This window comes from Peromyscus eremicus, chromosome 1 (genome assembly GCF_949786415.1).
Source record: "Peromyscus eremicus chromosome 1, PerEre_H2_v1, whole genome shotgun sequence".
In the NCBI taxonomy this organism is placed as follows: Eukaryota; Metazoa; Chordata; class Mammalia; order Rodentia; family Cricetidae; genus Peromyscus; species Peromyscus eremicus.
Genome location: NC_081416.1, coordinates 8,406,007 through 8,550,185, shown reverse-complemented (window position 1 = coordinate 8,550,185; position 144,179 = coordinate 8,406,007). Strand labels below are relative to the sequence as shown.

The following is a 144,179-nucleotide window of genomic DNA, read 5'->3' as shown; positions in this document are numbered from 1 at the left end:
TTGAGGCTGGGCAGCCAAGAAATCAGCCTCACAGTTAGGGTAATTGATTCTCAACAGGGTGCCAGGGCTGTTCAATAGGGAAAAAAAGAAGATCTTTTCAACAAAGGATCTGGGGCAAACCGAGAGTCCCATGCTGAGGGCTGAAACCAAATCTACCTTTGCACCATGTGAAAAATGAACTCAGGGGATCAAAGCTGTCAGCTAGCTCAAGACAGCTCCAGAAGAAAGCACAGGGATCAGCTTGTGTATAACCCAGCGCGTGGGAGGTGGGGGAAGGACAGTGGTGATTTGAGGCTAGTCTGGACTGTATAGCAGACCCTGCTCTCAAAAAACAAAACAGGAGTTTAAGTTTACAAACATTATCGATGTGTTGGGCATTATAACTAATACAGATACGGATGTATGTGTAGGTTACATGCAGATTCGGCCCCATTTTACATGAGAGGCTTGAGGATCTGAGGACAAGTGTCTGTAGGGTCCTGCCTGCAATGGTCTTCCGCACCCCTGCACAAGTGTCCAGACTGGGCAGATCTACGACCACAGGAAGATGTGTGGCTGCCAGAGCAAGTGAGTGGAGGAGCAGGGAGCGATTGTGGATGGACATGGATTTCATTTGGGGTGATGGGAATGTTCTAGGTGGCAGTGCCTGGGCAACCTCTGAGTATACCAAAATTTACCAAAAGGTACACTTTAAGAAACAAATTATGCACAATATGAGTTAATATCTCAAATTTTGCAACTGAAAAATTACATATATGCCTCACATTTATTAAAACCCATCTTAGCCGGGCGGTGGTGGCGCACGCCTTTAATCCCAGCACTCGGGAGGCAGAGCCAGGCGGATCTCTGTGAGTTCGAGGCCAGCCTGGTCTCCAAAGCGAGTTCCAGGAAAGGCGCAAAGCTACACAGAGAAACCCTGTCTCGAAAAACCAAAAAAAAAAAAAAAAAAAAAAAAACTTAATTATTTATTTATTTTTTTCTTTTTTTGAGACAGGGTTTCTCTGTGTTACAGTCCTGGCTGTTCTTGTAGACCAAGCTGGCCTTGAACTCAAGAGAGCCACCTGCCTCTGCCTCCCCAGTGCTGGGATTAAAGGCATGTGTCACGACTGCCCGGCTTAAAATTCTTAATTAAAAATTATTTTAATTTCTTCTTTTTTTGTTTGTTTGTTTGGTGGGGTAGGGGGGATATTTACTTGCATTTAACATTTTTTTTCTTGAGAACTTCATAAACACTGCATCTGTATCAATCACAGGCCTCTCTCTCCCCTTCCAACACCCACCTTCTCTAAGTTTAAGACCTTTTCTTTTTAATGGTATGTATGTATATGTATACATGCACACATGTAGAACCTACTGAGCCCATGTATACATTACTCTTATGTAGATGTGTCTGGGGCTAACCCTTTGAGGTTGGACAGTCACAGGGGAGCTCGTCCCTGGAGGAAACCATTCCTCTCAGCAGCCACTGATGAAGAAGTCAAACAGCTGTTTCAAGACAGAGAAGCAATACGACCCGTGTTTCCTGAGTTCTGGGTCAATGGGTGAAGGTGGTTGGGATTGGACATCAACCAAGAAAGGGAATGCCTTTGTCTCTTCTTGAGATCCCAACTGGACCTCAGAAAGTCACCCGACGACAGTGCCCTTCGAGTCTCAGAAAGTCGACCCACGACAGTGCCCTTCGAGTCCTAAGCAGTACTGAGCTTTGAGCCAGGACTTCACTTCTAGAGATTTATGTCGCACGCATACTCACGCGTTCGGTAGCTTAGACGCACGGTTACTCACTGCAGCCTCATCTGTAGCAGGAATCCTGGAAACAACCTGACGTCACTGGGTGGCTAGCCAAGTGCAGTGTGATACATCCGTAACAAGCTACAACTTAGATCACAGTAGAGTAAGGAAACCCTTTGTGTACAAACAGGAAGCAATTTCTAAGATTCGTCATCTAGTGAAAAGGTAAGGTTCAGCCAGGCTTCCTGACACAACCACTTGGGAGGCCAAGGCAGGAGGGTGGTGAATTTAGGAGCTGACAGTGCCACAGACTGAGTTGAAAACCAGCCCGAGGGGCTTGATGAGACCTTGACTCAAAAGAAAGGAAGAATGAGGCTGAGAATGTAGCTCAGGGCTGAACCTGCCTAACATGTAAGAGGCCTTGGGTTCAACTACTAGTCCCAAAAAAGTAAGATGCCAAGAGTGTATGAAGCTGTGAATTTGAGCTTTCCAGGTGTGGGGAGGGCTTGGGCAGAAATCCCAGAAACTGGACTCATTGGCTGACTCTGGGAAGGAACTGAGTGATCTAGCAACTGGGATAGGAGAAGCGTGCTTTATTAATGTCTGTACACAATGAGGGGAAGTGAATTGTATATGTAAAAAATAAAATAAACAAGTTGGCAGAACTGGTTGACAACTCTAAACACAGATTTCTTGGCCAAATTTGAGCTGAGCCGCCAGGCAGTGGTGGCGCTCACCTTTAATCCCAGCCCCGGGAGGCAGAGTCAGGCGGATCTCTGTGAGTTCGAGGCCAACCTGGTTTTTTGGCGGTCTGGAGAGTGGGTTAGCCTGTGCAATTGCTGTGAGTGTGACCTCTGCTCAGGAGTGGAGAGAAATGGACGTGTGGAACATGCCCATCTCACCTCCAGGTAGGCGAGGCGCTATGATCTTTCAAGCTAAGATTTGGAGTCTAGGGAGCTGGGAGGTGACAGAAAAGGTCAGCTGCAGGTGACACCGTTGGTGAATGCAGCTCACAAGGCAAGTTCAGGGATCCCAAGACTGCGAAGAGACCCCCTCCCCCAAGGAGAGGGAGGAGGTTCGCGCTGGGACTTGATGTGGGAAGTAAAACAAACAAGAGACTCTTCCAGCTGCCCTCCCAACTTCATCCCTACCCTCCTGGACTCACAGCGGCAGGGGTGGGGACGACGAGACGATGGGGAAGTGAAACCCTGACTGACCATTTTCTCTGGAACACCAGGGTTCCCAGGAGGAAGGGAGCAAGGGCTCTCCTGAACAGAAACATGTAGAAAATGGCTAAAACATGTAGAAAAGTCAGGTCCATCAGTACAGACCTTGAACCCTAGCAGGCCTGAGTCCACTGTGACACATCAGATGTCACGTGCTGTATCATGTCACAAATGTACTTGATCACAGAATCACTGTGGAGGACAGTCTGTGTTAAAGAGTAACCGTGGTGTGTGGAGCACACTATGAAAAATGCTGGGCATCAAACGGAAGTGAACGCAGAGCGAAACTCAAAAGTGGAGTGTCACGTGAATCTGCCACTCAAACCAGGCCCTGTATGGTTTTTGTTGTCACTTGGTTTTTGCTTTTTTCAGCACGAATCATGAACTTTTAGTGAGCGGTGACATCAGTTTAGTGGGTTACATCCAGCTCTAAAACAAATGATTCGGATAGAACAGAAAGTAACAAGAGGTGGCATTTTTACCACGCACAAGTGCACACACCTGCGTGCTGGGCCGAGATACGAACTGTGCTTCCTATCGGGACGGTACCCAGGCCAGAAACCTCAGCACACAGGAGGACAAAGTAGGGCAATCGCTGACTTTGAGGCCCCCTGTACTGCAAGTTCAAGGCCAGGCAAGACTGCAAAGCTTGGGGTTTGGGGAATTTTTGCTGTTGTTTGGTTGGTTGGTTTTTGTTTTGTTTTTTAAGTGGGGGTAGGAAAGGAAGAAGAGGAAAAAGAAACAGAAACAAAGGAAGTTTTTTTCTTACTGTGGGCCACAGTGGACAAGCTGGAAAGGCTCTGCCAGTGCTGGGGGCGGGGGTTTCCTCCTCTCCCATCCTCCCACCGTCTGCCAAAGGTCTGCAGCCCGGAGCTTCTTCTTGGTAGTGGGGTGACTGGACCCAGGGAGACACCCGGGTCTCCTCTGATATTGACGTGGTCTTTCACTCCTGTGTCCCACGCAGACCGTTCTCCCTACTGAAAGCCTTAGCCTGGGCAAGGCAGGATTGGGAGCCCCAAGCTTCCAGGTTCCCCTGGACTGTGTGGAGCGCATCTCCAGTGCCTTCAACCCTGAAAGCTCGTTTTGATGTTGTCTTGGTGACTTCTCATTAGCAATTACTCTCTCTCTCTCTCTCTCTCTCTCTCTCTCTCTCTCTCTCTCTCTCTCTCTCTCGTTTTTTCTGTTTTAAAATGAGGGTCTCTTAAGTAGCCTGGGCAGCCTTCTTTGGGGTTACAAGCACACACCAGCACATTTGGCCTTGAATTTTTATTTTTCTTTGTTTTTCAATTTGTAAATTGCAGTTTTGGGTTTTTTTATTTATTTTGTGTGGCTATGTGTGGGTGTGTCGTGGAGCGGGCGTAGAGATAAGAGACAGTGAGCAGGAATCGGTTTTCTCCTCTTAGCGTGTGGACTCAAGGGCATTGAACTCAAGCCGCCAGGCTTGGTGGCAAGACTTTTACTGACTGAGCTATCTTCCCAGTTTGGATCTTTCTTTTTTAAAAATATGGTGTAGTGGCAAAACCACTTCCTTGTTCTGGTTCCCGTTCTCCGGCACGGGTGAGCATTCTCCATTTAAACCTGGAGACGTTTCATGGTGATCAACTAGAGACAGAACCCTGCAGTGTACCCCCCCCCCCGCGCACCCCCCCCCCAGCCTTCTGCGAAGCTGAGTGTGGTAAAACCAGGGTAGTCGTCTGCTGGGTGTGTGACTTCCGGCAGGTGGCCTCCTCCCTCTGTGCCCATTTTCTCATCTGTCCAATAAAGTCTCCCTCACAGGGAAGTTATGAGGATTAGACGAGACAGGCTGTAGGAGATGTTTATCACAGTCCCTGTACATAGCAAGAGTTCAGTTAATTAACGCAGGCACCTGCCCTTCCATGGATTCGTGGTAGTATAATTCACCTATGTGTATGGAACCACAGGTGACTGGGTCCAGTCCTCGACGTTAGGGATTTGTGGTGACTCATAAAAGAGCTTTGGGGGCTGGGGAGACAGCTCAGCTGGTAAGGTGTCTTGAAAGTGGGAGGACCTGACTTCGATGCCGCAGACCGATGTGAAGGAAAGCTAGCCACGCAGCGTGTGCTTATAATCGCAGAGTTGGGGAGACAGACAGTGCACATGCATTTTTGGGTACTCACAAGTGATCGTCCCCCAGTCTACACCCGTCCCCTTTTTCCTGAGTAGAGTCCAGCACCATAAAGTGTTCAGGTGGGCTCTTCTGTGCCTTGGAGAGCATACCCAGTCTGTGGCAGATGAACTCAAATCCACCCGTCCTTTCTCCATCCTAGGCAATACACCCTTCCAGTTGGGAGAATGGGGATCTTTATCCCTATACTTCCCAGGCTCCCCTGCAGAGGCCTTCAGGTCCCCAGACAGTACTCCCTGCAGTCCTTGGAATCCTCTCCTGCTGAGATGTGTGCTCGGACTTCCTCATTCCCGGCTCTCAAATACCTCAGGTTCACTGACATTTCTCACTTAACTGTCCATCTTCTCAACTAGACTCCAGGTCCCTTGCAGCCAGGGACTGTGTCTTCTTATGTCAAATCTGGTTTGTCTCCCTGCATAGCACACAGGTCAAGGCTTAGCAAAAGCCAGTGAGCAGCTGACTGCACAGTGGGAACTTCTCAGGAAGGGGGATGGGGTGGGGGCCCAGCCAGTGAGCAGCTCCAAGGACTGCTTCTCTCTGTCCTCACTGACTAGATCCACACCCCTCTGGGATTCTGCACTCACACACTGTCCCAAACATGTGGCGTTAGCCAAGAGGCCTTCTGACTCTAACTAGGAGCAGGGAGGTCTTCAGCCTTCGTCTGTAGGTCATGCTGTCAAGAATGCTTGTGACCTTTATTAAAAACGCCAGTGCCAGGCTGCCTCTCTGCTACGCTCAGAGTGGGGCCCAGGAACCTGCTTTTGAACAGGTGACTGATAGAAACTAAAAGTTCAGAACGCAAACACTTTCTTTACCTGCCCCGCCGACAATTTCCTTCCCTAGACTCAAACCCGGCCTTACAGTTTCACAAAAGGACAAATGCTGGACCAGCAATTCCAGGACAAGGGGCTGTGCATTGCCCACCAGCAGGGCGAGTTAGAAAACATAACTGATCCTTCTGGAATCGACAGCCTGGGTTTTCTTTGAAGCAGCAAGCCAAATCTTTGGTGTTGTGGCATACAAAAAACAATTAAGCCCTGGGTTTTGTTCACCTGGAACTGGACCTCAATCTTTGGAACCAAGTACACACACGACACACATGTACCTCTCTGCTTCTCTGTTTTGAAGCGACATAGAGCAGTGGCCGTGGCGTCAACGCCGGAGTCACCAGTGTGAGACCAGATTGCGGTTTACGACCAGTGCAGATGTCACTCTGCTGTTGTCCATCCCTTTACAGACCTGGCTAATAATCCTCCTGGCCTCACATGGTTATCGATAGGGTTACCCAGTTAGTGCATTTTGCCCATGATGGATATTCCTGATTGATAGCTAACAATAGCTTCAAGCATTAAAAAAAGCAGATGCCCTGGAACCTGGTACCCCTGTGCTCTCACTCAAGAGGCCGCTGCAGGAGTTTGAGGCTAGCCTGGTCTTCCGTGGGGAAACAAAACAAACAAAGCCCCCACAGAACTTGTAATCCCAAGTGGAAGTGATGAAATGACATCCTTTGTGTGCCCGAGGCCCTGGATGGTGGGTTGTTAAGTCTAGCCTTGTCACCAAGGTCTGATGTCTCCCTTGGGTCATGTCCAATGTGCTGCTGAAAAGGGTAATTTCACCTCCCTGGGCCTGTAGCGCATCTGTAACCTGAGCAAAGTCATGGTGCTTACTTCAGGCATGACGGTTGTTGGAGGGCTGTGGAGGGGGTCAGCGGTACAGTCTTTGGTACACAGCAAGGAGGGTTCAGCGATTGCCACAGTCAGCGTGGGTGCTGCAGGGGAGACGGGACTGCAATGTCCTCTCCGCTCTTCACCCCAGACCGTCTCCTAAGCAGCAAAGGCAACAACAGTACTGCAGATAAATCTTCTCTCTTCACCCACATGCTTCAGGACGGCTAACCTGGCTGCAAAGGAGGTTACAGCAGGGACTCCCTCCCGACATGGGCCTCAGGACGCCAGAATCACCGAAACTCCTCAGAAACGAAAGCACACGCCCCCTCTGCCCCCGCCCTCCAGCATGAAGCCTTGTCCTCCCTTACACGGCTCCTCCCAGCCAGCCCCACTCCAGGTATCTCTGGGGCATCAGGGCGGCTCCTAAGACAGCCCAGGTGCCTTGGAGCCTGTTAGAAGGTGCCAGAAAGTCTGACACAGTGTCTCAGGAAGGACTTGCCTAAAAATAGAATCTCAAAATCTCAGGCCACCCAGGAGTTAGGAACCCTGATAGGGCATCGGGCACAGAGTCTCCCAGGCTTCTCATACTTGCTCAGTACTGGGTAACAGCAGATTCTAGGGGCCTTCCCTGTAGGCTCAGCTCCTGCTCAGAGGGGGGCGTCTGGGAGCGGGGATGTTGAGGAGCGTGTCAGGTGATTCCTACAGCCAGGCAAGTTACAGCATCTCTTGACCACCCTGGAGAGTGGGGACCTCACCGTTGCTTCTCAAGAGCAGCAGTGAAGAGGGAGTTAAGCGCTAAGAATGCAGACTTTGGAGCCAGATGTGGGCAGGGGCCTCGGCTCTCCCAGCTGCTTGCTCAGCCACATTCATCCAGTTACTTAATGGTTTCTCCTGTGTGATGTGGGGGCTGTAATTAATTGCAGGCATCTAGTTCCCAGATGGTCAGTAGGTTTACTGATGGCAGTGTAGATAAAAGTGCTTAGTGTAGGGCTTGACGTCGTCGTCCCCAATAAACGGCTGCTGCGGGAATGGCTGCTGCAAGAGGAAAGTTATTTTTCAGGTTGAGTTGACATCTGCAGCTCTAGGGTGTGGATATACCCATGGGCGCTGGTGCCTCAGAGCCTCGTTTCCAGATCTCTCTTTGTGACAGTCCTACAGGCAACTGGAGGCAGATACGACACCTCCCCTTTCTCCACCACCACCATTATCCCCCAACATACAGAAGATGTTTTCTTCCATCTCTTTGACTGTGAGGCTCCTCAAGGATGGGCGGAACCACCCAAGCACGATTCAGAAGATAGGATGCTCCCCCACCCCTAGACCATCCATGGTGTCCCAAATTCACAACGTTTTACATCTATATTGCCAGAAGGCCCCAGTAACAGTGTATCTGAGCCAAAGAGGGAACAGGTGAGCTGGTGGGACTTAATAGCTCCCTAGCAGGAAATAGCTGTAGCTGTAAGAATGTCAGAGGGGCGGGCAAGATGCTGAATGACTCCGTCCAACACCTGTGCGCTGCCTGAATCAGCTGTTAGGAGGCCTTCAACCGCTGGCCAGCACCCGTGAGGGCCCAGGGTCTTCCCATGACCAGCCTCAGCCCCTCTCTTTCCTTCTGCGGAACATATGTCCCCCAGACTCCGGAGTGACTGCACCCTCTTTTCCCTGGAGAAGGGACCCTGAAAGTGGCCGGCTGGGGGATGATGGGACTTGGCCTGTCTATTTGGGGCACCTTCCCTCTCTGTGGGGATGGAAGGTTCAAACCATTGAGCACCCACGAAGTCTCTCCAAGCCTCCAGTTATCTGTGAAAAGGGGAGAACCTTTAGTACCCATTGCACATGGTTCCTCTGAGAAATAAGATTGCCCATATAGCAGCCAGTATACAACCATTCTGTGGTTCAGCTATGGTGACAGGACCACCACTAAGGTTATCCACGTGAGTCATGCAAAGTGCACGTGTGAGTGCATGTGTGTGTGTGCACGTGCATGTTTGCATGCGTACGTGTCTTTTGCTTTGTTCCCAGTGGTGACACTAGCCACAGGCTATGAGCCTGTTTCCACAGCTGTGAAATATTTAGTCTATGCTCTGGGAGCCAGGGCATTCCAGGAGGGCCCCATAGAGCCTACAGGAGGCCAGGAAGACTGGATCAGCCACACAGAGAGGTAAATGGTTCCGGAGCTGGGGCTCTGGCACCCATGTCCCCAACCCTGGGCAGATGATTATATGATGGAGTTGAAGTGCTGACCTTGAGGCTCTTCTCAGAGGTGAGACACCTGGGCACCTATGTGATCCTGGACTCAGGTGCCCAGGAAGGGGAAGGGCAGTAGCCATGTCCTATTTTCTGTACATGTGGTGGACACTTTGAAGGCCCACGGGGCTGTCTTGAGGATAGAAGTGGGTGTGTCCTAGTAGTACAAGAGTTTTCTAGTGCCCAGAGCCTGGGAAGGAATCCTTTCGCTTTTGACAGACATGTGTCAAGGACAGGAAACAGTCCAGTCAGTTTTCTGATGTGTGGTCATCCCAGGCTTTCCCAAGAAAGTCCCCTGCTTTTGTCTTCCTCCTGGTGGCAGGGCCATCAGTGACCAAAAGCAGTTTTATTACATGCACTTATTTATTTGTTTGTTTATTTGTATGTATATGTGTGTGTGTGCGTATGTACATGTGTATGCGTGTGTATGTGCGTATGTACGTGTGTATGCGTGTGTGTGTGTGTGTGTGTATGCCTGTGTGTGCATGTGTGTGTGTGCGAGTGTGTATGCCTGTGTGCGTGCGTGCGTGTGTGTGTGTGTGTGTGTGTGTGTGTGTGTGTGTGTGTGTGTGCCATATGGTGGTCAGAAGACAACTTGCAGGAGTTGGTTCTCTCCTATCATGTGGGTTCTGAGTATTGAACTTGGGTCGTCAGCCTTGGTGGCAGTTGCCTTAACCCACTGAGCCGTCTCCTCGGCCCCCTAAAGCATTGTTTTAAGCAGCTAATAAACAATACTTTTTCTATTCCACATGGCACGTAGCAACTGTAAGCTTTCTAACACACATGGAAGCCCAAAAACAAAACCAGGAAAGAGAGTCTCCGTGTGTCACCATTGGGTCTGCTCCAACTTGCACAAAGGGGTGGATCCTTTCTCTTTGGAAGTTCTTAGAGAGTAAGACACAATGACCGGCACTGCTTTCTGGGTAAGATCCTTAAGCTCTGAGGAGCCTCCAGGTGTCAAGTGAGGAGCCCAGCCCTGCTTCCCTAGATGAGAAACCTGAGGGAAGTGACTCACCCAGAGGGCACCTGGGAGAATCTTCTCCTCCCTCACTCAGGAGGGGAAACCCTGCCCCATGGTTCAGAATTAGCCAACCCACATGCAGTCACCATTACGTGATGCTGCACATGACAGCTGAGGCTTCCAGCAGCACATTCATCTGCAGAAATTAATGCCTCTTGCGGGGTTTTGTGAGGACGTAATTATTACATGTACCTGCCTAGTAGGTCATCACCTACTCATCTCAGACTGGGGCTCCTCCTCCTCCTCCTCCTCCTCCTCCTCCTCCTCCCTGCACAGTCCTTTGTCACCCCTCTTCTGCCCTGACTCCCACAATATTTACATGGCTGCCTTGGAGTATTTCTCATTATTTTATTAAAGTCATTGATCTAAGCCTGTCCACTTCTTTCGCTGTGAACACCTTGAGCGAGATGGAGCGTCAGAAGGGCAGCGGGCTTCTCTCTGTCCTCCCCTGTGTCTGTTGGCCTGAGTCAGTCCACACAGAACAAGGTGTCATATACCCCTGGGCCAAGGCTTTACCCTGGTGGAGATGGCATCCTAAACGCAGTGCAAAGTCCTAGGGAAAGACGTTTGTCCACTCGTCCTCAGTGTCCTGAGGCCTAATACGCTCCCTCTTGCCTTAATTTCCCTTTTAAAATACAAGAATGACCCACATAGCTTCAAGGGGCACACTGGCAGAGAAGAGCCAGGTAAGATTTAAACTTCAAAATAAATTGAAGTCATTTTGCTCCATGTTTCTTGAGGTATAAGACCACAGACACCAGTATTACCTAGCAGCCTTGTTGACAAACTCCCTCATCAGAAGCAGGATCAAGGGGTGGAGCCCAGGAATCTGTGTACTGTACATTTCAGACTAACGAAAAGCTGGAGGAGAGAAGATTTGCCTTTCTGGATGTGTAATTTAAGGTACTGTAATTTAAAGAAGGGAGCTTAGAGGGGAGATACCCTGGTCTCCCTTTGACCCCAGAAACATCCTACATTGAGCTTCCTCGAAAGATTTGTCTGCAAAACAAATCGAAGACACAGATCACCTTTATCTCTCTCTCTCTCTCTCTCTCTCTCACACACACACACACACACACACACACACACACACACACACACACACGCGCGCGTGCGCACTTGTGTTTAAAGACAGGAACTCGTATACTGTTTATATTTTTAAAACAGGGCCTGACGAGACGGCTCGCTTGCAAGTGTGAGGACCTGAGTGTGGGTCCCCAGAACCCTCATGAAAAGCTGCGTGTGACAGTGCGTGTTTGTACTTCCAGCGACATCTAACAGGCAGATCCATGGGCACTCAGGGATTTCCTCTGACCTCCACACTCATGTACATACATGCTTATGTGTATACCAACATGAGGACGTACTCCCCCACCACACACACAGTTGGACGACCTGTCTTTCTTGTGATTAATAAGCACCTGACTTGCTGATGTAATTGAACGATGCTGAGAAGCCCTCCCTGCCCTCCAACCTCCTCTGGCAAGTTGGCCTGTTCTGTTCTGGGTATGAGATTCTGTCATAGATGTTGCTGAATATTCTTTGGTCTAGGTTGGTATATTTGGGGTCCTTAGAGGTGTCCCCCAATGTGCCAACTCAGCATGGGTACATCTTTAAGCCACTCAAATCCAGGTCTTTATTTTCTTACAATGCTGGTGATTGGAGCCAAGCTCTGCCCTCTACCACTGAGCTGTGTCCTCAGGCCTCCAAGGTCAGTACTGAAAGAACCACCTCTGATTCCTCAGTGCTCTGCACCTCTATGCTTTTCACATGTATGGTTCTGAAGTCAGCCAGCGTGTGTCTCCCTCACTATCTTTTAGACTTCTCATCATATATTAACCAAATATGACTACAAAATTATAACAATGCTCATTACCTTTTAAAAACTGCTGCTTTTATTTTATGATGTCTTCCCACAGTTATTATTCCTGGCATATAAGATTTTCCACCAGCATGATCAAGGCTTAGAAATTGGCTTTTGCATATTCATTTGTCTGGTATTGTTTCATAAGCCATAGACATACTTAAACTTCATTATTAACCTTAATATTAGGTGAAATAACAGTCCATCAATTTGATAAAGCAAAGCATACTCAACCACCCCATTTTGTTGAGTGGTGGGGCAATTTCCAAGCCTTGTCATGCTGCATCATGCTGTTACATCTTTAAACAAATAGCTCTTTAACTCTTAACGAACTTCTCAGTGATGGTTTTCCAAGAAAGGCATTTCCCAGGATCCATCCACTCCCTTTGGATTTTGATGCCCTAGATTGAAAGGGTTTACTGCTGTTTCATTCACATTTCATGTTCTCGTGCCTCCTCTCAGTGGCTGCTATCACCCAGCCCACCTTGAGAGCTGTAGGCTTGTGTGGGCTGCTAATGCTAGGAAGTCTTCTTGGCTTTCTTATGGTCTTCCTAGAAAAGGGCTGATGGTCTTCACCAGAAAACACCACAGTCCTTGAAAGATTTGGCTGCCAGGACACATCATGCAAGGCTTGTGGGGGAGGACCTTCTTAGTGTGTCCAGAGGAAGAACTCTCAATATGTGGGCTGGCTTCTGTCATGCTGGGGCACATGGGACATGAATGATACTCCTTGAGAACTGTTGTGAGAGTGAGTGATGGAGACAAGAAGAGGCTCTCCCCGCAAGTCCCCAGAACTCCCAGGAAAAACATTCCTGGACCAGAAGAGTCTAAGACCTCCACGCAGTGTGCATGTCAGTACTGATTCGTGCCACCAGGACACTGAAAGAAAGTGCTGTAAGTAAGGTATATGGTATCCAATTAGCTGAACAGTAGAGGACACTGTCTGTCTGATTCATGGAACTCCTAATGGGCTGTCAGTACTACAACAACTGATATATTGGGGAGCAGCAAGGGCTCTTGGGGCCCCAGCTCTACCACTTATCAGCTGTGTATCAGAGAGCAAATCTCTTAGCATCAACAGTTTCTTTGGGATTCGCACAATGGGAATAATGCTGGTACTTAGGGACCTGTAAAGTTATAGTAAATTTAGCGATGTAATAGATATGCAAACATGTGGTAAATACAAACAAGAACACTGGATTTCTAAAATTGCCTTTGCCTCGCATCAGCTAACAGAAGAATGCTTCCTTTGTGCGTCTGAATGGGGGCCATGACAAATGTCTCCTCTTCAGTGTCAGGTGACCAGATAAACAGCTCAACGCGCACACACACACACACACACACACACACACACACACGCACACACACACACAGAGAGAGAGAGAGAGAGAGAGAGAGAGAGAGAGAGAGAGGATCTCAATTATCACATGAAAGAGAAGAGATAAATTTTGTGGGTGCCAGTTTTTCCCCATCACCTATTTTATTCAACATTGTATGAGAGATATTATTGTTCCCATGGAAGAGAAATAACTCTTAAATGTTAAATAATTGTACGCATGTTAGAGCTGAGATTTGAACTCTGTCTGTCTGACTCGAGGACCTGTGTTCTTGTTCTGATAACTTGTTATCTCTGTCTTTATTCAGCATGGTCAACAGATCAGGAGAATAGGCAGGAGGTTTTAGAGCAGTGTTTCTCACCCTGTGGGTTGTGACCCCCATTAGGGCCACATATCAGATATTTACATTATGATTCATAACAGTAGCAACATTACAGTTATGAAGTAGCAATGAAATAAATTTTTTTTTTTTTTTTTTTTGGTTTTTCGAGACAGGGTTTCTCTGTGTAGCTTTGCGCCTTTCCTGGGACTCACTTGGTAGCCCAGGCTGGCCTCGAACTCACAGAGATCCGCCTGCCTCTGCCTCCCAAGTGCTGGGATTAAAGGCGTGTGCCACCACCGCCCGGCGCAATGAAATAATTTTATGGTTGGGGGTCACCACAGCATGAGGAACTGTATTAAGGGGTCGCAGCATGAAGAAGCTTGAGGATCTCAGTTCTAGAGGAAGGAGAAAATACATTAATAGCCTCTTGTGTATATCAACTAGCTGTTGCTGCTACATAACAAGCCAGTTCAAAATGGCTTAAAATATTACACATGTAGTTAGCTCTCCAGTCTGTTCTCCGACCTAGAGATTCTTCTGGTCTGGAATAGCCCCTTGCATACTCTCGTGGTCAGCTGTGGATTAAGTGTGGGCTGATTTGTTGATCTTGGCCAGGCTTTCTTACCTGTCTGGGGCCTCAGCTGAGACAATAATGCTGACTGACTCAGCTCTGCCTCACCTACTCTCTTATCATCCAGGAGGCTAGCCTGGGCTTGTCCTCATAGCTGAGTACACATGTGGGCAAGACCTTTTGGTGTCTAAACTCAGAATCAGCCCATTGTTGCTCTTGCTAGTCAAAGAAAGAAGCAATATTTCTGTTATACATGTTTACCCCAAACTAAAGTTTTTAATCCCCTTAACACCCCTCTGGAGAGAAACTACTAAGGGCCGTTTTTACAGATGGGGATATTGAGTTACAGAAGTATTAGGCAAATTTACCCAAAGGGGTAGAACTGTTCGGTGGCAAGGGCATGATTAGAACCTAGAATCCACTCCTTTAACTACGGGTGGCTTACAGTCAGGTATTTGTGACGCAGTACTCCCCCGAGGAAGGACAGACAAAGGGGCCGGGCTAGATGACAGAGCTCTGAGCCTGCCTGTACAACAGTGGCAGGCATCCAAGTTAACCAACTTCTGTGACCTCCTTCTTGAAAGAAGGTACCGAAGAAGAGATGGGAATGGCCTTGAAGGATGGCACGGTCCAGCCTGGGCCACTGGCCCTCTATCTCCGGAAATTTTTGTTTGTTTATGTCTCAATGTTTTAGAGAGCTAGGACTTCCCATGTCTGGCTCAGTGACAGAGCTGTTCGGGTGATCTGGGAAGCCCTTGGACCTGAGAGGACCAAACTGCTTCTTCAGCTCAAGCCTGTCACAAAAATAGCCCTTGTCTAGGAAGGCAGGTACCCCCACCCCCTGCATTTCCCCTCCAGCCCCGCCTGGCCTCTAAAGAAAATGACACAGAGTTGACTGTACACAGGACGAGGCAGGACGTGGCTGGGAAGAGGGCTTGATGGAGACTCACCAGCAACAAAGGGAGGAAATGAATATGCAGTATTAGTAATTATACTGTACACGTCCCAATTTGTATTTCAATATGTCATTTCCATAATAAAACTGCTGAAGTGAGTAGCTAATGACACGGACTCATGTCAGGGAGTTGGGGGAGGAAGGGGGTGGACCCCCCACCCCAATAATAAAATTGCTTTCATGGCAGACTGGCTGTTTACAAGGCAGATGTATCCAGGAGATGAAGATGCAGCCCAAGGCTTTTATGGAAAAGGAGTCAGGGTTGACCGGCCAACTGCTGTGCTGCCTGGGTCTCTGTAGCTCTGTGGGGTTGTGCTCCGGGGTGAAGATGCATCCTGCAGGACCCCTAGACCAGATTAGAACAAACAGAGACGTGCTTTGGTCTCTGGACAGCCCTCACGATAAGGTACAAGTCACTAACAGTCTTATGCCTGTGGCTGTCTCCTACAAAGCCCCCAAATCTGTTACTGAAAACCTCCACACACACTTTTCCTGGCCTTTCTCCATTGCTCACTTGCATGTTTGAACTTCAAATTCTATCACCTCGTGGGGACTGGCCCTGACCACACTTGCCAGAAGCACACGCCCTATTTGGGGGGAGTCTGTTCTCGACAGGCCCTGGTTGGCACCTGCAACACTAACTACACCACAGAGCGATTGTTAGCTCCCTTATCCCTGCCCCCACGGTTGCCTCCACTGACCTGAGAATCCCCTCAAAATAAACAGAGGTGGTTCAGGGCCATTCGGAGGGAGGAGGAGGAGCCAGGGGCCAGCAAGAACTTTCTCCACTTTCTTAGCCAGAGGATATAGTCAAACTCATCTATCTTTGTCCAAATCCCATTTCCCAGCTTCTAGCCGGGATAGAATGGAATCCTCTGGAAAAATAACAGAATCAGTGTCAGGGCACGAAGAAGGTAATCATGGTGCCCTCGTAATTGTGTGGTGCTCTCCAGTCACACAGCTCTGGGTGGACACTGTGTCTGTTGGTCCTCTCATTACAGCGCTGTGAGGTGAGCACACAGGTATTATGATGATTCTCATTTCACAGAGGAAGCCGAGGCCCCCAACAAGGGATCTGCCCGAGCCCAGCACTGTGCCAATGTGCTTGGAACTGAGACTTGAACCCTGGTCTCTTGAACCCAGGTCTCTTTGCACTCACACAGAACTGTCGGTGGCTTCGTGAACTGAACAGCAGCAGGCTAAGATGTTGCCACTGTCCCAGGGACCAGAGGACTTGAGTACTTTTAGCCCATTTCTTTTTGGAAAAAGCCCATAGAAAAATATTAAAAACGTTATAGACAAAAAGAATTTGGCTTTTCTGAAAATGATGCCAGGTGAATGGTCATTCTTTAGGAATATACCCTCTACTGAATTTTGATCTTAGAGCCAGAAGTTTGGGGTAGAATGAAAGAAAATGAAGGAAATTCTCCAGGTGGGAGACCTGGAACACACATTTTTTTTTTCATTTGGAGAATTGTATCGTACAGTTCAATCTTTTAATTCCTCAAAATCTCCTTTTCCACCCACTGTCTTATCCATCCAACCAAAAATCAATTTCAGCTTTCCCTTCAGAAAGAGAATCAAGTCAAATCAGAGACCAAGGGTCGATGATGGGGAGAGGAAACAAAATACAACCTTTTCTCTGATACGCAGAATCTATCTTACACACACACACACACACACACACACACATGTGTGCACATACACATAAACACACATATATTCACACACACGCATGTGTACACATACACATAAACACACATATATTCACACACACGCATGTGTACACACATAAACACATACACTCACACACAAACACTTATATTCACACACACGTGCACACACACATAAACACACATATTCACATGCATACACTCGCTCTCACACACACATAAACATACATGCATACACAGATGGCATTAAAGCAATAGGGAACTATTTGCAGGAAGGAAGAAGAGAGACAAGTGTAAGCAAGGGACCATGATATACACATATAAAAATGTCATAATGAACCCGCCATTTTGTATGTCAACTAAAAACTTAAAAAAGAGAAAAGAAAAAGAGCTGACTCTGACATGTGCTTACCAAACACCAGGCATTGTTCTAAGCACTAAATAGATACTTAGCTCATTTATTTGTGTATTTTATGTATACGGATCTTTTGTCTACATGTACATCTATCTGCACATCAGAAGAGGGCATTGGATCCCACGGGACTACAGTTATTAGATAGTTGTGAGCCACCATATGGGTCCTGGGAATTGAACTCAGGACCTCTGGAAGAATAGCCAGTGCTCTTAACCACCGAGCCAGCTCTCCAGAGGATATTTAGCTCATTTAATTATAAAGATAAGCAATGCAGGGTTAGCACTGTACCTGGTAACATTTCTTCAGTAGAAGATCTTGAAAGAAAAACCAGCCTCAATCAACAAGAGATTCCTCCTTTCTTCCCTTCTTTTTCTACTTCGCCCTGGTCTCAGAGCTTTCCCAGAACCTCCATGTCTCAGACTGGTGGATTGTTTGGCTGGTAAGGTACTTGCCACACAATCATGAAGACCAGAGTTTCATCCCCAGGACCAACATGAAAAGCTGGGCGTGGTAGCACATGTTTGTAACCCTCATGCTGGGAAGGCCGAGACAGGAAGATCTCTAGGCTCACTGGCCAGCCTCAGTTCCAAGGAGAGTCCTCTCAAAATACAAGGTGGATAACTCCTGAGAAAAGAACACCCGAAGTTGTCTTCTGGACATACAGGTAACTGCACACACACATGCACACACATGCATACACACGCACGCACGCATGCACGCGCGCCTACTATCCACATATGAGAACACCTCTCTGCTGTCTCCAGAGCTGCCCCTTCCCTGAGACCCTCCTTTTGCTGCCCAGGCCTCACTGGAGGCTGCTCACATTTCATTTCTCCCTGCTTGGCACACCCTGGACCTGGTTACCAATGAAAGCTTTCCCCAGTCCCAGGTACACACAGGTCCTTCCCCCCACCCCACCCCCCGGCCCCCAACTACGGCTCTTTGCACCTGATTTTACTGTTCATGGGATGACCAGGCCTCATGGGAGTGTGCTCTCCTCTCAAAGCTTGGCCCCCTGCTGATCTCTGTGGGAATAAAAGAAGGGAGAAAAGGAGGTGATGACGGCTTATATTTAAGCCACAAACTGTATTGACAAATGCACTTGAGTGTGCACAGAATTCTTTTGAGGTAGCTAGGTGTGGGTATCCGGGAGTGAGAGAGAGAGAGTTTTATGTTGCTAAGTCAGGCACTAGGGACAAGGGCGGATGGACGCAGTCTATTCTTCTTTGCACCGTCTGGGTTTTTCCATATGCTCATTCCTTTTTCAAAATCAAAATAACCGTCTTAAAAAATAAAGCAGAGAACAGAAGAAAGATGCACCCACACTACTGAACACCATGCACTTGTTCGAAAGAAGGGAACAGGAGCAAAGTTAAAGTTTCACGGAAGAGAACATTCAAATCACAATAGTATATGCTACGTTATTTTCTCTGTGGATAAAGTGTACATCTTCAAAATTCCGTATGTCTGTGTTTGCATAAATGAATGCAGACATCTGAAGAAAAATCTGGAAAGGTGTGCGTGGTTGAGACTGTGATAGGACAGGACACATGAGAAGTGCACTTTTAACACCATTTTATATGTTTATATCATTTCAAGCGATTGTGTACAAAAAGAGGTAACTTATTAGATTTGAAAAGAGCCTGGGACCATAGTTGGTCATATCAGAGTCTCATGTCAGAGAAATAGGATTCCTTGGGTCTTCGATGGCCACCTCAGCCCCAGATTTGGATGGGCACCCCAAATCTAGTCAAAGCCTAAAAGCTTCTCCTCTTGGGAAAAGCAAGTCTGCTGGCCTTGAACCCCCAAAACTCGGTACCTGAAGATAAGGCAGAGGCTTCAGCAGTGCTGGTGTCAGCAAGGCTGCCCTGGGTGGGAGGGCCACGAGGCTGGAACCAACCACACTGCTGATGCTGTCGCCAGGGCCCTAGCTCCGGGAAGCAACAATGAAAAGATATTGGCAGCTTTGACAGGGAGGAAATTGCTTTCTTCTGTAGGAAGGAGGAGTTCTGTGTAGAGGACAAAAAGCCACTTGCCCTGACAAAATGTTTAATTAGAAGATAGGCCGGGGAGTGGGGGGAGGGGGGCGTGTCACTTGCCAGGAGTCCCGGGGACTGTGTGCACACACATTCCGTCTTCTGTGTCCTGCGGTCAGGGCTGACCAGGGCTGTGTGGCCACTGGAGAAAAGTGTGGGAACAGTTACTATCAGGGCTGTCTTGCCGGGACCTTAGTTTACTCCTGTCTACCCTAGGACCATAATTGCCACCTCACTAGGGGTAGAGAGGATTAGCTGAGTTCCCAGCATGGCGCCAAATAGCTGCTCACAGCTTAGTAACCTGAGGATGAAGTCACTGTGGTTATTGCCCAGGCAGTCTGCGCAGTGCTGAGGACATGGGTTCTAGGGCCAGAGCCTGTGGGTGAGATTCCGGGGTCCTCCACTTATTAGCTGTGGACTTGGTTATCTCTTGAACTCTGTGCCTTGGTTTACCAGTCAGCAAAATGAAGATGCTATTATTTCATTCACCTTATAGACCTCATTGCTAAGATTAATTGAAGTAATACCCATTCACATGTGCCTGGACCACAGTGGTCAAGATTTGGTACACAGTAGGACTATGATATGTTTAGTGATGATAAACATAAGAAAGCATGCCCAGGGAATTTGGAGTTTTTATTCTCATTGGATCTTCTCTAGCTGTCCACCCCTGTTATGTTGCAAGTGAGACAGAGCAGAGCATCCCTCCCTTCTGTAGGCAGACAAGAGAAGGCAGGGAGGGAAGAGGTTACCCTTCACAGCCTTGGCTATCCCCACTGAACAGCTGAGACTTAAGACTCCTTCTCCCAGTTTCAGGACAACCACTTCTATCTCTAGATGTGGTTCTTAGACACACTGGCCAGCTAGAAATGTGGGCTAAGTGCCCATGTGCTGTGCAACCGTGGGTAGTCCCCACCAGATGTGGCCTCTTGAGGAGAATTTTTAAACAGTGATGGTCTGCAGGCATTGCTGACCACACCCTCAAAGTCCAAAATCTGTGTTTGTCCCCATGGGTGGGCACCACTCAAACTTGGACTCAGCCATATTTAGGAATCACTCCTCCACCAACTCAATGCTCCTAAAAAACAGTCTGCCGTGGTAGTGGTAATTAGGGGGCACCTAGTCACCAAGAGCCAGCAGCAGATGTTACAGGAGTGGTCCATCAAAAGGACCACATTGGGACCAGGGATGTAGCTCAGTTGGTAGGTCCTAGTCTGCACCAGGTCCTGGGTTTTACCCTCAGCACCGAAAAAAAAAAAAAAGGCACTGTGACACTTCCCTGTAATCCCAACATCATCAAGGTGGCAGCAAGACTATCAAAAGTTCAAAGTCGCCCTCAGCTACACAGTGAGTTCGAGGCCAACCTGGGCTACATGAGACCATGTCTCAAAGCAGGGGAAGGGGCACACCGTTTATCACCCTTCTCAGATATCACATCTAAAGTGCCAGTTTCCAAGGCAAAGGCCATCTGCCTCAGCTATCTCCTCGGTCGTCAGAAACTGGCTGTGAGCACCTTGAAGGTTAGAACAATACCCACATGATGAAGACAGTGTGTGTATTGGGGCGCGTGAATAGGGCGGGAAATGGACATGCTCCTATACAGCTGGTGGGAACAAAAAAAACCACAGGACAATTGAACAACCACTCTCTAAAGATGTGCACCAGGCTATTCCTGCCTAGGAATGTATACTAAGGAAAGAATTGAGACTGTGGACAAAGATTTTACAGCAGGATTTTACTGTGACGTTGTTTACAGCAGATGTTTACTGTGACATTGTCTATAGCAAGAAAAGCTATTTGGAAACATTTAGATATCTATTCTTGAGAGGTGGAGTAAATGAATTGTGTGGCAACAATACAATGGAATATTATGTAGCATTAGAATATTGTGAAAAAATACTCATTGACTGGGAAGGATGTCCAGGATTAGTGTGGGATGGTAGATAAGTCTGGACAGTATGACACATTTTCTTTAAACAAAAACAAAAACAAAAAAAAAACCCACAAAACTTGTGTGCTCTTTGGCAGCATATACACTAAAAAAAAGAAATCCTTATGCACATAAACATATACCACGGGCCAGGGAAGGCATTCTTTTCGGCAGAACTCTGGTAGTGGGTCTGTAAGTCTAATGCCCTGTCTTAATGACAATAAGAGTTTTTTTTAGATTTTATTTTTATTTATGTATATATGCATGTCTCTGTGTGTGTATGCCTGCATGTGTAGGTGCCTGCTGAGGCCAGAAAAGAACACATTAGATCCTCCCGAGCTGGAGTTCAGGTGGTTGTGAGTCACCTGGTGTGGAGGACCTGAAATCAGGTCCTCTGGAAGGGAAGTGTGTGCTCTTATCTCGAAGCCATCTCTCTGGCCCCGGCAATAAGGTTTTGTTTTTGTTTTGACATGTTTTAGCTTTATCCCAGAAAAGTTGGGAAAGTACAAAGTAAGACTTTAGGTGGGGAAATAGTTGTGTAGTTTTGCCGTATCAACCAAAACCAGTACTAACTGGGACTGGATAATATTTGGAGGGTAGACTGGGGCTGCGTGTGACAGAATCTTGCTGTGTAGCCCAGGCTGCCCTCACACTTGCAATCTGTATAGCTCCCGCTCCCAGGTACCAGGACCAATGTGTGTGCCACCACATCAGGGTAAGTCATTGTCATTACATCTTTTATTTTTTCATCTCTGTGCTTCTATGATGATTACTTTGACAGTTTTTTAATCTTTTGTTTTTGTTGATGCGATTGTGGTTTTCTATTTATTTTTGAGGACTAATGGCAGGTCACGTTGGAAGCCACAGAACCCGAGACCTGGATGGAGGAGGGGAATGAGAGGGCTCCAAACTCCAAATGCTGCAGAATCTCCGCTGAAGTCTCTCAGTGGCCAAAGCCCCAGCAAAGCCCCTGAGCTTTCTGGTCAGCTTCTTGGGGCACACGCCAAATTGCCACAACTTGCTGAATCCTCTTTCCTACAGTCATATCTATGGTGATACATTATGTACCCTAGTAAAATTTGCCTGAATCAGAGAGACAAAGGAACAAGCCACTGCCACGCCTTAGCTCTAGGACTCCTCAGCCTGAAAGAGCTCTAGTTCCTGTCTCCTCACGTCTTATATACCTTTCTAATGCTTACTTAGCTATTTTATTTTACTGTGTTATTTCCTTCTTGGGTCTCTGAGGGAGTTGAAGATTAGATAGTTATAGTTTTCCTTGTTAACAAATTCAGAAAAGAAACTCACTACAGAGGTATAAAGTGTATAAGTTTGAAAAACATTCAAAGATAGTTTTGGGTTGGTAATACAAGTTAGGCTAGAAAATGAATTAGGTACAACATTTTGGACTCACCAAAATAGGATAGATAATGGAGAATTTTCTCTGAATTTGTCAAATGTTTATGAGCTGGACATTGTTAATGTAATTCTTGGCTGTATATACTGTATATAGTTATTGTACTTATTGTATATAGTTTTTTCTTATATTAGTTATAACCTTCTATTATTTTAGACAAAAAAGGGGAAATGTGTTGATATATTGTATATCCTAATAAAATTTGCCTGAAGATCAGAGACAGAACAAGCCACTAGATTAAACATAGAGGCCAGGCAGTGGTGGCACACACCTTTAATCCCAGTACTTGGGAGTCACATGCCTTTAATCCCAGCACTTGAGATCTCATGCCTTTACTTGGGAAGCACACACACCTTTAATCCTAGCACTAAGAAGGAAGTGATAGCTGGGTGGAGAAAGGGATATAAGGCGTGAGGAGACAGGAACTAGAGCTTTTTCAGGCTAAGGAGTCCTAGAGGTAAGACATGGCAGAGGCTTGTTTCTTTGTCTCTCTGATTCAGGCAAATTTTATTAGGTTACACAATTTATGACCACACAGATCTCCTTGCGGGGATGGAGTGGACATGTTCTACATTATGGAACTGGGCAGACTTTGGCTCTGCCACATGACTACATCATTGTTTGATGGGGCTATTAAAAAAAGAAAGAATGAAAAAAAGGAGGAAGAAGAGGAGGGTGGGATGGGAAGGAGGGGAAGGAGGAGAGGGAGAAGGGGAGAAGGAGGAGGAAGAGGAAAGAAAAAAAAAAAACAAAAACAAAGAACTATTGCTCCAGAGAGCTGTGAGTGGGAACCAGCGTTGGTGGCTGCTGGTCCCAGTACACAATGTGTACGGTTTCTAACAATGATTCAGTTTAGGATTTCTAACCTCTATCATGGTCAAAAGTGATACACATTCACAAGAAATTGCCCTTCAGATTTGAAACTCTTATCTTTTCCAGGCTAGCAGCACGTGGCAAGACAGCATGGTGAGCTGTGGCAAGAGCTGCAGCTCACAGCCACGTTCTCCCAGGCCACACACCAGTCCTGTGTGCTGTGTGGTGAGCTGTGGCAAGAGCTGCAGCTCACAGCCACGTTCTCCCAGGCCACACACCAGTCCTGTGTGCTGTGTGGTGAGCTGTCGATGCTAGGTGTACTAGGAGTATAAACATGCTTTTAATGTATGATCATTTCAATTTACAGTGGAGATTCTTAGGGTATAACCCCACTGTAACTCAAGGAGGTCGTGTGTGTAACACACACATCCGCCAGGGCCTCAGATGATGGAAGGAGAGAACCAACTCCTGCAAATTGTCTTTTGACCTCCTCCACAGGGGTGCTATGTAATACATCTCACACACACACACACACACACACACACACACACACACATAAATAAATAAATAAATAAATAGATAAATAGATAAATAAATAAATAAATAAATAAATAAATAATAAAAATGAAACAAAAATATAGCTACGTTTTTTGGTGGCTGACCTTGGAGAAGAGGGAACCTCAATTACAGAATTGCCTCCAACTGACTGGCCTCTGGGCATGTCTGTGGGGGGCGTTTTCTTGATTGCTAATTGATACACGTGCCATCCCTGAGCAGGTGGTCCTGGGTTGTGTAAGAAAGCAGACTGAGTAGAGTCCTAAACAAGAGAGCAAGATAGTAAGCAGCACTCCTCCACGGTTTCTGGTTCAGGTTCCTGCCTTTGCCCCCCCCACCCATCATCCCCTCCACCTCCCTACTATCATGATCTGTAAACTGAAACAAACCCTTTCCTCCCTGGGTTTCTTTTAGTTGGTGTTTCCTTATCACAGAAAGCAAACTAGCACACTTTTTCACAATCAATTTTAGAAAAAAATAAAAACTGATATATTTAAAAATCTTGCTAGGGCCATCGCTAGAAAATACATTAAATGCATATCAGAGTGGCAGGGCCGGTGTGCTTGCTGTGTTCGGTCTTCCAGTCCGTGGATGTGGATTTATCACAACGTATTTCTCACGGTCCTCTCTGGTCCCTTCTGTCAGTGTCTCACCAACACTGTACACACTGGCTGCAGTTCAGCCTTAGTAGGTCCTTCACTGGGAACGATTTTTGCATGGTTGTAAGTTGTATTACATTTTCCGTTTAGTGTTTGTGTATTCATTGCTAGTGTATACAGCTATGATGAGGGTCTTGTACCTTCATTTCATTTCCTGCATTACCACTGCACTCTCTTACTCCTTCTGGGTTTCATTGTTTTCTTTTCTTTTTTGGTAGGTTCCTTGGGACCATCTATATAAACAACCATGTTAATGCAGGGTTGGCTTAATTTTAGCTTGTCCTTACAGTTATGTCCATACTGCATCCTCTTCTTGCCTTACTGCATTAGTGAGAACTCCTAGACATCCAGCTAGGACAAAAGCAGTAGTATGATTGTGATGCTGGGGATTCTGGGGGATGCAGCTTATCACCAGGTTGAGGCAGTTCCTGCTTTTCTGAGAACTTTGTCTTGTTCTCATCACACATGGGTACTGCATTTTATCAAATGTTTTCCTGAATGAATTGATAGGATCATGTGGTCTTTTCCTTAGCTAATTAACATTGTGTATTACGAGTTTTCAAACACTGCATTACCATTGCATCTCTGGATAAACCGCTTGGTTAAGGTGTATGACTCACTTGACAATGCTGAGTTTTACTCACTAACACTTCATAAAGGGCTTTTGCATGTATGTACATGATGGATATTGGTGTGTAGATTTCTTTTTATGTGCTGTCTTTAATTTGGGTACCAGTACCACCTTCATAAATGACTTAAGTATTACTCTTCTGTTTCCTGAGATTGTTTTGAAATGGTGTTAATTCTTCCTCATCTTTTAAAAAAAATATTTATTTTTATTTTATGCATATGGGTATTTTATGTGTTTGTCTGTGTATCACATGCACACCTGGTGTCACTAGAGCCAGAAGTGGGTATTGGATCCCCTGGAACTCAAGTTACAGATGATTGTGAGCCTCCATGTTGAGGAGCAAGGTAGGGGGACTCAAGTGCTGGTCCTCTGGAAGAGCAGCCAGTACTCTTATCTGCTAAGCCACCTCTCCAACCCTGGTCTTCTTTGTAAGTTTTGTAGACTTTTATAGTGAAACTTTATTTCTTAGGCATGCTTTAATTAAATCAGCTCACAATTCAATTTACTTAATAGTTGATGGGATGCTTTAAATTATCCCATACTAAGTGGTTTGTGGTTCTTGTGTAAATGTCACGCAGTCCCTTTATCTTGTTGATATCTTCAGGGCTTCAGTAATCTTCTGTTTCATTCCTGATATTGATAATATGTGGGTCTCTTGCTTGTCAACCTTGCTAGAGATTTGTCAACTTTATTGACCACGTCAAAGAAACAGTTCTTTATTTCATTAAGTTTTTCTATTTTTGTTTTATGTTTTGTCAGTTTCTGGCTTCATCTCTCCCTTCTTGCTCTGACTTTGTTTTTGTCCTGCCTTTCCTGGGTTTTTGAAGAGTACGCGTAGATTACTGATTTAAGATTTTTCTAATTTATTCATGAGAGCTGTGCATTCCATTCACCATTGTTTAGCTCTTCTATATGAATTTTGACATATTTTAATTTAATTCAGCTCAACACAGTCTTATTTTCCTTGTGGCTTCCTTTAATCCTGGATTACATAGAGTGTGTTACTTAGTTTGTAAATGTTTGAAGTTTTTTTTATTGTGTTTCTATTAATGACTTCTAGCTAGATTCTATGATAGCTGAAGAATAGACTCTAAGATTTCAATCTTTTATATTTGTTGAGGCCTAGGACACGGTCTATATTGATATATTCTGTGACCACTTGAAAACAAAGAGTATTCTACTGTAGTTGGGCAGGACGTTGGATTAATGTCAGTTAGATCGCGCTGGTTGGTGGTGATATTCAGTTCTTCTCCATCCTTGGTGATTTTCTGTCTAGTTGCTTCATCAGTTATTGAGGCAGTTATCAAAAACTTCATAGTCAGGCTGGGCGGTGGTGGCGCACGCCTTTAATCCCAGCACTCAGGAGGCAGAGCCAGGCTAATCTTCGTGAGTTCGAGGCCAGACTGGTCTACAGAGCGAGATCCAGGACAGGTGCCAAAACAACACAGAGAAACCCTGTCTTGAAAAAAACAAAAACAAAAAACAAAACAAAACAAACAAACAAAAAACAAAAAACAAAAACAAACTTATAGTCTCCGAACTACAATCAAGGGTTTATGTGTTTTCCTTCCCAGTTGGCTTCACACATTTTTCAGGGCTGCTATTCTGAAAACAATTCATTTAGAACCACTGCATCTTCACTGTATTGGCCTTTTTATCGTTGTATTACTTTACTCTTTTTCTCTAGTGGCTTCTTTTTTATTGTTTGGATTTGAGACTTTTTTATCAGACTTTATCTGATATTTATAAATCCACATCTACTTTCTTTTTATTAATGTTCACATAATATGTCTTTTTAACATATTATCAACCACTTATGCTGTTATAATCAAAGTGTATTTCTTATAGACAGAGTATGGTTGTTTTTTGATAGTTATTGAAAGCATTGGAAGGTGGCAGCTGCCTGGCTAATAGCTCTAAAAGAGTGTGAAGAGCAGATAGGTTTTCAATTTACTTTGGCCATCTCTGTTAAAAGGTTGATGAATTAGTCCAAATATTGATACATCATGCTTAAGTCTGATATTTTAAGCTTTTGTCTTAGTTAGAGTTTTTATTGCTGTGAAGAGACACCATGACCATGGCAACTCTTACAAAGGAAAACATCTAATTGGGGTTGGCAAATAGTTTCCGAGGTTTAGTCCATTATCAACATGGCAGGGAGCATGGCGACGTGCAGGCAGACATGGTGCTGGCTACATCTTGACCAGAAGGCAACAGAAAAATGGACTGTCATACTGGACAGTATCTTGAGTATAGGAGACCTCAAAGCCCACCCCTACGGGGTCACACTTCCTCCAACAAGGCCACACCTCCTAGGAGTGCTGCGCTCTATGAGATTATGAGGGCGGCCAATTACATCCAAACTACCACAGCTTTGTTTCCTGTTTTTTTTTTTTTTCCCTTTTTTCTCCTTTTAGGCTATACTTTTTAGAAATCTATTTCAATTTCTCTATATTATTTATAATATGAGTATTTATTTATTTACTTATTTATTGGGAGCATATGTGCCACGGCATTGTAAGATACCTTGTAGGACTCGGTTTTTCTACCGCTGGGGTTCTGGGTGCTTTACCTCAGGTTATCAGGCCTGGCAGCCAGGGCTCCCACTACAGAACTAACCTCTCTCTGGTATTCTGTCAGTGAAGATTCTTAAGAAGTTTTAGAATTATTATACACACATAGCAGTCTACTGATATAACTTATCAGTTTATACATCAATGGCCTCACTTCTCTTTACTCTCTCTCTCATTCATAATTATCTCAGCTATTTCCTCCTCCATTTAGAGCCATGCCAGGTAGCCCACTAATATTTGCTTTCGATGTAAAACACAATTTAGAAAGTTCTGGAGAAGGAGAGACTTGTGTACTGATCTACATCATTTTTGCTCACTGTGTCCTTCCTTCCTTCCTAAAGCTTCAAGTTTCCTTTGAAGTTTGTTTTGTTTTTTTTTTCTCCTTCTCACATTTAGCAAACTTTGAAAGCCACTCTTTGGGTGTGACTGTTGGTGACAGAGCCTTTGAGTTTTCTTTATCTGGGAATGTTTTGATATTTTTCCCTTTATTCCTGAGCGATGTTTTCACTGGGGATTCGAGTCTTGGGAAAACTTTCAGCACTTGAAGAAGATTATATTCTTTCTTTCTGGCCTCCAGTGGGTTCAGATGACAAGTAGGTTGTCATTCAATTTATTTTCACATATAGATGAAGCGCCATTGTTCTCTGGCTGCTTTCTAGATATTTTTCTTTGTATTTAATTTTTAGAATTTTAATTATGGTGAATGTTGGAGCAGCTCCCTTTGGGTGAAGGCTGTGGGGCTTTGCACTGGTTAGACTTCTCATCACTGTGGCCATTACCAGCGAAAGGCAGCTTTACAAGAGGAAAGCTCTATTTGGGCTGATGGTTTGAGTGACAGACCTCAGTGATGGCGGGGAAGGCATGGTTGTGGGCACCACTGTAGTGGTGGGAGCAACTGGAGGCTGCTTGCTCACACCTCAGCTCACCAGGAAGGCCTTCCCCAAAGAGACCTACTCCTTCCCACCAGGCCTCACCTCCCAAAAGTAGCATCATTTCCTACAACAGCATGCCAGCCGGAGACCACTTATTTAGACACATGAGCTTGAGTAGGACATTTTATAGCCAAAGTAAAGCAGAGTTCATTCAGCGGCCGCTGTCCCCTCCTTTGCCTCTTCTTCATATTTATTTTATCTTTTTAATTATGTGTGTCTATGCGTGAGTACATGCACATCAGCGCAGATACTCACAGAATCCAGAAGAAGGTGTCAGGTCCCCTGGAGCTGGAGTTAAAGGCAGCTGTGAGCCACCTGATGTGAAGGCTGGGAACTGAACTCAGGTCCTCTGGAAGAGCAGTAAGCATCCTTAACCACTGCGCCATCCTTCCAGCCCCTTCCATCTTACTTTTTGAGACAGAGGGGGTCTCTCACCAAACCTAAAGCTCACTGATTTGACAAGGCTAGCTGGCCGGCCAGCCCCAGGGGTCTTTCCGTGCCTGTCTCCCGAGGGCCACAGCTGGCTTTTTGTGTGTCCTACATCATGGGATGGCCTCCTCACCCCTTGTCACTGTCTCCTCATGTAGTTTTAAACCTTCCCTCCCCCTCTCTGTGACTGCGTCCGTACAGCTCTGGTGATATTTTTTCAGCCATTTTCTCTCATTGCTCAGTTCAGGTCATTTCTCTTATTTCTCTTCTCTGCTCACTGGTTCTTTCTCTGCACCCCGCCCCCACCCCATTCTGCTTGTAGACCCCTCCATAGAACTTTTTCCTTTAATTATTGTGCCTTTCACTTCAAAAATTTCCATTTAACTCTTTATATTTTCTATCTCTTTACTGAGACTATTTTTTTAATGTATTCCAACAATGAAACACATTTTTTGTGGGCATTTCCTTTTATCTAGGTATTGACATCTGTTTTTAAAACTGACAAATGAAAGATGTATGCACAAGGAAAAGTTGAAACATGTATATTCTGCTAAGTGACTAAATTAAGTGAAATAGTACGTGTGTCACTCATATACTTTTCTCTTGTGGCAAGGACACAACTCTCCTTTCAGCAATTTTCAAATATACACTACATTGTTATTAACTATAATTACTGGATTGTACAATAGAGCTCTTGAATTCCTCCATTCTAACTGAAATTTTGATTATCTGACCAACTCTTCCCTAATTTTCCCTTTCTCCATGTGTATTGTCCCCTTCCCCTTGGATCAAGACCTTCCTGGTTCTTGGGATAATGAGTGATTTTTATACTGGTACTTGAGCATTTCCCTGTTATAGTCTAAAGTCTTGATTCTTATTTAGCACTCCTGTTTCAAATGGCTTTTTCTGATATCATTATGGCAGAGAATTGTTTCCCGAAATGTGTTGTTACTGTAAAGCCAAGATCAGAGTTCAGGTTCCCTTCCTGGCCTCCATTGACGTCCGGGGAAGACACCTAGTTAAACTACAAAAGGGTGGGAGAGGACCCTTTATGTGAGAGAGGACCCCTGCGTGGGAGAGGACCCCCTGTGTGGAAGAGGACCCCCTGTGTGGAAGAGGACTGTCTTGGAAAAACAAATGGGGGGGGTCATGTTATCTCACTAGTCTTTTTTAGTGTGTGTGTGTGTGTGTGTGTGTGTGTGTGTGTGTGTGTGTGTGTGTATTCATGCGTGCTGATGTAGGAATGCATGTGGAGTTCACATCAAAACCTCAGATATCGGCTCTTGACAGATTCACTTGTCTTGTTTTGCACTGTGTATGCAGCCCAGGCGGCTCTAAAGGTTCCTGGGTCCTCCTGTCTCCATCTCTCTGTCTAGCTTTAGGTGGGCTCTGGGGGTTGGAACTTAGGTCCCTAAACTTGAACAGCAAGTGTTTTACCCTGTGAGCCATCTCCCCAGCCCTAGCTTGAAGGTCCTGGCTCCTGTTCTGTCTTCTCTGACATCATTCCGGTACAGGTGTTGTTAGAAGCTAGCATTCTAAGTGGAGAATGGGTGGGATCACAGGTTTTCTGTGGTGTTTGGCTGGAGGAGAGGGATTATTACAGCAAAGCTTTCTGCTTTGGTAGGCTGTCCCTGGTCATTTGGCCTTTTTTTTTTTTTTTTTTGGTCTATAATTCCTGGTGTGTCTGGGATGCTGGCTTCTTTAGATCCATGACTAGAATATAGAAGGCAAAAAATAAAATCCAGACAACCAGTTCAGCGTTTCCCTTCTGCCCTGAGCTCCCTGGCCAGTCTACATTTTCCTCTCCTTTCTAACACATCTCATGTGCATTTTTTATGCGATGTCCAAGGTTGGAAGAACAGATAAAAGGACATTTATCTTGTATTCCTGGAAGCAGGAGTTTCTCCTCTCCACTTTTGTTTTCCTTTTAGCAAAGCGCAGTAACTTTGGAATGTCATTAATTCCAGTTTTTAGTCCAACTCACCAACATCGCTAAGTTCATCTCAGAAGTCTTTTGCTAAGAGAATGTCTCCAGGAGATATTTCGAGTCAGTCTTTCCAGAGACCTAATGAGGCCTGAGTAGTTTGAGGACCTTTCTGGGTGAATCTGTTATCACAGTAAAATGAACCTCATGAAATGTTGTTACATCTTCATAGCTCAGAGGGAGAAGATAGTGTTCCATTCACAATGGTTGACTCGAAAACAGCACCACAACCAGCTTCTGGGGCTGGCCAAACCTCTAACCATCAGTGCCTGATGATGTGCCCCGAATTAATTATCTGTAACCCCCACTTCATCTGCTAGGTTTGATCTCCTGGAGATACTGCCTAAATTCCTATTGGGGTTCTTCTACCATAGTTGAATCATTAAAAAAAAAAGCCCTCTGAATATTACTAATGAAGGAGGAGTTTCTTGGTTTCCCTGGAACCAGTTTCTCAGAGATTTCCTGTACAGCTGTATGCATAGGGAACATATAACCACTCCGGCTGGTTTCGTTTCAAGTCTTGATGGAAACAGTCTTTCTTTCAGAACATCCATTGGGAAGAGTGTTAGTACATGTCTCCTTGTTAAGATAACACTCGCATAACCCCTCAATGGAAATGGAAATGGAAAGCATCCTAATAACATGGTTTTCTTCATCAGTGGAGGGCAGCTGTTCTCCTGCTCTGAACTCTGTTGTGTATGTGTGAATGTGTGTGTTGGGGGGGACTGGAAACCCAGTGAAGACTTCTCCATTGGTTCCTAGCTTGTCCTTAGGTTCATCCTCATGTGGAACAAACATGGGCACAATGCTGCCCGCTGCGACCGGACAAAGTATGGTCTTTTATTGCACTATTACTTCAGTCATTTGGGGATTTGGAGGAGGGTTGGGGGGGCGGTTAATGGAGACAGATGGCCAACGCAATTATCACTAGAAAAACAGGTTTGTCCTTCAAAAATGACAACAGCAGTGGACTCTCAATGGCAGGTGAAATTTGAAAAAGGATTAGGAAAGGATTACTAACAGAAAAAGGACAGGTGCGTCCGGGGTGCTATGGTGATGGGGGAGGGGCTTCAACTTTTGAATGACACCTTCAAAATAGCCCTTTCACACCTCAGTTCCATTTGTATCCAGGGAATTTGACAATGGTCAGTATTGGTGGGTTTTGGGTCATAGTAAAAAATGAGGGGAAAAGTCAGAATGAGTATGGAAGTTTCTCCTCCATCCTTTGAAGAGAAAATGTAGCCTGAAGATGGTGTGATGTCATTTTTAGCAAAACAGATGTCCATATATATCGGAAGAAAAGGCAGGAAACCCACAGCTCTCAAAGTGCTCCGCCCTGTGTGAGCCCTGCTGTTCCATTTCAGAACCCTGGGAATAGGCAGTAAAAAGCACCTTACTTCTCTAGGGGTGGCTGTGAAGGCAAGGCCAGAATTTCCACAGCTGAGTCGATTGCAGAACTGTGAATGGATCGATCATCTGGCCCAAGCCTGGGAGGTGCAGTGACCTGCCTTAAGTCATAACCGGTGGCTGCTAAGCCACAATCCAGCAGTCGGTCCCTTTCGTTTGTGTCGGCCCTTTCCTTGGTTCTGTGAGTAATCCGATTTTAACAGATGTGGCCGATGATTTAGTTTTCTCCTCAAAGCCCTCAAGGGAGGACCTAAGTCCTGTGTTCAGCCAAGGGACTTCCTATGAGGAAGCTGTAGCTGCACCCATAGGGAACAAAGGCCCCTGCTCTCCTTTTTAAGGGGCTTCCAGGAGTTAGGAATGAAATAATAACAGTTTACTAAATGCCTCATCTACAGCAAGCACGGTGCTAAGCATTTTATAGACGTAATCACACTTGATGTATCTGGGTCAAGAAATGCTTGGGAGCTGCAGGGATGGTTCAGTGGATAAAGTACTTACCATGCAAGTACAGGGACCTGAGTTCAGATCCCCAGCACTCATGGACAACCAGGCCGGTGGGCACTCAGCTGCAATCCTAACACTTCTAATGAGAAGGAAAATGGAGACAGTGGGATTCCAAAAATCTTTGGGGTCTACCAACTTGGTATATATGGCAGCAAACAAGAGACCCTCTCTCAATCAACATGGAAGGTAAAGACTGATACCTGAGGTTGTCTTCTGATCCCCAAGTGCACACCATGGTATGTACACACACACACACACACACACACACACACACACACACACACACACACCACATATACACAGACACAAAGTTTTTTTTAAAGGAAAGGAAAATTATATTTATTCAATGTCCATTTCTTCATCAATAGGGGGTGATGTTTATACCTCATAGAACAATTTTAAGAGCAAAACAAATTATGCATGGAGAATATTTTAAGCATTACATGAATATCAGCTTTTACAAGTGTAGATCTCCCCTTCTCTAGCTTCATGTATGCTAGACAGTTCCACTAGCACTAGCCTGAATTACAGCATCTTTAAAACAATATGGGTCCAGAGTAGTGCTGTAGGCCTGTAATCTCAGTCCTAGCAAGGCAAGAGGATTAAGAATTTGATACCAGTCTGGGATTCATAGTGAGAACCTATTTCAAAAACAAAAGAAAAACAGAGTAGACCACATGGCATGCATTTATTCTGCACTCAAAGGTGTTCCTGTACAAAAGATGTAAGGTTAAAATTCACAATACAAAAAGACAATTGTTGTGAAATATTATTTTAAGATGTGTTGCATGTGTTTATGCTGTGGAATATTTGTTGTTTAATGCTGAAAAGATGTGTTGCATTCTTTTATGTTGAATTTGTTTAACTCTGTGAGGCTGTGCTACTTTGCCTGTCTTAAATGCCTGATTTGTCTAACAAAGAGATGAACAGCCAATAGTGAGGCAGGAGAAAGGATAAGCAGGGCTGGCAGGCAGAGAGAATAAATAGGAGAAATCTGGGAAGAAAGATGGAGGAATGAGAAGAGGAGGAGGAGGAGGAGGACTCCAGGGGCCAGTCACTCAGCCACCTAGCCACCCAGCAAACCACTGTGTAAGAAATAAAGAAAGGTATATAGAATAGAGAAAGATAAAAGCTCAGAGGCAAAAGGTAGGCGGGGTAATTTAAGTTAGAAAGGCTGGCTAGAAACTAGCCAAGCTAAGGCCAGGCATTTATAAGAAAGAATAAGCCTCCATGTATTTATTTGGGAGCTGGGTGGTGGGCCCCAAAGAACCAAAGAACCAAAAAAAAATTAAAAAAAAAAAAACTACAGATATTTGATATTTGTCTTACATCAGTTCAATATAATGTTTAATACAGCCTAGTTCTTGCTGGACGTTGAAGAGGGACCCAGGAAATGAAGCAGACTGTCAATCCTGGCCTCTACCTTTGGAACTTTCTACTTAGTTTGTCTGTAATAATGATGCAGCTAAATGTCACAGGTCTGGAGCAGGCTCCTGCGTCCGTAAGCCAACATGTTATTGTCATGTGCCTGCCTGTCTGGGATGGGTGTTTTTAGAGTGTAGTTATATGGAAATAGCCTCTGATTATGCTTCTGACTTTTGCAGGTACGTTATAATTTCTGACAGTTGTTTTGACGTGATTCTTGGGCAAGGCACACATATCTGTGAGGCACTTGGGCCTTTGTGCTTTAGGATGATGCTTGACTTTCCTTAATTTAACTATTCTGAGGCTGAGGGTGCAGCTCAGTACTAGAGGATTTGCTCAGAGTGTATGAGGCCCTGACTTGAATCACCAGCACAGGAAAACTTTTTAGCTTTTCTGACATATCATGCAGTATGTCTTTGTAATGCTGAGGCAAATGCAATACATAATGTAATATGCCTTGCTACTGTGGAGGAATGCAAACGGTCGGTTAAAAACAGGAGGAGTAAAAGGGAAAATGTGGAGAACCCTTCCTCATTCTCTTTTGCGACTTTCCTGTGATAGATGGGAGAACACAGTAGCCAGTCTGTGTAAATCCTACTCTAGACCCAACTTGGAGTTTTCATTTCAGTTGTCTGAGGGACACATGAAACAAGAGACCTGTCTTTATGTGCCTTTGTGTGTCATGTGCATCCTCTGTGCGTGTGGCTGAGTCCTGTGAGGGTGGGAGGTCTTGCCTGCTCACTGCTGGGTCGCTTTTCCCAAAATGAGCCTAGCACACAGCAGACTCGCAGTGTCGTCCGATGGCATGAATTAATGTGTATGCAGAATACATGTGGATGAGCCTGTTATCCTAGACAAACACACTGGCTTCAGAGCTCATTAGTTTTGTTACCCAAGAGCACTGTGCTTTGGGTCAGGAAAGAGAGGCTGAGAACAATTTACACAACTTCAGGGCCTTAGGAAAAAGAAACCAGAGAGGGGGAGAGAGAGAGAAGTGGGAAAGAAGTGAGAGGAGGGGAGGAAAGGAAGTAGGGTGAGGAGAAGGAGGCAGTTATGATTTCTTACAGAGGAAGATGGTGGCTTATGTCTGTAATTCCAGCACTTGGGAAGCTGAGGCAGGAGGATTATGACAAATTCAAGGCCAGACTGGGTTATATAGTGAGTTCCAGGCCAGTCTGGATTACAAAGTATGACCCTGTCTCAAAAATATATAATAATGTAAGTGTGGTGGCACACACTTTTATCTCAGCACTCGGAAGGCAGAGGCAGGTGGATCCCTGTGAGTTCAAAACCAGTCTGGTCTACAGAGAGAGTTCCAAGACAGCCAAAGCTACATAATAGTGAGACTCTGTCTCAAACACACACACACACACACACACACACACACACACACACACACACAATATAAAATGTTTGTCAGGGGCAACAGATTCCAGTGTGAGAGGCCAATTTTCCATGGTCCCCAGGCCTGTGGCTCATGCTTTGGGTTTTCAGCTTCCACATCTCAAAGACTTCTCCCACTGTTCTGTCTTTCAAAAAACAACCAGTGAGCCAGGCCTGTAATTCAGCTATTCTGGAGGATATGACAGGAGGCTCACAAGTCCAATACTAGGCTGTAGAGTGAGTGTGAGGCCAGCCTGTGTAGCTTACAGAGAGTCTCTCAAAATAAAAAAGCAAAACAGAGCTTGAGAGTCCAGCTCCGCGGGAGAGAACGTTACTTAGCATGCATGACTCTCTAGGTTCAGTTCCCTGAACAGAACAAAGCAAAAACAAATGAGAAACAGGCTTTTCCAGAGATAAGGCAGACGGAGACTAAGATGCCAGGCTCTGCTTTTGTCTAGAACTTTACCAGCTTTGTGTGGTCATGCTGTTCTTCTCATGCTGGCCAAGGCCTGCCGGGCAGGGACATTCCAGGTTACAACTAACCGACACAGGGAATGTGGGGAGTGGAGAAAGGAGTTGTCTAATGAAGCCCTGCTACCTCAAGTGAGGATCGTGAGACCCCAGGGGAACAGCACTGTCCAAAACCACATGTGGTACCCTGGAAGAAGTGACTCCCTACTCCGACCCTCTAACTCCGGCTCCATCTTTTCATCACTTTTGTTTATGTTTTCCCTAAAATCCTTCCAGGACTCTCAGCCTGACATGTGTGCTAACATGTCAGTTTCAAGCTCCCTTCAGCTCCTTTTTGCAGGGCCTATGTGGTTCTTCCCATTTTGTAGATGAAAACACAAAGGCTCCAAGACGTCAAATGACTTATACAAGGTCACATAGCTGATGACTATGAAGGAGACCCCATCCTACTTGCCAGTTTCCATTTCCTGCTACCTAATATATCATTCAACTCTTATTATCTTAGTTTGTAGCATAGGCCATCTTTTATTGCAAGTATCTCTAGGAAGAATCATGTTGAAGCTAATGTTAATTGCTGACACTCCACTGCAAAAAACTTAGAACCTTTGGCAGAATTCATTTTTGATGTGCATGCCTGAGCATGTCCATGCATGTGCAGATGCATGTATGCCTTGTGTGTGAGTGGAGGCCAGTGGACAATCCTGAGTGTTATCTTCAGGAATGCTATCTATCTTTGTGGAAACAGATCTTTGCTTGGCTTGCTGCTCAACAGTGAGCTTGGACAAGCTGGCAAGTGAGGGCTCACTCTCATCCCTTCCTCCCCACACTGGGATTACAAGTGCACATCACCACAGCTGCCATTTATTATTATTATTATTATTATTTTAATTTTATAATTTAATTTAATTTTACATATCAGCCACGGATTCCCCTGTCCTCCCTCCTCCTGCCCTCCTGGCCCCCGCCCTCTCCCCAATCCACCCTCCATTCCCATCTCCTCCAGGGCAAGGACTCCCCTGGGGATTCAGCTCAGCCTGGTAGATTCAGTCGAGGTAGGTCCAGTCCCCTCCTCCCTACACCAAGGCTGAGCAAAGTGTCCCAGCATAGGCCCCAGGCTCCAAAAAGCCAGCTCATACAGCTGCCATCTTTATGTGCATGCTTGGGCTCAAACTCAGGTCCTTATGCTTTCAAAGCAAGTACTTTACCAACTAATCTTTGCACCTCCCACCCCCGCTCTTTCATTCATCCCTGCCCACCCCATTTTCATGTGAGTATGGTGTGGATGTGTGTGGGCATGTGTGTATAGGCACTTGTGTGAGTATGTGTAGAAGCCTTAGGTGATGTTAGGAGTCATCCTCAATCACTCTTTTACGGTATTCGTTAAGGCAGGGACTCGCAAACAAGCCCAGAGCTTGCTGCTATGGTTAGTCTCACTAGCCAATTTGCTCTGGGAATCCTTTGTCTTTGCCTTTCAAGGCTAGAATTGCAGGCGGGCCATCATACCCACCCAGCGTGTTATGTGGGTTCTGGGGATCTGACTTCCTGTCACTGAGCAACCTCTTCAGGCCCTGCATATGAAAATTTTCATAGCCAGGCATGGTAGTACATGCCTTTAATCCCAGCACACAGGAGGTGGAGGCAGGAGGATGTCTGAGAGTTCGAGGCCAACATGGTCTACATAGCAAGTTCAAGGACAGCCAGGGCTATGTAGAGAGACTCTGTCTGAAATGGCTCCCCAATATATAAATATTAAAGAATTTGGGAGACACCCTAGAATGTGTTGATGTGGGAAAGGCTCCATGAGATCCCCAGTTTTGCCCTAGGCCACATCTTGATTGCCTGGTAATTAGAAGAAAAAACAAAACAAAAAGCAACCCTCTACACTGGGCCATCTTATTACAGAGGAATCCCATCTTGCCCCCGATCTGTTATACAACAGGAAAGGCAGAGGATAGCAGAGCCTCCATGCTTTCTGGTAAGGGAACCTCAACCATCTGGCTTCAATGGGTTTCTGGCTTCTCCACAAAGACAACAGTTAAGTATTTAAACTTTAATGTGAGCGGTACAGACTGTCAAATGCCTTTTCTCGCCGCACTGGCACTGCAAAGCCATTCTGGCCAGGCAGGAAAGCACATCCATTCCTTTGAGTCCCCTAACCAAGCAAGGACCTACTTTGTGTCATTCATGTTCTGTAGTGAAGGGCAGGGGCCAGAGAACGGAAGTGCCCTTCTTGCCCTTTGGTGAGCTCATAGTCCAATGAAACCCCGTAAATGTTGGACATTGGATAGAAGAAGCTTGGAGCTTGGCTGAGGCAGGTCGGAGGAAAAGGAACAGATGTGAGTCTAGGAGAAGGGACCCCCAGTGAGCTTTCATGTGTGGCAGAAACTGTTTATCCTCTGCCCGGGTCTCTACCCATAGCTGAGTGTGTCTGTGTGCTGGGAGGATGGGGGTGGGAGGCATGCCACAGGAACGGCGGCTGATGGCCAATTAGCCCATCTAAACCAGCAGAGGGTGCAGAGAACGGGGTTTGTCCTCGTTTCTATCATCTTGTCCGAGTATCCCAGTCCCTAGCCCTCTGTTCCACAGACTCTTCGTGACAGTCAAAGGCAAGATTAAGACTGCCAACGAGGAGGAGCTGGCTCAGTTCACTGCCAGGTGATTCATTTTCGAAGGCAAACATACTCTGAGTATGAAAAGCATGGCTAGGAAGGTTCTGTGGATTATGACTCAGGTAACAGCTCAGGGGGCAGAAGATCTCTTGACTGTGTTTATGAAGACTGAGTACAAAGACCACAGGGCAAAGAGCAGGGAGGGACCTGACTGAGACATTCTGTCCAGGGACAAGGAATAGCCAGAGGTTGGAGTGACAACCATAGGCAGACAAGGCTGGGGAAGGGAGGAAGGATGAGGGAGGAAGAACAGGGCTAATGAGTCCAGGAGAGCCCAAGTGGCCCACGGGGTAGAGCATCCCTCCCAGTGCAAGATGGGGAGTCTCGGCGGCAGCTCTTCTACTACCTTTTTGGTAATTTACCAGCCTCTGTGTACATAAAGGCATAATTATAGGCAAAACAAGTCCTTTGAAGTAAGAGTATAGAATGTCTAGAGGAAGAGGGATAAATGGAGAACAATCTCGCTTTAATATGTAAACAAGGTTGATAGAAAAATACTGCTAAACAAATAAATAAGCCCAACGAACAGGAGGCTGGGAAAACAAGACCCAGGCTGAGCATGCAGCAGCCCACTATCCTGGGCCAACCAGAGTGACCTAGCTGACCTCACTAGGCATTTCTGCTTTTCTTCCCCACTTCATACATCTTCCCATCAGGGCTGCTGTATCCACATCTCCTACCTGTTCTCTGCAGATATTCTCAGCAAGTTTCCAAAGAGGCCTGTTTACTTCTGGAATCAAAGCCCCAGAGAGAGGAGGGGTTCCAAAGGGCTTGAATGGTTCCTCCTGGGAAGCAAAGCTAATCGGGAATGGAGCTGAGCTTGTAACCCCGAATCCTGGATGCCTGTCCTGTGATATAGCCCCTGAAATACCACTCTTTCTGCAGGAGCTAAACTTTATTAGAGAATCTGTTAATTGGGGGGTTCGAGGGGGATGAGAGAGAGAGAAAGAGAGAGAGAGAGAGAGAGAGAGAGAGAGAGAGAGAGAGAGAGAGAGAGAGAGAGAGAGCAAGGCGATGCTAATATGATTTAACACTTGATGGGCTCTGAAAAAAATAAGGAAGGGGCTTCAGGCTTTGGCTTGGCACATTCATTGTTCCACATACATGCTACCAAAATGAATCTATGCAACTAAACTTTATGCAGGACTCTGGGGGCACAACTGCAGAAAGACTTTGTGAAACAAAGAGGCATTTCTCCTGCCTCCACTGTGCCTCTCTCGTGTGCCATTGCCTGGTGCTAAGAACTCACATAATAACAAAAAACAATGCCCTCCGATGGGGGGAACCTGATTTGGCACCAACCGTGGTGTTTTCCGTGGGAATGACGTTGGGGGCTGTGGCTGACTGTGGGAATAGTGCAAATCAGCACTTTTTTGTAGATTTTCTTCAAGCCATTGTTTGTTTTGGCTTTGGTCAGACCCGTAGCCCAGCTTGAAGATTCCCACTGGGTTTTCTAAAGCCCGCAGACCTATGAGAGATGGAACAGGGATAAATAAATAATAACAAACACCCTTCCCCTGCCCTAGCACTCATGTGTGGGGTGTGTCTGTCTCAGTGGGTGTATACATACACACATGTGGTTTGCAGTACCATATATACGCAACCCATCCCACCACTAAGGAATTAAAGAGAAACTCTGGATTAGCTGGTTCCTTGTCTCACTATCATCCTTCATTTGGGGCAAAGGAGACCAGAGCTGTCTTCTCAAAGTATCAGTTTTGGGAAAATGGCATTGAATAAAACTTGTTGGAAAATTGTGCCTACACAAGACTTTCCTAAAGTCCTTAGATGTTTGTGGACATTTAAACATGATCGGTTCAGAATCAGAAGGTTCTGAGAGAAACAAAGAGAAAAGTCAGTAACTGTGCTGGTAATGGAATGTGAACGTCTAGCTCACAGCTCTTCCGAAGGTCCTCGCTTTACTCTACCAAAGGGTGCAGAGTTCAACCATGCAAAATCTGTCACAAGATGAACAAACAAACAAAGAATATGTGGACAATTGCTACATTCTGATCCAAACTGTGAATGTATTTATTTCTAAATGCCAGACACTACCCGTCCTTGTCTTAGAAGCAGGTTAGTACATATTTAAGATTTTTTTTAAAGTGTGTGCATGTGTGGTACATATGCATTTGTGGTATACACACATACATACTTGTTACATGGCACACTTGAGATGAGACAGCTTGTGTGAGAGTTTTCTCTCCTTCCATTATGTGAATTCCAGGGACTGAAGTCAGGCCACTGGGCTTGCCTGTAAGTGCCTTGCCTGGCTGGGCCATCTCACCTGACTGTATATATTTTTTTAAAGATTTATTTCATTTTATGTATATGCAAATGTGTACCTGAATGTATATACGTGCACCACATGTTGCAGGTACCTGAGGAGGCCATGTTGAATCTCTTGGAACTGGAGTTACAGGGAAATGTGAGCTGCCCGATGTGGGTGCGGAACTGAACTTGGGCCCTCTGCAAAAACAGTAAGTGCCCTTAGCTGCTGAGCTATCTCCAGTTCCTGGTCTCATTTATTAAAAATTTCTGTATGTGTTTGGTGTTTTGCCTGCAAGCATGTTGGTGCACCACGAGCATGCCTGGTGTATGCAGAGGTCAGAAGAGGGTGTCTGTCCCCTGGAACTTCAGTCACAGATGGTTGTGAGCTACCATATGGGTGATGGGAATCGAACCTGGGTCCTCTGGAAGAGCAACCAGTGCTCTTAACTGCTGAACTACTTCTTCCTGGTTCTTTTTTTCTTTTTTAAATGTGTGTATGTGTTTCTGGGGTTGAAACCCAGGGCTTTGTGCAAGCAAGCTAGGTAGATAAGTTGCTTTAATGCTGAGTTATATCCACAGCCCAGTTTATAACATTTTTCAGAGTACACAAAGGTCTTTTTGCAGGCTCTATGTCAGGGATGTGTATACAGGCTCTGTAAATGGTAAAGAGCCTTTTGCAAAGAAAATATTCTTTATTTAAAAAGTCACCATTTTCAGTCTTTGTGACAAATGTATATGAAAGTGTTTGGGGCTGGCGATGACAAGACACAACTCCAGGGGGCAGCATGTCTCTTGTAAGGAGACAAGACCAGGTCTCCTTACAAGATGAAAGTCTTTGGATGGATTTGTTTTGAGATGTTTTCCAGTGAAGTGCAGAAAAGTCTTGTTTACCTCGTCCATTCTGACTTAGATTCAAGTTACATTAGCAAAGGGGACCTAGGTTCCTGCTCTGAAAGGTCTCACAAAGCGGCTACCCTTGTAGGCCAGTGTGAGAACACTTGCCCAGCATGCACAGAGCTTTGATCTTCAGCAACAAAACAAAACAAAACTTCTTCATATGGCCCAGGGTGTGCCAGGTGTAGTTTTAACTTAGTTCACCCACCCAAGCATCTTACCAGGAGTTTCAGGGATGTGGAAATGTCGCCCAGGATGGTTTAGAGGATTTGTCCAGTCTGCGTGTAACAAACCTAGAACTCTACCCCTTCTTTACCTGGCTCCAGAACACTTCTCAGCTCTCCTGGTGTCTCCCACACATCTGTCAGGCCCCGCTGCTCAAGCAACAGAAACTGTTTGCTGGGGTAGGGATAAGGATATAGGGGTGTGGGAGTGGGGGTGTGGGGGAGTGCCCGGCTGCTCTGCGGGTAGAAGAGGTGGTTCCCAGCCTGCCACTTCTGTCTTTGGGCCTCTCTGTCACAGAAAAGGGAGCCAGTTGTGGAGATGCCCTACTGTGAGCTTTGCACAGCTGGACTGAGGAGTGTGGAGGGATGCTCACATCTCCTCCCCCTTCCTGGAAAAAACTTTGCATTTGAAGGGTTGCAAAGGAGTGGGTAATCTGTAACCCAGAGAGGGCAGCCTTGGGATTTCATCGGGCTGTGTGAATGTAAACACAGGTGGGTGCGTGCGTGCGTGCGTGTGTGTGTGTGTGTGTGTGTGTGTGTGCGCGTGCGTGTGTGTGTGTGTGTGTGTGTGTGTGTGTGTGTATTTGCGCGCGTGCGCGTTCATGTGTAAAACGTTTGTGTTGGGAGGAGTTTCTAGTTACATGTGCTGTTTCGATTCTCCCAGTCAGAATTGGACTTTTAATATTTGATTTTGAAAAAAAGTCTTAATATTTAGCTCAGGCTAGCTTTGAACTAGCGATCTTCCTGTCTCAACCTACCGAGAATTGGGTTTTTAATCTAATAATAATAATTTTTAAAAAGCCCTAGCAGCTGTCACTTATTGGGGACCTACTATGTGCCAGGCATTGTGCTGAATTATTTTACTATGAAGAAAATCATTTTTGTGCAGATGCACCCAGAGACACCCGAATATGTTTTTTTCCATTCTTGTTAAAAGGGCAGTAGTGCTCTCTACGCAGCTAGGATTTGGGGAGAGACCGGGAAGGGTGCTGGGATCGGCAGGGGGCGGGCCCTGCCTCCCTAGTCTCCACCATTTATTTTGACCGGTCAGATGGCGACAGACTCGCACTAGGACCCAGGCGCCACAGCGCCTCCGTCTGTCCTGTAGGTTCATTCAATCTCCCATACACACAGACCCACACAGCGAGAGCGACACACACACTCACACTCACAACTGCACGCAGCGAGGCTCGGGAAGTCAGGCCCGCTCCTTGCCCGGGCGCTTCCTCGGCTCCAGCAGGCCGGGTCTCCCAGGGGGCCCGCAGCTCGGCCGGCCGAGCAGCCCCGGACCAGGACCAGCTCGCCGGACCCCCGTGCCTCCATGGGCAAACGCGGGCGGCCGCGCAAGGAGGCGCGCTGCGAGGGCTCGGGGCTGGTCCCCGTCGCGCCCCCGGCCATGCCCCCGGCCGCGGCCGCGCCCCAAGCCCCGGCGCAGCCCGAGGAGCCGGCGGGGGCCAAGCCCCGGTGCCCCTTCTCGGACATTTTCAACACCAGCGAGAACTCGATGGAGAAGCACATCAACACTTTTCTGCAGAACGTGCAGATTCTGCTCGAGGCAGCCAGCTACCTGGAGCAGATCGAGAAAGAAAACAAAAGTAAGTTTGGGGGCCCGGCTGCTCGCCGGCGCCCAGCTCTTTCTTTCGCCCCCTTGGGCGACCCCTGTCGCCTGCTCAGCTCGCCCCCCCAACACACACACACACACGCGCGCGCACACGCACACACACACACACGCACACACATGAACCCTCGGCAATAAAGCCGATGACACCGGAGAAAGGACACGCACGCACGCACAAAGCTGCTAAAGATGTAACAAAGACAGCGAGGGGGAGAGGGAGCCTGTCGGTGCCTTGGTCTGTCCGTCTCGAGCAGGCCCGGAGGACGGCCTGGCCGAGAAGTGGGGGAGTGTTGTTGTTTGCTGACAACTGAGCTGCGAGGCTGCGAGCTCGTCTCTCCGAGGTCGCCTTTCTTCCTTTTTTTTTCCCCCTTTTTCTTTCCGGAGCCTTCTCGGGCAGACAAGTGTTGTTTTCTTGTCGCTCGTTTCCAGGGTTGGGTGGGGATTAGAAGCTGAAAGTTGGAAACGGTAAGCAGAGCTCAGGGCTTCCAGAAAGAAAACAGATACACATTACAACAATAACAACCACCACCACCACCACCACCGCGAAACAGCTCTCCACGCCGTGGGCCCTAGCTCCGGCTCTTCCTCCTGCCTACTTCGTTTCTCCTCCCTTCTCGCAGCAGGACTGGGCTCAGGCCATCGTGTCTACGACATAGTTCCCCTATTCCTCCTTGGCCCTGGGATGCCACGGCCTCTGGTCCCCTCAAAGAAACAGGCCGGTGGAACCAGGCAGCGCCAGCAGCTCTCCCTGGACCTGTGGTCCAGAGCGCGCTGGGTGTGGGGGACTTGGCGAGGGGGATGTGGCTAAAAGCAAACTTTAGGATTCCACAGAAACAATAGTTGGGGAAGAAGGTGTGGGCTGTTGTGTGCGTTTTCTTTATTTTCTGAGACGCACAGGGCGAGCAAGGCAAACGCCTTACTGGGTACCGTCTCGCCCCCCCCCCCGCCGCAACCCCCCCCCCCCCCGGTGGCGACCGATGCTAGGAACCCCACCCCGGCCTGGGCTTCCTTTCTGTATTTGTTTCATTTTTTGTCCCTGCCAGTCGGGGCCCCCAGCTCTCGCCAGGCATTCGACTTAGCACCCTAAGGGGGGCACGCGTGTGCTGCGTCTCCAGCACGGTCCTCAGAATAATAGCTGTGAGAAGGAAGACCGAGCCGAGGGGGTAAAGACTCACAGAGAGGAGAAAACCGAGATGTGTAATCTGCCAGAAGAAAGTAGGAAGATCAATGAAAAAGAGAGAGCTGATTGCAACGTGTCAGATCTTGCAAGACCCCACCACCACCACCACAACCATCAAAACACAAAAACACCTTCACCAAATACACCCGGGCCTTTAGGGTTAAAGTAACCGAGTGTTGGCAGCACAATTGTGGGGACTTGGTAAGATCAAAACAAGGATCTGTGTCGGGAGGTCGGTGGTGCGATCTTTTCTTTCTCTTGTCGCCTCTTTGCTCCGAGTGCCTGCCTGGCTTGCGAGAGGCACATCGCAGTCAGGCTGTGTGGCCGAGTAGCTGAGCGATTATTCATTGGGGTGTGTATAGGGGGGTGCTTTCGTCTGGAGAATAGTTTCTGAAAAGCCCAGGCTAGTGGGGAGCTGGGTGAAGAGGTGGTTTTGTTTGGTGCGTTTGCTTTTGTTGCAGGGGGAGGGGCGCGATTTCTTTAGTCGTCCCCCTCCCGGATCCCCTGTCTCTGGAGTCTGTCCCGTGGCGCCGACTCTGACTCGGGGGGTGCACCCAAAGAGGGCACCTTGGCAATGCTCAGCGAACCTCGTCGTCCCCCCCACCCCGTGCAATGAGATATATTAGGAGGTGGTCGGAGATCCCCCAGCGTCTTGTGCCGCCCCCCACTTCATACCCGCAGACAATCGGAGACCTACCCCCCCCCCCCCCGCGCGCGCGCCCTGGCCGCCTCCACCTCCTTGTTTACCCCGTGTCGGGGCTCCGGCGTGGCCACCAGTCACGTAAGCAGAGAGCCGGGCGCGCCCGACTGGGCTGCCCCGCGCGGGGCGGGCCCGTGGTGGCTGAGCCAGGGCTCCAGAGGCCGGCACAGTTGAGGGGCTTCCTCCGGGCCCCTCTCCCGGGGTGTCCGCTCAACAAGCCCACCGGCCCTGGAGAGGGGCTCCAGAGCCTCTGCACCCCAGTCAAAGTCAACTTCATGTGCGTAATCAGCCCCTCGGCCCGCATCCCCCCTCCTCCGACCGGCTCCCCGCGGGAGTATTTTTAGCACTCTCGCGTCTTTTCGCCGCTGCTGTTTGGCTCGAAATGACGTGATGCCAACAGCCCCCAGATTTCCCCGAGAGCGTGGGGCGCTGCGCCGTGCCTGGCTCGGCTGCAGGGACTCAGCTCCAGGCCCTCGCTCCCTCCGCGACAGCTCACGTAGGCGGGGGTGACCCTCCCGCAAACTCGAGGAGACCACCCGTCGGACCCCCAGATTATTCTAACAGAAGCAGCCCACTCTGCCCACTTTATCCGCTCCACTCTCCTCCTCCCCCTCGCAGTCAGGGTACCCCCCCCCCCCAGTACGGCAAACACCGAGCCCTACATCTGTCTCGCTTTATTGGGGGCGCTTCTTCGTGCAGCCGGCGCTCGCCGTTGTTTTCTGCTCGCTGCACACAATGCCCGCGCGTCACGGCGGTCCGCGTGTGCACAGCAATAACGCGAGTCGGGGGGCGGGTCGTGCGTGCGCCGGGCTCGGGCACTGCGGGTCGCTCCGCGCGCGCGGGGCTTGTTTTGCTCCAGAGCTCTGCTTTCCGAAACGCTTACATCATTCAGTTGTTGAGGGGGTGGGGGTGGGAGGGGAATCTGGGCGTTCTGATAGGATTCCAGCATTTCCCTGGCCCCTGGCTTTTTGGAAGAAGTAAAGACCCTCCCCACCTATGCTTTGTAGTTATTATGATGGGGGTGGGTGCCCAGGTTTTGTTTGTTGTGTGAGTCTTTTTTTTAGGTCACTACTGCAAAGGGCATGGCTGGCGGGTTCAGGTGCACAACCTCCCCGCCTTCATTTCAGCGAGTTCCCCTGTAATCACTTGATCTCAGTTTCTCCGCCTCCTCCTCCTCCCCCTCCCTGCACTAGACACATGGTTTCCACATGGAGACAAACTTCTTTCCTCCGACTGGACTTGACCTAGCTGCATCGTCCAGCCAATCGGCAGCATCCGCCTCTTCTGACGTCACGCGTTGCTGAGGCCGGAGGCTGGGGGGCGGGGTCAGGACGTGAGCCAGGAAATCACTAGGCGCTGTAGTTCAGCCAGCTGGTCCAGTCTTTTCTTAAAGGGACTCTCTTCCTGGAGACAAGCCGGCCCTTTCGGCTCCATTTCGGGTTCCCTGAGCCCTTCCCGAGATGCGCAGATAGTGTCTGATCACGCGTTCACACGTTTGGTTTTCAGTGTTTGCAAAGTACTCACTTGGCTTATTTTCCACTGTAGCCAGAACTACTTTTTATTGCCTCTTTGAGGTTTCCGTACTGGGAGTGTTCACCAAGTTTTGGCCGCAGTGATGAATTATTTCCATTAGATGGGGTGATTTTCTTGGGGGAGGAGTTCAAATAGTTACTCAGTGTTGACCATGCACTATGTGCAAGGGAAGGGTTCCCTAGGTAATGCAGGTACAGTCTTCTGAAATGTCACCTGGTATGAATCTATGAATCTCAAAGCTTCTAGAAATATTTATCACGTAGGCAGTGACCCTGTTATGACAGACCCAGAAACAGTCTGTGGCATCGTCCCCTGTACACCTGTGGAATCCAGTGGAAGGGTAACAGTTACAGAGTACTACTTAGAAAAAGGTTTATCTCTACTGTGGCAAAGCCAGAAACCTACAAAACAATTGTTACCTGAATAAAAACTGGAAGTTGGGGGTTGGAGAGAGGGGTCAGCAGTTGAGTGTGTATTGCTCTTGCAGAGGACCTGAGTAGTGTTCTCAGGTACCTATGTGAGCATCTCACAGCCAGCTGTAACTCCTGTTCCAAGGAGAACCAACACTTCTGGCCTCCAAGAGCATTTCCACAGATGTACACATACATACACATATAAATCCTAGAAACAAATAAAACACCTGTAAGCCAGAAAAAGTCACGGTGTTAGCTAAGGCCCAGAGGAGAAAGACAGCTCCAGTGTTTGGGGCGGGTGCTTTGGAGGCTGCCTCAGCCAGGCAAGTGTGACCAGATAGCAGAAGCCACAGTTTACTCTCTCAGGGAGTGGACTGCCTGGGCTGGAGGTGGGGTGTGTTCCTAGGGGCATGGACAGGCCCTGAAGCAGCTTCCTCCTGTTGGTATAGGAAGCTTGGCTGGAAGTTGCTGCTGTGTGGTGTTCTTTGGCCCCACCCTGTCTTCCTGACTTAATCTCCTCTGCTTGGCCATGAAACCTCAACTCCTGTCCAGCAGGTCCACCAGCAAACAGGCTTCACAGTCCTGCCCTTGTGCTTGACTCAGTCAGGACACCCTCACTCTCCTACTCCTTAGGGTTTCTGTGTCCTACCCTTCCTTCATGACTAGGCTAATGTCTACCTCCTCCTTGAAGCCTATGGGCTGTTTCAGCTAGATGGGTGTTAATTCTTGAGTCAGCTTAGTTGAGAGTCTGAAATGCTTTGCAGTCAGAAGGAGCAGAGGTCCAAATTCCTACTCTGTTGTTTGGACACAAGTTACTTAGACTCTCTGAGGCTGCATTTCGTAAGTAGGGCATGTGAACATAATGATACCAAATCCCTTACATCATCGCAGAATGACTGAATCACCAGTTTTAAGCATTTCAAGCACCTGAAATACAGTACATGCTCAATAAATAGTAACTTATGGGGCTGGAGAGATGGCTCAGCAGTTAAGGGCTTGTTGCTCATGCAGAGGATCTGAGTTCTGTTTCTAGCACACACATCAGGAGGCTCACAACTGCCTTGACTCCAGTTCCTGGGGATACAACACCCTCTTTTGGCCTCCTTGGGAACCTACATGCACTTGATACACACACACACATACACACACAAACACAAACACACACACACACACCCTTTTTTTTTTATAATTTACCTGAACTTGACAGTCTTCTATTTGTTTCCTATGTGTTAGCTGTATCTTTGCAGGGAAAATAACAACATCTTGTATGTAGATGAGTGTAGTACATACATTCAGTTGGGTATTGAATGTGTGTGAGCTTCTCTTTTTTTTGTTGTTGTTTTTGGTTTTTTTTTTTTTTTTTTTTTTGAGACAGGGTTTCTCTGTGTAGTTTTGGTGCCTGTCCTAGATCTCGCTCTGTAGACCAGGCTGGCCTCGAACTCACAGAGATCACCTGGCTCTGCCTCCTGAGTGCTGGGATTAAAAGCGTGCTCCTCTGCCACCCAGCTGTGTGTGCTTCTCTTGTGTGTGCTCTGGAGAGGCCAGTGGTATACATACACACACACACACACATATATATATATATATATATATATATATATATATATATATATATATTGAGACAGTCCCTCCTTGAACTTGGAGCTCACCGAGTTGTTTACTAGTTCACTAGAATGGCTGTCCAGTGAACTCCTGGGATTTGCCCATCGGCCCCGCCCCCAGCACTAGGGTCACTAATGAGCGACACCACACCTGGCTTGTACATGGGTGCTGGGGATCCAAACTCAGGTCCTCATGCTTGAGTGGCAAATGCTTTACTCCCTGAGACATCTCCCATTTGTTAGGGTCTCACAGGATCAGGCCGACGATAATATTCCCATATGTGTCATCCGTACAGTAGGCACTTGCTAGAGATTTCTTGATGGGTTGCATTTGCCATTCCTTGGCTATGGCATGTGATTGGATTTGGAGGTCAGAGGCATGACCAAACCTGGAAATTCTGAGTTCTGATTGTTTGGGGGCAGTAAGTCCAGGGCCTGCCAGGAGATGATGGGTCAGGCCTGGACAACTGAATCTACATTCTGTCAACAGCTGTGACCCGAAGAATGAATAAGTTCTTGCTTAGAAAGTAGGGGACTAAAGTGACTTGTGCTAAAATGGAGGGTGTTAATGTTCAAACAGGTCATACATATATCTCTGCTGAGGAGGCATGTTTGGATGAATCTATTGATTCCATAATAAGCATTGAGTGTCTACTCTATGATTGCTTTTTCCCCTGAAAACACTGTTGGTTGATTCACAATGGGGTGGAGAGGTAGGGGTTCATTTTCAGAAGAGTTGTGTAAAGATATTTGCTAAACTGGGCCCCCATTTCCTCCACGTTTTAGACTGTCTTCTTGGATTTGATGGGGGTTTAAAATGTGGTAGATGCCAGAGGTAGACTGTTGAGGATATCATTGTGGCTTTCAGAACTCCAGAGCTGCTGTGGAGGCTCGGGGAGGAGGGTCCATCAGCTACCAAGGCGAAGCAGCAATTGCTCAAACATCTTCTGTCTTTAACTCAAACATTCTTTCACTGGCACTCCCAGATATGGGGGTCTTCCTTTGGAGATGGCTGAGCCAAAGTCTAGAGGTGAAACAGGGAAATAGAGGTGCCAGCATAGAGCAGCTGTGGCGGCCAATCACACTGCATGATATTAGTACTGATGACCATTTATTGAATGCTGAAAATGGTTAACATGAGACGAGCCAGGTCTTATCTTTCCCAGTCCATAGCCACCCTACAGCATGTGCAGTTTTATTACCTCTATTTTGCAGTGGGGGTTGAGGGACTGAAGAGTGGGGATGCTGGGTAACTTCCCCAAAGGTCCTGAGCTGCGTTTGCCGCTCCAGAGCCCATAGATCTTCACCACATACACGTGTACTCATTTTACAGCCAAGGAATGAAGTCCAGACAGGTGAAATGACTTGACTAAGGTCGCCCAGCAACATGAAGTGGGGCTGGTATCTGGAACACCCTGCTGGTTTTCCAGAGTCTTCCTGTACACACCTTGTTTAGAAAAGTGAGACTCAAGACGGAGTAGCCAATCAGAGAGGGTTTTTTTCAATTCCTAGTTATTCAACTATCCTGGCCTTAAGTTCAGGGCTCCTAGGAAACACCTCCCCGCTCCTGCTGCCTTTCCCAAGTCTGTCCTCTGGGCATATTAGAGGACCTAGGGCTGTTGCTATGGTACTGAGGCCCACAGCAGGTTCATCAAATGCTACGTCTTTTGCCAAAAAGAAAGAAAGAAAAAAAGAAAGAAAGAAGGAGGGAAAAAAAGCCAGGCCCTAAAGAAGCAAATTGGCCGCAAAGATTAAGATTTGCATCCATCGCTGTGGCTTTTTTGTTGTTTTAGAGTTCCCCCAACTCCCCGCCCCGCTCCCTATTCCTGCCACCACGACTTTCTATAAATACAGTTGGGTAAATATTGATTTAAACTGTGTTTCTGGAGGAGAAACACATGCTCGCCCTGGCTTGGTCTTCACTTAGACCCCACCAGCACGTCAGGCCCGACACACCTAACCCCACACGCCCTGGCTCCCAAGTGACCCGTTTTGGGGGGTGGGGAGGTGAGTTGTGGTTTTGTGGCTTTTCGGTTTCTATTTCTTTAAGGGAGAGAAGGAAAAAAGAAGCAAAAAAGGCAACAGCTGAGTAAGAAAGAGACATTCTGCAGAACAGGAACCAGCAAGTGGTTTCCAGTGGGCAGGAATCCCGTCCTTTCTTCCCCTCCATTTTCGGTTTTCTGTTTAAAGGAGGCAGGTGGGAAAGCAGCATCTTGGCCACAGGGAGCCCCAGCAGCCACAGAGCACTCACAACAAGGAGGCGGAGGTCCAGAGAGGGACGTGGCTTGTCCACAGTGACACGGCAGAGGCAGGACAAGGCCTTTCTGTGCCGTGCTCATGTCTGTGTGATAGGAGAGTGGGTCATAGATAGAGCCCCAAACAGCTTTTGTTTTACAGGTCAGGCGCTTGTAAAACCAGCCCTTCTCAAGCCTGGCTTGCTGAGCCCAGGGTGTGTCTGGTTATTGCAGAGGTCATTGCAACATTCTCAGTTGTCTTTCAAAATGAAGCTAATTTGACTGTGCTGCACCAAGAAAACTCTGTTCTCATAGATGAGGGGTGGTGGGGAATCGGAGAAGAGGGTGGTGACAGTGGTGGCCATGCTAAGCCTTAACTGAAGGAGGACAATTCAAGTCTTCCCGAGGGGATCGGGGTGGGGTGTGGTTCCAGACGCAGAGTGGGGGAAGAGAAAGAAGTAGGGGAGAGAGAAGGGAGAGGCGGCTGAGACCGACGGGCACCTGCCTCTGGGGTCCTGAGCTAGAGGCTCAGTCTTTGCTTCCTCAACTTGGCAGGATGTTGTGCTGGGCCCCTCATTTGTGAAACATTTTGAAAGTTCAGGTGACTCTTTACGTAACAAGTCAGCAAGAAACATATAAACATATTTTAGGTTTAAGAGAAATTTCTCTTCAAGGCTTTTATTTTATTTGTGATTTCTTTGTAGACCAGGTTAGCCTCAAACTCACAGAAATCTGCCTGTCTCTGCCTTCAGAGTGCTGGGATTAAAGGCGTGTGTCACCACCGTTTAGAGGCTTTTGGGATAAGACTCTGAGTTACAGTGTGGACTTAATGTGGCAATTCCACCGAGTCCGTCTGATAGTCAGAAGGGATTTATTCTGGGTTAACTCACAATAAGCATAAGGGAGTTGGTCGAAGGCTCCAGGAGGGGTGGGGTGCGGTCCAACGAGGTTCTCTGCCGAACTCTGTCTTGGTCCACAGCACCAGCATCCAGCATCCAAGACCACGAGGTAACCAAGAGAGTGAGCGTGTATGCATCCCAGGTCTTAAGGGGTCCACCCTTGGTCACGAGGTGCGGGGTGGCAGATATACCTAGCAGTTACCTGCTGCCTACTGCCATGGTGCTTCCGGGCTAAAGCACAGACAACCACCCCTACATACCAGCAATCTCCTAAATCCATCATGTGCATTAGTTTGTTTGTGTGTTCAAGTGTCACTTATGCAGCTGGTCTTTGTCTTAAGTTTGAAATGGTGCTAAGTCAACAGTGCAGTTGTTCCCTTCACATAGTCTGTGCTCTATTTCAACGTCAGGGTTATAAAATTTAGTTACAAAACAGCCTCTTATAGCCCAGGCTAGCCATGAAACTCACTGTGACCTTGAACTTCTGATTAACTTGCCTTTACCTTCCAGTGCTGGGGGATTATAGGCTTGCACCACCAAGTCCGTTTTATGGGTGCTGGGGATTAAACACAGGCTTCATGGCAGGCAGTCCATCAACTGAGCTACACCTCTATTCAGAAATTCAGTTGTCTCAAAGTGAATCCCAACTGTGGGTACAGTATCTGAATTGATATTTGTGTATTTGGCTCTATACCCCAATATGAACAGAATAAAAACTCATCCTGAGGTTCCAAAAGGCGTCCCAGCCAGATGTGGTGGCACACACCTTTAATCTCAGTATTCAGGAGGCAGAAGCAATGGAGTCTCTGAGTTCGAGGCTAACCTGCTATACAGAGCGAGTTCCAGGACAGCCAGGGCTCCACAGAGAAATCCTGTTATGGGGCGGGGTGGGGGTGAGGAGTTTCTTCCTACCTGCTGCCCTACCCATGCACACAGCTGCACCCCAAACATTGAAAAAGCTTTATGTTTTTGTGTTTGTGTTTCTAACTTCAGCAGATCTAATGGACCCTCCTGCCCTCGGAGGATGATTTCCACCAGGTCACAACACCCAGTCCACAGCCCAGATAGCATGCCCTTGGCCACGAAGCACCGATGTCTCCTAAGGAATTGAAGCACAGCAAAATTAGAAAGATAAACGCACTGTCCCGAGGGAGGATGAGATTAGGAGATTCTAATTTGAACCAAGAAGGAGAGATTTGGACTATCTAGTATTTGAAATGTTTTACTTTGTATACTTATTGTCATTACAAGGACACAGGACTGAAGATGTTTTGTGAGTTCTAATAGACAGGCTATTGTACTAAAGTAGAGGGCAGGCCCGGGCTATGTGACTTCTAGCCACACGTGGCAAGCAGGAGCTGGGGTTGTCCTTGTTTTTATCTCTGCAGGGGCCAGAGCTACAGAACGGCTCCCACGGCAGCCTGACCACCCCTGCCATGTCAGGCCCTTAAATTCTGAGTGCCATGTGTACAACTCTCCTTCATCCTTTTGACCAGCCATGAAATTTAGCTTAATGCAAAAAGAAATATCTAAAACAGCCAAGAGCCAAACTCTGTGCTTGGTGCTCTGAGAGTGAAGTGTGTCAGCTCTCCAGGTCAGGTGCACATTCCTGTTCAAATATTAGCCAGACAGAAACCAATACCCAATTCTCGTCTATCTCCTGGGAGTCTGATAACCAGTCTCCAAGACAGCTCTGACAAGTAAGTGCTCTGTTGGAATGGTGGGAATGCCCGCCCCCCTCTACTGGGCATTTACTATGTGCCAGCGCAATGCTAAGCGCGCGCTGTATTAAATCCTCACAAACATCCAATCAGCAGGTCTGTAGTTACCTTCATTTTTAGAGCTGCTTCAGCCTTAGCAAGGCTGGCTCACTTTCCCAAGCCCACATGCTAACAGTAGTGGGTCTGGGACTTAAACCCACTGTTCTTCCTTAGGGGTTTGGGGAGAGCCTTAGGGAGCTGGAAGTTAACAAGAGGCAAGAAATGGAATCTGGAATGTTTGTGGTATGGGTTGAAGGCTCCAGGAAGATATCTCCCTCGAGTGACTTCCTTAGTGACTTCCTTTTCTCCCCATTCATCCTAGAGCGGAGAGAGGCAGCTAGAGAGTTCTAGGGGTTCCAGCATTGACACAGAAGCCATTCCCTGGAGACTGATGGTCTGGGGTAGTTTTGCTTGCTTGCTTATGCCAGCTTGCTGGCACCCTCTGAGAAACCCGCCCAACCAGTAGGGCACCTGTGGTGCTACAGGTTGGCTGTCAGGGCTGTGGATCCACACCCTATCAGACTCCAAGACTTCCTGGAACGCCCCAGCTTGTAGGGCAACTGGGCTGGGTGGTGCTTGGCGCCAAGGGCTTCTGCAGAAAGGCAGTGTGGATTTCTTTTTTATTATTAAGGAATTTTTTATTCATTTTACATACCAACCACAGATCCCTCTCTTCCCTCCAGCCTTCCCCCCACATCCCACTCCCCATTACTTCCTCCAACATGGTAAGGCCTTCCATGGAGAGTCAGCAGAGCCTGGTACATTCAGTAGAGGCAGGTCCAAGCCCCTCCCCCTGCAAGGCGTCCCACCATAGGTAATGGGCTCCAAAAAGCCAGCTCATGCACCAGGGATGGATCCTGATCCTACTGCCAGGGGGCCCCTTAAGCAGATCAAGCTACCCAACTGTCTCTCACTTATGCAGAGGGCCTAGTCCAGTCCCGTGGAGGCTCCACAGCTATCGGTCCACAGTTCATGAGTTCCCACTAGTTTGGTTTGGTTGTCTCTGTACGTTTCCCCATTATGATCTTGATGCCCCTTGCTCATAGAATCCCTCTTCTCTCTCTTTGACTGGACTCCTGGAGCTCGGCCTGGTGCTTGGCTGTGGATCTCTGCATCTGCTTTTATCAGTTACCGGATGAAGGCTCTATGATGACAGTTAGGGTACTCAATGATCTGATTACTGGGGCAAGACAGCTCAGGCACCCTCTCCACTATTGCTAGTAGTCTAAGCTGGGGTCATCCTTGTGGATTCCTGGGAACTTCCCTCATAGCCAGCTGTGTGAATTTCCGAGATGAGCTTGATGTCCAGTTGTTGCTGGACAGTGTGGACCAGGTGGTTCCTGTCAGACAGCATAGGCCCAGCCTCCTTCTGTCCTGAGTAGAGCTCTAGAAACAGGAGTGGTGTTAACGATGACCGGGTTCATGTCACTCACTTGTTGGAAGCCCTTCCACGGTTTACTTCCCACCTCACTTAGGATGAAAGCCAAACTCCTTGCCGTAACTTTCATCCCTGCTGTTCAGAGTATAGTGATCTCTAGGACAGGCAGTCTTACCTCCCACATGTCTTAGCTTCCCAGGCTCCATCCCATCTGCTAAGTTAGAATCTGCATTTACCATGGTTCTTTATCATTTAACCCTTAGCCCACTTACCATGATTTGCTGTTTTACTTGCTTATCATCAGTCTGTATGGCTAGACTATAGGCACCCTGAGGAGAGGGAGCAAGCTCTGTTTTGTTCATCCCTGCATAGCACACAGTGGATATCTAGGGACTATTTGCTGAATGAATGATGAATTTTCTGAGCTAGCTGTTAACAAGAACACTATTGCACCAGTAGTTCATAGTCATCATCCCAGCACTGGGGAGGCTGAGGCAGGAGGATTCTAGATTTAAGGATAGCCTGGGATAGTTGGCAACTATTAGGATAGCCTTGGCTATATGGTGATTCCTTGTCTTGAGAAAAAGCCACAAAACAAAACAAAAGCCGAGAGCTATTATTTACACAGAAATGCAGAATAATCTAGAAGACTGCAGGATTAGTATCCTTTGTTCCCACCACTAAATACCACGGAAATCCCATTCGGACACATTCCCAAGGCCACCTGGAAGAATAAGTTGAGACCTAGCTCAGCCTCCTCAGGTTGAGACCGTAGACCTAACCAATTCTGCCTAGCCAAATATGCTGTGTGTGTGTGTGTGTGTGTGTGTGTGTGTGTGTGTGTGTGTTGGGGGGGCAGGTCAGAAGATCTGGCTTTGAATCTAGTCACTGCCTGTGTGACTTTCTGGGCCTCATCTGTCAAACAGGAATCTCAGGGATGTGCTGAGAGTTGAAAGAGCGGACTGGAGAAGCAGCACCGTGCATACAGTTTGTGGTGGTTTGAATGAAGTGCCCCACAGGCTCTTAGGAGTGTCACTGGGGGTGGGCTCTGAGGTTTCAGATGCTCAAGCCAGGCCCAGTGTGTCACTGTCTCTTCCTGCTGCCTGCGGATGCAGATGTAGAACTCTCAGCTACCTCTCCGGCACCCATGTCTGCCTGCACATGGCCATGCATCCTGTCATGACGATAATGGAAACTGTGCCAACCCCAATCAAATGTTTTCTTGTATAAGAGTTGCTGCCATCCTGGTGTCTCTTCACATCAATAGAACACTGACTCAGACACAGTTATATGGTAGCAAGTTGGTAAATGGATTCATTTTGTTCTAGGCTCTGTTGAGACTCCTAACATTCTAGAATCAAGGTTGGAGCTCCAAGTGGGGGAGAGGTGACATCATCCATATCTTCAGATGAGCAAGAGCCTGCGTTTTTATTGTAAATGCTGCACCTGAGGCTAAGCCTGAAGACCTGAAGCGGAAGGGGCTAGGTGTGTGACTTAGTGCCCAGGGCCTGCTGGGGCCTACTATGGCCCTTCACCAGTCTGTGCCATCGGGAAAGGGGTGGTGATATCAACAGAGGGCAGGGGGAAGGGCCACTCCAGGCTAGGCTCCTGAAAGGGAAAAAGAGAGTGGCCAGACCTGGGGCCATGGCAAGAACATGAGGCCCAGTCTTAGCAGTGGGGTTGGCCTCTGGCAGAGTTCTAGGTTTTAGTTTAGTTAGTTTGTTTGTTCTTGTTTGAGTCAGGGCCTCATTACATACCCCTTCTGGCCTGGAAGTGCTATGTAGATCAGGCTGGCTTCAAATTCACAGAGATGTGCCTTTTGCTTCTGCCTTCTGGAATTAATTCTAGTATTAAAAGTGTGTCCCAAAGACACTCAGCTCTTTTTATTATTTTATTTCATTTATTTATTATTTTTGAAGGCTTTAAAATCAAGTTGCTTCTATTTGGGGTGGGGGCTAGTCAGTAGGTAATGGCCTGCTGCACAAGCTTAGAACCAGGGTTCCTTGTGATCCCCAACACTCAGGTAAAAGTCTGCATGATTGTGACTCCAGCCCTGGGTGACTGCAGGAAGAGACAGAAGGGCTGCTGCTTTTGTTGGCCATTCAGCTCGGCTGAGAAACAGCAAGCTCCAGGTTCCATAGGAGACCTTGTCTCAAGAAGACACAGCAGAGTGACAAGGCAGGACACTCAAAGTCCTCCTCTGACCTCTGAATGGGCATGCATTCATATGCACGAGTGTGGGCACGGGCATACACACACACATTAATAGGAAGTTAATTTTAAAAAACGGGGAAAAAAGAATCTTTATACTGGCAAACCTGAAAAATGAGCTGTCCTGGTATGGTGGCACATGCCTGTAATCACAGAACTTGGGGAGGTGGAGGCAGGAGGATCAAGGAGTTCAAGGTCATCCTTTGCCACTTAAAGAGTTTGAGGCTAGCCTGGGCTACATTAGACCCTATCTTAAAACAAGAATTACAATTTATTTATTTACTTATTTTTGTGATGTTAGGGATTGAATCCAGGACCTTGAGAAGGCTGGGCAAGCTCTTGTCACTGAGCCACACCTCAGCCTTTTCTAGTTTATTCCTGTTCTTGAATATAGGCAAAACATTCTAAATAAAACATAAATGATAGGTTTGAGCAAGGCTCCGAAAAAATAGCATCCCCTGGTTGACCAGGTCATGTGCTCGGGCATCGCTGACATGGGGAGATCTACCAGCATAAATGACTACAAAGACAAATGACAGGAGATCACATGACATTAGCAGCGAAGGTGAGATCTTGAGCAAAGGGCTCACGGCGTTCCTAAGGAAGGCGGCTGCATCATAATCAGGGCCCGGGGTAGGAACTGTATCGTTAGAGTGGGACCCTGAGTGGGTCTGAGGAAAAGTGATCTGGGAGTCCTTCAGACCCTTTAAGAATGTTACTTAATTGTGACATTTAAAGAGCTGAGGTTGGGGCCCCTAGGACCTAAAAGATCTGAAAACTTACTCCACTTCAGAGTGTGTGTGTGTCCCTTTTCCTTTGAAACTTGAGTCAATCGGGAAAGAAAATTCTAGCGATGAGAAGGGAGCATACAGCTTAAGGCCTAGGTTTCAGCTCTCTCTCATGGGTAGGTCAGCTGTGTGGCGTTTGGCATGTTGGCGTACTTCTCTGAGCCTGGATGTTCTGAACTGAAAAAATGGACTCAGGCTGAGAAGCCAGTTTAGTGATAGACTTGCAGGACACAAACTATGAAACATTTTGGAGGAACATTCACTTGGCATCAATCTACCAAATCCCTTTTGAATTCCTTAACACCACCCCCCATGGTGCCCCCCACCAGGGTTCGGTTTGAGGTGTGTCCTCAGGGGTAAGCAAACTACTTAGAAGTGCACATTAACAGAATCCTGCAATGCAGACTTCTTCTTGGATCCAAGTTCATGCAAAGAAAAAAGAAAAAAAAAAGGAACAGTTGAGAGATTAGTACACCGTTAAAATCACTGAAATAGGCAGCTGTAATAAGGGCTATTTAATAAAATGTAAAAAACCCTTTTCTAAAGCAAGAGATGGGTCAGGATGGAAGTCAAGTGCAGCTGCCTGAGCCTTTGCCAGTGGTCTGATCTCACCAGAAAAACTGGAGTTAAAAACAACAAACTTCCAGATTCAGCGCTCTGGGATTAACCACTGCCTCCTCTGCCGCTACCCCCTCCCCGCCCTCTCCCTTCCTCCCCAGCCTGGGCACCTGGGTCGCTTGGTGCGTTTCCATGTGGTTGGGAAGTCAGCCGGCAGCCCTGGCGACTGGAGCCCTGGGAGACGGCAGCCACCTCTCGGGTTTAGCATTACGTCATCCCTTTAGACCCAAATTTATCTCGGCTGCACACAGCCCCGCTGCTCCGAGCTGCCGCTGACTTGAGCGCTTATGCTCTAAGTTAGACAAGGCTGACTCACTGGGCAGAGCCAAGGCTTCCTGTAGCTCTTCACGTTTGTGGACCCTGGAGGAAGAGGAGGCTGCTGCCTTCATATGGGAGTGGGTGTGTTTGTGTGTGGAAAAATGAGTAACTGTTAGTGCAGTTGATTTCTAGGACCTCGGAATTCATGCTCCCCTGTCCAAACCCTGGTTCTCTGAAATCATTACAGATAATTGCTGAAAACAGTGCCTACAAGCACTTTGCAGATTCGGAACCCGAACAACCCCGGTGTCCTCAGCAACGTCTGTGGACTTGTAACTGAACTCCACAGACTTTTCCTCCTTTCTCCATCTCACCTGTCTGGGAAGACTGTATGCTAATCAGCCTCCATGTATGAGTTTGCAATATATCACTTGGGAATTGGCATCTACTAAACTGTACTCGGGGAGTGGAGGGGCAGGAAGGACCCTAAAAGTGAGAGCTTGGACTGCTTCTTCAGGGGCAGACTGTCCCCACCCACCTTCGATTGTGGTAGAGCTGGGGGATTTTTGCTATTTTCAAATGGTGAGGGAGAGGAAGACACACACACACACACACACACACACACACAGACAGAGAGAGACAGAGAGAGAGAGACAGAGACAGAGACAGAGACAGAGACAGACAGACTGACTCTCTTTAGTAATAGGGTGAACCCAGAGACTGGAAAGATCCCAGTTCTTGTGTCTGTGGACATGTAACCCTTGCTTTCCTGTTTCCCAATCATGTTTGTAGTGCAAATTGGCTTCATCTGAACAAAAGCAAAGCCATGCTGCCTTTGGGCTCCCCCTGGCTAACAGAGCGTGGAGGACGTGTGTGTGTGTGTGTGTGTGTGTGTGTGTGTGTGTGTGTGTGTGTGGATAGCAGCCTCTTTAATTGCACATGGAAAGGATGGAGGTTTCTGTCCATGTGTCAGCCACTGTCACCATTGACAGTGCTCCTCCATATGTGCAGGTGGCCTTCGGTGACTTTTGTGTGACTTTTCACCTCTTCGTCAGCCGCTACACAGGCGTACCTGCCATTGGGTACAGTAAACTGTCACTTGCTATAAAAGTGACTTAAATTCCCAGAGTCCTTGGAATTTGGAGTTGAATTTTTTTGTTGTTTTTTGAGACAGAGTTTCTCTGTGTAGCTTTGGAGGTTTTCCTGGAACTCACTCTGTAGCCCAGGCTGGCCTCAAACTCACAGAGATCTGCTTGGCTCTGCCTCTCGAGTGCTGGGATTAAAGGCAAGCGCCACCACCGCCCCTGGAGTTGAAAATTTTAAGGGGTTCTACAAGTGGTAAAAGTGAACTTTTAAACTCATCTTTCTTTTCTCTGCCCCCTCGATCAGACAAGGTCTCACAGTATAACCCTGGTTGACCTGGAACTCACTAACTTACTGTGTAGGCCAGGCTAGTCTTGCACTCACAGAAATCCATCTGCCTCTGCCTCCCAAGAGGCTGGAGTTAAAGGATTGTACCACCACACCTGGCCTTTAACCTTACATGTTTTTTATTTCCAACTAACAGGTGTTCTGAGTGAATGGGTTTTTTTTTTTTGTTGTTGTTTGTTTGTTTGTTTGTTTGTTTTTTGAGACAGGTTCTCTCTATGTAATTCCAGCTGTCCTGGAACTCACTCTGGAGACCAGGTCTGCCTCTACCTCCTGAGTGCTGGGATTAAAAGTGTGAGCCACCTCACCTGGCAGAGTGAAACACACACACACACACACACACACACAGGCACACACAGGCACAATTTCTTCCTACCTCTATCCAGTAATGTCCTTGGCTGGGAATGAAGGGCTATTGTTACCAGTACGCAATGGGAAAACCTTATGACCTATCCAACAGCTGAAAAAGCACAGTCCCTTCTTTAAAGTCTAGAAAAGTCCCCCTGCCCCACTGTGGCTTGTGAACACTTCTCCTTTTGGGTCTCCTTGAATTTGATGAACATCTATTTCTTAAATGTTGTGCCAAGTGTAATATTTAAAAGGGCCTGTGACCTCACTGGAGACACTGCTCATAAAGAAGGAGGAGGAATGAGAGAGAGAGAGAGAGAGAGAGAGAGAGAGAGAGAGAGGGCATTAAAATACAGCACAAACCCATAACACTTTTGAGAGGGTAAGTGATCCATCCCAAGATGTATTTTTTTGGAGTAGCCATAACATGACCACAAGGAAGGGGACATTGTCTCCTCACCAGGAGGAGCAGGTGAACATGACCAGAGACAGGTCATGGCTGGTTTCCACAGCTCCCACTCGCTCCTAGAGCATGCAGCACTCCATCTTGCTTGCTTTCCCCAGAGTTCTCAGCTGGTGTGGTTTTGTGTCTCATGGGACATGTGGCAATATCTGGAGGCATTTTGTGTTGTCATGCCCAAGGGGTGGTGGTGTGCTACTGGCATCTAGTGGGTAGAGGCTAGGGATGCTGCTGAGCACCCAACAATGCACAGAACAGACCCCAGCTCCCAGGAGGAACCATCAAAGTGTCAATAGTGCCAAGGTCGAGACATCCCTTAGATGAGGGACTTGGAAAAGAGGGTGGTGGTTGAGAACAGAGAGTGGCTGGTTTTCAGTGTGCTTCCTGCTTTTTGTTCTTTCCTTTTGGTTTTTTGAGACAGGGTTTCTCTGTGTAGCCCTGGCTGTCCTGGAACTAGCTCTGTAGACCAGGATGGCCTCCTGAGTGCTGGGATTAAAGTCGTGCACCACTACCTCCTCACTCTCCCTGTTTTTTAAAGTCCCTGTTGTCAGTTACCTTTCAAGAGAAGAGCATGGGAGGAGCAATCATCATAGTTTCCGTTTACTGAGTGCTTAGAATGTACCCACTGATAGAATTATTTCATTTAGACTTCACAACGAAGCTTACTAGATGTATATGTTTCCTGGGAACAAACTCCATGTCTGTTTCTTTCAGTACCATAAACATAAAGTCTGGTTCAGTGCCTGGCACGCTTTTGACCTCAACACCATGCATAAATGGAAGAATTAAACCCATTTTATATAAGAGGAAAAGGAGCTTCAAGGGTCCACACAGCCAGAGCTCCAATTCGAACTGAGATTAGTATGATTCCAATATCATATCTTTATGTTCTTTCCTTGTAGCATCAGAACAGGTTTTCTGTCTAAAAACACTAATGAGATACCGAGGAAGAGTACAGTCCAAAAAGAAGAGGTTAGAAAACCTTTTGTCAGCATCGCCGCTGAGGGGGAGGACCGCATGGACGTCCTCTCTGGCTCTCATTAAATGATCTCAAGTTTCCGAACAGCGATTTTTGGTTCTCAAGTGTATCTGTGACGCAGCCTTTGCCGATATGCTACTTTCCTGTTAGTGGGTGAGGAAACCGAGGCATTAGAGTTCCACAAGAAAGCAGTAGATAGAGGACAGATTCAGTTCAAGAATGAATGCTCTAGGCCCTGAGCATCAGCTAATAAATGAGTCTCCTTAGGAGCAGACCCAAAGCTCAACCAACTCATTTTCCTCAGAAGCAAAGTCATGTAAGTTCTTAGTCTTTCCATCCTTGAACGAGAAAACGAAAGCCAAAGAGAGACTACAACTCCCAGAGGCCATCGCGGAGTTTCCCCATGCGCAAGCGCACTGAGGCGTCCCGGTCCCTAGACTCCCAAAGTGCAGTGGTGGCGAGGGGGGACTGGACTACATTTCCCAGGAGGCATCGGAAGGGGCGGTCCTCGCTGCTGCTCGGGTCCCTCCCCCGTGCTCGCGCGGAGAAGTAAACAAACCGCGCGCGGGCTGCAGGCTGCACGGCGGGCGCGGCGGGCACGGCTAGGGCGGCGGAGAGCGCGCCGAGCCGGGGCCGAGCTGGCCCGCCCGCCCGCCGCACATGTCCCGGGGCGTCGTGGGACTGTAGCCGTTTGTGGCGCCTCCTATCGGCCGGGGGCGGGAGCGCGGAGCCCATGGAGCGGGTGCGGATGATCAACGTGCAGCGCCTGCTGGAGGCCGCCGAGTTTTTGGAGCGCAGGGAGCGAGGTAACGGCTGGGCGACAGCCGCCTCGGGCCCCGCGCGGGAGTGCTGCGCGGCTAGTGAGGGGAGGTGCGCGCGTGTGTGGAAGTGCGTGCACCGGTGAGGGGAGGTACGCGCCCGCGCGCGGCAAGAGGGGCACGCGCGTGTGGGAAGAAGTGTGCGTGTCTGTGTGGTGCGCGCGCGCGCGAGAGAGAGAAGAGGTGCGCGCGCGGGCGGAGAGGTGGGCGCGCCGGTGGAGAGGTGGGCGCGCCGGGAAGGAGCTTTGCTCAGGAGAGCAGGTGAGTTCCCAAGTGGAGGCGTCTAAGAAGCCCGCGAGCGAAGGCCAGCAGGTGTGCTTGCGTGCATGCACGCGTGCGTGCAAGCGTGCATGCGGTGTGAGCCGGAGCTTGGGCAGAGGAGAGGGGGCTCTAGGGGAGGACCTGTGACTCTGGACTGCAAGGGGCAGACCGGAGGAGAGGTCGGAGGGCGCTGGACGAGAGCTCTAGCAACTTGAGATGAGTGGGTAGGGAGCTGGGGAGATGTGGGTGCAGGAGGCGGGGCCTGCGAGAGCCCTGGGCAGAAAATGTCCCCCAGGAGAGCTGCGGGAGGGACGCAGCGTTCGACGTGCTGTGAGATGGGTTTGCATTAGAGGCGGAGACCGAAGGAGAAATGGAGAGACTGGGGTATTGGGGTGTGAAGAGCAGGAATGCTGTTGTCAGGAGAGAGAGGTCCTTCCTAAGACTTTGCGGTCGAAAGAGTTGAGGCACACAAAAATGCAGAGCCTCGTCAAACGAAGGGTTTTTTGTTTGTTTGTTTGTTTGTTTTTGTTTTTTATAAGGCATGTGAAATCTTTTGGGGTGCATGGGTAACCGGTGTTAGAAATTAGGATTTTTAAAAAGAATCCTTGGTGCTGGAGAGATGGCTCAGCCGCTTAGAGCCCTTGCTGCTCTAATGGGGACCCACATTCGGTTCCCAGCACCCAGGTTGGGCAGCTCTCAGTGGCCTGTAGCTTCAGTTCCAGGAGAGCCATCGTTTCTTCGGGCTTCCCAGAAAACATGCATACATATGGTGCAGGTACATAGATAGACTCCTGCACACTTAAATACACGTAAAAAATATTTTCTTTTTAAAGGAATTCTTGGAATAAAATGTTTTGGAGAGGAGGGCGGAATTTGGTTTAGAAAAGGTATCGATGTTGGGTCTGTGTATACCACCAGATTGATGTTCAGGCAACGAATGGAATTTGTTCCTTAGGGTAGGATCTTGTTGTATAACCCAGGCTGGCCTTGGACTCAGGATCTTCTTGTCTCAGCCTCCTGGGATTAAAGGGATGTACCAACATTGGCTGAACCCTCGGATTTTATCTCCTAATCATAAAGAGTAGAAACATTTTATGTTTTCTACTTTCAAAAAATGTGTTATTACAGGACCTTGGATTTGTAGATCCATGGATTTGGCTGTCTGTATTCTTCTTATACCTTTTTTCCCCCCCTTCGTGCTGTTTTTAGAGTGTGAACATGGCTACGCCTCATCGTTCCCCTCCATGCCGAGCCCCCGGCTACAGCATTCAAAGCCCCCACGGAGGTTGAGCCGGGCACAGAAACACAGCAGTGGGAGCAGCACCACCAGCACTGCCAACAGGTAGCGATTTGGGGAGCTGAGGGAAGGGGAGGGAAGGAGCACAGACCCCAGGGCTGGTACCCACTCCAGAGCACCGCCACCCTGGGATTTCCTTTTTAAAAATGAAATGCAGAAACCATACCCTGGCTTTGTGTGGGGGAAAAAAAGGAGTAGAATCTTAAAAAAGCAATTAAAATGTTCTTGCTGGTATTGTTACGGTGTCCCTCATCTTCCATCTACAGGACAGGAAATTGAGACTTGGTAGGCTGTGTCCATGCTTGTAGCCACATGCTAAGAGTAATCTTGGACCAGCTTTCATTTTTCTTTCCAAGTTTATGATAGTCCAAGAAGAATTTTTAAAAACCAGAAATAGCCCTGGTGAGATATAAAAGAGAATCAAGACTTTGTTAAAGAAATGAAAATATTTAGATATGTTAATGGACCTCGTCCATTTGTTAAGAGGGAGGAGGGGAAGGACCATTTGGTGTAACATTTGCATCTTATTTAATGGAAACTGGTTGGTAAGGAGGTTTTTAATGCAAACATAAGGAAGATTCCTGCCCTCTAGGACAGATTTTTTTCCCAAAACATGTTTGTCTAGAGGTGCCGAGGTGTAATTGACTTCCCCTTTTGGTTAGCGTCTGGCTGACACTTCAGTATTTTGGTTCCAGAAAGCCAGCATATCCCAAGGATTTATGTCGATAGGCAGTTTTCAAGAAACCTTTCTTAAGAGAAGGGTGTTTTTCCATTGATAAGAGGAAGTTAAATGAAACCTTTATTTCTCATCCTGTAAACATTGTCTAGAGAATAAAAAGATAATTCGTTTGGCCAGGATTGGGTAACTACAAATCCCTGCAGGCTGTGGGGAGCTCCAGCAAGGTGGTTTGGGTTGAGGAGGTTGACAGAGTAGCATCCAAGCTCTAAATGCAGAAAACCCTCGGTTTCTGGGTTTCTGTAGATAACGGTTGCAAGCCATGAGGTTGAATCTTTCTATTCTGCATTTCGACATCCTTGAGACAAAACTGGATTTATTTTTTCCCCCCCTTTAGTCACCCCTGTAGAGCTATGTGTTTTCTCAAGACTGATATTTTTTTAAAATTAATTTTTAAATGATAAAAATAGCCTTATGTTTAAGATGCTGTATTTGTGAGTCTAGATGATCTCTTATGGTATGTTGTGTGTGTGTGTGTGTGTGTGTGTATGTACATTTAAATATATAATGGTGTACATTTAGAACACATACTTGCTTGTCTTTGTAATTTTTCTGGTTATACTGTTAAAAATTAAGATGTATTCAGGAATTTATCTTTTAATCCATATGTAGATTTGTCATAGTTACTTTTCTATTCCTGTGACAAGCGCCACAACCAAGGCAACTTACAGAAGAGTTTATGGGGGGTTTCTTTACTCTTTCAGAGTGAGTCTATGACCATCATGGTGGGGAGCGTGGCAGCAGGCCTGGTGCTGGAACAGTAGCTGAGAACTTACATCTCATCCATAAGCACAAGGCAGAGAGAGAGACATAGACAGAGGGACAGACAGACAGACAGAGTGCCTAACTGGGATGGTGTGGGCTTTTGAAACCTCCAAGCCTGCCCCCGGTGACACACTCCTCCAATAAAGCCACACCTCTTAATCCTTCCCAAACAGTTCCACCAACTGGGACCAAACATTCAGATCACCACAAGGTTTAAACAAAATGTAAGATTTTTTTTTTTACATTTATGGAAAGAGTGCCATATAGGAAACTGGGCCTTGGTTCTGCCATATTATAAGTGTTTGGATCCCTGTCTTCTAGAAATGAGATCTATGACATCATTGCACTTTTCTTCCCTCCCTTACTGTTTTCATGTGTAAAATAAGGTGTATTAGATACTCACCAGGTTCCTCCCCCTGAGTGCTGATTGACAGTTTCAGGACCTGGTTACTGTAGGTAATTATGTGTATCACTTCATCATTGCACATATGGCATTTTTACTAAAACCACTCATAGACAGTAGAGACATTCATAAGACATGCATTTCTAGATTTTACTCATTATAATTCATCATTTTGAAAGTTTTTGTCCGTGTTATTTATTTATTTATTTATTTTGTTTTTTTTTTGTTTTTTTTTTTGTTTTGTTTTGTTTTTTCGAGACAGGGTTTCTCTGTGTAGCTTTGCACCTTTCCTGGGACTTACTTGGTAGCCCAGGCTGGCCTCGAACTCACAGAGATCCGCCTGGCTCTGCCTCCCGAGTGCTGGGATTAAAGGCGTGCACCACCACCACCCGGCTTGGTTTTTTTTGAGACAGGGTTTCTCTGTGTTTCGGTGCCTTTCCTGGAACTTTGTAGCCCAGGCTGGCCTTGAACTCACAGAGATCCACCTGCCTGTGCCTCTCCAGTGCTGGGATTAAAGGCATGTGCTACCACCACCCAGCCCCTTATTCTTTTTTTACACTTAACACTGGCTAACTTGGGATTTTGACTGAGATTTTCATTCATGCTACTGTTAATTAGGATTCTTGTATGTTATATGAAGCTACAGTGTTAATTATTGTGTCTTAGCATAACATGTCAGATACATTGTAAAACTAAGCATTTTAGGGTTCTGATAATACCCAAGAAAAATATATGTACCTGGACCATTGAAGACTGAGGTTTTTTGTTTCTGTTTTTATTTTTTGTTTTTCAAGATAGGGTTTCTCTGTGTAGCCCTGGCTGTCCTGGAACTCGCTCTGTAGACCAGGCTGTCCTCAAACTCACAGAGATCTGCCTCCTGAGTTCTGGGATTAAAGGTGTGCACCACCACTGCCCTTCAAGAAAGGTTTTTTCGTGGGAACTTAAATAACAAGCAAACAAGAAAAATATATAATCTTAAGGTAGGTCCAGGCCTGTGTATGTTAGATGGAGAACTAGTTATTAAAGCAAAACACTAGAAATGATTTCTTCATAGCCATTTATATAAAATTTCTGCTCCATGGAAGTAGGGGAGCTAAATATAAATTTTTAATACCAGGTATTTTTGACACGGTCTGTTTGTCAGGGGCACTATAAACTTCCTGTCATCTTCAAGCCTACCATTAGATCAAATAGATTTTTATTGATACTGGTTATATGGAACAGAAAGATGATGTGTAGAAATTTCAGTTTATCTCCTCAAATGAGAAAACAGAGCATATATGATACTATTTCCTGCCAGTTATCTGTGTAGAAGTTGTTCCTTTTTATACAACTTCTTAAACATTGTTTACCTTTTCTTTTTTTTCTCTGTGTTTGGTACTGGGGATTGACCCCCTCACTTTGCAAAGCTAGCTGAGTGCCCTGCCACTGAGCTGCGCCCCCAGCCCAGCACTGATGTCCTGTGTTACCAGTGTTACCATATGTCATGAGGCAATATTGCTTTGATATTGTAGCATCTTAGAGATACAGTGGCTGCCTTTCCCCCTAATGTTCTTAGGTATACTGTGATATTCCTGATACAAAATGTTGTCCTATGAATTTATGTTTGGAGTTATTTGACTCATAGCATAAATTCCTCTTCCCCCTAAGTCTTGAAACCATACTTTTACAGAAGTACAAAGGAAAGAAAATGAATGATATAAGGTGGTATTATACATCTGTACCTTGCAAATGCTAGTAATTTTATCTGGCAGTTGGGAGGGAGTACCTATAATATATAATTATTTTTTAAATACATGCTTGATTTTACTGTAATCTTGGTCATACCTTCTTGGCACATGTTCTAAAATTGAACTTGCTAAGATGTTACTTTCTACCATTAGTGAAACTTGTTGCAGTAGAAGTCTGTCTCCTTGGGAGCCACAGAGCTCAGAATCTCAGCATTGCTGTTTTGTCTTACAACTGAGAAAAATCTCAGATTTATCATCTTTAAAACTCTACTAAGTGAGCCATGGCTTTTGTGTCACACTGGTTTATCTTTAAGTATTTCTCAGATACATCTTCCTTCTTTTCTCTTGACTTTACTAGAACCTTCCTAGTCTCGACCATCATCTCAACCGAAGAAGTGTGGTAACTGCCTCCCTGCTGTACTTGCAGCTACGATCCTCATGAGTTACGTTGGCTGGCTGTCTTTCAGTGCCTTTAACATACTGTGTTTCCTTCTACTTCTGGGCTTTGTATATGCTCTCTTCCCTGTTGGCAGTCATTTTTCTTCCCTCCTTGCCAGATTATCTCTGTCTATTATCAGTCTTCCTTCAGTGTACTCATGACTTCCTCCAGGAAGCCATTCTTCATCTGCTCTAGTAGATCAGGTCTCTTTGAGACAGGGTTTCATGTTGTGTGAGCGGGCATCAAATTTGCTTTGAGGCCAAGGCTGTCCTTGAACTCCTGATTCCCCTGCCTCTGTCTTTCAAGTGCTGAGATTACAGGTGTGGGCCAGCATGCTCGGCAGTAGATCAGATCTTTATATATCCCATGACACTCCTGCTTTTCTTTTATAATACCCATTATATTTGTAGAAATACTATCATCTAATTGTTTCTAATATTTGTGGCCTATTTGTTGGGCTAAAACATTCCATAAGGACAAGTGAAATAGGGTGTCATGTAACCCAAGATGGCCTCAGATTTCTGATATTCCTGCCTGCACCTCCCACGCACTGCTGAGATTATAGGTATTCACTGTTTGCCTGACTTGTAGTATTTATCTCTACTGTCTGTCAACACATAGTAGGTATTATTCAAAGTATGGAAGATAGTCAAACTCCAGGTAGACAGCTTGTAAGGAAACTGAGTATTTTTTGTGCCATATTAGACTGGAAGAAAAAACAATGTAAGAAAATGCAACTCCTGCTTTGGCAAATTCTTTTATGATTGTGTTGTCAGAAATGTTAAGGATAATACGTTTAGAAAGGTAAACAGTGGAGAGAGATGGCTCAGCAGTTAAGAGCACTGACTGATGTTCCAGAGGAACCGGGTTCAATTCCCAGGTCGTCCGGAGTCTGATGATGCCAGGTTAAATAAATAAATAGAAAGGTAAACAGTATGTAGTATGTGAGGATTAAAAATCTTCACATTTGAAACAAGTGTATTGTTCTTCTGAACAAGTATGTTATTGTAGACTACAGAGTGTCACATTTGATTTTAAAGAGCACTCATTGTCATCGTAAGTCATGGAAAATGCTATGAGAAGAACTGTCAGTATTGGCAGAGACGTTGGTGTGAACCTGTGACACACGCATGGTGGTTACGTTGTCACTGTCTTAGGGTGAGCTGGAAAGAAGTCATTAGCCAGTTCCCGCTTGAACTTGGAGCTGATGTATGATCTCCTTATTATCATGTGGCTATTCAAGAATGCCAAAACACCAGTAGTATTCCAGCTGCAACTGCTAAAATAAAGGAAATTTTTAAAAGACCTGTTAGATTTTCCTGTACTTACAGGGTTTGGTTTAACATTCTTTAAACACAAAGACATTTTTTTGTTCATCTTAATTTAGAAGGAATGATTGTATTTTTCAGCTTTATCTCCCTTCTGATTGTCTTCAGGAGTTTGTAGTTTTTGAGGGGAGAGTAGGATGGTTTTTTTGTTTTTGTTTTTTGGAGATAGGGTCTCATTAAGTAGCCCTAGCTAACCTGAAACTCTGTAGACCACATTGGCCTCCACATCACAGAGATCCACCTGCCTCTGCCTCCTGAGTGCTGGGTCTAACGGTGTATGGCATTATGCCCAGATCTCTTTTAAAAAGAGATTTTTTAATGTGTATTTTTTTTAATGCAGGTGTTTTGCCAACATGTGTATCTGTGTGTATATACATGTGTGCAGTGTCTGTGAAGGCCAGATGAGGGTGTTGGATCCCCTGGAACTGGAGTTAAAAACAGTTGCGAGCCACCACGTGGGGCAGCACTTACTTTTAGAGAGTAGTTATAGAGGATTTTTCTCAATGGTAGTAACTTGAGTGTTTTATCTTTACCTGATGTTTGGAGAATTGCATGGAGGCTTATTTTTATGAAATTTCTTTTCTAGTTTTTAGATTTTTCATATTAAAATAGCTTCCAGGTCTTTGTGCTGTAGAAAACTCATAAAGTTTTATGACAAAAATGCAGATTATTAATAGTTAAATTCTTAGTGATGTTACCAGTCTTCTTCAGCACTTTCTGCATGCCGAGTAACAAACAGGTCCTTTGACACAAGTTTTGTGATACTGTTTTCCACCAAAACAGAGTTAAATGAAAAATGCTCAAGAATTATGTGTCAGGATTCCCATTCAGTGCTTCATTGAAGCCCAAGTTTGCTCTTAGGTTTTGAAGACTTGAAAGTTTTCTTATAGGTCAGTAGACAGCTGCTTCTCCCTGTTTAAAGAGTTGTGTAGATGTAACCAACCTTCTTATTAAATAAGAAACACAGAACCAATGCAAAGAAGAAAGCCAAGAGGTCAGAGCTAAGAGCTAAGACCTTACCCTTCCTCCTGCAGTGGTCCTACCTCTCCGAACTCACTACCCCTGTGTTAATGTCTTTATATAGTGTTCCTGTTCTGCCTTCTCATTGGTTGTAAACCCAACCACATGACCGCCTCGTCACGGCCTGTCTGTATAGGCCTCCAGGTTTTCCTTGCTTGGTATTGAGATTAAAGGCATGTGTGTCCAATAATGGCTGTATCCCTGAACACACAGAGACTTACCCAGCTCTGCATACCAAGTGCTGGGATTACAAGTATACGCCACCACTGCCCTGCTTTCCTATGGCTTGCTAATAGCTCTGACCCCCGGGCAACTTTATTTATTAACATACAAATAACATTTTAATACAAATAAAATATCACCATATTTCCCCTTTTCTATTTTAATAAAAAGGAAAAAAGAAAAAGCTTATAACTAACATAAGAAAAACTATATACAAAAGTACAATAACTATATACAATATATACAAGTAATAAATACCTAAATAATGTCTAGTTCATTTGTATTTGACAAATTCAGAGAAAATAATTCCATTATCTATTCTATTGTATCTAATTCACTTTCTATCCTAATTAATCATCAACTATAACTAACTAATCTTCACCTCCCTCAGAGACCCAAGAAGGAAATAGTATTAGCTAACAAAAAAAATAAAAACAGGAAGTATATGCAAGCAACTTCCAAAAACTTGTGAGTTGACAGAAACAGCCAGCTGCCTGGACAATCATCTGAGGTTTCTCCGCAGTGTTGGGGCATCATCTTCAGCCTATAGGCTTAGCGTATCTGACAGACTCATTTGTGAAGTAAAAAAAAAAAAGTAAGCAAAAAAAAAAAAAAAAAAGTGGAAGGCTGAGGCAGAGAGACACTGCCAGCCGCCACCATGACAAGCTGCATGTGAAGATCCCGGTAAGCCACGGGCCATGTGGCAAGGTATAGATTAATGGAAATGGATTAATTTAAGCTGTAAGAACAGTTAGCAAGAAGCCTGCCACGGCCATACAGTTTGTAACCAATATAAGTCTCTGTGTTTACTTGGTCGGGTCTGAGGCTGTGGGACTGGCAGGTGAGAGAGATTTGCCCTGACCATGGGCCAGGCAGGAAAGCTCCATCTACAGAGATGTTTCTTTTTTTGTCCAAAACTTAAACATATGACATGGAAGATCACATCTTAAAAAGGTAACTCTAGGTTTTATCAGATACAGTTCTCTGCTTTAAATACATGTGGCGAAGAGATGCTGTAAATGATTTCCTTAAGCCTTAGCTATGGCACAGGGAGTGATTAGTGTTAATAATGGAGGAAGAGTACCTCGCCTAGACATTGTACAATGTCAGATAAAAAGCCCAGTACTGGGTTTAGGTGGCTGTAGTCAGAAGGTTTCCTGTGTCCCGCCTGGTCTCGCAGCTGCTCAGACCCAAGTAAACACACAGAGGCTTATATTATGAACTGGATAGCCTATGGCTCAAGCTTCTTACTAGCTAGTTCTTATAACTTAACTCATTTCTACTAACCTGTAAGTTGCCACGTGGCCATGGCATTACCAATCTGCTGGCATCTTGCTGTTCCTTGAGTGGTGGCGTGTAGTCTCCTTCACCCCACCCTTATCTCTGTATCTCTACTTGGATTCTTCCACCTGGCTCCATCCTGCCCTGCCATAGGCCAATGCAGCTTTATTTAATCAACCAATCAGAGCAACACATATTCACAGCGTATAGAAAGACATACCACAGCAGGTGATTTCTTCTTGAGTTGTTGGTCAGTGAGGACCCTAGATTCCCAGCATTACAGGCTGTTACCATTGCTCTTGGTTACCCTTCAAAACTTTGTTTGTTTGTTTGTTTGTTTGTTTTGTTTTTCGAGACAGGGTTTCTCTGTGTAGCTTTGCGCCTTTCCTGGATCTCGCTCTGTAGACCAGGCTGGCCTCGAACTCACAGAGATCCGCCTGGCTCTGCTTCACAAGTGCTGGGATTAAAGGCGTGCACCACCACCGCCCGGCCCCTTGAAAACTTGATGGTTAGACCTTATTGCTGAAGACACCACAAACTTGAGACATAGGACGTGGAGAAATCAAGCAGGTAACTGACCTAAAAGCTTCTTCTCTACTGGCTAGCTTTCATAAAGCTACAAGTTTCAGCAAATGCTACCAGAGGAAAAAAGTTACCAGCAGTCTTACCCTGATGTGAATCTTGTGAGCTACAATAATGGCTGGCCTAATATGATATGCCCACCTGTATAGTAGTGGCACAAATGTTATGGAAGTGACCAACCACTTTTTCATTGAGATTAAAGCCCATTCTACAAAATGGAGCGCATGCCTGGTACTGTTAACTGTGGCTGGGTAGTTCATAAACCCTAGGAGAGAACCTAGTCCTATTATTCTGTTAAATGGACATCATATTAAACTGCCCTCTAAGATTAATTCATCTTTTAACCCTCCTCAAAGATGCTTCTTTTTATAGTAGATGGTGATTAATACAGAGACTCACAACTGGCTAATATACAGAGAATAAGGAGACTGGAGCACTCAGCTGTAACTGGGACAGCTGTTCATATCTCTTCCTCCCAGGGCTCAGGAACTGTCACAGAAGGGTAGGAATAAAGATTTTAAGAGCCAGAGGTAGTAGACATCTGTAGCAAAATAACATGTGAACTTAACATTGGTGGGACTGCATGCACAAGACCGCCACAAGATCAAGCCAGCCAAAATCCCAGCATGGATGGAGGAGGGGATCAGGAAGTCCTGCCCCTCTCTGAGGAGGTGTTGGCAACTGATGCCTGCTATGGGAAGAAGTCAGTTTTCTTCAGGGATTCTGACTCTGAGGGACTACCAGTAGGCTAGTCAATGGACCCATACCTGTGCACACACGTAACAATAAATGGATTCAGTGGAATGAAATTAAGAAAATAAAAGCACATGGAGAGTTGTGAGGGAAAAGTGAGGGGACAGCAGTGAAATTGGAGAGGAAGGTAGGGAGGTGGATTTGATCAGAACATACTATATGCGTGTATGAATATTAAAATTTTAATAGCAAGCTGATTTCAAGCTGTGCCCATCATTGTAACCTGGTAGAGTGGACTGTGATCTGAAGAAAGCTTTGTCACCTTGAGTTCTTCCTAGAAATGAGGCAGCATTGTCCCGTCATTTTTGATACACTTTGTCATTTTTTTCCTGTGAGGGTAAATCTTCTAAATATTAATCTAATCAAAGGGATTTGATAGTATGACTGACAAACTGTTTCCAGATACTATTTTTAGTTTGTTGAGAGCTAATGTAATTTAAGGATGCGTTATAGAACATCTCTCTCCTCTGGCTCTTATTATCTTGGTTATGTATATTTTTTATTTTGATTTCCTGTTGTCCTAGCCCACTTTCTGTTGCTGTGATGAAACACCCTGACCAAAAGCAACATGGAGAGGATGGGGTTTATTTGACTTACAAGTTACAGTCCATGATCAGGGGAAGTCAAGACAGGCACCGGGGCAGGAACTGAAGCAGAGACCACAGAGGAGTGCTGCTTACTGGCTTGCTCAGCTCTTTTTTCGATACAACTCTGGATGAACTGCTCAGAGTTGGCACTACTTACAGTGGTCTGGGCCCTTCCACATCAATCATGGATCAAGAAAATTACTTACTGACTTGCCTGCTGGCCAGTCTGATGGAGGCATTATCTCAATTGAGGTTCCCTCTTCCCAGATGACCCTAGTCTGTGTTAAGTTGGGGGCGGGAGCTGGGGAGCGGAGGCACAGGAATACTAACCAGCACATCTACATTTAAAAATGTTGCCACAGTGCTGGGCAGTGGTGGCGCACACCTTTACTCCCAGTACTCGGGAGGCAGAGGCAGGTGACTCTCTTGAGTTCGAGGCCAGTCTATTCTACAGAGCAAGTTCCAGGGCTACACAGAGAAACCTTGTCTTAAAAAAAAAAAAAAAAAGGCACATCCCCCACTTGGCATATGTAGGTGTATTTACGTAGACACACTGTATTTCTATTCTCATGAAAATTACCATCGAATGAAAGAAAAACTGGTGAATGTGTTACTTCAGATATGACGAAGTTCGTCTAGGAAGTACAGAATCCAGTGAGGTTTATAACAGAGGACCCGAGGGAGAGCTTCATGGCAGGGAACCTATTATAACCTTGCTCTTACTTATCCCGAACATATAAAAAAGTACTCTCTTTAAAGGTTTAATACAAGGATGTGTTGTTGTGTGTTGAGTTCCCTCCCCTGTGCCCGCCCACCCAACCTTTGCCTCCCCCTTCCCCCCATTGGTACCTTTGTTTTCCTACAAGTTTCGCTTCTGCTCATGTCAGGCATAAAGATATTGTGTGTGTGTGTGTGTGTGTGTGTGTGTGTGTGTGTGTGTGTGTACATACGTACAGTGTCTAGCAACTACTCAAAGGAAAACATACTTGTCTTTCTGAAACTGGCTTAGTTCAATTACTATGATATCTACAGTTGCATCCATTTTCCTGTAAGAATTTTGTTTTCCTTTATGGCTGAAAAGTCTTGTTGTTTAAACATTTTTTTCATGTTTATATATCTGTGACATCTTAAGTTACTGTAGGATGTTCTGCTTCATGTGTAGTGATTTATTAAGCCAGTTGTCTTTTGATGGCATTCAAATAGTCTGAGGTGTTTCTTGTCATTGCAAGCAGGTCTGAATTGTGCTGTACTTTTATATTTGTAAACATGGAGACATAGAATTGTGTGTCAAAGGGTGCGTTCCTGTGGGCACAGAGGTGCATGCCTGTATTCCCAGAAGGCTGAGACAGGAGGATTGTGAATTTTAGGTCAGCTTTGTCTACATAGTAAGACCCCATTTCAGAAAGAAAAAAGGAAAAAAAAAAAGGCAGGCTCCATCTTATAAAAATAGTAATAATCACCACTTTCATGTAATATGCAAGTTGTACATTTATGAAGTCCATATCATATATTATCATCTCATTTTGATTTCAGAAAATTGTATGAAATGAAGTTATTTTATTCTGCTTTTTTTTTTTTTTTAAAATAAGGATTGTATTTGGATTGTATTTCAGGCAATATCCTCGGTAGAACGACAGGATGAATTAAAGTCCCTAGACTTGTTTATCCAGGATTAGCAAAGACTTTTTAGTAGCAGTTTACTTGAAAGTTAAGACTCAAACCTAGATTTTATGTGTCAGTGTTCTGCCTTTCCATCAGATGCCTGAACCATGTGGCCCATGGCTGATGTTTGCGATGCCTCCCTCCCACCAGTGCTGTTTGAACTCTTTACAGTTTATTTTCTTTTTCATTAACTATTGAAACTGCTGAATGTAGTAGAGCCGTGGACTGTCTTGCATTCCGAATTTAATTAATGAACCAATCTAGTAAGTCTTTGAATACTCTAAAGAAAGTACAAGGTCGTGCGCAGTGAGTTTGCCTTGCTGTGAAGAAATGTGACTTTCCAGGTGTTTGGGTTTGCCCCCTCCATAGTTCCACCATCACATAGGACAAAATGACCTTTGCCCTTTATAGAAGCTCTGACCAGTGTATTTTCATCACACTGAACATGCTAAGATTAGTGTCTGTGTTTGGCCTTACCCGGTGGCCCAGGCTGTTCTAGGACCTGAAGAGATCCTACCGCTTGGGCGTCCCGCATGCTGGGATGACAGGCATACGTCATCACATGTGGCAGCAGTGTTATTTCTTTAACATCTGCACGTTACCCAGCCAGCTGTCCTCTGAAGGCAGTGTCGTTTTGTTTTTGTTGCTATGGTGAACTACCCTGACGGTATCAGCTTGGGAGAAAAGGGTTAGCCTGGCTCACAGTTCCAAGTTAGGGTCTGTCAGTGCATGAAAGGCACCGCAGGGGCTTGAGACAGCTCAGCCCATTGCATCTGTCAACGGTTGTGCAGAATGATTGAATGCCTGTGTACTAGTGCACAGGTCTCCATCCTACACAGTTCAGAATCACCTTCCTAGGGAGCGATGCCTTCCACATTCAGGGTGGGGTTCTCTGCCTCAATTAACACAATTAATAAACCCCTTCACAGGTTTGTCCACAGGCCAACCTAATCTAGACAATTCCTCATTGAGACCCCTCCCTTCCCAGGTGACTCTGCATTGATTCATTAACAATCATAACCAACCCTCACAGGCAGATTATATTCCTGAAAATAGTATCATAAGACAAAGAAAAAATATTCAGTCTCATTTTTCTGTGGAATCATTGTTGATTAAAGAATTAACATTATCAAAAGTTCCAATCCAATTTTACAAAACCATCCTGGGATTCTTTACAGAGACTAAGATTTACTTATATAAAATACAAATATTTCATAATATATGGTACTTATCTAACAATATAAGTTTGTAGGGTATGTGGAAGAGGGTCTCACTGTGTAGCTCTGGCTGGCTTGGAACTCACAAAGATCCGCCTGCCTCTGCTGGGATTAAAGGTGTGCACCACCACAGTTGGCTGTTTTTATATGTATGAGCATTTTACCTGTGTGTGTATATATTTGTATGTGTACTACATGTGTGCCCGATGCCCTTGGATGCCAGAGAGGTGTCTACTCCCCTGGAGTTGGAGTTACAGAGGGTTGTGAGCCATCATGTGGGTGCTGAAAACAACACAGGTCCTCTGCAAGAACTGCAAGTGCTCTTAACCGTGGAGCCATGTCTCCAGACCTCACAGCTAGCTTCTTTCCCTCTCCTCCTTCCTTCCTTTCCCCTTTTCTCTTTTCTTTTTTTCCTGAGTTTCTTAATGAGTCCTGCCTTTTTTACTGTTTTGCACAGGTCAGAGTGAAATCTGAACTCAGTGATAGGAGTACTTTGTCATTTTAGAGTACTCATATTCCCAGTGTAGATACTTAGGGAACATGATGTGGTTGTATGCCTGAGCAAGCTCACAGAAAACTGTGTTTTTTTGTACGATGCTGACACATCTTTGAGAAGACTTCCAGAGGAACTTAGGCTTAGTTAATTGCTCTACGTGAAGGAAATCTAGAAATGTTTAAAAATCTTCATTCTGTTTTGTTATTTAGCATGTGTGCTCATTGGTGATAGTTCTTTGTTTGTTTGTCTTCCTTTTTTAAACACTTGAAATCCGAGGCCGAGACAGGAGGATGCTTGGGGCTTGCTGGCAAGTCAGTATGGCCAAATCGCTAAGGTCCGTGTTCAGTGAGAGACCTTGTCTCAAATGAGGAAGCTACCTCTGACCTCCATATGCACATGTACACACATGTGTGCTGGCACACACATACACACATACACACAGAAGACCCCAACCCATAGATTGGTACCACATTTAGGATGTGTTGGCCCATCTGAATAACCTAGTCATGGATGTGCCTGAGTTTAAGTGGTAGAGCTAGTCAGTAGTTAGCCTGAGCTAATGGCCAAGCATTTATAAATAATATTAAGCCTCTGTGTGTTCATTTGGGTCTGAGCAGCTGCAGGAATGAGGGACTACAGGAGCCGGGTGGGGCCAGGAAAACTTCAGCTACACCTGGGGATTTATCTTCAAGGTGATTCTAGGTCTATCAAGTTGACAGTCGATATAAATCATCACATTAACTTGTTTCTTTTAATGTTTCAACAAAACATTTGCCTACTAAATACCAGTATGTGTCTCATATTGTTGGCCATTTTCACAATGGTAAAATTTAATGATAAAGTGTAAGAAGAAGAAAGCATAGTCCTTGAAGATGAAGATCTCTTCACTCAGAATGGCCCTAGCATGTCATTCAGAGTCACCAAAGAGCTGTGAGCAGTTGGCATGTCCACCAGCCAATGGGTGGGCCAGGACAGGGGTAATCACACAGTGAGCAGTTGGCATGTTCACTAGCCAGTGAGTGGGCCAGGACAGGGGTAATCACACAGTGTGAGTTAATTACTGTGCTGGTTGTAGATTTTGTTATTAAGGAAAACATGAGACTTTCCCCCCCAAAAAAAAAATTTACAAAATTCAAAATTTGTCATCTTTAATGTCTTTTACTGCCTTCTCTAAGAAATTAGATATATCTTTAGTGGAAACATGAAGAAAATACTCTAAAAAAAGTAAAAACTGGGTATGGTACATTAAAAAGACAGTAAATAGTAATAATATAATAAGTATACTTTGAAGTTTTGCTCCACTGATTCCCATAATTTTCCTTGTCAACCCTTTTTGGATGTAACTTCAGAGACCCCTTCACCCTACTACAGCTGCAGTTCTCCGATTTTTTTGAAAAAAAAAATGTATGTATATGGGTTATAGACTATAAGTTATGAGTTAGAAGATACTCATTTGGCTTCGTAGATAATATTTACCTCGGTGCATGGGAGCAACTTGAAGGAGTTCATTGCATGGGGGTACTTGAAGGTTTGGAAAGCAAATGAAACAAAAAATGTGAACTAACTGAAGGTTGGTTCATTAATGAACCAGCGTGTGTCTCCTCTGCTCTGGTAACGGAGACTTTGTTTTCCTTTCTTGGCAGCGATACTCTGGAGTCAAACGTGACCGTTTATGTAGGTTCATTTCTCTCATCTGTCCTGTGACTGCATCACACTGCACCCTAAACACTGAAGAGTTTGTGTGTTAGTTATGGTGTAGTCAGAGAAAACACAGGGATCTACTTGAGATAATGGGGCCTGTTCAGAGAGGGGCCACACAGTGTCTCTCTTAAAGTGATGTTATTGATGAAGATTACCCATGATTCAGTGTGAAATCGAAGATGCTTTTCCGTCCACGGAAGTTGATGAAGCAGAGGAGAGGCGTCTGAAAGGACGAGTTCACTGGTGTTTGCTCTCAGAGTTGAGTTTTATTTGAAGGAAAACATCAGCTAACCAGGCGAACAGCTGAACCTTGTGGAGAGCTTGGAATTGACTGTCTCGTGACACATTGTAAGGGCTTGGCTGGACACATAGGTTGTCAAAGAAGCAAAAGGGTTGTTTGGGAGTGTGTTCATATGGCGTAGATTAATTTATTCAGTTATTACTGTCATCATCTGAGCTACTGTTTTCTATGTGTTTATATAACCAGGCACCTTTCTCTGTCTCATACTGCTGGACCTTGTATCATCCACGTAGTTGGCTAAATGACCAGGTGTCTTTCCGTTTCTCTTTTCTTTGTTAGGATTATTTGTTTATTTCCAGGCAGACTTCATGGGTCACTGAAAACTTGTCAATTTGTCTTATGCAGTATACTTAACAGTGTTTAGAGTAATATATTTTTAGTTTTGTTAAAAAGTAAAATTACTGGGGCTGGACAGATGATTCAGTGGTTCAGTGTGTTGGCTGTTTTTCCAGAGCACCAGTTCCAGCACCCATGCCGTGGCTCACAACTGTCTGTAACCTTAGTTCCTGGGGACCTAATGCCTTTTTCTGGCCTCTGAGGGCACCAGGCACATAGGTGGTACACAGACATACATGCAAGCAAAACACTCATATGCATAAAATGTTTTTAAAAAATTACCAAGACAGGGTGGTACAGCCTGTAGTTGTAGCATCTGGGAGGCTGAGGCAGGCAGGTCAGGAGTTTCAGGCCAGGCTGGCCTTCATAGTGAGACCATGCCTCAAAACAATAAGGAGCTAGTATTTCCTAAGTTCCAAATGCTTTTGCATGGTTTTTTTTTTTTTGTGTGTGTGTGTGTGTGTTTTTTTTTGTTTCCCTTCTAGTTCTCCCTATAACCTATACAAGGCGTGATGATATTGAGTTTTACAGAACTGAACCAGGTTAACTAATCCTCCCCAAGGTCACACAGCTAGTGTAAGTGACAGAGTTAGTACTAGTGCAAGGCTTGTTGTTGTCTCACACTCGTGTCCCTGTGACTTCTGTACAGTGTTGGTCCCTGGTGTCACTTTGGACTTCTCCACGGGGCTTGTTTCCTATTCCTTCTACTGTAAATAATCCCTTTAAGTAGGCTCCATACTTTACTGATACCAGATGTACTCATCATTTAAGCCCCAAGCAAATGCTACCTTCCCCCAGATTTTCTCAGTCGCCCCCTGTGGAAGTGAACCCGCTGTCTTTAAACTCCTGTGACAGTGTGTATCTTTCTTTGTGAACTTGTTTTACCTTTAGTTGCAATGACTCCTACACACGTGTGAATTTTCCAGCCAGAAACGCTTTCATTCACCGTAGTCTACGTCAGTGTTGAACGCTGAAAGCATTTAGTGTTTGCTGTCTTAATATTATATGTAAAAGCCAAACAAAACAGGAGTAAACTGGGAAGAACAAGGCAGTGTGGAAATATTAGTGTGTTTGTGATCGTTTGTTTCTTCTTATTTAGAATCATGTTAAATTCTGTGCTGGTATAACAAGATGTGTCATGGATTTCCTACTTTAGTGAGAAGGTTCAGATTCTTAGCATTTTGTTTGTTTTTTTTTTTTTTCCTTTTAATAGGACAAATAATAAGTCTGTTCAGGAGAGGCAGAAGGGCCCTGCTGTTTTAATTTTGTTCACAGCAGTGGGTCCGATCATGCTCCTTTGGTCCTAGCTTTTTATAATAGGCTCAATGTAGTGCTGGAATTCCACCATTGGTTATCATTGAATGTATTATCCTTTGTGTTTATGGCCACCAGTGGGATTGCCAAAGAGTTTAGAATAAGTTTATGGTAAACTGGCATCTACTCTTCTACAAATATAACATTGCTGTTGATGGTATACTATGGAATTTTATAGAGAGATTGTCTCTTATTCTGCTTGTTCTCAGTTTTATTTTTTAGAGGAAGGCAGCTAAACCCAAACTTCCCTTGCCAAGAGGGCACAGGAAGTCTCACCAAAAGTTAAATTTCTAAAGTATGCCTTGGGGGATTGCTGAGATGGCTTTCGCTGTGCAAGCGTGGTCTCCTGAGTTCGGTCCCTGGAGCCCACGTTAAGGCGGACAGAGAAGGTCTACTCCACAAGTTGTTCTCTGGCTTCCGTGTGCGCCAGGGCTCGTGTGCCCACACATACACACATGTACAGCATTAATAATGGTAAATAATTATATATGCCAATTTCCTTTTTAACTCTTCTGCTTGAGCAGTTCACGCAAACAAAAAAAGCTTTGAATAAACACAGAGTGGTAGAGGTTTTGTTGTAACTTAACTGAGCTTTAAGCGCTGAGTTGTTGAGGTACAAGTTGTGTGCTTTTCTAGTTTCTTCTGCCCGAGCTGTCCATGTGTTTGCTGCTCATTTGGCTGAACTCTTGAACTCCTGAGATATCCTGAGATTCTTCTTACTTTTTTTTTTTTTGAGAGAGAAGTGCTTTCATTAAGATAATCTCTTTGAAATGACCGTCAGTCTTTTTGGCCACGTGGAACTTCATGCAATTGCCAGCAAAAGGTAGACAGACAGTAACTCAGTCCTCTGACTATTGAACTCAAGACAGTAGTAAGTAGATTCTCACAAATTGTGAGGCTCACAAAAATACTTTATTTGTTAAGATTTATGAATCTAGCATTAAATATCCATAGGGGAGGGGGATAAACTTAAAGCTGTCAGTAATGTAATATTTTGAAAGCATTTAACATTAACAGGGGTATGTAAAATGATAGATGGGGGTTGATGATCAGCTGGAGAGTGCTTGCGTGAGATTGTGGGTTTGGTCTCAGCGCCACATAAAACCAGGTGGAATGGTACATGCTTGTAATCCCAGCACTTGGGAGGTTCTCAGTTACACTGTGAATTTGAGGGTTCCTGGACTGCATGAAACACACAGGCACTCACGCAATGTAAAATGATCAGTTTTAGTTCTCATAATAAAAACTTACGTTCTCCTTTATCAAAGTCATATTTTAAATTCTGGATTATTACAATAGTAGTACACTTATTTAAGGGAACTAGTATAACGTAATTCTGATACTTGCTAACTACCTCATTGTGTTTTGCTTTTTTGTATAGATTTGTTAGCCCTTGTAACAGTCACTTGAGGCAAGTATAATGACTCAAGTCAGATGGATCGAGGCTGTAGAAGTCTGTACGTTCAGTTTACTGGTTGTAATATGATGAAGTTATTAACAAGCCTGGCTAATGCTCTCTCTTTTTTTCTCCTTTTAGATCTACACACAATGAGTTGGAAAAGAACCGGTGAGTCAGTGATGAGGTGCAGCTTTCATCTGTTTGAAAGCAAACTTACTGTTTTACCTGAGAAATTAAAGTGATTGATAGTGTATATATAGTTGTTATTTTATTTTTAAGATGTATAGATTATTGATTATGATATATTGTGTTTTCTGGAAGAAATGATTTATGAGGTAAACATGTTACTAAGCTCACTTGAATTTGAGTTTATGAGATGGCTTTTTTTCTGTCTTAGAGAACAGATTGACTGATAGGTTCATGGCTTAAAACATGGTCTTGCTAAAGGATCCGGTTTCTGGATTAAGTAATTAGTGCATTGAATCTTTGCAGTGTACTCATTTGTTTTCTTATTTGTTCAATAAATGTTTATCAATCATGAACTATAACACCTCTTTGCCAGACACACTGAGTAGTTTGCATAGAAAATAGAAGAATGGTTTCGGCCATTTTTGTGGGTGAGAGAGAAAGTATTAGGTGTGGTAATGGAGAAACAGAAGGTACTGACTACAAAGATCATTTTGGAAGGCTCTTGGTAAGACAGTGAGTGAGCATTGAATACTCAGAAAACTGCAAGGTTCGGTATGAGCATAAAAGACTGTGGCATGCATGAGGTCCTGGTTCTATCAGTAGCACTGCAATAAAATAAAACAAAAACTTAGAGCACAGAGCGCCAAGCATGGTGGCCCACATCTGAAAACCCCAGCGTTTGAGAATCTGAGGCACAAGAGGAGGATCTTGAGTTCAAGGTTAATGTGGGCTACGTAATAAATTCAAAACCAGCCTGACCTATTTCAAAGCAAGATCCTGTCTCAAAAACAAAATGGGATTGGAGAGATGGCTCAGCAGTTAAAAGAGGGCCCAGGTTCAGTTCCTAGCATCTACAACCACACATTACTCCAGTTTCAGGGAGTCTAATGCCCTTTTCTGACCTCCCTAGGTACCAGGCACACACATGGTGCACATACATATATTCAGGGAAAACATTCAAACACAAAATAATACAAAAACAACAAAACAATAAGAAAATTAGAGTATATCTTGGGTCACATGGGTTAAATACTGATAAACAAGTGGATTTTGTAATGATTTCATCCATATGGATATGACTCTCACTCAGTAGGCCTCCATTAGAAACCTGACAAAAAGCTTTTAACATGAGTAAAGAGAGTCTTTAGTAACTATGTAGGTGAGAACTTTCAAAGTTTTGAGTAAATTTTATTTATTAATGCATGTCATCTCTGACTTAATCACAGCGTAAGAATGTGAAGATGGTGTTTATCCGTTGTGGTATTGCTTTGCTATACCCTGTGAGTTATTTAACCAGTGTCCTGCTGTGACTCTGGTATGGCTTTGCAGAAGTCTCCTGCTAGGACCTTACTTAGGGTGTGCTTCGTGGTCTCGCAAACGCTAACAGACAGCCTTCATTTCTTTTTTCTCTGATTATTTTTCCCCTTTCATGCTGTTGTTTATCTGTTTGCTTTATTCTCTTCCCCCATTCCCTGGAGGCCACTGTGAGGTGATACAGTAACCTTTCCAAGACAGGTTCTCAAAGGATTCTTATCATTAGAAATACAATTGTGGGCTGGGCGGTGCTGGCTCATGCCTTTAATCCCAGCACTCAGGAGGCAGAGGCAGGCGGATCTCTGTGAGTTCTAGGCCAGCCTGGGCTACACAGTGAGTTCTAGGAAAGGCTCCAGAGCTATATGGAGAAATCCTGTCTCAGAAAAAAACAAAACAAAACAAAAAAAAAAAAAAAAGAAGAAAAAAGAAAGAAAGGAAATTGTCATTTAGCAGCATGTATAAGAGGGCCAATGCTAAAAGAAAAAACAAATTTAATAACTTATGCCCTACTTCTGGAAAGCTACCAGCAAGACACAGGAAGGCAGCACGGGAATGTGTAAACACTCAGCCCATATTCTTACATATTTTTAGCCCCTACCAAGTATTATTTAATAGTTGTTATTTCCAAAGTACAGCTCTTATTTACCCTGTTAATTAAAAAAAAAATGGTCAGCCTGGATTTTGAATCCTTTGAGGTAAGTTAATTCTGGCTTTACTTGTCATCGGCCTTAGAGCATGCTCTCTCAGTGAGGAAAGTAACTCAGTATCCGAGCAGCAGTTCAGTGTGTGTTCATCCTGAAAAGGTATTCTTGGAGTAATTTGTATTCTTGAAATTTTGCCACTTTATATATATTCTATTTATGTCAGAAAAAATGTTTTCTTTTTAGTTCACGCTAAACTCTTGACATAAAGCTCTTGGAGTTGGTGGCTTTTTCACCGAGGCAAGTGCAGTGAGTAGCAGTATGTGGTGTGCAGTGTTAATGAACAGTAGAGAAGTTGCAGATGGTTCTCTTAAAGCCCCGAGTTTGCTGAAGCTTGGGTTCTGGACGTGAAGAGATAATAGCTAACAGATGTTGAGGTTCGTGCTCCTAGATCTCAAAGCCCAGTGGTGGAGACTTGGGGCCAGGGACACCCATAGTACTTTGTTTAAATCCACCATTACCCAGATGCCTGGAGCTCACTCACTCAGGAGCTTTCGGTAGTCTCAAACACTTTGGGAGGTCTCTGGGGCTGGTTTCCTCTTAGCACCAAGTTGGGCAGCCTGAGCTGGTGCAGAGCATGTTACTTGTGGAGTATCCCTGGTTGTGTTGTCTCCACACAGGCCCTGACAGGCCCAGCAAGTGCACATTCAGTGACTCTGTGTTCCTCCGGAACCTATGTGAATTAGCTCATGGTAAACCTAATGAGTCTCTGAGATCCAGGTATTAAGATTTATCTCAGTGGTAGAGTGCTTGCCTAGCAAGCTCAAGGCCCTGGGTTCGATCCTCAGCTCCACACACACACACAAAAAAAAAAAAAAAAAAAAAGAAAGAAAGAAAGATTTACTTTGTCCGTTGGCTTATCTTAGGAATTTGGCCCTTTGGCAGAGAAGAGACTGTTCAGTGCAGATTTGGATGCCACTTCATTGGTTTTTCATTTTCTTAATTCAAATTACTGGTGATGATTTCAACAGAGTCAACAACTTTAGCAGGACTTTAATGGTCAAGAACCTTAGTGCTGACTGCAGGGGAGGCCATTCAACCTTAGTAGCTGTCATTCAAGTGAAACACAAGGCTTACCCTTATTACAGCTTTGGCAGAGCTGGGAGGGCCAAATGAGGACACTGGACTAAGAAGATGCTTTGCTAGGCAGAGGGAGAATGTCTGTGATAAAAGAGAATTAAGTCCAATGGATGGTAATAGGTGTCCTCCATACATAAAGACACTCACATCCTCCTGAGAGAAAGATGATGTAAAAATTTATGGTTTTTATGGTTTATGTTGCACAGATCCTAATTGATCTTTTAATAAAAATCTCGAAGCCAGATATTGGGGTAAATACTGAAAGATCAGAGAGACAAAGGAACAAGACACTAGAGAAACTTCTCACCACTACCGAATCCTCAGGCCGAATGGAAGGTGAGATCCTATCTCCACAAAGCCTCTGACTGAATTCCCCTGAGTCCTCAGCTTAAAAGGCTTCAGCTCTAGTTCCTGTCTCCTCATGCCTTATATACCTTTCTCCACCCAGCCATATCACTTCCCAGTGCTGGGATTAATGGCGTGTGTGCTTCCCAAATACAGGTAGCAAAGGCATGAGATCTCAAGAACTGGGATTAAAGGCATGTGATCCCAAGTACTGGGATTAAAGGTGTGTGCCACCACTGCCTGGCCTCTATGTTTAATCTAGTGGCTTGTTCGTTCTCTGATCTTCAGGCAAGCTTTATTAAGGACAACAAAATATCACCCCAGAGTGCCTACTGTGCTCCCCATCCCACAGTGCTGTTCTATGATTCCAGAAGATAGGAAAACAAACTGTGGGTCATAGTGTCTTTGAAAACTGGCTATCACAATAATTTGAAACAAGATGGATGTGAGCATAAAACAGTCCTGACCATGATCCTGTCTAATCATAAATATGATGGCTATGTTTATTATTAATCTTTTCTTTAATGATAATTAACAAATACTTGGCATTGTGATACATAAAATGAAGATATGATTCAAGCTTTATCCTATATCCTTAAGGTTAAAATCATCATGGTCTGGTATTCACAGGTTTATCTTCTAATGACATGATCTAGTTTAGTGACCAGTTAACGTCTGGAAAGGTACACTAACGGTGTGTTCAAAATGAAAACTGAAACCCATTAGTAGTGTGTGATTTAGTGAGTCACTGTGAAGAGAAAATAGAGTAGAAACTCTAGAGTACATTTCCTTAAATAAATGTAGAATTGTAAGACCTGTTTAAACTCAGTCATGATGTTAAAATGCTGTGTGTTGTAGTAAAAGATACTGCTGGGTCACCAAGAGGAATGTGTGCTGACCTGTGAAGCCTTAGGGAAATGGTCAGTGTGAGTAGACCTACAGAAGCAGGACACTGGCATGGAAAATTGTGTCCACGGGCCAATGTGATGGCTCAGTGGGTACCAGTACCTCCCATGCACAAATCTGACAGCGTGTCCTCAAGTCCAGAATCCCACTGTGGAAGGATAGAACTTTCTCTCCCAGGACCCCCTCTGACCTTCACATGCATGTACACAATGAGAGTTACGTCGAGAAAAGAATAGACCATATTAAGTGGGGGAAGAGCAGAGTCTGTCACATTAGTGATGGCCGGTAAGACCACAAAGGTAGTTTGCCATTGGACTCTGGAATGGTGTTTGTACTTCATTTTGTTGGCAGTGATATTTGAGGCCATTGTTTGTTTTTGGGAATTGTTTTAGTTGTTTTAGTATTGGGAATTGAACCCCAGGGCCCTAGGTTAGGTAAGTGTGCCACTGAAATAATTACCCAACCAAGAAGATTTGAGGTTTTGTAGGAAAGATGAAGGCATGATCAGAGCATTGGAGGAGGAGGGGCCCTACCAGCTGGTGATATGTGCTTAAAATCCCTGTACTTGGAAGGTAGAGGCAGAAGGATCAGGACTTGGAGGCCAGCCGCTACTACATAGCCAATTTGAGGCGAGCCTTGGGTACATGAGACCAGTTAGGACTAAATGATGAAATAAAATGTAGCTATAGAAGATGGGAGACCAGTTTGGGTGCTTTTGAGGTGGTCTGTGAAGTAAAAGACGTCAGAGCCCGCACTCAGTGGTCTGGGGACAGAAGAGGACAGGGTGAGAAGCACTAAAAGGAGAGTGTTGTTAACTGCTGCTACTTAGTCTTTTCCTTCCCAGAGCAGCAAGTGTAATCTTCCTGAGTATAGTGTAGACTGTGACATTTCTCTGTGTGCAGCCCTTCACCTGTTTCCTAATTAAATGATATAAAACCTGTGGCCTTCGAGTCCCACTACTCTGTCCCAGAGGAGAGTCCTCATCTCCTGTAATCCACCCCCACCCCACAGAAGCACCGCCCTTGCTTCTGTCTTAGGACTTTTGTGCTTGCCATTTCTTCTGTTGTGACGCTTCCCTCGTTCTTAGTCATGATGGATGGAGTTCTTGTATCATCTCCTCAGTGGTGGAGTTCTTATCTGCCATGTGTGAGGCCCTGGGTTCAAACCTACAGGCGCACTCTGTCTATGTAGTCAATATATCAAAGTATAGTTATTAATGAAAACTGAGGAATGTAGAAAAGACTCGAGATCTCAGCAGGAGTAATAATTTCATAGAGGGAAATGGAGAACTTAATGAATTATTGAAATGTTAGCAGATTATATGATCTAAGTTTATAGGTGGGAACATTTTAAGGGATTTTTACCTGGCTGAAAATATGTCACTTTTTTTTTTAGATGCCTGGTGCCTCTTTTTATGCACGGTGGTATGTATCATGTACTCCACAAATAAGGACCAGTTATAGATAAAAGGAACCAATGTCCTTGATAAAGTTTGTACTCTGCAAGATCTTACTCCTTTTTTATTCTGATTGCAGATGGCTAAGTTTTGTTTTTTGGTTTTTGGTTTTTCAAGACAGGGTTTCTCTTCTGTAGCTTTGGAGCCTGTCCTGGAACTCACTTTGTAGACCAGGCTGGCCTTGAACTCACAGAGATAGATCTGCCTGCCTCTGCCTCTCAAGTGCTGGGATCAAAGGCGTGTGCCACCACCGCCCGGCTGCAAATGGCTAAGTATTTTTATGAAGAAAACCTGCATATGTATATTAAAAGGATGAAAATCCCAGAAATGATTTTAACTTTTCTCTTAAAATTTTTTTTATTTTGTCTTTTTGAGACTGTCTTACTCTGTACCCCTGGCTGGCCTGGAGCTCACAGAGATCCGTTTGCCTCTGCCTCCCACGTGCTGAGATGAAAGGCGTGTTAGAATTTTTGATATGTTCTGTTTATCACAAATGTTTGATAATGAGTAAGTTTTCTTCTGGACACTCTCATGTCCCCAAGGACATTTAGATAAATTTGATTTTTCTTTTGGCACTGGCCCTTTTGGTGCATGCTGCTAAATTAGAATTTTATTTCTAGAGCCCGTGGATCTGGACATTTCGACCAAGTGATTGTTTTGGTCTGCCTTCATCATCTGACTGTTCAGGATCCCTCGGTGGGAAAAGCATTACTTAACTGGTTTTAGCTACAGGTTCTTGTATGACATTTGTTTTTGTTTTTGTTTTTGTTTTTTTTTAAAAAAAGACTGTACACTTACTCACAGCAAACACATTTTGGAAAAGTGAACACTTGTTTTATTAGGAGGAAAAACAAAAACTGGCTAGACAGGACTTTGAGTAGTGCCTCGACTACTAGTATTTCAAGCAGAATGAAGGTGGGTTTCTCTAGTTCTTGTCGTGTTGGCCTCACAAAGCAAAGGGACATGTTTGTGCATTTAAATTATGGATTGTGTACTGAGGAAGGCGCGTGACTGAAAAGGACACTTGTCCAGTGGCACTCCTGTTAATGGGGGAATACCATGTGGACTTTATTTTTGGTTGGAGTCCTTATAGCAAGGCTACCTTAGTTGTGAACGTGTGTGTGTGTGTGTGTGTGTGTGTGTGTGTGTGTGTGTGGTTTTTTAAAAGGCATCAGTAGTAAACCTCTCCATACATCTCCCTAGATCATCAAGCTGAAAGGGGTATTAGGAAACCGTCTGGCCTAGACTAGACCTCAGAGCCTAAGTCCCCTCTTGACTATCCGCCCCACCAAGCTGGAAAGGACAAGCTAGGGTGGAAACCTAGATTCCTATTCCCCAAGCTAGAGCTTACTCATGCCACCTTCCAGGCATGTATGAAATACATGTTTTTCAGAAAGCCTTTCCTGACTGTGCATAGCGGCCTCCGCACTCCTGAAAGTCGCCTTTTGTGTTGTTTCTTTGACGAGTAACCTGCGCCACTTTATCTGGTGGAGAGCACGTGTATCCCTTCCAGACTGGACACACCCACAGGAGCACGGGCTCTGTGACAGCACAGGTACCTTGCACTCAGTTTTCAAGTGCCTTGACTCACAGGTACCCAGTGAATTAATAACTTTCCGTAGCAGGTTACATCCTTTGTTAGACGAAGAGAAAAAAGTGAAATGTCAAGTCAAATTTAGCTGTGCCTCCGCCTTTCTTCCTTTCCTTGCTCCTCTTCTTCATGAATCCTGCTCTTCAAGATAGAAAATATTTTAGGAAGACACAAAGCGAGATATTTGCAACCCTGCAAACATCTTCCCCTTCTAAAAAAATAGTTTTGTTCTCTACTCCTGCTTCAGAGAGAACAGTGTGTCCCCATAGGGTATTCTAGGTAATATGACCCACTTAGAAAATATGTGGTGACTGTGTTTCATAATGGGACCTCTACTAAAGCGGGTGTATCATGGGACAATGCCTCTTGAGTGGGGTGGCTTTACAGATGCCGTGGTACATTTCATGTTTCGATTGTAGAGCTGACCAAGTACTGAGTTCTAATTTGACTTTTACTATAAATGGCATAAAAACCAAGACTCATCTTTTTTGCTATGAAAAAAAACCCACACATACACATCCATTCACATTATTTTATTTTTTTTGAATCAAGTCCAATTATATAGCATAGGTTGGCTTTAAAGCCATTATTTAGCCTAACAGCAGTTAAGTATTTGGCTCATTTAAAAATTGATAGATTGCCGGGCGGTGGTGGCGCACGCCTTTAATCCCAGCACTCGGGAGGCAGAGCCAGGCGGATCTCTGTGAGTTCGAGGCCAGCCTGGGCTACCAAGTGAGTTCCAGAAAAGGCGCAAAGCTACACAGAGAAACCCTGTCTCGAAAAACCAAAAAAAAAAAAAAAAAAAAAAAAAAAAATTGATAGATTAATTTGTTTAAGATGAATTAGTAGGCTGGGGAGATGGCTCAGTGGTTAAGATTGTGTACTGCTCTTCCAGAGGATCTGGGTTCTGTTTAAGGCACACAAATCAGGTGACTGAAAATTGCCTGTGACTCCAGCTTTAGAGGGATCACACGCTTCTGGTCTCTCTGGGCACCAGCACTCATGTGCACATATTGTCACGCGCATGCACACACATACACACACACACACACACACAATTAGAATATTTTTTAAATGAATTGGCATTTACCTATCATTTAAAAAACTTTAATTGGACACTGGGAAGATAGCTCTGCAGGTAAAGGCACCCATCTCCAAGCCTGACAACCTGAGTTCAATCCCCGGGACCCACATGGTGGAGAGAGAATCAGCTCCTCAAGTTGTCTCTGACCTCCACATGCATGGCACGTGAGCACTCCACACACACAGAAAAAAAGGAACAAAATCAGTTGTAATTGGTCTTAGAGTTTACCATAGTAAAATAATGAAATTCCTTTTGTTGTGTGTGTGTGTGTAAGTACACGCGCATGTGCCAGTGAGCTTTAGGTATCCATTTGTCTCTGCCCACTTTGTCAAGCAAGGCTGGAGTTACATGCCCAGCTCTTACATGGGTTCTGCAGACCTGAATTCAGTGCCTTGTGCTTGAGCAGCGGGCATTTAAGCCAAGCCATCTCCCAGCCACCCTGATGTTTAAACCGTTTTCGTTATGTGTGTGTGTGTGTGTGTGTGTGTGTGTGTGTGTGTGTGCGTGCATGCCATGGTGGATGTGTGGAGAACAACTTTCAGGAGTTAGTTCTCTCCTTCTGCCGTGGATTCTGGAGGTCAGACTCGGGTCATCAAAGGAATAAGGTAGAAAATGATAGAGAACACCTGATACCCTCCCATGGCCTCCACACGTGCACAGGCATGTGCACCAGTACACATGTGTGCACGTAGACACACATGTCAGTATTTCATTTCATAACATTCTGGTGAAATAGAAATGTTTTTAAACATTAGCTTCAGAGGAGAGCCGCTTAGCACTTCAGTTCTAAAATACTGTTTTTCAGAGGACGGCTTTTTATTGAAGAAACTTTTAGAAATGGTATAAAGAACTCTATTTTACTTCTGTCTAGGATTTTTAATTTAAATTTGGGGAATCTGGATTGCAAACATGTCTGAATTTCACTTTGTAAAATGAACCCATATTTCTTGTGAAGTGGAGCCACTACTCAGGCTTTCTCAGTACTCTTGATAGAGCTTGGAATCGTTGATTACAGAGAGGTTGGATGTAACTACAGGTCAGCAATGGGTAGCAGGAAAACAGCAACTTTTCTATTCCCAGTAAAATACAGTTTGGTCTCTGCACCCAATTCCTGCCTTCACATTTACAGGTGCAATTAGTAAGAAATACTAAAAATGTGAGTTTAAGATTTTTCTCAGACTTCTTGGGTTTGTTTTGAACTTCCTTTGAACACTTCATCTATGATGACTAATAATAGGTAGTTGTCAGATGTCTGTGCTAGTGTCTCCTGTATACCATTAACCTCAAGGTTGTGTTTTCTGATTTGAAATCTCTGGTGGAAATAGGAGTTCATTTGAAGTGGCTTAGTCCCTGGCACCGACAGACTCCTCAGGGTAATTACAAATCAACTGACAAGCACTTATTAGGCATTGGACTCGGCTAGTTACTAGAGAGAGAATAAAACGAGAAGTCCTGGGTCCTACTCTTGATTATAACCTAACTAGGTAGAAGACAAAGATATTATTACAGAGCCCTTTTAAAGAGTGTAATTAAGTGCTGAGTTGTGTGTGTGGCAGACGGGAGTTAAGGTAAATTCATTGTGGGGGGCTATTGTGGACTAAAGATGGTGTGAACAGCCTGGTCATGCATACTTATTTCTGTGATCTGCATGGTATTCCAGTAGTTTGCCAGAACTGGCCTTGTGTGTCTAGTAGGTTTGTTTGACTTCAAGTGTAGTTTGCCACTTGCTCTGAGGTGAAGTCAAACCATCCAGCATGGGTAACATAGACAGGCGCCTGAGTATTTTCAGAGGAGTGCAGCCTTTTATCCCTGTAGTTTACAGTTGCTTCCTGCTGTGTCTGGGTTAGCTAAATACAGTCTTCTGGTTTTCTGAGACAGTCTCACTGTGTAGCCAACAGTGGCCTTGAACTTGACATCCTCAGGCCTCAGCTTTCCAAGTGCTGGGATTATAGTTTACTTATTTCATGAGCATCGATGTTTGGCCTGCATGTTTGTCTGTGTGAGGATGTCGGATCCCCTGGAACTAGAGCTGTAGACAGTTTTGAGCTGCTGTGTGTGTGCTGGGAATTGAACCCAGGTCCTCTAGAAGAGCAGCCAGTGCTCTTAACCACTGAGCTCTCTCTCCTGCCCCCTAAGTACTGGAATTAAAGATGCTATCATCACACTAAGTTTATACAGTGTCATTTTGTAATTGAAAATGAAATTATTCGGGTCATGGTTTCTCCTCTCTCATCTCCTCTCAGATCTTCCCCACCCTTCCAACTCCATGCCTTCTTTCTCTTTCTGTTAAGAAAACAGACAAGCAAATAAAAAAGACAAACAAGGATAAAACAAAACAAAAGAAAAGCACAGAACTGCAGCAACACACATGTGCACACACACACTCAAAGCACATACAGACACATACAAGCAAAACCTATCAAAACATAGAAAAACCCATCAAAAGACAGAAATCAAGAGACTGTGATATATAGGCAAAAGACAGTAAGTTTAAAAACAAACAAACAAACAAACACAGACAGAATATTATGAGGTAAAAATCTCCTAAAATACCATTGAGTTTGCTTTGTGTTGGCTGTCTAGTGCTGGGCATGGGGCCTGTCCTTAAGTGTGGTTTGAATCTCTAGCAAGATTCCCTTGGAGAAACTAATTTTTCCTTTGCAGATGGTTGCAGTGTCGTTTTTTGTTTTTTGTTTTTTGTTTTTTTTTTTAATAGTTACAGTTTTCCTGTGAAGAGTTCTCCCTGTTTTTGTGGTGGGAACGTTGGTGAAGGCCCAAATATCTTGTGAAAATAAACAAAAACTTGAGATTGCCACACTCCACTTGAAGATTTTAGTTGTTTGGGGCTTACTGGAATAAAATTAACATTTACAACACTACTCCGAAACAGAGTGATATTTAAGAGATGCTGGAGAACCAAGGAAGAGGGTAAACACGTATAATGGGAGCTTGCCTCAGCCCCTTGAGTCTCTTAAGGACCGTTCTGTGTCACACTAGTGGTGAAGATGTTCATTTGAATCTGCAAGCCCTACATGATAGGGCTTTGTAACTTAAAAACATGTCCAAACCTCTCTTAAGGAGTTTGCCCAAGAACTGATGTTGGCATGAGATGTAACATCAGAAACACACACACACACACACACACACACACACACACACACACATTCACACAGGGAGATTCACACGCATGCACGCATGCACACACCACAGAATGAATGCTCTGCTTTTCAATACTTTGATCCAGAAGTGGTTAGAGCAAGTCTGGTTCATTTAAAAGATCCCATAACTACACAAGAAAGATTTCCTAATCTAGAAATGCAAAGACTAAATTAGAATATGTGAGTAATCTGTAAATTGTAAAAGTACACATAGATTTTTCACCAAAACCATGACTAAATTCAGGAAACTTTAAAACCTAAAGGAGAAATTTCAGATTTTTTTTTTAAAGGACAGTCCTACTTAATACAATGTATGTTAACTATAAAGGGTCTTATTACCACAAATAAAAACATTTAAATCCATTTTTAAACAATGTTTTTGGGCTTTATAAGAAGATGGACAGGTATGTGTGATGTTTGGGTCATGGCCAGGTAGGAGCCTTTCTGAGCCGTCCCATCCATTGCTGCCACTGACAGATGCCAGACCTTGAGCATTTGGATCATTGCTGTGAGTAGGATGGTAATGTCTATATGTCTTTAAACTCTTTGGCTCATTTTAGTCTAGCACAGTTCACAATTACTCCCTTATAGATGGTTGTGAGCCATCATGTGGTTGCTGGGAATTGAACTCAAGACTTCTGAAAGAGCAGCTCTTAACTGCCGAGCCATCTCTCCAGCCCCACAACTATTCCTTTATAGAACAGCTTGTATTTTGCAAAACTAAAAAAAATTTCAGTCACTTCCAAGTAAGTTTCTTTTTCAATTAGAAATTTCACCTTTACTGTCAAACATAATGCAGGTGAGGTAGAGCGAGCCGAGTGACTTATAAAGGAGAAGGCTCTTCCTAGAGCAGTTGGATGCTGAGTTCCTATAAATCTCTTGAAAGCATTTTTTTATTGCTGTATGTTGAGTCATATGGGGAAGGAGCGTAGTTTTCTTAGCTTGCAATGTTAAATTCTGGTGTTTTTTAAGAAAAATTAAGTAAATATTGAGTATTATCTTTTACTATTTCAAAGGATCCTGTACGTATCTTTTGAAAATAAGAGCTGTTGGTGACCCCGAATGCTGTTTCAGGACTTTGATCCTGCATTATTTGAAAGGAAATACAGACAGGCTTGACACACATAATCTCCAAACCCTGTTGGCTTCTTTCGTTGGAACAGTAGTTTTCCTTTCTTGTTGTAGTGGTATGTGTAGACCAGGTTACTGTCTCCTCTGCTCTGCTGAAGTGAGCGTTTCACTGGTAATGGGGAAAGTGGAGCAACTTTCCTTCCACTTGGCTTTTCCTTTTTTCTCAGATCTGTGGAATTACATGAATTTTTCTAAGTTGTTCTCCAGAACTATTGATGTAATCAAAGTGTACAATTATTATTTGTCAACTAAAAGTAAATAAAACCAAGGAAAATATTACTCATAAAGGAAACTGTGTGTGGAAAATTAACAGCATTGAGCTAAGAGTGGAGTAACACAAGGTTAATACTAGAGTTCCCCTCCTTCTCTCATTCTTATGCTCCCTGAGCTTTTCCAGAAGAGTCAAACTAAGATTCAGACATACGAAAAATAGAAGCAGGTCAGAATGCAGGGTTATGACAGAATGCTTTAAACCAGCTTCTTTGACTTGATTCTTTTAGGGAATCGTTAGTTCAGTGAACACCTTCCTCTTTTCAGAAAAAGCTTTTAAAAATACAGTTCTTAAAAATACAGTTTTTAGGGCTGGAGAGATGTCTCAGTGGTTAAGGGCACTGACTGCTCTTCCAGAGGTCCTGAGTTCAATTCCCAGCAACTACATGGTGGCTCACAACCACATCTGTAATGGGATCTGGTGCCCTCTTCTGGCCTGTAGGCAAACATGCAGACAGAACACTGTATATGTAATGAATGAATGAATGAATGAATGAATGAATGAATCCTTTTTAGAGATAGCTGTAGCTTGAGTTTTCCTGCCTGGCCCACAGTCAGGGCAAATCTCTTTCACCTGCCAGTCCCACAGCCTCTCAGACCCGACCAAGTAAACACAGAGACTTATGTTGCTTTCAAACTGTATGGCCGTGGCAGGCTTCTTGCTAACTGTTCTTACAGCTTAAATTAATCCATTTCCATTAATCTATACCTTGCCACATGGCTCGTGGCTTACCGGTATCTTCCCATGCTGTTTGTCATCGTGGCGGCTGGCAGTGTCTCTCTGACTCAGCCTTCCACTTCCCAGCTTTATTCTCCTCCTTGCCCCGCCTATACTTCCTGCCTAGCCAACGGCCAATCAGTGTTTTATTGATTAATTAGCAACACATTTGCCATACAGAACTTCCCACAGCACTTCCCCCCCCTTTTTTTTTTTCAAAAAGGAAGGTTTTAACCTTAACAAAGTAAAATTACATATAATTTGGGAATTTGGGCGTAGCTTCTCTTACTACTTCCTGCCTGGAGGAATGCGCTGTATCTTATGGGGAAACAAAGAAAATTTTAGAATTATGGAATAGTCCATGAGGCTGTATCACCTGAGCCAGATGCCTTCAAACCATTCTGGATGTTGGATCATCTGGGCCATGGTGTCATTGGAGACCTTCAGGGGGTCTTGGCTGGTCAAACCTGATGTATCTTAATCTTGAACAAATCCATAGCCTCTGGCTTTCTGTGGGAACAAAAGCAGAGTCTCCTTTCCAAAGCAACATATCCTTATATCCAAATTTTGAAGTCAAGGTACCTTTAAAATATACATTTTGGCATAACTCAACAGCTTTTACAATCAAATGTTTTTCTGCAGTTAAAAATCCCAAAGACAACACAATCCAGATTCTCTGTGTAATAGTCATCTTCACATGGCTTATTTTTTATATTAATTTTACTGTCTCTTTAAAGACTTTATTTTTTAAAACTATGTATTTGTTTCTATAACTGTATATATCACCTTTTTTGTCTCTTTCAAGCCTACGTATATTTTACACACATTGTAAACTATTACATCTGAATCTGTCTTATTGTGAATCTATTGCTTTAAACTGCAGCAGCTGTGGCTGCTGGCTCCGCCCACTTCAGCTTCCCAACATGGCGGCGGTAAGTTTACCGTTAGCTCTGGGAGCTATCGTGGGTCTATGCTTTTATCCAAGCAGCGTGTAGCCCAAAAACCTCTTTTTTTGTTTTGTACCTGCAAAGGCTAAATCCACCACGCAGCTTAATGTGCCACTTGTAGAGGCCTGATTCCCGCCATACTGCAGGTTGAGCACGCACTCCAGGAACCCACCAGTAGCTGAAACCAGCAGCTGCCGCTCATTTGAGAGAGACAATTAGGAAGCTGTTTTTAGCTCCATTTTAGAATCTTTTTTCTCAGTTTTTAGGTGGAAACTCTTGCCACCACGTTGGACGCCAGATAGCAGTTTTTAAAAATACCCTTCTTAAGGCATATTCTGTAGCTAGAGTTTTCCTGCCTGGCCCACAGTCAGGACAAATCTCTATCACCTGCCAGTCCCACAGCCTCAGACCCAACCAAGTAAACACAGAGACTTATATTGGTTACAAACTGTATGGCCGTGTGGCAGGCTTCTTGCTAACTGTTCTTACAGCTTAAATTAATCCATTTCCATTAATCTATACCTTGCCATGTGGCTCGTGGCTTACCGGCATCTTCACATGCTGTTTGTCATCGTGGCGGCTGGCAGTGTCTCCCTGACTCAGCCTTCCACTTCCCAGCTTTATTCTCCTCCTTGTCCCGCCTACACTTCCTGCCTAGCCAATGGCCAATCAGTGTTTTATTTATTGACTAATCAGCAACACATGTGACATACAGAACATCCCACAGCACTTCCCCCTTTTTTTTTTTCAAAAAGGAAGGTTTTAACCTTAAAGTAAAATTACATATAATTTGGGAATTTGGGCGTAACTTCTCTTACTACTTCCTGCCTGGAGGAATGCGCTGTATCTTATGGGGAAACAAAATTTTAGGATCATGGAGTAGTCCGTGAGGCTGTATCGTCTGAGCCAGTTGCCTTGAAACCATTCTGGATGTTGAATCATCTGGGCCATGGTGTCATCTGAGACCTTTCGGGGGTCTTGGCTGGTCAAACCTGATGTATCTTAATCTGGAACAAATCCATAGCCTCTTGCTTTCTGTGGAAACAAAAGCAGAGACTCTTTTCCAAAGCAACATATCCTTATATCCAAATTTTGAAGTCAAGGTACCTTTAAAATATACATTTTGGCATAACTCAACAGCTTTTACAATCAAATGTTTTTCTGCAGTTAAAAGTCCCAAAGACAACACAATCCAGATTCTCTGTGTAATATTCATCTTTACGTGGCTTATTTTTATATTAATTTTACTGTCTCTCTAAAGACTTTATTTTTTAAAACTATATATTTGTTTATATAACTGTATATATCACCTTTTTGTCTCTTTCAAGCCTACGTATATTTTACACACATTGTAAACTATTACATCTGAATCTGTCTTATTGTGAATCTATTGCTTTAAATTGCAGCAGCTGTGGCTGCTGGCTCCACCCACCTCAGCTTCCCAACATGGCCTTGGTACTTTACCACTGGCTCTGGGAGCTATCGTGGGTCTATGCTTTTATTCAAGCAGCGTGTAGCCCAGAAACCTCTTTTTTTGTTTTGTACCTGCAAAGGCTAAATCCACCACGCAGCTTAATGTGCCACTTGCAGAGGCCTCATTCCCACCATATGGCAGGTCGAGCGTGCACAGGAACCCACAAGTAGCTCAAACCAGCAGCTGCCACTCATTTGAGAGAGACAATTAGGAACTGTTTTTAGCTCCGTTTTAGAATCTTTTTTCTCAGTTTTTAGGTGGAAACTCTTGCCACCACGTTGGACACCATTTGTAGCTTGAGTTTTCCTGCCTGGCCCACAGTCAGGACAAATCTCTATCACCTGCCAGTCCCACAGCCGCTCAGACCCAACCAAGTAAACACAGAGACTTATATTGGTTACAAACTGTATGGCCGTGGCAGGCTTCTTGCTAACTGTTCTTACAGCTTAAATTAATCCATTTCTATAAATCTATACCTTGCCACGTGGCTCGTGGCTTACCGGCATCTTCACATGCTGTTTGTCATCGTGGCGGCTGGCAGTGTCTCTCTCACTCAGCCTTCCACTTCCCAGCTTTATTCTCCTCCTTGTCCTGCCTACACTTCCTGCCTAGCCAATGGCCAATCAGTGTTTTATTTATTGACTAATCAGCAACACATTTGCCATACAGAACATCCCACAGCAATATTCCATTCTACTTGCTTTAGAAGGGTTTTTGGTCGGTCCCTAATACAACACTGGAAAACTTAACCAAAGGGGTGCTCCAGATTGGCACCAGGCAAGGCTCTGCTATGCTAGGCTAACTCCAAAGAAATTCAGAGACTGCTTTTCATTTGGGCTCTTTGTGGTCAGGACACACACACACACACACACACACACACACACACACACACACACGACATAGGGTCATGGAAGACAAAACTCAGACAGTTAAGTAATTTAGAAATAAGACAATATATCAAAATATCAGTTCTATGCCATTACCAAGGCTGTGGCATATCTTACATTCTGTGAATTTTATTTTCCCAGAGGTTCTAAATGGCCAGTTAAGTTTGTGAAGCAAAACACATTGGCCAACATTTGTTCTATGTTGTCCTTTTCCTGCCCCAAATTTCATCACCCCTCCTTTCCCCAAACAAAACCACAACATTTTGATTTGGGGAAAATTACGATAAAATGGGACTTTAAAAATAATCCCTAGCTAGCTTGACTGAACTGGCAGGTGTCCAGCAATGTCAAACCATTTGCCATCTTCTAGGAGTGAGCACGGTTCCCATTGTTAACCACTCAGCTCTCCATCTCAGGTTTCTCTTTCTCAGGGCAAACTAAACATCCACATTTTCGCGATGCATTAATTCTTAGACTTGCTCTTGTTCATTTAATAAATCTTGTCTTTCCTCCTACATTTATACACCCCCTCAAAAGGAGCTGTTATACTAACACATCTGAGAAGTGGGGCCGTTTTAAAGGACACAGGCTTCTGTTGCCATTTCTAGCTTCTGAACAGTTCAGTTATAAAGCAGTCTTCCAGGTTGTCTGTGCGTGTAGGGTCACTATTTTACTGCGTTCTGTAACTGAACTTCATTTCTCCGTCATCCTGAACGGTCACTTGATTACAGTGAAACAGTTGTGCCTGGCTCTGGACTGGAGTGGTAGTGTGAGAGTTAGATGTCAGCCTGTGTAGAGGAGGTTTAGTTCTTGTGTGCGTCTTGTGTAAGAAAAGAAGCCGGTGCCTTACAGCAGCTTATCGCTGTGTCTGCCAGCTGATTTGCCAGCACGTAGGAAGTTTGTTTTGGTTTCAGAATGTACTTTACCCCATGGTTGCTGGCAGGGTACAATCCTATTGACATCACTGTGTTTCAAATAGAAAATTAACAAGTAGCTACTGTTGTGATTGCAGACTGCTTTCCCAGCCCCTGTGAGAGAATGCTTTTTCCTCTGGACAGTAATACTTCTCAGCCCCTTGGTACCATTAAATCAGCCAATGGGGCCTGCCAGAAAAGGGATGAACACCCACAAAAGACTGAAGAATAGAAAACTGTTAATAAGGCAGAAGTCTTTAATCTGTTTCCAAACTGATGTGAAAGATAATTTAAAAAAAATCTCCCTCCCCCTCCCCAGCTAAGTTTTGACAGTAGTCCAGGTCCAGAGCCTGATCCCTCCAGAGAGCACTATCCTTTCCCTCCACCGAAACCCTGGAGGGTTGCCAAAAGAAAATAAGCTATTTTGTATTTAGAACAAATTGCCACTGTTTTCTCCAGCGATGTAGCCCTATTTCCCAGACCTTGAAACCTGGAATACAGAAAGTTCTTGTGTGACTGAAGAAATATGCTGAATGAATGATGAAGCTAGTTTTTGTTTTTGTTTAAAGAAAAAAAGAAAAGGAAATAAAAAAAACCCCCAACAACCCCAAATCCTTATAAACAGGTAGAGAGCGGCTGCATGCCTAGAAACTAGTTTTAGCACAGAATGCACATGAGTGAGAAGTTCCTTAAGTCTTCAGCTCTGGGGGCTCCTGTCGGAGTTCCAGTGAGGAGCATTTGCTTCCAGAACAAGATCTTAATGATTTTTTTTTTTTTTTTAAATGAGGGAGGCTGTCTAAAGTGAAATCTTGAGCCAGGCATGATGGCTCAGGTCTGTAAACTGAGCTGCTGTGAGTTGGTGGTGGTGATGGTGAGTTCCAGGACAGCCTACGTAATGAGATTCCCAGTTTAAAAAAAAAAAAAAAAGTTTATTTTTCTTTAGAGATGAATACAGAGCATTAAAAAAACAATCATTTATGTGTTCTCCCTGCCATTATTGTAAACTCCATGTAAAGATAAGGTCATCTGGGAGTGGTGGTGCATGCCATTACCATCAGCACTTGGAGGCAGAAGCAGGTGGATCTGTTGAGTTTGAGGCCAGCCTGGTCCACAGAGAGAGTTCTAGGGCAGCCAGGGCTATGTAGAGAGACCCTGTCTCAAACAAAGTAAAACATAAGAAATAAAGATGAGATTAAATACAGATGAGATTATAGCTGTCAGGGTCTTATTGTTTTCTTCCTTTGCATCATGTAATGTGAACCTGGAGACTGTTTTCTATACCTGGGTTCCTGAGCTATTTGTGTTCTGGTTTTTTCTTCATGGTTGCCTTTCTGCCATTATACTTGTAATTATTACTAGTACTTGAACTTAAAATTCTTTTAAAAATACGTTTCTTTTCATCATTGGTGTATAAGTCTTTTGCTTGCATGTATGTCTGTGCATCACATGCATGCCCGATGCCCATAGAACTAAATAAACCCTATGTCCTCCGCAAGAGCAGCAAGTGATCTTAACAGCCGAGCCATCTCTCCAGCCTTTGAACTTAAAATTTCAAAGTTAAAACCAGTTTTCTGCTTTCTAGAAAATCGAACGTCAGAAACATGAAATTGACCCAAAGTGGACTTTAGCAGACTTGAGTTTCTAAATTTTATTTGGCTTTGTTGTGCTAGCTTTGTATCATTGTCAGTACTTGGATGGCCGGGTGCTATTTTCAAAGTGTGTGTGTGTGAGAGAGAGAGGGGGGGGGGGGGAGAGAGAGGGAGAGAGAGAGAGAATGTGAATGTGAATGTGAATGTGGGTACCCACAGTAATCAGAAGGGAGCATTGGATCCCTGGGAGCTGGAGTTAAGGGCATTCATGAACTACCCAGTGCAGATGCTGGGATCTGAGCTCCTGGTCCTCTCATAGAGCAGTAAGCTCTCTTAGCTGCTAAACAACTCTCCAGCCCCTGTCATGAGTCCTGTTATTAAACTCTCCACTGTTTATTAAAAGAGATCTCAACTGTAACCAGGAGTTAGGTTGAAGATTGTCAGTTTCTCATTTCTTTGGTAAATCACATCTTAACATATATGGTGATTATAATTGCATCAGAAATAACACAGGTGTCTAGAGTTCTGGCATTTAGAAGCAGATCTCACAAATGCTGGCCTAACATCTAATTATACTGTTTATAGACTCTAGAATTGATTATTAGGTCAACTTTAGTGAGATAGAGTGTTCCAGATACATGTACTAGAAATTATATTTCTTCTCCCTTCTATGTGTTCATTCTGTTTAATGTTGGAAAAATTGAAATAATAAAAAGTATAAATTTAATCTGAACTAGAATATAATATGATTGGGGCTGGAAAGATGGCTTAGTGGCTAAGAGCACTTGATGCTCTTACAGAGGACTGGAGTTTGGTTCCCAGCATCCACACGGTCTAGATCATAATGGTCTGTAACTCCAGACCCAGGAAATCTGATGCCGTCTTCTAGCCTCTGTAGGCATTGCACATGCATGGTGGTGCACTTACATACATGCAGGCAACGTACACACAATCATCTCTTAAAAAACAGTGGAATTAATATAAAAACCTAGTATTAGTTATTGAAGTCATAGGTAAAGGAAAGTCTCGCAAGGGAAATATTAGTTTGACTGTGAGTTGAAAATTATAACAGATGGCTGGGTGTGGCGGCACACCTATAATCCCAACACTCAGGAGACTAGGAACTGAGAGAGGTCACTGTGGTTTACATAGCAAGATTTAAAAAACAAAATCATATTAGATGTTCACCATGTGGACAGTGGCGATGAGGGCAGTCCAGGTGATGGACAGGGATAAAAGCATGTTTGAGTGTGGATTAGATATATAGGGTATGAATATGGGAAATGTGGGAAGGAGAGAACAGTTACATCTTCAGAGGGGCAAAGATTACTATTGGCAACTTTAAAAATCTGTATAGTATCTAGCTCATGGCATGGCAGGTGGGGCTTACTGCTTCCTGATGGTCATTGTTTTTGACTCACTGGCACTTTAGGTTCTTCTTACCTCTGAATTATATAATGGCTAAGTAACATTGCAGCCTCCATGAACTCTTTCTTGAAAAAGAGTATGTTTGTCAGTACTCAGATATCACTTCCTTTCCACACACACGCCACACACGCAACCCATACTCTTCTTACCTTGTGTCTTTCTCATATCTTCTTAACTGTGCTCCACTGTCCATTCTTTTTTTTTTTTTTTTTCCGAGACAGGGTTTCTCTGTGTAGCTTTGCGCCTTTCCTGGAACTCACTTGGTAGCCCAAGCTGGCCTCGAACTCACAGAGATCCGCCTGGCTCTGCCTCCCGAGTGCTGGGATTAAAGGCGTGCGCCACCACTGCCCGGCCCTGTCCATTCTTTTCCACTGTCCAGATCTTTGGGATACATAGTCTCCAAAACACATTGGTCCAAAATGACATTTTCAAGTCCAAAACTTTACTTTAGCAGTTTGAATTTTTTTATTAAGAGATTCATTTTACATATCAACCACAGATTCCCCTGTCCTCCCTCCTCCCACCCCCAACCTTCCCCCCCAACTCATCCCCCATTCCCCCCTCCTCCAAGTCAAGGTCTCCCATGGGGAGTCAGCAGAGCCTGGTACATTCAGTTGAGGTAGGTCCAAGCCCCTTCTCCCTGCACCAAGGCTGCACAAAGTATCTCACCATAGGCACTAGGCTCCAAAAAGCTGGCTCATGCACTAGGGAGGGGTCCTGATCCCACAAACGGGGATCCTGGGGGCCCCACAAACAGTTCGAGCTAAACAACTGTCTCACTTATCTAGAGGGCCTAGTCCAGTACCATGGGGTCTCCTCAGCTATTGAGTTCATGTGTTTCCACTAGTTTGGCTAGTTGTCTCTGTACTTTTTCCAATCATGGTCTCAATATCTCTTGCTCATATGATCCCTCCTTTCTCTCGTCAGTTGGACTCCCAGAATTCCGCCTGGGACCCAGCCGTGGATCTCTGTATCTGCTTCCATCAGTCACTGGATGAGGGTTCTATGATGACAGTTAGGGTATTCAGCCATCCGATCATCAGAGTAGGTCAGCTCAGGCACCCTCTCGACCATTGCCAGTAGTCTATGGTGGAGTCATCTTTGTGGACACTCTGCTTCTCCCTATTCCCATGGTGCCTTCATTTATCATGGTATCTCTTTGCTTGTTCTCCCACTCTGTTCCCATTCCAGCTTGAACCTTCCATTCCCCTAAGCTCTCATTCCCTTGTTCCTTGCCCTCCATTACCCCCTCTCATCCCCAGTTTGCTCATGTAGATCTCATTCATTTCTCCATCACTGGGTGATCCATGCGTCCTTCCTAGGGTCCTCCTTACTAGCTAGCCTCCCTGGAGCTGTGGGTTGCAATCTGGTTATCCTTTGCTTTACATCTAGTATCCACTTATGAGTGAGTACATACCATGCTTGTCCTTCTGAGTCTGGGTTACCTCACTCAGGATGATACTTTCTAGTTCCATCCATTTGCCTGCAAACCTCATGATGTCATTGTTTTTCTCTGCTGAGTACTCCATTGTGTATATGTACCACATTTTCTTTATCCATTCTTCAGTTGAGGGCATCTAGGTTGTTTCCAGGTTCTTGCTATTACAAATAGCACTGATATGAACATAGTTGAGCATGTGTCCTTGTGGTATGATTGAGCACTCCTTGGGTATATGCCCAAGAGTAGTGTAGCTGGGTCTTGAGGAAGATTGGTTCCCAATTTTCTGAGAAACCGCCATACTGATTTCCAAAGTGGTTGTACAAGTTTGCATTCCCATCAACAGTGAAGGAGTGTTCCCCTTTCTACACATCCTCTCCAACATAAGCTGTCTTCAGTGTTTTTGATCTTAGCCATTCTGACGGGTGTAAGATGGTATCTCAGAGTCATTTTGATTTGCATTTCCCTGATGACTAAGGATGTTGAGCAATTCCTTAAATGTTTTTCGGCCATTTTAGATTCTTCTGATGAGAATTCTCTGTTTAGCTCTGTAGCCCATTTTTTAATTGGACTGTTAGGTATTTTGATGTCTAGTTTCTTGAGTTCTTTATATATTCTGGAGATCAGCCCTCTGTCAGATGTGGAGTTGGTGAAGATCTTTTCCCATTCTGTAGGCTGTCATTTTGTCTTATTGACCGTGTCCTTTGCCCTACAAAAGCTTCTCAGTTTCAAGAGGTCCCATTAATTAATTATTGCTCTCAGTGTCTGTGCTACTGGTGTTATATTTAGGAAGTGATCTCCAGTGCCAATGCATTCAAGACTACTTCCTATTTTCTCTTCTATCAAGTTCAGAGTAACTGGATTTATGTTGAGGTCTTTGATCCACTTGGACTTGAGTTTTGTAGACGGTGACAGATATGAATCTTTTTGCAGCCTTCTACATGTTGACATTCAGTTATGCCAGCACCATTTGTTGAAGATGCTTTCTTTTTTTCCATTGTACGCTTTTGGCTTCTTTGTCAAAAATTAGGTGTTCATAGGTGTGTGGATTAATGTCCGGGTCCTCAGTTTGATTCCATTGGTCCACATGTCGATTTTTATGCCAGTACCAAGCTGTTTTTATTACTGTAGCTCTATAGTAGAGCTTGAAGTCAGGGATCGTGATGCCTCCAGAGGTTGCTTTATTGTACAGGATTCTTTTGGCTATCCTGGGTTTTTTGTTTTTCCTTATGAAGTTGAGTATTGTTCTTTCCAGGTCTGTGAAGAATTGTGTTGGTATTTTGATGAGGATTGCATTGAATCTGTAAGATTCAATTTTGGTAAGATTGCCATTTTTACTATGTTATCTTGAGATACTTGAAATAATGTGATGTTAGATGGCTTATTTTTAATTAAGTTTAAAAATTTTTTTGAGACAGGGTTTCATTGTGTTATGTAGCCCTGGCTGTGCTGGATCTCACTCTGTAGACCAGGCTGGCCTCAAACTCACAGAGATCTGCCTGCCTCTGCCTCTTGAGTGCTGAGATTAAAGGTGTGTGCCACTACCACCAGCTTAAAAATTTTAATTGTGTGTGTATGTGTGATCTCTGTGTGTAGGTATGTGCACATGAATGCAGGTGCTCTTGGAGGACAGAAGACAGCATTAGGTCTTCGGGAGCTGAACTTAAAGGTGCTGGAGCAACATGACATGGGTACTGGGAACTGAGCTCTAATCCTCTGCAAGATCAGTTTGCACTATTAACACTCTTAACTCCTGAGCCAGCTCTCCAGCCCCACTTCTTTTATAAGTGCATTTTGTATTATGTCTACTTATTTGTATATAAAATAATGTTTTCCTAGATTTTTTTAAAGAAAAATATGACTTCTGGAAGACACCATGTTTAACCTTAGGTCTTCAACAAATACCTTCTGACTCAATGAGGAGTACCTCCAGGGGTATACATAGCCTACCCTTTGAACTGCTTGCATTTATTGGGAGCAAGTGGTTTAAAGACTTTCCAGTAGGTATAGTGGTACCTTAGTGGGATCGGGATAAGAGAACAGAAAGGTCATGAATTTAAGGCTAGCCCAGTTGCATTGCAAATTCCAGTTTATATAGATGAGTCCTTTCATGCCAAAATTGACAATATGATATGTCTGTGTGCGCGCGTGCTTGTGCACACATGTTACAACTTCATTGTGACACTTGTTGATATTTCTATGTGATTATTTTATGATACCAACTGAGAAGAATATGGAGTAAAAGCAGTTTCTTTCTGAGAAGTATGAAGAGGGTCCCAGCTCTTCTGTTTTTATTTCTGGTGTCATTGAGCCCCACGACCACCATAGTCGAGTATCACACTAGGGAGAGGCCGCTTGCCAGGTTACTACCTGGGTGTGAAGTAGAGCTGTAAGCTGTAAGTGAACCATAGTCACCAGATACTGGTTTACAGGAGCAGCTATTGAGCATCCTTGTTTCATAAACAGAGTAAGGTGAACAGAATATGATCATATATGTTTTCATAAATAAAATGCATGAGCAGAAAGCAGTGTGCTTGATTTATCTGGATCCATTTTTAATGCTTTTTTTTAAGTAAGCGGACAGATTTTTGTCTATCTTTAGAGATTCTCAATACATTAAATTGTAGAGAAACTTGGGTATATAGAGTGTATAGGGTAGCAGCTAACTGCTGTCATGTGCAGGAGTGTGTAGGGAGTGAGCACCTGGCCACTGGCCAGCGTAGCTTGAAGAACGGGGCTCATGGGAGGCTCCCAGCCCATTGCGTAACGGTCGGCGGCGGAGAGGAAAATGCAAGCACCGTCCCTATCACTCCACTTGGTTTCCGCTTTGATTTAGTTACTTGGCACGGTCTTGGCATCCCGTAATAGAAGAGTGAAGGGCCATGCCTCCAAGGGCATCGAGCAGTGCTGGTTGTGGGCCAGGCGGGGTTAGGTCTCTTCGTGATTGTTGGGCAGGGGAGTTTCCAGAGAGGACTCAGACACCAGAATCGAAGAGCACTGCCGTGTGATGTTTGGTGGTGGTGGTGGTTTTCAGAAAGGGGATTCCTTTTTCTCCCAGCTGTGTGTGCTGCTGCTAGTTGACACACCTGCCCTTTAAAGTGCCCTGTTGAGTAGAAAGTCCTTCCATGTTTTGTGGTACCCTGTTCAGCACTGAAGTTTATGTACGGCTTGAAATAAAAAACGACATTGATTCCTGCAGGAAAAAAGTGATCCCAACTGACCAAAATAAAGGCAGACAGATTAGATTCCAGCTGCTTTTGTTTGTTTGTTTGTGTTTTCCTGGGGGGGGGCTTGCCCATTTGGAAGATGTGGGCAGTTTTGAATAGGACCTTTCTAATAGAGTTGTTGGCTAGGAATTGTTACTTGAAAAATCTCATTTTAAAACAAGAGTTCAAAGTGCCTTTGAAAACAAGAGTACATTTGTATCTCTCCATCCTAGCAAGCAGCCTGAATTTTCCTCAGAGCCAGCCCCTTGTTGCAGTCTCTCTCTCACCTCGCTATATACTGTCATTCATGCTGACGTACCAGAGATTTTAAACATTATAGTTTGGGGCTAACCATGTGTTAACAGAGTATCCATGTGTGAAATAAAAGTTAAGTAAGTGCTAACCAGGAAGTTAACATTAAAAACAGCAACAACGAAAAAACACACGACATTTTCCATCAAGTCTGATTCCATCAATTTTATAATGTGACACACAGGACCATACCTTTTACAAAACCTTATTCTGGATATCAGTTCTTAGACTTTGAAAAACATCATTATATATTTGGTTTTCCTCAGTGAGTGTGGATTTTCAAATCAAACCAGACCTTCTGTGTCTCTGGTGGCCCACAGTTTGGCAACCCCTAACAGGAGGTTCCTGAGCCACCAGTCACAGGGGAGTGGAAGCAAGAAAAGACCAGATGGCGTCAAAAGATAGGCCTGTCTAGGTCGTTGGTGGCTAAGCTTGCAGTCTGGTTACCAACAGAGACACAGGGTAAAGGGTACAGAGAGGCAGCACCGTAAGGAGATGGAATGGCCACGAGGTCTTCCGGGAATGTGCTGTAGAGAGAAAACTTACACAGCAAGGAAGAGGTGACTCACGTTTATAATCGGAGAGTATCCACTGCTCTTAGAAGGAAGTGGCACGTAAACATCTATGCAATTCTGAAAAGCACATCTCCTGCTTGGTCAGCTGGTGGCCCTCAGCTGCCACTGAATCTTTGTTACTTTCCAAATGTCTGCTTCACTTTGAAGTACAGAAAATAGAAGAAATAATACTTAGCTTCCACAGATATGTCTCTTCCCATAGGGATGAGCTTCCTTCATGCGGATACTTCCTTTTGCAGAGCTGTGTTCACCAGCTGTGGAGAGTGCTGTCCCTGGCCCATGGACATGGCATTTCTGAGTATGCCTTCTTGGCATATGCTCATCTTGGAATGTATTTACAATTACTTGACTGAAGAAGTAATGGCCATGAAAAGAACATTTTCAGAATGGAATCTTGTCTTCCCTGTTCATTTTGGGCATCAAACTTTGACTCTTGGCTTATTACTTAATAATTTTAATTTATTAAGACTGAGATTGTTGAACATAGTTGGTACTTCCTTATGGAATGCCACCTCAGCTGTTTTCTCTTGTATGAAGAAACAAAGGCATTTGTAATCGTACGGGTTTTGTTTTGTATGGGTTTGTATGTTTAGCTGTTTTCAGCCCTGGGGATTCAACCAGGGTCTGGTGTGTGGTTGGTGGTCACTTTTATCACTGGTCCTTGTCTCCAGCCCATAATCTCAGCCTATATACGTAGGTCCTTTTCCCTCCTTTTAATTACCTGGAAAAATCCTTGCTTCTTCATAGACAGATTGAATATCCTTAAATTCCCCAAACCAAGTTTCAACTTCTTTGAAAGGTCTGCCACGCCCTGCAGTAAATCTCCCATGTTCAGATTGTTTGCGTGGTATTCCTGTAACTCTTTCAGCATGAGCTAAGTGGAACACTCTGGAGTCGGCACTAAAAACCTCTCAACGTTTTCATTTTATTTTAAATTATTATTGTTATAATTATTTTGCTTTCCTCAACCAAAGAAATGTCTGAAATAGTGCTGAATACATAAAAGTAACATGGTAAATAAACAATTGAATACATTTTAAAAAGAGGGGAAGATGAAAGTGCCTTTGAACTCTTCATTTAAACATGTTAATATTAGCCCTTTTCCTGTTTTTCCCCTTTACATTTTGATGTTCTGGACTGGCACAGGCCCTTGCCTGTTAAGCACTTCACTACTGAGTTATAGCCTCAGTTTTGTTATTTTCAATGTAGGTCTCAGCATGAAAAAACAGGGATTTTGCTTGTCCTTTGTTATACAGTATAAAACTAGCTTTAAAAACTAAAACGTTAAAATTTGCTGCATGCACCAGATTTCTGGAGTTGAGTAATTTAAACAAAACCAGCAGAGCTGTTCTCTGACGTGCTTCCTGAATTTTACTAGTTGTTTTGTTTACTTTTGTAGAAGGCTGACTTCAGAGCAGAGCCTCTAATTATTAAGAAAGCCACTGGCCTCCATTGCCCCCTTGAGCCAGGTCACATGGAGATACTGCTAGGTGGACCCCACAGCCATCCCACTGAAGCGTTTAAAGGCATCCTCACCTTGTTCGTGGTTTTGATGAGATTTGGTCTCCTTAGCAAGACGAGTCAGCTCATGTGCAAATCCTCCCCTGAGAGATTTAGGTAGTTAGCACAGTAGAGCAACTTTGAAAAGGTTAAATATAGAGAAATACAGACATTCCTTTATCTGCATTAAGTTTATCAAGTATTACACTTAACATAATGCGCTCCGGCAGAGGATCTGGAATTCTCTTCAGATGGTTTGGTAATTGTAGCTGGGTCTGTGGGTACTGAGATGGCCTGGCAGTTCATCAGACCGACCGACCGACCGACCTCTGCCTCACTACCCGCGATGGCCTCCGCTCTCAGGGACACAGCGGCCACACATCACCTTTTCTTACCCTTCTTGGGAGTTGCTGCCTTGGGAATTCTCACTTGACATTATCTCTTGTGTGTTGAGACCCAGTGAACTAATGGAACTATTTAGTCCCCTTTGAGAGGAAAGTGGAGGGCTCATTTTATTTCTGGTACTGAGACTGTTGCACAAAGTTCAGATCCAGCCCCAAAGGAGTCCACACCCTGCACACTGCCGAACTGTTACGCTTGGTAGAGCACAGACTCAGACATGGAGAGCAGTGGCGTCTTAACGTCTCCAGTATGTGCATGCTCATAGTTGGAGAAGGTAAATCAATGGGGCTCTCTGGTGGCATTTCCAGGAAAAATTCCCTCTGATTTTCCCAGAGAACGGTCTGTCAGAGAGTTAGGACTTTTAAGTAAATAATTCTGCTGTCTCTTTTCCTTGTGTAGAAAACAGGGTCAGTCATGAGAATAGAAGAGAAAAAAAGTTTAACTAACGAGTAGTAGTCCACTTAAGATAGGAAGTGTAGGCCTTCAGTGTTGGAGTGTGAAACCCACGCACTCCATCCTACTTAGTCACACAGTTTTGTTGTTTCTGTTAGGCTGGATCATATGAAATGGCCGTTTTTAGAAGTACTGAAATGTTTGAAGATCAAGAAGTGTTCATGTGGCTCTACCTCCTACATAAACAACATCTAACCCCATAGGATGGCTACAATTACTGAGTAGTGCAGGCGTGTGTGTGCGTGTGTGTGCGTGTGTGTGTGTGTGTGTGTGTAATTAAAAGTTTGAAGGAAATGGAAACTGGGTGCATTTTATATCTCCTTGAGGTACCATAGCTGGAAACCTTGCCCCAGCCTGTGTTTTTAATCATTCAGAAATCAAGTTCAGTTGCTTTAATATCCTTATTCACGGGCTGGAGAGATGGCTCAGAGGTTAAGAGTACTGACTGCTCTTCCAGAGGTCCTGAGTTCAAGTCCCAGCAACCACATGGTGGCTTACAACCATCTGTAATGAGATCTGGTGCCCTCTTCTGGTCATACATGCTGTATACATAATAAATAAATCTTTAAAAAAAAAAAATATCCTTATTCACTTTAACAATACAGTAGGGATTCTATGGAGTGGACTAGAGAACACACTATTCCATGGGCGTGGCAGCGCATAATATAAAGCAACCGTGTCTACAAAGAACAGAAGTGGCAGAGAGACTGGAAATCAGGCACCCTATGCTTAATAATGAGGAGTGAGCTGTGGTTATTGGCTGGATAACTGAGAATGATTTCTTTAGACTGTGTGTCTAGTGGATACCTAGACTGTGCTAATTTGATCATGTCTTTCTTAGACGAGCTCATCTGCGCCTATGTTTGGAACGCTTGAAAGTTCTGATCCCACTGGGCCCAGACTGCACCAGGCATACAACACTCGGTTTGCTCAACAAAGCCAAAGCACACATCAAGGTGAGCCTCTCCACTTCTAGCTTTGAGCCAGACTCTGGGTCCTGGGTTAATTATTAGCAGTGATTCCTATTGGTGTTTGTGTACAGCTCGGTAGACCATCCTCCTTCCTAACTGACCTCCAGAGAGACTTTGTAAAAATCTCACCAGCCGATCCGGTGGAGCAGTGTAACAGGATTCAATGAAATTATCTTTTTGACAGTATGGCTGGCCATTTAGACCTGGGAACACTAGGGCATGATACCCAGAAGGAAGGCCGTTGTGCCCTCTTGTGGAGATGACGTTATTTGTTTGTATCTCTCAGTATTTTTCCATCAAATACCACACTGTGGGAGGTTTCTCTTTTGTGGAGGTTACCTCAGACTTTTAGAGTTCCATCTTGTTCAAATAATGTATGCAGCATTTATACACAAAAAGACACCATTTTTATGTTAAAAAAAATAAGTGCTTATCCATATTTACGTATAAGGGTACATAAATACCCATATATGTATATGTGTGTGTGCCATATTTACATACAAGGGTACATACATAAATGCCCATATATGTATTGTGTTTGTGCCGTATTAATATATACAAGGGTACATAAATACCCATATATATATGTGTGTGTGTGTGTGTGTGTGTGTGTGTGTGTGTGTGTGTGTGTCCATTCATATTTTCTCTGCCAAAGAAAAATGTTAAGCAGAAATCAGTTTTATTGCTTTAGACTAGACTGTATACAAATAAATAACATTTCATCGTCTTAGAAACTTGAAGAAGCTGAAAGGAAGAGCCAGCACCAGCTTGAGAACTTGGAGCGAGAACAGAGATTTTTAAAGCGGCGACTGGAACAGCTGCAGGGCCCTCAGGAGATGGAGCGAATACGAATGGACAGCATTGGATCAGCTATCTCTTCAGATCGCTCTGATTCAGAGCGAGGTGGGCAGTGTTTCTTTTCCGAGGACTCTAGAATCAGGGAGGAGGGCCTGCAGGCACCGAGAGCGTTTGCTCTTACTCACCAGCACTGTTTTGGTGCTGGAGACCAACGCCAAGGTTGTGTGAGGATGGTCGGCAGGAATGGACTCTGCCGTGGTGACACCTCTGACTCCCAGCTGAGGTCTGTGCACGGCCTGCTACAGACTTTCCTTGTGTGTACATGTGCACTTTCTACTTAGACTTCCAGAAAACGCCGAGTTCTCTCTTAGGGTACAGTCACTGAAAGCACGATGCTAATGTTGAGAAAATGCTAGGCTTCATCCAGATTTTATTAGGTTTGCCACTAATGTCTTTTGATATATTTTGAATACTGACCAGTCTCTTTGTATAGCATTCCTTAACTAGAAATTTTTTTGAAGGGGGGTGGTTATGTGCATTGGTGTTTTGCCATGGGTGTCAGGCCCCCTGGAACTGGAGTTACAGTTGTGAGCTGCCATGTGGGTGCTGGGAATTGAACCTGGGTCCTCTGGAAGAGTAGTCAGTGTTCTTAAATCGCTGAGCCATCTCTCTAGCCCCTGAAATTGTTTTTAATGGTTTCAGATTATTAGAGTCAGAAGAAGAAACACCACAGGAATGATACTGTGCCCTTCCATTCATTGTCAGGAAGAGACATTGCTCTTTTGTTGTTCATGATACTAATTTTTATCTGTATATTTTAGAGTATCACACCATTTCTCTTCCCATGAGTTCTAGAACATTTGTCTTTGACAAAATTCAGAACAGAAATCACCCAAAAAAGGTTTGAATTTTACTGATCTGTTCATATCTTCAGCCACCTCAGCCTTACGCCACAAACTCCTAGAATTGAATACTGATTTTGTCTGTTGGTTTTTGTTTTTTGGTTTTCGAGACAGGGTTTCTCGGTGTAGCCCTGGCTATCCTAGAACTCACTATGTAGATCAGGCTGCCCTTGAACTCTGAGATCCTCCTGCCTCTGTGCCCTGTGTGCTAGGCATTTACCTCCGCTGCCTGGTTGAATGCCAATTTTTTTGTTTTTTGTTTTTCAAGACAGGGTTTCTCTGTGTAGCTTTGGAGCCTGTCCTGGAACTCACTTTGTAAACCAGGCTGGCCTTGAACTCACAGAGATCTGCCTGCCTCTGCCTCCCAAGTACTGGGATTAAAGGTGTGTGCCACCACCATCCGGCTTTTTGTTTGTTTGTTTGTTTTTTGTTTTTTTATACTGATGATTTTTAACTTTACATTTGGAAAAGTAGAGCTCTTAAATCTTGAGAATTTTTAAGTATTAGACAAGTAACATTTTTTTGAAGATGGATTTCTTTTTCTCTTTTTTAATAGAAACTTCTACACATACTCAGAAATATAGAACAGACAATAATCAAACTCCCGAGTGTATACCCATCAGCTGATGATAACAGATGTTAGCATTCTGCCATTATTGTTTTTATGATTGAATGTAAAACAGCAGGCTTTGACAAATAAGACTATTGAAAAGTCCTGAGCTTTTAATTCTTCTTTAGGGGAAAAACAATAGTTGACTTCCTTTTGTTTTTAAAATGTGTATTGTTACATATTATTATGAGTGTGACCAGGGTCACACACCGTTTATTTCAGGTTGTATTTGAGGGCTGTGCACTTGATTGTCTTGAGACCTTCAGTCCAGTCCGAGCATTGCACGCGCGTGCACACACACAGACACAGACACACACACACAGATATACACGCCACACAAAGACTCACACACAGGGAAGGAGATGACTTGAAATTATATTTGATGCAAGAAAATCAAAATCAAATCTCTCAAACTTAATGGTTGACTTATTTTAGTTACTAAGTATATAGAATTCCTTATGATCAATTGTAGAAATCTATAGATTTATCTGTAGAGTGATACAACCAAAAATTTGGATGCATAAACATTAATTTTCTATCTTTAATTTCTCTCTACCCCACCCCCCTTTCTAAAGCAACTCTGATTAATAAACAACACTGTGAATTAGTTCTTGGTTTAATACGAAACAGATGTTGTTAAACCACTTGGATTGGGATCTTTTAATATTAAGTACTAATTCTCAAATAGGCCAAGTGCTTTCAGTGGGAGGTCCAGACGGACTGGCGTCCAAGGGTTTTAGTAAACTTGCTGCCTAAATTAAGACCACTTCTGTATACTAGAATTCCCCTTACAGAAGAGCCCTGCTTCCCAGAGATCTCTGATAACCTCACTGAACAGCCCTTTTAACTTTTGAAAATGCACGTACAGATTATTGATGCCCCCCCCCCCTTTCTTTCTTTCTTTTCGCAGAGGAGATTGAAGTGGATGTTGAAAGCACAGAGTTCTCCCATGGAGAAGTGGACAATATAAGTACCACCAGCATCAGTGACATTGATGACCACAGCAGCCTGCAGAGTATTGGGAGTGACGAGGGTTACTCCAGTGCCAGTGTCAAACTTTCCTTCACTTCCTAGAGCCCAGCATGACAAGAGTGCAGGGCGAGATACCCACTGGGCCAATTCAGTACCGTCTCTTCAATTGGGTTCCTGATGCAGTCTCCTTCAAAACTAACCAAAACTATACTTGAACAAAAGGGTCAGAAGACCTGTATTTAAGCAAATACTTAACAAAAAGTGGGGTAGAGCCTCCCCAGTAGAACAAATATTCACGTATTGGAAAGTTCGTAACAGCAGCTGAAAACTTGGGTGTAATTATCTTGAGTTGACTTAGTTGACTTAAAAGAGGACAATGGAGACTCCATTCTCCTTTTCTAGTTTGCTCACGCCTGTTGAGTAGACATCTAAGGACGGGGTTATGAACCCTTCTTGAGCTTCTTGGCCCTAGAAACAAAATCAGACTTAGAGTAAGGAAAAGACAGGATAATCAGGCATTAATCTTGGATAGCTAAAGAGCTATTAAAACTCAGCCTCAGTTTATCATGAAGCCTGTGGATGATCAATTCTTTTAAAAAAATGAATTTTTAAAAAGCTCATTTCGTGCTCTACAAAAGGAGAGACTCCCATGAAGCCTTTGGAAAGAGATCATCACGCAGCTCAGCTTTCTGTTGGATTCCATGCTAAGCCAGCTAACCTTACTGCATTGTTAGCACTAGGGCACCGCCCGCCCGCCCGCCCGCCCGCCCGCAGCCCTCCGGCAACGTAGGGGCAGCCCATGCATGACAGCCTGTATCACAGAAGGAAAAGCTCCATGCGCCTCTGTGTCTGCGCCCATCTGAAGAGCTGTGCACGCAGTATAGCAGGCCAAGGTCTGAGCCACGGCAGCATTTTTATTTGAGATTTTGATAACTGTTTATATGTGTTGAAAACCAAAATGACATCTTTTTAAAGCTTGTCCATAAGTAAACATAGATGTCTTTTATAGTGGAAAAAAAAACGTGGGGAAAAATCATCTATTTTGATGCAGCATTTGATAATGATAAAACACCTCACGCCTCACTCTTTATAGTGCACAGAATGAATGAGGTCTGGGCTGGGTAGACAAAGGTCAATGCTGTTTTTGTTTTCTTTTAGGATCGTTCCCTTTTACCAGCTTTTAACCATCTGCTATCCATAGTAGGCATCCTATCTTAGTTAACATAGTCCGGTTCAGCACTTGTCTCATTTAACGTAAAGACTTGCATTTTCTACAGGCAGTCTCCTTCCTCACACACCCTCTGTGCAGGTGCTATTGTTGCTCTTTAAATATTTTCAGAAATGTTATCTTCTAAGTGAAATTCTAGCCTGCACTTTGATGTCCTGTGTTCCCTTTGTCTTTCAAACTCCGAGGTTTCCCTCTGGGCCTCTGCTGTGCCCTGGAGACCTTACCCCCAGCTGTTTTGACTTTGTATTCTTTAAATAATTTAACTACCCTTAATTACTTTAAAAAAAAGCTTTATGATTTTCATAACTTATTGCTGATTTTAATGGGTTGTTAATTTCAGTCTTGTAGTTTTATTTTATGTTTAGATAGGGCTGGGCAAGGAAAAAGAAAATAAAAACAACCATATTTAGCAGTGCAGTCGAGTTGTGTGTTAATGTCAGGGCTATCTTCTTGTGAATAGCATGTTTCGTTATATGAAATGTACCATCTTGGTCTCATAAGGCCTCAGTACACACACAACCCATGTTCTTCCTGTCCTCCAAGAGTACTTCTTCCTTGGGTGTGCTGTTTGGGGGAAGTTCTCTGAAGCAGACGCAGGTGAAACACTGCATGCCCCAGATACTCAGTGTGAAACCTGCTGTTCTTCAGTTGCAGGGGTTTCCTTCAGTCATGTGTATTTGCCGCCTTTGGATTGCTCTTTAGTTGAAGTGTGTCCTTACCATGGAAAGTAAGTGGAAGCCATTGAGTGGCTTCATTCTGTGTGTGTATGTGTGTAGTCCTGGCTGTCCTGGAACTTGCTCTGTAGACTAGGCTGGCCTCTAACACAGAGATCGTCGGCCTCTGCCTCCCAAGTGCTGGGATTAAAGGCATGTGCCCTCACACCTAACTATAGCTTCATTCTTCCGTTCCCATGGTGATGACTGGCATCATCTTGGCCCAGGATTGGAATCTGGAGCATCACTCAGGCAGACTTTGTTTTGTGTATGTACAGGACGATGGGCGGTGAAGGCTTCGTCACAAACCTAGTGCCATATGTCAACGGGATGGTCAACACTACTCCTTCCCCAGCTTTGCTCTCAGGGAGGGAAGATGCGGGTAGATTGTGTGATTAGGTATTAACTCTACAAGACAAATTAGCTTAAAGACAAGTTATGCAAGAAATAAAAACCAAATAATGAATACCCACGTTATTTTTGTTAATACCCTTCTCTGTGAAGGCAGAATAACTTGAGTGCCCACATCTTCAGGTCATTATCTCCTAAATGCACAGCAGAAATTTAGAGGTAGCAGCAGTGTGTATTAAAGCTCCCGTTCCTGTTGTACAGTTTTAACAGGGTCTACCCCAGCTCTACAGATGACTGTAGTTCTTTCCTGGCGTGATAATGGCTTTCAAGTGTCACAGAGATGTCCTCTTGGGGATCTCTACAGCCACCGTATGCAAACAAGCCTGCCAGATCTCACTGCGTCATTGACCTTTAGGGTATTCTGATGCCTGTAAATTTTTTATTTTTTGAGACTGGCTGGCCTCAGAGAATGCCTACCTCTGCCTATGTTGTTATATGAAGAGATGCAGGTCACTCCCATACCTGTTTACATACCAAAGGAGCCTGACAAATTTTTGCCTCGGTTTCTGGTTAGCAGAGGGAAGGAAAGTTTGTTTTTTTCTCAAGTCTTCATGGCAGTTGCACCACTACCACCCAGTTTAGGATTACAAAGATTTTTTTTTTTTTTTTTTTTTTTTTTTTCAAGACAGGGTTTCTCTGTATAGTTTTGGTGACTGTCCTGGAACTTACTCTGTAGACCAGGCTGGCCTGGAACTCAACAGAGATTCGCCTGGCTCTGCCTCCTGAGTGCTGGGATTAAAGGCGGGCGCCACAGCTGCCCGGCAAATTACAAAGATTTTTTTTTTCCACTTTAAATTGTTTATTTCATTAACTTAAAAGGTGAACAAAATGTGTATTTCAAATTTTATTAAACTTATTTACCTGAAATATATGTTTACATGGAGGACAAACAGATACAGGATTTCAAGTAACTTATGGGACAGTCATTATCTGTTAAGTCTTCTGCACACACACACCTTTCCTTTTTACAGTATAAAAGCTAGATGCAAATTTTTGATGTAAACGTATCTCATTGTTAACTGTTGATGCAGATGGGAGACACATTGTTCACAGTTCAGACACAGAAAGCTATTCCCTCAGACACAAAGATGCCCAGGTCTCTCACAGCAGGACTGCATGATTCACGTTCACACCACATCATTTCTTCTTCCCCTTCCCCTTTTTACTCCTCTCCTTGCTGAAGACTTGGGTCAGCACCGCCTATTTTTTGTGTCCTTGTTTTTAGCTTAGGAATCATTTCTGCTACATACAGCATCACTGACTTCCGTGATGGGAACTGTACAAGACAGAGGCTGCCATTGTCCTGTTTGAGCTGTACCTGGACTCTGCCTCTCTACTGAACATCACGGTTCCATTCTCTGGAGTACATTTTGGTTTTCTCCAGAAATGCGTTCAGTCCAACTGCTGAGCAAACATCCTGAATCTCAGTAGCGGTAGGGTTTTCTACAGCCTTACTTATGGGAATCGGCCTCCCCTCCGCTATGGTCTTATTATTATTTAAGCAAGCGGGGTAGATACAAATAAACCCGTCCTGGTCGGCTGGGGGCCAGGGGGCTGCTCAAGCCATCTCCACAGGAGTCTGCACAGCGCTCCAGGCTGAACACCTACAAAGATTTTTAACAGCTAAGGCTTGAGGCAGAGCCCTTAACTCTGGGCCATAATGTTTCCTGGTTCAACTATCCTGAGGGATGATTTAGCCTGCAACACTCTTAATGGTTTTGTTTCTTTCACTTGAAGCCACTGTCTTCCCTTTACCCATCCCACCTAAAAAAGTCTCAGGACAGCAGGGCGGTGGTGGCGCACGCCTTTAATCTCTGCACTTGGGAGGCAGAGGCAGGCGAATCTCTGAGTTCGAGGCCAGCCTGGGCTAGAGAGTGAGTTCCAGGAAAGGCGCAAAGCTGCACAGAGAAACACTGTCTCAAAGAAAAAAAAAAAGTCAGTCCCAGGACAAAACCAAAGTAGTATCCCCAACATATCTACCAAAACCAGCATAACACAAGAAATGTAAGTGCTTTATTTACATTTTACTCTCAGTTCCAACATGTGATAGACCCTGGGGCAAATGACTTGTTTCTCCACGGAGCCCATTTCCTACTACAGTTACTAATTTACTGTCTTGGTCTTGAAATGTCAGGGTTTAAACCGATCCATGTAAATTACTTCCATGCCCGTAGAAGCTGTAATGTTAAAAGGAAACCAAGAGGTGATCATGTGCATATGTGTGTGGGTGTGTGCAGTTGTTTGTAAGCCATGCAACTTTGGGCACCATTCTTTAAGCACCATATATTTTTATTTTTTGAGACTTTGCCCCTCACTGGCTTAGAACTTACCAAATAGACAAGGCTAGCTAGCTAGCAAGCCCCAGGATCCTCTAGTCTCCAACTCCTTGGTGCTGGGATTACTAACAATCCCCCATGCATATATATATTTTAAATGTGTGTTTCCTTACATGTATGCCTGATACCCATAAAGGCCAGAAAAGGGCATCAGATTCCGTGGAACCAGAGTTTCAGAGATTGTGAACAACTAACTATGTGGATGCTGAGAATTGAACTTCAGTCCTCTAGAAGAACATCCAAAGTATTCCTAACGGCTGGGCCATCTTCTCCAACCTTCTCCAGCCTACTGGCTTTTTAAAATTTTAATAAAATTGTCTTTGAGATGGGGTCTCACTATTGGCTGTCCTAGAACTTGCTATGTAGACCAGGCTGGCCCAGAACTCAGAGATCTACCTGCCTCTGCCTCCCAAAGTACTGGGATTAAAGATGTGTGCCACCATGTCAGGCTCCCTGGATTTTTTAAATATATGAAGTTTGGGGCTTGAACTTGAGTCCTGTGCTTGCAAGGGAAATAGTTTACCAACTAAACTATCTTCCCAGCCCTACCCACCTTTTTTGATAAATGCAACCTGTATTTTCTCCATCCCTAATGTCAACTTTTGTTATTTTGACTCAGTTTTACAGAAAAATCCAATTCCTTAAGTATTGGTTCACACATAAAACTTGAACTTGTGTTTAGTTCAAATGATCCACCTCAACCTCCCACATAGATGTGACTACAGACTGCACCTCACCTGGCTTAACTTTTTATATCTCAAATACTTTTTAAAAGGCTATGTATGTAAAATAAATTTATTACATTTTAGTGATCATTTTTTTAAAAAAAAAAATCCAACCTAAGGCTGAGTATACTTTACAGTGATAATTACCACTGCATAACTGAATGTGCCTAGTTAATATTTAGTGACATGTTTGGCTATAAAAGAAAACTGTCTTCTTGGCCTATGCACCAGATCTAACAGTAAACTGCTTTTCTGGCTTTTTTGTCTTGTGATGCTAGGGAGTTGAACCTGGGTCTTTTAACACATATTACGTAAATGCTCTTCCACTAAATACATTGTACAGTTCCAAGGATATTTACTACCAATTTTACTTGGTTATTTTACCCTTTTCCAGCTGTAATTTATCATGAACAATAGCACAAGTAAAACACTACACTTTTACAGACACTGCCAACTGGACTGTGTAAAATGCTTGCCTAGTATGTACAAACAGCCGGGCTTGATTCCCCAGCATCCCATAGACTGGGTGGGATGATGTAGACCTGTGATCCCAGCACTTGTGAGGAGACAACAGGATAATCAAAAGCTTAGTCGTTTTCTGGATAGTGAGTCTGAGACCAGCCTGGGCTACATAGTACCGTCTCAACAAAGGAATCGCCAACAGACTTAACTGGAGTTTCTTCTGTTTCTTTACTAAGGAGAATGATTAGAAATTCCACTAAGGCAATAATTGGGATACTTTCAGTGTTCACAACAGGCACAAAAAAGCAGCACTGTTTAAAAAATGTAGCATAAGCCATAAAGGGTTTCTAAGACATACATTAAGAGAACTCTGAGAGGTGGTCTGTTTATAAGTGAATAGACAAGTGCCTCACACTTTGGAAGTTAGGTCAAACAAACCTACTGCTTTTGGAGGAACAAATTACAGGCAGAACCAAAGGGGTACTCATTCCTCTGCTATCTGAGCCATGAAAAACTGGACAGTTATCACCTATTAAGACTAGCCTAGCTGCTGATCTTGGGGTTTAACTCTAGATTTCCAGGATACAGGAGTCACTGTTTCCTCCAAGCCTGAATTGTAGCTGTTTCTCTGGTCCCACCCAGCCCCAAGGTCCTGCAGCCACTTATAATCATTCAGAGGCTTAATATTAATTACCAAATCTACGGCCTATGGCTCAGACATATTAGCTAGCTCTTATAACTTAACCCGTAACTATTAATCTATGTACTGCCACGGGTTCCATGGCTTTACCTGCATTCCACTACATATTGCTCCTTGGATGGCGGTTTGGTGTCTCCTTTCATTCTCTCTTGGATTTTCCCACCAGGCTCCATCCTGCCCTGCCATGGTCCAATGCAGCTTTATTTATTAGCCAATGGGAATAACACATTCACAGCATACAGAAAGACATCCCACAGCACCGAATCCTTTTTCTTGGGTCAGAAATTCCACTGCATCTTTAGGCTGGGTGTGGTGGTGCAGGTCTAATTCCAGCACTCAAGAGAAAGAGGCAGGCAGATCCCGAGGCTAGCCTGGTCTACATAGTGAGTTCCTACAACACCAAAGAACACAGACTACAGAGAAACCTTGTCTCAACAAAACAAAAACCCTGCATAAAGTAAGTACAGGGGCTGGAGAGATGGCTCAGAGGTTAAGAGCACTGACTGTTCTTCCAGAGGTCCTGAGTTCAATTCCCAGCAACCACATGGTGGCTGTAATGAGACCTGGTGCCCTCTTCTGGCTTGCTATATACATATACATGCTGTATACATAATAAATAAATAAATCTTAAAAAAAAAGTTTAAAAAAATTTTTAAGGAGGTGGGGACAAAGAACACATCAGTTTCACTAAGAAAAGGGAATTGAACTAGCAAAAATGACATGATTTTGGGCCCCAAGCTGAAAAAGTAGCTCTTAAAACAAAAAGTCAACCTTTCCAATGATTTTAACCACAGCTCATTTAGCTATGTTCTTAAAAGACTAATTTGGGCTGGGCAGTGGTGGCACATGCCTTTAATCCCAACTCGGAGAGGCAGAGGCAGGTGGATCTCTGTGAATTTGAGGCCAGCCTGCTCTACAGAGCCAGCTCTAGGACAGGCTTCAAAGCTACACCAAAAAACCCTGTCTTGAAAAACAAAAACAAAGGTCTAATTTGGGACACAAATTAAAAATTAAATATTCCAATGACTTACAATGTGTTCATAAAATGAACTGTTAAAGTGCACAGTAGAAGCTACCTACCAATGTTTACTGTGGAACTAAATGACCAAAGTCTAAGATAACAGTATTGTTAACTAATTTTAAGTTGTCAACCACTACAAACCTATTCTCAGAACTGCACTGAGCCACACAAGAACCACCTTCGGGTAAGCTCAGAAGGCAACAGGAAAACCTCACAGAAGCGAAACCTTGTCTTTATTGAACACTGGCTAGACCAGACAAGTGTTTACAATGTCCATCAGCAGTATCGGTTTCAGAACCACTTATATCTACACCTACACATGTGTATGTGCTTCTTTAAAATAACAGGAAAGGGAACAAGATTATTGGGTTCCTTGTTTGTTAAAACTACTGGATTACCTGTTGTGTTCTCCCTCCCACTGCAGTAAGAGTTGTTTAATTTGCAACTCAAAAATCCTAGATATAAAGAATATTTACATTTACTCTTGGATTTATAAATTACTACTTACACTGACTGCTCCATAGTACAAATAATACAACTGAGCAGATACTTGTTCAAACTCTGTAAGGATTTTAAATACAAACCTTGTTGGTTTAAACATACTTCTTTCTTTTTAGTATTTCAGTTATTATCCAAGCTAGGTAAAAATCCAAATCAAACTCTGAATAATTTTTAGCTGATTTACATCATATCACTCACCTCTGAAATGTCTGGTTGTAAACTGTAAAATCCTAACCCAAGTCATAAGAAAGTAATCTGTCCTGTTATATTCAAAGGAAATAATCTCAGCACTCAACATTAAAACCACACTACACTGGACGGACACGCACCCTTCACAACAAAACAAGTACTTTTAAAATCTGAGTTAGAATAATTTGATGCCTTTTGATTTGGTACCTAGTCTTCATAATTAGACTAATAAAAACACCATTAAATGTACTTTAAATTTTTCTTCAGAAATCAAAACTATTATATATTTAACCTACAGCAGTTCTCAGGCTAAGGATGCACAGCAGAATCACCTACAGTGTTTGTTACACACTGACTTTGGCCTGTAAGTCTGGGATAATACTCAGGCAGGAATTCTTTAGTTTGTTCTAGAAACTTCACTCCCTTCCCATTAAGTATGTTCTAGTGTGAAAATTAAGTCGGGAGTATTATGTACTGCTACTGTTTAAGGAAGTCAGACACTGTCATTCCACAGTCAATGGCAGACATCCCTATAGCATCACCCCTACGTCAGATACTGTTCCTCTTAATACACATTAGCTCAATTCTTGAAGAAAATGAGAAGTTACACACAGGTAACTGGTAAGTCAGGATGCAAACAGTCTGGTTTTAGTCTTAGTTCTTTTATGCTCTATAGGTCTTGCCACATGTTAATTAAAACAGCATTTGCTAATTGTGATTACTGCTAAATTTCTGGTTACTTATTTTTAAGACTATTAGGTCAACTTTAAAAGTCAATCAGGCTTTGAGAAGATACTTACAATCTGTATTTGAATTCCAGTTTGTCAGTTTCTGTTTTAAATCTTTTTAAGAACTCCACACTAAATTTTGTAACAAAACACAGTACACCTAGGGTTCCTATTTAATTTTAGAACATAGAGAGCTTAAGCACTTTCATTTGGAACGTGGTCTTTTTAACAGCGAACTCCTCACCTCCCCGGGTCCTAACTTTCAGTTTAGTCCAAAGAAACCAACATCATCAGTGCAACATTAGGATGTCCCCAAGGGCCACGTTTCATCGGACACCGAGCTGCTGCTTTTATGTCCACCTATTTTCAGAACACTTCTATTCCTTTCCTAAGACACAGCCCTTAAGAAAAAGAAACACACAGAAAGGAACATTGTTTAAGGCAGATGGCCCAGTTACAGCAAAACTGCCAATACAAGCACCAAGTACAGTACTGTCTTAACATGGCAAGGCACCAGCAAACCACACAATTACACCAAGTGACTTAGTTTTCATCAAGGATTTCCTTGCCACTGTTACTGCACTACTTAAGACGTCTGTTACAACAGCACGATTAATTTAAAATTTCTCATTTAGGAGTTCTCATGCTTTAGGTACTCCCCAGGCTGCAAGCCACGGGTAGTGGGGATCTAACTGAAGGTCTTACACACGCTAGGCAAAAATTACCACTGTCCTCGGCCCAAGCAGCCCTTTTTCTGCTGTAACACGTGTCTTTCCTTTTGTCATAGGTATTTATGAAGAATATCCTGACCTCTTGGGTTAGGGAGGAAAAGAAGAATTCTACCTCACCACTGTCAGAAAAATTTCAGTTTACCAAAACAAAATTCGTGAAGTCATTTGATTTACAAATAGTTTCATACACACCCATTAATCCTTTAGGATTCAATTTCTTATACTCAATGAAGGAATTCTTAAGGATTTATGAAGCATTTCTCAGACTTAACATTCTCCTCCCTGGTAGTTCTGTGTACAAGCCTAAGGCTCATTACACCAGAGCTGGCAGCTACAGACTCCACCCCTTTGTTAACACACTGGAGATTTTAAAAACACTTTATTTATTAAAGTTAAACATACAAAACTGAAATTAACACACACCCTAAAAATTGTCTTCTTCCAGTAACAGGAAGACCCTTTTTCTATCTGTGTTTTTGGCTTAAACTCAACTTGGATAACTGTGGTGCTCACTTATACCAACAAATGCTGGCAACTTGATCTAGTTAATAAAAAGTACAAACTCAGCTACATGAACATAATATACAGGGGAATTATGGTCAGATTAATGCACAAGAAATACAGGAAAAATTTAATCATGAAACATTCAGTACTCTTGTTCATTAATTTAGCCTTGGTTTTTTACAAAAATAGTATCTACATTGTATACAGGGCTATACATCAGCTTTTTGTTTTCCCATATAAACATTACACATCCCCAAAATGGTACCACTACCACAAGTGAAAAATCAACAAAGGAAAAAAAAATACAAAACACCAAATAAACACCAGAGAAGGGGAGCGTATCCTAAACATGGTTTGTTTGTTTTTTAATATAAAATTCAAACTCAATGACAAAAAAAATACAAGGTGAGTCAATTGTAGAAGTGACCTAACAGGCCCAGGAAACAAGTAATTCAAGGAATAACCTCAAAATAAACTTTGCCATTTATAAATTAACCTATACTCGGGCTTGTCTGGACAATGGCCAGGTTATCAAACTGAAGATGTCTTTAGCGGGCTGGCATTTTGCCATGATGTTCCAATGAATTGCTGGGATATGTCAAGTGCAAAGCACCTGAAAACTCCAAATTAGGACTTATAAAATGTCTACTTAACATTAGTTAAGTGGGGACCTGAAGTTCCGAAGTCAGTCATCTAAGTGCTGATTTAAGCAGCATCTACCTAGAAAAGTTGTCTTGTCAACAAACTCTGAGGAACTGTGGTAAGTAGTAATGAAAAGTTAAATGATAGCAGTTATCAAATGTCTTCAAGTTTCATTCTACCAAAGCCAAACAGTGACAACAATGTATCTTCCTTACTCATCTAGCAAATAATTTACCTTTAGAAAAATATAAGGATAAAAAGGTAAATGTAAAGCCCTGCAGAGATGAAATCCAACAGTTCTTCTGATTACTGAGGCATCAAATGCCTGACATTGTATTTAGATGTATCTTGATACTGTGTCATAGGCTTGTCAGCAATTCCACAAGTTCCTACTCCAACTTTGCCCGTTACACTTTCTGGTGAAGCAAAAATACTCCTCTTTACCTGGGAACAAAAGAAAAACCATTTTTGATCAGTGTGTGAAAACAAATCTCAACCTTTTTAATGTTAAAATATATTCAAGTTCTAATATTTATAAAACATGTGGCTTTTGTAGAAAATATCACTACATACTAATATAAAGCTACCTGTCTCAAAATGTGAGGTTTTCACTCTCAAATTCCTATTTAAAGCATGGGCTCTCTATTTTGGTCTAACAGAACTCTGGCTGTAAATGAATTCTATGGTGAGACATGCTCTGGTCCCCTGCCCTCTGCCACACACGTGATATACTGTGTACCCTAACAAACTTTGCCCAAGGACCAGAGGACAGAGCCAGCCACTAGATTAAACATAGAGGCCAGGCAGTGGTGGCACACACCTTTAATCCCAGTACTTGGAAAGCTGAGATCCATCTGGATCTCTGAGTTCAAAGCCACCCTGGTCTACATGAGATTAACTCAGTCAAGGAGAGAAACAAGAGCCAGGCAGTGGTGGCACACACCTTTAATCCCAATTCTTGAGATCTCCTGCCTCTGCTACCGGTATCTGAGAAGCACACTCGCCTGCCTTTACTCCCAGCGCTAGGAAAGAATATGGCTAGGCGGAGAAAGGTATGTAAGGCGTGAGAAGACAGGAACTAAGGGTGCCCTTCAGCTGAGAAAGCCCTTTTTGGCTGAAGCCCCTTCGGATAGAAGCCTTTTCAGCTGGAACCCTTCTGCTGAGGACTCAGAGGCATAAGTCAGAGGATTCGTGGAGTTGGTCAGGTGAGAAGTGGCAGTGCCTTGTTCTTTCAGTATTACCCTAATATCTGGCTCCGGGTTTTTTATTAAAAGACCAATTTAGCAATTTGTGTTACAGAGCAGCTATCTTGACAACAGTGAAAAGCCAAGCTATGGGTGAGCATCAGGTCATCCTTATGTTGAGTATATGAATTCTATATTTTCTACCCAACAAAACATACAAAGAGAACTTATAAGCTCATTTTTTATTGCAGAAAGTGACTAACGATTTTGATAAATCAAGAACTGGCCCTTTGGAAAACTCACACTCCTTTCTTACTCTGAAGTCACTTTACCAACAGCTGACTTTCAGATACACACAGTGAGGAGGAGTCACTCACCTGGCCCTTCTTGTTTTTGGAGTAAGCCCTGTTGTTGAACTGCTGCCACTTCACCTTCTGGTCCTCTCTTTCCTGCTCAAGCTCTTTTATTCTCTGCGCTTTTTTCAAAGCTTTTTTCTTTTTATATTCACGTTGCTGGGCAATCATTTCTTTTCTGTGTGGAAAACCCAGACATAAATGTCAATTAAGATTTAAAATATGACTTCCTTGTAAGTGCACAAACAAAACTTACATACTAATTTATTAACAAAAGCACAACTTTTCATTAAAAATCAATGCCAAAATCTGGGTGTGGTAGCATGCCTGTAATCCTAGGTGGAAACAGGAGGATCAGAAGTTCAGAGTCCTCCTTGGCAAGCTGGAGGTCAATCTGGGATACACCAGATCCTGTCTTAAAGAAAGAAAAACAGAGCTAAAGAGAAATGGTTCAGCATGTAAAGGCATTTGCCACCAAGTCATGCCTCATGAGCTAACCTGAGTCTGACCCTGAGAACCAGAAGGCAGAAGGCAAATCAACTCCTTCAAGTCCTCCTCTGACCTCCACTCATGCTGTAGTGCACATAAATCCACACAATAAATAAATGTAAAACAGACAACGCCACTCACTGAGTACTAAAAGAAGGCAGATATAGCTTAATGGTAGAACACTTGCTAAGCATGCCCAGAAGTGACCTACTACTTGGGAAATGGAGGTAGATGGATCTGGAATTTAAGTTGTGCCTCTGCTACACAGAGTTCAAGGTCAGCATAGGCTACATGAAACCCAGTCTTACAAACAAATGAAAAAAAAAAAAAAAACAATAAAATCAACATTAAGGGCTGGCTAACCCTTTACCAATTTCTAAAAATACAGCTAGTGTACTGTATGCAACACTTGGGAAAACTGTATGAAGTGATGTAATGCAGATAAACTATTTCATCAATACTGAAGGAAGACAGCGACCAAGACTGGAAGAACAGCACAACCAACACTCTGTGAAGAGCAACAGCAAAACCCTGGGTTTCCCAAACTAGGATTCTAAGTAGAACCAGGGCCTAAACTACCAATAACCTCCACTTGCTAACACCAACTGACAAGATGAAGGGTTTTTGAGAGAACAACTCCTGAGTCCCCTGCACCAAATAATCATCAACACGAGGCTAAGTGGTCTTTGACACAGAAGGCAAGAGTAAAACAAGAATCTGATTTTCTGCCGGGCGGTGGTGGTGCACGCCTTTAATCCCAGCACTCGGGAGGCAGAGGCAGGTGGATCTCTGTGAGTTCAAGGCTAGCCTGGGCTACAGAGTGAGTTCCAGGAAAGGCACAAAGCTACACAGAGAAACCCTGTCTGGAGAAAAAAAAAAGAATCTGATTTTCTTATTCAGGGGGTTTAAATGCTGTTAACAAGTGGTATTTTTCTAAATTCAAGAACATTTATATAGCAACTTAAATTTTAATTCTTCCAAAATCATAAACATATTTATTAGACACACACACAAAAATAAACAACAACAAAAAAGAGAAGACCAGACATCGGTCTCACACAAATAAGCACTTGGACTCAGAAGTGACTTTCAAGTGTTGACCTTGTCTTTTGCTATCTAATATCTACTATCTGGCCCCAAGTTTTTAATCCCAAGATTTTGTTACTTCTGTACCTCCCACGTATTTTTTTTTTTTTTTTTTTTTCAAATCAGAACTGCCTCTAGGAGACTTACTGAACAGTCTAAGAACCGTTACACACTATTTTCACAGATCAGGCAGATGTTAGCTTGTTCAACATCAATTAGGGGGACAAGTCAAGCAAAAGTACCTACATAACCAATGTCACAGTGCTTTCATTGTGTACTTTGTTAACCCTTGTTTCAACTGTTAGTTTAGATGTTATTTTCCTAAGGAAACTGTCCTGGTAACCATAGTACCTTTTTTTGTCCTCTTAAAACTACTGCCATATCCCTTCACAACTTCTACACTGGACTATTTATGTTTCCCCCACCCCAAACCTTTTGTGGTACTAGGTTCAAGTACACTAGTTAGGCAAAGGCTCCACAGCTAAGCTACATCCCCAGCCCTAGGACACTTCCTTGATTATGTGTTTTTTTTTTCTGAATACAGATTCGGCAGGGACAAGGCCCAAGGTGATCTCCACTGTGGTCTAGCCTTAGGACCTGACTTGCAAAAATACAGTGGATGCTCTTAGTGTAGTGCCCTCTTTATTGATTACATTAGTATGAACAGTATCCACTTTACCTAGGCACACATACTGATCTATGTGGCCAATGTTAAACAATGTTATAACCTCACTCCATGTAGCCTGCATGGATTCTCTTTGCAGATTACTTCAACTACCCAAACGGGAAACCCTAACATGCTACAACAAAGTCAGTTACTGAAGCCAGATGTAGTGACTCAAAAGACCGAGGTAAGACTGAGGAGTTCAAGCTAGCCTGTTCTGGGAAAAACACGTCACTTACTTTGACATGGGTTTGTTGCCACTGTCCTCTTTAGCCTTCCTTCCTTCTTCTACGGGTTTAAGGTTCAACAATGGCGTCACTTCGGCATTGCCATAACCAGCAAAGGTGATTGCAGCGGTGCCATTTTCTTCATCTATCTCCTCAATCTCCGCTTCATAACACCTGTAAAGATATCATGGCTGTAAGCAGGTGAGTAAAGATCTAGTACTCAGCCTACAAGACTTATACTGTAGTGACTCAATTATCATGTCTCTAAAATAAACTTCTGCAATTAAATGGCCCTTTCGGCAAAATAATGAGAGGTTTAAAGTGAGGCACCTGGTATCAAACGCCCTAATTAAAATTTCCACCAGAAAAATCTCTTACACATCTACTCACTATACTTAATCTCTTTGAGAAAAGCTAATCCTTAAGTGATTAATTTCAATGTATGCACCTGAGTGCAATGAGATTACCAGCCATTCACTTTTTAACTTGAGGAGACATCAGTTTGGAACATTTTAGAAAACAGTCATTCATCTTTCTTTCCTTTAGGATCCAAACCACTCTTCTCCCCCAAATTTTAAACTAAACCTAAAATTAAGCTGTGTTAATGGCACCACCCAAGAATTACACTAGTTTTATAAATCACATTACCGACACTGATGATTGAAATAGGGCAGTCCAAACTGAATAAAAACATCTTACCATTGTATCTTATTAATTCATGTTATAGTTAGAGGGTTGTTTTTCTACACTTACTGTCCATCTTCACTCCAGATTGCCATACATTTGTCCCCTACTTTCCATGAATGAGTGGGCTGAGTAGAAGCAAAACTGTCTGAACTTGCAAGAGTTTCTGAAGGTTGAGTTGACAGAAGATCTTTGGTCAATTCTATAACTTCCTAAAAAAGAAAGCAAAAGCCGTAACACTTATAATTTAATACTGTCAACTACTTTCTGGTTTTATAGTATCAGTTCTCATACCACAAAGCAGTTATGCATGCTACATGTACTGTTCATAGCTACTGAGAAGACTGAGGAACAGCACTACAGACTAATAGTGAAGCTGTGATCTAAGCCTACACAAGCACATTCAACTTAACTGTAAAAACCATTGGAAATCACAGTAGACACAAGTTTCTGCTGTGGCTGACTTCTAAATGCCTTTTGTGACTGAACAGATTTCTCTACAGATGAGAAATAGAGACTGATTTTGATTCAAGGTTACTTTTACAACCACCATGTGTCTTTTATGCAACTATAGTTTTATAGGGCATTACTTGGCAGAAATATCAACTGTGTAACCAACATACTTCTCTATGAAGTCCCCAAAACACTGGAAACAGTCTCATTAGCACACAATGTTTCCACTTATACCCATTTTCTACTAAAATACTGTAAAGCATAAATAAAAGTAACCAGGAATTTTTCACCCCATTTAAGTATTAATCATCAAGTTAGATTCAAAACTGTCCATACCTACTTATCAAGCACAGTAGCACAGCTTCATTTTAAAGGAAAAAAATATAGGTAACCCACAGAAGCAGGTAGTGCTTCTCTGCATGGCAGATACCTTTCTAATTCAGGCTTCTGTGTACTAGTTTGACTCAGTGTGTTAGGGATGGTTAAAAACTTGCCAAAAATATAAACAGGTACTTAGCTACTTATCTGCTACATTCTTACTCTAATGCAGACATATATTATCCATTACCTGATTTTCAAAGAATTTGCCTACTAGTTTCCCATACTGTTGCATTTAAAACATATTCTATGTTTGGGGACAAATATAACAAAATTAAACCCTTAGTTTCTTCAGGTATCCATTGAATTTTTGTAATAGTTGTTTTGGTTCAGTAGCCAAGGAAAGTTAAATATTACTCTCCTAAAGATTCTAAATCTTCCTGGCTACTTTTAAAAAACTAGTATTTGTACCAAAAAGAGAAAGAAAGAAAGAAAACAAAAAAGAGTATTAAGTACCTGGAGAAAGGTCAGTTTTGTGAATTAAAAAAAAAAAAAAGCCATTAAGCCTCGGATTTGAGTTAAGAACTCAACAGAAAGCTACCTCTAAGGTTTGCCAAGTAGACATCTTTTTCTTTCTAAGTCACGGGAGGTGATGCATGGCTTTATATTCATTAGTTCTGCAACACTAGAGACTGAACCTAGGATCTTGCGCAAACCAGAGTGCCTTCAAATATTTTTTTTTTAATTAGACAAGTCTACGTAAATAAAGCAGGAGCATTTCCAATAATAGTAATACAAAAAGAAGAGTAAATTACCCAATTTTGTTCTCAGTTAACCACCTCCAGAGCCAGGACTATAAACAGGCCTGACCTCACAAAGTCTTTATCATTAAATGCCTGCATCTCCTTCCAGGGATCGTGTTTTTAAAGCACAAACATGTGTTCTACCTCTATAAGAAGTCTCAGATTTGAGAGAACATTTCTCCACTTTAGAAAGGAAATATATTCAAAGAAAAGAATCCTGAAAAGCTGTGCATAATTTTCAAAATCCTGTGCCATGATGCCCCGTCTTATAAACAACAAAGTCCAGAGCATTTACTCCTCAAGTCCTGTAACTCTTGTCATTTTACATGTCCCTCCCAGTAATTTCCAAAGAACCTTCTCAATTTTTGTCTTCACATGTGTGTATGGACCAAAGTATCAGAAAAACTATTTTATGTATGAGGGGGTTCTTGAAGGTACATACCATTAATTACTTTTCCTCCCCCAAGTCTGAGTTCTGAAACTGCTCCTTCATTGACAGATGGGCAGCAGTTACAGTAATCGGCAATTCCAGGAAGCATCAGGAGTTGTGATCTACATATCAGCAGGTCAAAGGGGGTGCACTCAAGCACTCTGCTTACTGAAGGAAGGCGTTTCGGGGATGCAGAGAGCCACTGTAATATATGAGACAAGTGACTTGACCCCTGCCTCCTTTAGAACCAGTTTATTCAGCAATACAGCCTAATAAATGGACTATTTTTGTGATTACTATAAACTGCCCGGGGAACTAAAGAGCTAGTCCGATTTTACTACACCTACTTTCTCTTCTAAGAGAAAAAAGAATTTATTTTATATGAAAGTCAGAAACATGGAAACCTTACTGAAAAAATAAACATAAGGAATTAGAAGCCATTATGATGCCCCCCTCAAAAAGAAAAGGTAAAAGCTACAGCTTAATAATCACTCTAAAGATTTAAATAACAAGACATATATGTCCCTAAGAGCAGCAAGTAGGTGAAAGGGAGACCCATACCTAAACAGAAGCTATTTCCTAGTCTCAATGCAAACAACCAGGTTGGAAAAATATATATCTGAATATTTTTCTAATTTTACCTAATCTTAAGTGATGATTTCCATCTTCCAATAGTTTTCAGTTCAAACCATACCTAGGTAACCAAAATCAAACTCCTCATAATGGAGTAAGAGGGGAAAAACAAACAAAACAAAACAAAACTGATGAAAATTGGTCAAATAAAGAATTCTATCCTGTCAATATTTATGATGTTACACTTAAGCTTCTAAATCTGTACCATCCAGAATTTAATCAATGGTAGCTCCTCAGTTACCCTAGCCGTATTTCAAGTATTCAGTAGCTATGTGTGGCTAGTGGCTGTAGCACTGAACAGCAGACAAAGAACACAGTCACCATCGCAGAGGCAAGTTCTACCAGACAGTGCTGTTCTAAATGGCTAAAGAAAATCTGTAGATAAAGGACTTCAACGTCGTTATTGCTTTGCTTTTTTTATTAAGACAGTCTCCCTAAGTCACCATGGCTGGCCTGAAACTCTACAGACCAGGTTGGCCTCAAACACATAGAAATCTGCCTGCCTCTGCTTGATTTGCTTTTTGTATTTTGTTGACTTTTCCCCACCCAGTGCTGGGAATTAAACCACAGGGTGTTGTGTATTCTAAGCAGTTACAGCCTCAGCCTCTAGATCATTATTAATTGAGCCCTAGATAAGCCTTTTAGGTAAATACTGTATCTACCATAACGTTCTCCCTATCATACTTTCCATTATAGATTTCATATCAAAATAGTTGACCCCATACTCTAAAGATAATTTAACCACAAACATTAAAAAGACCTGGTAATAATGCTGTTTGAAGCCCTCCTAACTCCCCACTACTAGTTCTACACAGACCTCCCACTGCCCAGGAAGCACACACAAGTGTTGCTCTTCAAAGAAAAGAAAGGACTGTTTTTAAGTCAGCAGAGGTAGATGGGACAGGTTAATTTGCTCTGTCACTTCAAGCAGACTCATAGTGTAGGTGAGCAAATCCAATGAGTAGGGAGGAAACACTGGATTATTGTTTACACAAGAGCTGGGGGTGAGAGAAACTGTTTTCTAAACACCTCTTCTTACTGAATGTCACATGCACTCCACAGGCCTGGCTTCTAAACACTGAAGGAGAGTCTTATTCAAAGTAAAATTATCCCACATACTTTCTGTTTTTAAAAATAACATTTACACTATTGTAAGTCTAGAATCTGAGTTTGAAAATTTCTAACTCATTTTAAATTACAAATAAGATCTTTCAGACTTCCAAACCTATTAAGCCCTCTCAAGTAAGTTACATATGAAATTTTGTGGAGGTTTTTGTTTTGAGATAGGGTCTCACTATGTAGCTCTGGATGGCCTGGGACTCAAAGCTCTGCTTACTTCCGCTTCCTGAGTACACTTCCTAAAGGTGTATATAGCTGGCAAAATCTAATGATATTAATGGCCCTCAAGAAGATAAAGGGAAGGACTGTTTAGATGGGGCATAGAACAAGCAGAGATCATAAAAACACCCTGAAAACTTCTAAAGGATCAGGTTCAGAATTTTAAGGATGTTCTTAAAACCAAAATTTTCGTATACAATATTTACAAGTTACATATGGTATTTTTCTTAACCTGGTGTTCTGAGAAGCAACAGATACTGAGTTTGTCCTGAAGCCCCAATGCATGTCCTTCCAAGTTTCATACTTCCTATCCCCCATGAAAAGTTAGATCTCCTTTTCACACCAATTCAACTTAGACAAGGCTCAACAACTACAAAGCCTAGTCTGAAGTTCATATAACACCCACAAAGACAGAATGTCATCTCTGTACACATTTTATGTACACACATCATGAGTGTTGAAAAATAAGGTCCCATGTTATTTTCAAATAACCCTGTGTCACTAAAAAGGACCTTAATCCGGTTACACATTCCTCCTTTAGTGGTATTACCTTTTCAACTAAGTTTCCTTGTCAAATTTTTAAAAATAAAAGCATGTTCTGTTGAAAGGTTTCTTCTCATGAAATACTAAAAGCACATACAAGATTTACAAAACCATGAGTGTTTCATTCATTTTGATGTACACCAAATGGAGGAAGCAACTTTAGAAGCTTCAGTGCCTGCACACAGGTGTGCATGTATACATAAATAAGGAGTATCTTCTTCATGGGTGCTTTGAGTGCCTATGGATTCTGAACAATGCATGTTAAAAAGACAAATATTCTTTTCAAACCACATCAACTACAACTGTCCATCTATACTTACTTGCAAATCCTTCTTCAATTTCAGTAGATCTTCATTTTCTCCGTTTCCAGACAAAGCAGCTTCTACTTGCTGGAGTTGAGCTTTGTAGCTGGCCAACTGTTTTGCTAGATCCTCTGACATCTGAGGAAAATGAAAGATCATACAAACTGAGTCAAATATCAAATTACAAAAATGTTCCTCTAACCTGCCTAAGTTAAATCACTTTTGCTCCCAACTCGAAGTTTTATTCGTCATCATTTTTACTTTCTTCATATTTAGTCACAAACTTCAAAGCAATAAATTACAAACATATCAGATAAATTCTATGTAAAAAGATCTCCCAGAAAGTGTAAGAAAAAAAGGAAAGTTCTTTTAAATAATATAGGAAGGCAGTGAGTGTGAGGCTCAACAATACTTTGACATATTCTTTTTTTTTTTCCCCCCCGAGACAGGGTTTCTCTGTGTAGTTTTGGTGCCTGTCCTGGATCTCGCTCTGTAGCCCAGGCTGGCCTTGAACTCACAGAGATCCGCCTGGCTCTGCCTCCCGAGTGCTGGGATTAAAGGTGTGCGCCACCACCGCCCGACTAACAGTTGGAAAGGTCAAAATCACAAAAATTAGCACGGACGAGTACTTCCAAAGTCAGATAAAACCACACAAATTACTACTGCTACCATTCAACTCTAAGTGGACGCAGCTCCTCAGAACACACATACTGTTCACACACAGGTAATCTTAGAAACCACCTTTCGACAAACGCAGCTCAACGTCCTAAAGAGCGAGATCCTGCTAAACCCTCCCTTAAAGCGTACGCAAACATACGGGTCCTGAGGACCATCTCCAGAACCTTCCCGTCCACCGGAAGCCTGGAACCCGGGCCGACGCTTCCAGTCTGAAGGGTTCAAACAAGGCAAGCTGCTCTCCTCCCAGGCACCCCGCCCTCCGAGGCCCGCCATCATTCTGTCCATCCTTTCAGACCAGGAGACTCAAAGCCTCTCAGCTTCCATGGAAACTGCGGAGCCCCGCATCCTCACAGTGGACCTCTCGGAACGGCGCGGGCGTCTCCCCCACCCGACGGGTTCCCCGGGACGGCCACGTTCGCCGCCGCGGCCCGGAAGCCTCCTGGCCGGCCAGGGCCGCCCACTAGGGGTGCCAGAGCGGCCGGCTCCACACAGTGCCCGCGCCAGGACCCCGCTGCCAGGCCTGGGCTTTGGGCCTCCGTCTCCACTCCAGGCCGAGGCCCGGCGAGGCCTGACCCTCCCTCAGAGGCTCGTTACCTTGGGCGGGGTTGGGGACGGGACGGCGGGCAGGGGTCGGGGACGCGAGCCCAGCGGCGGCAAGGGCAGCTGCAGCAGGGACAATATCCACGACGACGAGAAGATTCGGTCGGAAAAGGAAAAACTCCGCCGGCGGCAAGGGGGGAGGGGAGAAAAGCCGGGCTCCGGCAAGAGGGAAAGACAAGGCGAGTGAGCTCTCGCGAGACATACAAACTCTCGCGAAATGGCGCTTGAGTCACGTGACCCCCGGCGTCCTCTAAGCTGCCAGCGTCTGCGGCCTCAGGAGGCGGAGTGGGCGTGGTCTAACCGGCAGGAAGTGGCGTACCTGGGCTGAGCCGGGCGCAGCGTGCAGGTTCACCTGACGTCAGTTCCGCCTTGTGGTGGGAGCGGCGAGGGCATCGCTGGGGTGGGTGCTGTCCTCAAGTTCCCGGGCGTAGGCTCGCGAGCCTTTCCGGGCAGCGGTGATGAGAGGAGGAAGGGATTCAGTCCCGAGAATGGGTCGGGCGTGACGGCGCGCCTGCAGTCCGGCCCCGGGGAGGCAGAGGCAGGCGCATCTGAAGCTGAGGCCAGTCTGGTCCGCGTAGCGAGTTTCAGGCCAGCCAAGACTGCCTGAAGACCTTGTAAGTCAAGAGAAGGGAAGTTTTGTTGTTGTTGTATACGAAATAAATAGCCGATCAGGGTAGATGGAGTGATAGAACGGGAAAAGTGGCTTAGACAACATCCGTAGACGCTACAAAGCCAAGTGGTAAAAGGGAGATTGTTTGTTTAGAGTCAAGGTATCACACACAAGTATGAAGCATCATATCCCACAGATGATTAATAAATACAGTGAAGAAATTTGGCATTCACCTACTTACCCAGTGATCAACTTCAGCACCACTGATTGTGAGACAACCTGACTTTATGCACCTCTTGACTGATGCACCTTGAGTGACTGTCACCTGTGAAGGAATATAATCAAGCCGTCCAGTTTAAAGGAAATAGATGCATAAAGGGACATGTTGAGTGACTGTGAGGAAAGAACCACAGATCCAGAATGTGGATGTTCTATTGACTCAAATTATTCAAGAGTAATGTGGGGTTTTGTTTTTGTTTTTAGATTTATCTATTATGTATATAGTGTTCTGCTTGCATGTATATTTGCACACCAGAAGAGGGCACTAGATTTCATTACAGATGGTTGTGAGCCACCATGTGGTTGCTGGGAATTGAACTCAGGACCTCTGGAAGAACAGCCAGTGCTCTTAACCTCTGGGCCATCTCTCCAGCCCAAGTAATGTGGTTTTTTCGAGACAGGGTTTCTCTGTGTAGCTTTGCTCCTTCCCTGGAACTCACTTGGTAGCCCAGCCTGGCCTCGAACTCACAGAGATCTGCCTGGCTCTGCCTCCCGAGTGCTGGGATTAAAGGCATGCGCCACCACCGCCATCGTCTTGGGCATTTCAACACTTGGTCTCCAGTGCTGTCTGTAGTGGGTTAGAGGTACTTCCTGGAGAAGTATGCCACTGAAGCAGGCTTTGAGAGTTTAAAGACTTACATGCCACTTCTAGTTTGAGCTCTCTGCTTTGAGCTTGCAGTTTATGATGCCAGCTCTCAACAAACTGCTCCAGCCCCCATGCCAGAGGCAGCGGTAGGAGAATCAACAGAAGTTTGGAGATCGCTGGGACTGGTTGGTGTGTTCCAGGTCTGCCAGGGCTACATAACAAGAGCCTATCTGAAGAACCAACCAACCAAAAGAGAAATAATAATGTGTGTAAATGTTGACTGGACAGGCCAGGCTAGTGATGTTAACACAGAGGTAGTGTGTTCACTGAGAAGCACAAGGTCCTGGCACCACCCTCACCCACCCCCGTCCCCTCAAGAAACCATATGTGTGGAAATTTGAACATAGACAGTATTAGATGATGCTTGGATTCACTATTATATGATGTTAAATTGCTAGTTTTATTAGTTGTAAAGTTTATAGATACTTAGGGGAAAGGCCCATGTTTAGATATTTAGGGATACCTGGCCAAAATACTATATTACATAGCTGGGTGTGGCGGCACATGCCTATAATCCCAACATCTGGTGGATGGAGTCATGAGGAGAAGGAAGTCGAAGCTAACCTCAGCCATGTAGTGAGTTCAGTTAGCCTAGGCTACATGAGACTCTCAAAGAACAAAAATTATGTAAAATGTTTACACTATTTATATATCCATATATATGAACATAATGTATGTATGAGTGTTCACATGAAATTTAAAAAGCAAAATGTTAGCAGTTAACTGAATTTAATAGAGAATGTGTAACAGTTCATGGTACTAACCTCTCAACTTTGCTGTATATTTGACAATTTTCAAAATATAAATATGGGGGAAAGTATTCATAGCCTGGCTAGAATAGATGTTGAATGGTTTCATGTCTGTGTGTGTGTTGGTAATGATAGAGAATGGAGGAAAACTCTGGGTGATAGCCATTGCTTGTTAAGCACAGGTATAATGTGAGATTACAGATGCACACGTGGCCCTTAGAAACAAAAGACAGCAGAAAGTGCTAATCCCATTGGTCGAAAAGAAGACCACTACCACAGTTTAGAGCCAAATCTGAAGCAAGCTTAAATTAAATACTGGCCAGGTGGATGGGATCTGGCCAGGTCCATGCCCAGGTTCCTGGGAAATGGTCCCGAATTAAGTTTTGCAAGGGCTTAAAAAGGAAAACCCATAATTCATTGCATTTCCCATCAGGTCCAATCTGGGACAAGCATACATCGTGATATATTTCCTTCCTACATACCTCCCACCCACATGTGATCAAACATCCAGTGTAGATGAGTCAAACTTGTTTAGGGGAATGAAAACATGTAGCTTGTTACCTCCCATAAATAGTACCCTCCAAGATCTATCTTTCCTTGGGCAAGAGGCTTGCAGATCAGAAACATTTTTGTTTCGTGAATCTCTAAGGCACAGTAATTAAAACTTCAAATGTAACTTTGGCTCTCACAAAAGGATGGGTCAGACATAGCAAGAAAGAGGCAAAGAGTGGGAAGAAAAGCATGAGTAAGTCGGTAAAGGCATTACTTAGCCTTGCACTCAGGCAGGAGAGTCAGGTGGGCCTCACTTGCCCACTGCTGTATGATGGGGCTCTGTAGCTTTCTGCTATAGCCGTAGCAGTAGTCTTAAAATGGTCTTTGATTTTTTTTTTAATGTCTATGGGTGTTCTGCTTGCATGTGTCTGTACCATCTGCATACAGTGCCCATGGATGCCAGAGAGGGCATTGGATCCCCTGAGACTTGATTACGATACTTATAAGCTGTCTGTGTGGGTGATGGGAATTGGACCCCAGTCCTCTGGAAGAGCAACTAGTGCTCTTAGCCACGGAGCCATCTCCAGCTCCTTAAGATAGCCTTTGAAAGTGGAGTTACTGCATTCCTCTGCTGTAGCTTATTTCTCTTACAACAAAGACAAAAAGGAAAAATACTTCACATAATTTTTACTGCATGGTGTATAACAGGACAATCAATTTTTTAGAATTATTTGAACTAATCAACCACAAGTGACAGTGGGTATGCTTTCTCACATAAAAAGGAAAAAAGGAGCCACTTGACTTTTGTTTTTTAATTTGTGTGTGTGCGCACTCTTGAGTGTGTGAGTGTGTGTGTTTGGGTGGGAAGGGAGGCACATGTGGCATAGTATACATGTGGAGATCAGAAAGGCCTCAGGCGTTAGTCCTGGTCTCCCACTATGTTTGAGACAGTCTTCTGTTCACTGCAAAGCACCAGTCTTCCTGGCTGGCTTGATAACTTCCGAGATTTTCCTGCCCTGGTCTCCCATCTTGTTAGGGAAGCATTGGGATTGAAGATTTGCTACCATGCCCAGCTTCCACATGGGTTCTAGGAATCTGAATTCTGGCCACTGTATTTTCATGCCAAACGATTTACCCACTAGGCCAGCGGTTCTCAACCTTTGGGTCACATAGCAGATATTTACATTACCATCCATAACAGTAGCAAGATTACAGTTATAAAGTAGCAATGAAAATAATTTTATGGTTGGGGTCACTACAACATGAGGAACTGTATTAAAGAGTCACAGCATATGAAGGTTGAGAACCACCGCAGTAAGCAATCTCCTAAGACCATAGAAACTCTGATTTTTACAAAAACCAAAATGAGCTCCAGAGTTTCACCCTTTAGAGATCAGTAGCCCATAATTTGATGTGGTCATATTTAGCTATTTTGGTGAAAATAAAACAATTATGGGTACATTAATACTCAAAAAATTCCACTAGGTGGCAGTCAGGATCCAGGCATCTATATCTGATATTGATTTTTTTTTTTTTTTTTTTTTAAACAGTGATGGAGCCATGGTGCAGAAACATTGCCAAAGGGAAGTCTGGGAAAAGATGAGGAAAGAAACGTAAATAACTATACTAACTATGGCCTAATAATAATAATAATAAACAAGTAACCAAATGATGAAGGACTACACACCGCCTGCACTCAGCTCTGATTGTAGTTTAATACACAGGTTTTTATGTGTACTTGTTGTGATCCTTCAATGCATTTTATGAATTCTTTCATGAAACCTTTCAGATCACCATGTATAGTTCATACCTTTGCGTTGTTAAAATATACACAGGAACCAGGTGGTGGTGGCACACACCTTTAATCCCGGCACTCGGGAAGCAGAGGCAGGCAGATCTCTATGAGTTCCAGGCCTGTCTTGTCTAATGAGTTCCAGGACAGCCAGGGCTACACAGAGAAACCAAGGCTACACAGAAATGTGTGTATGTGCAATGTGGCTCACTTTGAGACCCTAATACATCTAGTACATTTAACACCTATGAGTCATATCTCCTGTAGGGGACCTAAGTTCAGTTCTCCTGCACCCATGGTGGGCAGCTCACAACCATGTATAACTCCCCAATGCCCTCTTCTGGCCTACTCTGGCACCTGCACTTATGTGCACATACCCCCATTCATATAATTAAAGGAATAAATCTTTTTTCAAAAAAGAAATTGTGAAAGACATCTCCCTTTTGTCATGTTTTCCTTGAGTTAAAGCTGATGGGTAATGGCTGTCACCTCCTGCAGATGACGCTGTTTGGTTCACAGCGGTCTCTGGTCTGTGGCTGTGCAGTAGAGGAACTTGCTTATATATAAGCATCTCAGCTATGAAAATTAAGCATTTTCTCTGTTGAAGAATTTTCTTATTTTTAAACATAATTGGTGCTTGACATTTTTGCTTTGTTTTGTTCTTTTGAGAAGGAACCTTGATGTGTAGCCCTGGCTGGCCTGGAACTCACTATGTAGACCAAACTGGCTTTGAACTCCAGAGACCCTCCTGCCTCTGCCTAACTGGGTGCTGGGATTAAAGACATGTGCCTTCACGCCCAGTCTATGACTGGTGGTGATTACTTACTCTAGCATACCAAAGGATGTGAGAGTGAGTTTTATGTTTTAAAGGGGGTGGGGAGCAATAAACATTGTCTGAAAGTACCTTCTTTGCAGGTAGTAAATGTATGACTGACCATTTATTTAAAAGACTCTAAAACTTTTGTCTGGCCTTGGCTTCCCTTCTGTCCTGTTACCACTGATACTTTTCCTGATTTCTCTTTTTCCAATTTCAGCAGAGGGGACTGCCCCCACAACTCTAGTGACCCCTAAAGGTCTCTTGCATGCATCCCTTCTCCTGTGCTCCACCATAGGCCATCAGCCTTTCCCACCTGGCCTGATGGTATGTCCTCCACATTTGGCTGTCAGATTGACCTTCTGGAAAC

The 144,179-nt window shown here is 44.0% G+C and overlaps 2 protein-coding genes and 1 pseudogene across 6 annotated transcripts; 1 reads left to right on the top strand and 2 right to left on the bottom strand.

Annotated features, from left to right (window-relative positions):
• The first annotated feature begins 43,532 nt into the window (after positions 1 to 43,532).
• Positions 43,533 to 118,391, top strand: Mxi1 (MAX interactor 1, dimerization protein). 2 transcript variants are annotated; one of them, XM_059256562.1, is made up of 6 exons: positions 43,533 to 43,971; positions 65,071 to 65,203; positions 83,569 to 83,598; positions 113,340 to 113,454; positions 114,201 to 114,372; positions 116,690 to 118,391. In XM_059256562.1, the coding sequence occupies exons 1-6, from the start codon at positions 43,698 to 43,700 to the stop codon at positions 116,851 to 116,853; spliced, it is 888 nt and encodes a 295-aa protein (XP_059112545.1). In that variant the 5' UTR covers positions 43,533 to 43,697; the 3' UTR covers positions 116,854 to 118,391. The 2 variants fall into 2 exon arrangements, with proteins under 2 accessions (XP_059112545.1, XP_059112551.1); XM_059256568.1 differs by lacking the exon at positions 43,533 to 43,971 and adding an exon at positions 63,368 to 63,588.
• Positions 118,392 to 120,054: 1,663 nt separating this feature from the next.
• Positions 120,055 to 120,670, bottom strand: LOC131905764 (signal recognition particle 19 kDa protein-like; annotated as a pseudogene).
• Positions 120,671 to 125,989: 5,319 nt separating this feature from the next.
• On the bottom strand, positions 125,990 to 138,701 carry Smndc1 (survival motor neuron domain containing 1). Of its 4 annotated transcripts, XR_009378026.1 has the most exons (7): positions 137,891 to 138,124; positions 137,168 to 137,287; positions 132,399 to 132,541; positions 131,658 to 131,819; positions 129,204 to 129,357; positions 127,878 to 128,086; positions 125,990 to 126,166 (listed from the first exon to the last, which is right to left on the bottom strand). XR_009378026.1 is itself a non-coding variant. In XM_059256542.1 (6 exons), the coding sequence occupies exons 2-6, from the start codon at positions 137,285 to 137,287 to the stop codon at positions 127,949 to 127,951; spliced, it is 717 nt and encodes a 238-aa protein (XP_059112525.1). In that variant the 5' UTR covers positions 138,422 to 138,701; the 3' UTR covers positions 126,857 to 127,948. The 4 variants fall into 4 exon arrangements, 3 of the variants coding, with proteins under 3 accessions (XP_059112525.1, XP_059112515.1, XP_059112531.1); XM_059256542.1 differs by lacking the exons at positions 125,990 to 126,166; positions 137,891 to 138,124 and adding an exon at positions 138,422 to 138,701 and having other exon boundaries at positions 126,857 to 128,086; XM_059256532.1 differs by lacking the exon at positions 125,990 to 126,166 and having other exon boundaries at positions 126,857 to 128,086.
• Positions 138,702 to 144,179: the final 5,478 nt, after the last annotated feature.

What these genes read in the sequence shown, in the direction of transcription:
- Mxi1 (XM_059256562.1), top strand. Translation starts at nt 43,698, where the DNA reads ATGGGCAAACGCGGGCGGCCGCGCAAGGAGGCGCGCTGCGAGGGCTCG. An exon ending in AATGAGTTGGAAAAGAACCG is followed by an intron (nt 83,599 to 113,339) that starts GTGAGTCAGTGA and finishes TGTCTTTCTTAG; the next exon opens with ACGAGCTCATCTGCGCCTAT. An exon ending in AAGCCAAAGCACACATCAAG is followed by an intron (nt 113,455 to 114,200) that starts GTGAGCCTCTCC and finishes TCATCGTCTTAG; the next exon opens with AAACTTGAAGAAGCTGAAAG.
- Smndc1 (XM_059256532.1), bottom strand. Translation starts at nt 138,112, where the DNA reads ATGGACAGAATGATGGCGGGCCTCGGAGGGCGGGGTGCCTGGGAGGAG. An exon ending in TGAGCTGCGTTTGTCGAAAG is followed by an intron (nt 137,288 to 137,890) that starts GTGGTTTCTAAG and finishes CATTTTCCTCAG; the next exon opens with ATGTCAGAGGATCTAGCAAA. An exon ending in ATCTGGAGTGAAGATGGACA is followed by an intron (nt 131,820 to 132,398) that starts GTAAGTGTAGAA and finishes ATATCTTTACAG; the next exon opens with GTGTTATGAAGCGGAGATTG.